At 44.9% G+C, this 122406-nt stretch overlaps 6 protein-coding genes across 6 annotated transcripts; 3 read left to right on the top strand and 3 right to left on the bottom strand.

Moving 5' to 3' along the window:
- The first annotated feature begins 1755 nt into the window (after nucleotides 1–1755).
- On the top strand, nucleotides 1756–16708 carry UPB1 (beta-ureidopropionase 1). Its single transcript, XM_054173195.1, is given in 10 exon segments — nucleotides 1756–1864; nucleotides 2574–2745; nucleotides 4224–4311; nucleotides 5076–5170; nucleotides 6571–6732; nucleotides 9797–9996; nucleotides 12386–12467; nucleotides 13263–13305; nucleotides 14428–14582; nucleotides 16469–16708. Coding segments are annotated over 10 exon segments (1182 nt in total). The 5' UTR covers nucleotides 1756–1763; the 3' UTR covers nucleotides 16553–16708.
- Nucleotides 16709–19714: 3006 nt separating this feature from the next.
- GUCD1 (guanylyl cyclase domain containing 1) lies at nucleotides 19715–25876 on the bottom strand. Its single transcript, XM_054172919.1, has 6 exons — nucleotides 25723–25876; nucleotides 24776–24860; nucleotides 23242–23407; nucleotides 22423–22514; nucleotides 20773–21014; nucleotides 19715–20322 (listed from the first exon to the last, which is right to left on the bottom strand). Exons 1-6 carry the CDS (start codon nucleotides 25757–25759, stop codon nucleotides 20231–20233), a joined length of 714 nt encoding a protein of 237 aa, XP_054028894.1. The 5' UTR covers nucleotides 25760–25876; the 3' UTR covers nucleotides 19715–20230.
- Nucleotides 25877–26183: 307 nt separating this feature from the next.
- On the top strand, nucleotides 26184–29663 carry SNRPD3 (small nuclear ribonucleoprotein D3 polypeptide). The gene is made up of 4 exons (XM_009910982.2): nucleotides 26184–26265; nucleotides 26942–27091; nucleotides 27817–28009; nucleotides 28830–29663. Exons 2-4 carry the CDS (start codon nucleotides 26966–26968, stop codon nucleotides 28889–28891), a joined length of 381 nt encoding a protein of 126 aa, XP_009909284.1. The 5' UTR covers nucleotides 26184–26265; nucleotides 26942–26965; the 3' UTR covers nucleotides 28892–29663.
- A 4412-nt stretch (nucleotides 29664–34075) lies between these two features.
- Nucleotides 34076–41003, bottom strand: SNAP29 (synaptosome associated protein 29). Its single transcript, XM_054173126.1, has 5 exons — nucleotides 40645–41003; nucleotides 38554–38750; nucleotides 37724–37809; nucleotides 36629–36733; nucleotides 34076–34798 (listed from the first exon to the last, which is right to left on the bottom strand). The coding sequence occupies exons 1-5, from the start codon at nucleotides 40861–40863 to the stop codon at nucleotides 34641–34643; spliced, it is 765 nt and encodes a 254-aa protein (XP_054029101.1). The 5' UTR covers nucleotides 40864–41003; the 3' UTR covers nucleotides 34076–34640.
- A 297-nt stretch (nucleotides 41004–41300) lies between these two features.
- On the top strand, nucleotides 41301–103387 carry PI4KA (phosphatidylinositol 4-kinase alpha). The gene is made up of 55 exons (XM_054173116.1): nucleotides 41301–41550; nucleotides 45386–45502; nucleotides 46695–46788; nucleotides 47496–47584; nucleotides 48074–48146; nucleotides 48464–48723; nucleotides 49615–49681; nucleotides 51102–51250; nucleotides 51850–51915; nucleotides 52162–52258; nucleotides 53188–53379; nucleotides 53718–53818; nucleotides 54501–54630; nucleotides 55916–56045; nucleotides 56775–56870; nucleotides 57592–57775; nucleotides 58596–58699; nucleotides 59603–59771; nucleotides 61805–61855; nucleotides 74648–74756; nucleotides 75544–75680; nucleotides 76563–76696; nucleotides 78018–78100; nucleotides 78401–78471; nucleotides 78589–78713; nucleotides 79143–79224; nucleotides 80478–80561; nucleotides 80921–81010; nucleotides 81438–81557; nucleotides 82587–82679; nucleotides 83396–83552; nucleotides 83825–83952; nucleotides 85165–85323; nucleotides 85678–85829; nucleotides 86333–86440; nucleotides 87410–87537; nucleotides 87618–87737; nucleotides 88376–88455; nucleotides 89175–89368; nucleotides 90347–90437; nucleotides 91195–91362; nucleotides 92277–92330; nucleotides 92982–93102; nucleotides 93410–93539; nucleotides 95118–95188; nucleotides 96023–96095; nucleotides 96206–96276; nucleotides 96957–97066; nucleotides 97627–97731; nucleotides 98195–98320; nucleotides 98643–98763; nucleotides 99911–100070; nucleotides 101291–101380; nucleotides 101729–101812; nucleotides 102700–103387. Exons 1-55 carry the CDS (start codon nucleotides 41335–41337, stop codon nucleotides 102749–102751), a joined length of 6366 nt encoding a protein of 2121 aa, XP_054029091.1. The 5' UTR covers nucleotides 41301–41334; the 3' UTR covers nucleotides 102752–103387.
- SERPIND1 (serpin family D member 1) lies at nucleotides 64212–73203 on the bottom strand. The gene is made up of 5 exons (XM_009910984.2): nucleotides 73077–73203; nucleotides 70884–71755; nucleotides 66523–66796; nucleotides 65434–65578; nucleotides 64212–64921 (listed from the first exon to the last, which is right to left on the bottom strand). Exons 2-5 carry the CDS (start codon nucleotides 71737–71739, stop codon nucleotides 64730–64732), a joined length of 1467 nt encoding a protein of 488 aa, XP_009909286.1. The 5' UTR covers nucleotides 71740–71755; nucleotides 73077–73203; the 3' UTR covers nucleotides 64212–64729.
- Nucleotides 103388–122406: the final 19019 nt, after the last annotated feature.

Here is a 122406-nt window from a genome sequence, read left to right as displayed (position 1 = left end):
TGGTTGATACAGTGCACAGGAAATGTACTGTTTTTTTCAGGTCTTGACTGCTTGTGAGTATTCTTTTCAGGGGCTTCATTTTTATTGCCGTGAGGTCCATTTCCTACATGCAGTACAATTAGTAAATTACAAATAAACAAGGCACCAATAGAGAAGTCAGTGAAAGTTCACACTAAGAATAGAAGCTTGAAGAGAAAAGTTCAGTTATGTGACCTTCTTCAGGAGCTGCTTGTGAAATAGACCTGCTGTTTTTCCCTTTAATTTGCAGTCCAGGGAAGGGGAGGGGAAGGGAATGGCTGCTAAGGCTAAGGTTTTCAAGCTCTTGGTCATGTACAGGGAGATGTTTCACTGCAAAGCACAGAGCAAATACTTACACGGTATGCCAGCTATCCGGACTTCTTAAAAGATCCTTCCTTTCAGATGGAGGGACTTTTTCCTTCTCCTTCATATTCACCTTTATTTTGCTTTATAAATACTCTATCATCTCTACTTTTTGGAAATTCTTGAAAAAGTCTCCCAAAGACTTGAGGATTTTCCTCATTGCTGTCTACAGGAGCTGGTTTCCTCTTCAGGAGCTACTCTTCAGAGCTCCTGCCCGTAACAGAGTGTGGTGCAGGTGGTGCACAGAGCACCACTGCAACCCTTTGGGGTAAAAGACATGGATTAGAGCAAAAGACTCGCATATCTCAAAATGCCTTGATAAAACCAAACAACCCCTGGCCACTTTCCATTTGAAGTTAAATATTAGACACTCTTTCTGTTTTTTTGTTTGGTTTGGTGGGTTTTTTTTGTGTTTTCTTTTTTGTTGTTGTTGGGTTTTGTTTTCTTTGTGGGAGCTGTTGTTTTTAAATTTAGCCTAAAAGGCTTAATATTGACTTCAAAACACCTGACAACTGTGAACGCTGAGAGCTCAATGTTGTTATATTGTCCATGAGATAGCTAAAGCAGCGCTTCAAGTCGAGTGTGATGTAATTAGAGATGTGAGGCCACTCCTGGACTTGGTGCTTTGTTCAGACGAAAGAAAGCCATCAGGTTGTGAATTCCAGTTGCACTTTGAAGCGGAGTGGGAATAACAGTGGGAATAACTGGTTTAAGCAGGTGTCCTTTGGGACCTGCTGGTAGAAATAGCGCTTTTTTATTGGTCCCAGATCAAGGTCTTGAATCGTGTAATCCTTTGTGTGACATTAACTTTGGCTGTGGGATTGCTTTCCAGTTACTTTGGGTCTCAAACCGCGCTGAAGACAAAAGAATTTGTTATTGCTTGCTCCTGTTCAGAGACTTACTGCAAGGAAAACGAACACGCACGTCGCTGTGAAAACCACTGCCATTTGGTGACCTATCTGGAAGCCTTTTGTTGAACGGTATCATTACAAAGAGCTCCTAAAGATGCTCCGCTTTGAAACGAGTGGTTTCTGAGGCTGAAACGTTGGTGCGGAAGCGGTAAGTAGCCTGGAATGGCCACATCCATGCCTCTCTAACTCTTTGGGGCATCTCGGGGTTAGCCACCACTGTTCGTGGTGTACAACCCAAGCAGCCCCGCGGCAACCGAAGGGAACCGGCCCTGCGGCCGCGGCCCACGGCTCGGAATCTTCGTGGCCCGGGGCGAGTCGGTTCGCGGCCCCGCGGCAGAGCCGGGGCTGATCCTCGCCCGCCAAAACTGCTCTGAGGCGAGAGGGGCGGGGCGCGCGTGAGGTAAAGGTCGCGGGGGCGCGCGCCGGGCCGCCTGCGCGCGGCGGTTGGGCTTGTGCGGCGGAGGCTGCTTCATGGCGGGAGCGCTGGAGTCGCTGGAGTCGTGCCTGGAGCGGCACATCCCGCCCGAGGAGCTCGCCGAGGTGAAGCGGATCCTCTACGGGGGTGACGCAAGGTGCGCTGCCAGGGCGGGCTCGCTGTCTTCTCTTCCCCGCTGGACGGGTAGAGGGGTACCGTGACCTGTCCCATCCCATCTTCCTCCCGGGCTTCGTGCCCGAGAGTGAGGGCGAAGAAGTCCGTTTGAGGACGGGTACACAGGACACAGGGCTGGGCTGAAAGGAAGCGAAGGGTAGATCCTGCGGTGCTTGTGGTACTGTGGTGAGGTTGAGTTGTGGTGAGATAGATGGGTTAGTTTGGAGGGAATCCAGGTTTGGGGAGCAGGATGCTACAGAGGACCAGTAGGAAGGTGTCTGACTGCAATGAAGGACTTCAGTTGGGATAGGTGGGTTTTTCTGGGGGACTGGGCTGGGCTTTGAGATGAGCAAGCTGGAAAAGTGAGGATCTAATGTGAGGAAAAATATACTAGAAGGAAAGTGTTTGTAATCTGGGGGCAGCATGTGGAAGTTTGCACATCTGTGCACCTTGGTTGCCTAAGAAGTGTCTGGAAACCACGCTTGGGAAGGAGGACACTGAGAGTCTGCAGCCATGGAGAGAAGCAGTGAGGTTTGCCCATGACCTGCCTGCTGCCTGGCTGTGCCCTTGTCTCATGGTTGTGTATGGGGATGTGGGGCAGACAGTATTTGTCATCCCTTTGGTCCACTGCATTCAGAGCAGAGAACAACGACGTTTCATCTTGACATTTGTTTTTTTCCTGTTCAATCCAGAAAACTTCATTTGCCACCTGCAGCTCAATCAGCAGCTCGGGAAAGAGGTTTTGAGCTGCAGGGCTATGGATTTGACGCTGCTCCTGAGCAGCTGAGAAGGCCACGTATTGTTCGAGTAGGACTGATACAAAACAGAATTCCACTTCCCACAGACACAGCCGTGGCAGTCCAGGTACACAGACTGGGATCTGGGCTGCTGGTGTGCAATTCCACTTCTGTTGGATTGAGAAATAACATGCTCCAGCTGTGGATGTTAGCCTCCTTCGTGAAATCTCTGCTGGTTGTCAGGCAGTGTAGGATCTGTCAGTATCTGAAGACAGCACACTGTAAGAAATTCAGATGGCACATCCAATTTCACTAGTTCTCAGAAAGATCTGGTGTGTTGTGTTTACCTATGAATTGCTTAACCTCTCTGCACTTTTTCCAAAGGCAAATATTTAGACACTGGTTTTGCGAGTAGAAATCCTTTGCCTCTGAACTGAAACAGAAAATAATTTCCTCAAAATCAAGAGAGTTGGCAACTCATGGAAATCGCAGGTGCAGTTCCTGTTTTAAATGAGAAATATTCCATTATAGGAAAATCCATTAGACTAAACACAGATGAATAAAGCTGTGTTTATTATTCTATGTACAGCAGTAAACTAAATCTTAGTACCAGGTGACCAGCATCTCCTGATGTGTTGGAACACTAAGGTGACATGTATAGAAGCAGTGTCTTAAAAATAGCTTTAAAATAAAGTAAAAAAAACAACCCACATGTATGAAATCTTCTGGGGTGGTAGTTTCGTGCAGTGACAGGACAAAACACTTCTGAGGTAAGTGGTTTTGAAAAGGTTTCATGGCACAGATGAAAGTAGTTCAGTCTGTGGATCAAGTTTGTGGATTCATTGCAGCATGTGCTCAAAAGAGTACCAGTTACGATTGATTTTACCTCTGTAACTATTTCTGTTCATTAGTGTGCAGTTGAGTTTGTAGGTCACTGTTAATTTGTGGCCTTTCTTTTTTACTGCCACCTGAAAGCATCAATACACAGCACTACACATATGCTTATCTTTAAGTAGAATACTTAAGGAAAAAAACTACTTTGAATCAGTGTTTTTTACTAGTTAATAAATGCTTTGGTGTTTTGTTTTTTTTTTTTTCCCTTTGTAATAATCTACTGAGCTCTTTGGTCAGAGGGATTTGGGAAAGAGTTCTTAGTTAATGACTTCTAGAGAGTGTCCAAGTTCCATGTGTGTGAGCAGGCCTGGGAGATAACCACGAACACAGACAGGCCTTACCCTCCTCTTCTAAGATTCTGAGTACTTTGAAGTCATGCTTACTTCACATCACTCTGTAGGTTGTTTACCACGAGGAGCAAAATGATAAATTTTGCTGATTGTTAGGATTTTTAGCTATTTGCAAGCTATTTAAATGCTGTAACCATGGAGTTTGGATTCATTAGATTGCCTTCTCTATTTTCAGCTTTGAAAGTCTGTGTCGAACTCTTTCTATTGTTGATGCTCAGGAACGATAACTTCTTGAGTTGTTCCCCTGAACTAAGGGTAGGACAAGATAAATTTGATGTCAACAGTGCTTGTAAATGCAGGCTATTAATATACAAGAACAAGCAAGTAGCTTTTCTTATAGCCTGACACTTCTCACAATCAGGTGGCTGCACTGCACAAACGCATTGAGGAAATCGTGGAAGTAGCTGCACTATGTGGGGTCAACATAGTTTGTTTCCAGGAGGCTTGGAGTGAGTATTTTTCTGATTCCTTCTGTGTTGTCAGGGTCAATTTCTTTGCATTTTAACAAGTACCTGAAGGGGTCCTCAAAAAAAAGCTAGGGAGGGACTATTGACAAAGGCATGTAGCACTAGGACAAGGAACAATGGCTTCAAAGTAGAGAAGGTTTAGATTGGACATTAGAAAGAAGTTCTATGAGGGTGGTGGAACACTGGAACAGGATGCCCAGGGAGGTAGTTGAAGCCACATCAGTCAAGGTCAGGCTTGATGGGGGTCTGAACAATCTGATCTAGTTGGGGATGTCCATTCTTACTGTGGGGGGCTGCACTAGATTACCTTTAAAGGTCCCTTGCAACCCAGTATGATTTTTCCCCTCCTAAAGCTATGGGATTTTTTCTGGACAGACATTAAATTTAAAAAGTCTAATTTGACTTCAAATTGAGTCCTTGAGGCTTAATAGAGGCAAGAACCAAAGTGAAGGCCTGTGAACTGTTTATGAGAACAGGTTATTCACAGAAACCAGTGCACCAGTGGATGGGGTGTGTTTTGTGTGACTTTACCAAGTTCATTCTTTCTGTTCTGCTTTGCTCTGGGTGGACCCAAAACTCCTCAACTTTGCTAAAAATGTCTTAAAATAACCTTTGCCTTTTAAAATGGAAAGCAGTTGAATCGTTCTTAAGTGTTTCATCTTGTGTACATGTCCATGTAAACAGTGTGTGTTTCTTGAGTGACATGAATATTCTTGCACGTTTTGTCTTGCTCTGATGTTTTCCAGCCATGCCCTTTGCATTTTGTACAAGAGAGAAGCTTCCTTGGACCGAATTTGCTGAGTCAGCAGAGGATGGGCCAACAACAAAATTCTGTCAGGAGGTAAAAACCCAACCAAGTGAAAAAAACCCTGATTCAGCCTCCAAGTCTAGCCCATAAGTCACTGATTAGCATGGATCTTTTTTGTGTACTGGTCTTTCACCACTGAGAAAATGGAAATAATGACTAACAAATGTTCATCTTGGTTGATAAATAATGCAGTAGCAAGAAAAGTAGAAACAAGACAACAATATTTATGCTCAATCTTTTCTCCTTTTTAACTCCTTTGTGTTTGTAGGCTGCCTTTTGCTATGGGAGGCACAGGAAACTGCCCATTTAATTAGTCCTCAATTTTGTACATGAGGAATGGTTCTTCATACAAGTTCCAAAGGTGTTTCTTGCCTAGAACAGCTGAGCACTACACAATGCTTGCACAAAGGTGTGAGAAGAATAGCTAGTGTTGTCTGAACAGGGAACACTGACACAAATCTCTTGCATCTGCCTCTGAAATGACACAAAATGTAGAGGGCTTTTTGTGGGCCCAAGGAGATTTGTTATTGTCTGGCCTTTGGTTTTTTCACAGACTTGACTTCAAGGGTGGCAGAGTTTATTTTTTGCTTTCTGACAACTTTCTTTTTTTTTAATAAGGAATTTAGATTACTTTCTTTTGCAGGTGATTGAAGCAACAAAAGCTTTTGTAGGCAGAAGAATATCTTTAGTCTATTCTAGGGCAAGTACGTGTTGCTTCTCACTATGGAATAAGTGACACTATGGAGGTTTGGGGAAATAAAGTGATTTGAAGGAAAGGGCAACGTGCTAGTAAGGTTGCAGTTAGGATGTTGCTGTATTCCCCGCTCACAGCTATGTTATTTAACATAATTTATTATGCTTAATACATTATTTTACATAATACATATATCATTTATATATTATATTAGTTTTATTAGTGGTAGTATATAATATTTAGTATTAGTTCCCCTATTGCTATTTTAGATTTTTGCTTCCCCCCCAACCCCCCTGTTTATGTCTTTAACTAATTTCCAGCTATCTGTGGTGTCTTCCACTGTGGTAATACCACTTGTGTGGCACACAAGTACCACACTTGTGTGGTATACCAGGATGGAAAAATGAGATGGGATCTATCACCTCTTATACCTGTGCATAGGTAGAAGTCAGCTTTGCAGTCTAACCATTGCTTTGAGGATACCTTGTCTTGTGGGTGCGTTGCATCTCTAGATGAAGGATTCAGGCAGAAGACTCTATGTGATGTATCCATCTTTGATGAAGAAACGTGGGCATGCCAGTGTAGGTTAAGCATTAGCCCTTGACAGCAGTCAAAGTAATATACCAGATGAAAACGTTTTTTTGGGGTTTTTTAAATCTTTCTTTATGCATAAAAAAAAAAAGTGAAAATAATCACTGTAGGCTTGTGTATGATAGAAGAATTGTGTCCATTCCTATAGCTGGCAAAGAAATACAGCATGGTTGTGGTATCTCCCATCCTGGAGCGAGATGAAATACATGGAGGAACTCTGTGGAATACTGCTGTGGTCATTTCTAATTCTGGAGCTGTCCTTGGCAAAAGCAGGAAAAATCATATTCCAAGGGTTGGAGATTTCAATGAGGTAAGACACAGTATTGTGGTTATCAAGGTAGTCTTGCCTTGCAGCTCTGCAAGTGTTGTATCAGAGTCATATTGGCAGGAAATGTGATACTATTCTAGAAAATGTGGCTCACTGAGTGTCAAATGAGGGTGGTTTTTCTCAGGTGAAACAGAGTGATGGCTCTTACTAAACAATAACACCAAATCTTTGTCCTGTACTCTTCCTTGACCTGGTGGAAACTACAGAAGTCTTTAATACAAAGTTCTTCCAGTCACAGATGTGTTCCGATAATTGTGCGTGATTGGCTTTGGTAGTTCTTGCATGTGTGCATGCTGAGCTGATTTGAATTCAGAGGGCAAACATTTCGTGCTGTAGGTGTGCACATTATTTATGGTCTTGATCTCTGTTTCTCTGTGAGGTTGTCTTGGGAATGGCAATTCTTCTGCTTATATTTCTTTGAGCAGAATCCCTTAATTCATTATGCTTCTGACTGGTTTATGACATCTTGTGTTTACTGATCACATAAGCTCCGCTGAAGCCCCCAGCAGTTTTTAGGCCGTCTTCCAGAATCAGCTTCAGAAACTGAACTGGCAGTAAAGGCAACATCAGAAGAAAGCTGGTAGATCTGAAATGTGTTTATCCATCCATAGAGTTATCACAAGCAGAAAGATCAGGCTTAAAAATTAACCAAAGTCTAAAAATACATTGTCTTACCTAACGCAATCTCTCCTTGCCAGCTAAAGCAAGTCATTAACAGAGGCTGCTATACACCTGCAGTTGCTTTTGTTCTTGTCCAAATGCTCCAGTCACTAAACTGAGACTTCAGAATGCAAACTGCTTCTTTTGTTAATTGTAAAAAGTTAGGGTTGTTTTTTGTTTCTGTTTTGAAACTTTACGTGGAGAGACCTCTGAAAGTTTTGACCTGGGCTCCCAGACCTGATCAGACTGGTTTGGTTTTTTTTTTTCAGAAGAGGCTGTTAAAAGGTTTCTTCTACACAATGGATTTCTGGCACAGGCCTGTCAGCCACCAGTGTTGACTTTTATCTTTAAGAATTATTTTGATACTTACTATTACTTCATCAGAGCTGTCTTTTAGGTAGAAAAACAGTAATTAAACAAACCCTTACAAAACACAAGCACTAAGAAAAAGGAATTTTGGTTGCTTTCCACACTCTTCATTTGTTCCTTGTGTAATGAACCAGAAGAGAAATTCCTGTTACTTGTGCTAAAATATCATGTATTTCAGTTTTCCAGACTGTGTTTTGTGGAACTTCAACACAAACTTCTTGTTTCCAGCTATGAAACTGTAAAGAAAGGCACCTAAAAAAAAAAAAAAAACACCAAAATTTTGCTTTTCTACATAAAGTATCAAGAGTTTCATTAAGAGTTTTAAACCACTCCTAAAAGGAGTTAGTTCCTCTAATCCTAAATGCCAGAATTAGCACAAAACAATCTATTCATATAATCTTGCAGTTAGATTGTAGTGATATGACATTTCTTCTTGTACCTATCTCATTAGAGAAGCAAATAATGTTTACTCACAACAGCACTGTCTTTTTAGCTGGTTTTGTTAGCAAAGCATTAATTCTACTCTGAGCTGAGCAGTTTTGATAGAGGGACTTTAGAACTCATGAAGACTACAGGGAAAGATTATGCTCATTTCTGTTACTTTAACGTTGTTTTCTTTATCAACAAAGATAACCCCCAAGGAAGCGTTGGATTTGAAATTATTTATTGTGGATTGTCTCTGTAGAGCACATAGGGAAAGGAGCCTTGTTAAAATCATCCTTGTTGAATCAGTGAGAACTAAATGGAAGGGGGAAATAGACTGGTCTGTAACCTATTCAGCCTTGTGTGGGAGGGCATATAAATAAACAAAAATCAATCCTTCTTGAGACATCACAGTTTGTTGCTGTGGAGATGATTGTGACCTCTGGTGAGGAAGAAAGAAATAAGAACTGATGAATTCCCTGAAGCAACAGCATTCTTGTTTTTCTTCTTTTGCAATAAAGGAAAACTGAGAACAGAAGAAAAAAAAAAAGGAAATCTATTCAATCATCGGAATTGTTTTGCCAAAGGATTGTGTGAGTGCCCACCATGTGGTGTGCTCTCTACAGACATGAAAGGAGATAAAATTAGTACCCAAGGGACTAGGTAATTTCATAAGACCTGATAATAAATAAGAAACATGAGATGTCACTTTTTCCTGGGCATACTGAACCTCTGGTCTGCCTTCAGAAGATGATCCCCTTGTGTCTTATCAATGCCATTCTCCTACACTTTGTTGAGGCCTTAGCTGTAACTGTGCCTGCTTTAGGCCTGATGTGGTTCAGCTTCCTTCGAGACCAACGTCAGTGGTTGTTAGAATGGACAGTTTCAGTAAAAAGGGAATTATTTAACAACACACCTTTCTTGTGAGGCAGGCCCCATTGGGTCAGCCTGGTGGATTGTAGAGCTTGCTTTTTGCCTCTGAGATCATCACAGAAGGTACTATTAGGAGTAAGTGGCCTCTTTTGGTAACTGTTAACAGTGCTCTGTTCTTCTCTTCGCTAGTGCCTTTTACCAGTGCTTTTCTGATTGTTCAGAAATACTTGGTACTATAACAGTTTGCAGCATATGCTTAAAGGGATCTTTTAAGCCAACAGTTGGCTCCAATTTCATATATTCTTCTAGCAGTCATAAAATTACTGCAGGTCTTTACATAAGAGGTGAATGTAAAGGAGCTCTGTGTTCTCTAATATTCATCATCTCTCTGATGAGAAAGTACTGAGAGGTGCCTAAAGTTGGGCAGTTTGTGGCGCTAACTTCTGTAGAAGTTTCTACCATTAACAGAAGTGTTCATGTTATAGTCACATGGTGCTTAGGGTGTAGTGTGAGGGAAAAGAAACAGGGGCTTGAATGTGATCTGTGCAGCCCAAGAGAGCCATTTTTTGCTCTATAGTTAAGTGTCCTCGCTCATGGTCTCATGACTTAAAGCTGGTAATCAGATTGGGAAGAGTCAAAGCACTGTTAGAGGTATTCCTTTTTGCCTTTTTTAGAAGTCTGCATTTGTGATGTATTGTTTGGTTGGTTTGTCTGTTTGCAGTCTACTTACTATATGGAAGGCAACACAGGACACCCAGTGTTTCAGACCCAGTTTGGAACAATTGCTGTGAACATCTGCTACGGGCGCCATCACCCTCTCAACTGGCTCATGTTTAGCATGAATGGAGCAGAGATCATCTTCAACCCCTCAGCCACCATTGGAATGCTCAGGTAATGCTTTCTAGGCCAGCTTCATCTGGAGTTTTGGGCTGCCAGTCTGCTCAGAGGCACTAATTCTCTTCCAGAACTTCAGTTGTACATCTGCAGGTCTTTCATCTCAGAGTTAAGCAGCATCCAGCTGGTGTTCTGAGAATTTATTTAGATTATCTGTGTAATGTTTTTGCTTTCTGACAGGCAGTGGGAATTTACATTCAGGCTTAGCTTGTCTGCCTGGGGCCAGTAAGTGTGGTATCCAATTGCAGTCCTCAGAGCCAAACTGAGAAGCCCTTTTCTCAGACCCATGTTGGGTTTTTTCAACTGTTGTCAATTTTGTGATTATCAAGCCTCTTGAACCAGACTGAACCAGTGTAAACTGTTTCCCTTGAGATTAAGCTTCTGGAGATTGACATTAATTGCACCCTACTGACTTGATTTCCTAAAAAAAAAGAAAAAAGAAAGAAAGAAAACCATCTCAGTGAGCTAAAAAAATAACTTCTCAGCTAGCACACAGTGATTAATTTGTGGATCAGATCTTGAATATTCGTTGCCTTTATGTTGTCAGCATTAGTCCCATTTTAGTATAATAACCTTTGAATGTGCTGTGCTTCCAGAGCCTTGACTGACACAGGCTGTGTATTGCTGGGGATGCTAAAAGTTTGTGCAAAATTACTGCATTTTGGGGGGCTGGCTTGAAGTAGAAACCTTGTAGAAAGGGTTTCAGTGGTTCTTTGCACTGCTCTTGTGAAAGTCACCATGCTTTCCTTCCTTTCTCTTTTGTCTTCTGTTCTATGCAGTACTGCTCAGTACTTTCAGATTCCAGATTCAGCTATTTGTAAATTGAGGTGTGGGGTTCCAGAATCACAGAATCCTAGAATGGCTCAGGTTGGAAGGGACCTCAGAGATCATCTACTCCAAACTCCCTGCCACGGGCAGGGACACCTCTCAACTAGGCTTGGCTGCTCAAGGCCACATCTACCCTGGCCTTGAACACCCCCAGCAGGAGGCATCCACAACTTCCCTGGGCAGCCTGTTCCACCCTCATACTGAAGAACTTCCTAAGCTCCAGTCTAACCCTGCTCTCCCTCAGCATCAAAATGTTCTCTCTTGTCCTTATTGCTAGACACCCTGGGTGTACAGGACATTGGAAGAGTTAAAAATGTAAGAGGAAGAGAATTCTTATAATTTTCTGTTTATTCAGGATTCTCTTTACCTCTTTGGTGTAAATTTGGAGGGTTTCTGTCTCTCTAACAAGGTCCAAAAATATTCCATCTTTGTGGCTGAACGTTTAGAAAATTCTGAGGACATTGAGCATTCAGGGTAGAATTGATGAAAGGTGGATCAGAGATGTGTGATTTTCATACCCACAGGCAGTTGAGAGGCACAGAGCCTTGTAATTACAAACCTGGAAAGTGGAACTGGAGGTGCAGTGTTTTGTCCCTTAGTAGCTTTTGGTATAAAAGAGTTTAGGTTGGGTAGTGTTGGAAAATGTCCTTTGAAAAGAGATGAGTGAGTGCATGATGCTTTGGGGGCATTTCTGTCACTACTAGAATACCATTGGTGGTGTTTGGCCACTTCCAGCCTGTGAACAGGAGAGCAAAGAGAGATCACCCTCTCATCACACAGCAGTGCATTGGTGCTCTGGGTGCTTCATGCTTCATTATTGGCTTTCACTTGATTGTTTTTAAGCATATAATTTTTATTGCAGGAAGAGGACTCTTGAGGCTCATGTGAAAACTGTCTCTGGGGTCACTTCTTGGCAGCAGCCTTTTTTTTCCTGCCTCTCTTCTGTGAAATTGTAATTTGCTGGAGCTTTGCAATAAAATCACTTTTTCTTAGAAGAGGTGGCTGCCAGGCTCGAAGCAAATGAAAAACGACACAATAAACCAGGTCCTTTCAATCAGTCCAGTAACTATCTCTTATGATTCTTGAGTCTGACTGGGAGATTGATGAGTCAGATGCTGGTAACCTTGTGGTGGCACTCAGAATCTAGCAGGTACTTGCTGTCACAGGAGTGTACATATTGTATCACCTTTGTTTTGGAGCTCTCAGTACTTGCAGACCTCCTGTTAACTAGGCTGATCCCTGGGTATCAGACTATTTAATAGAAAGACAAATGCCAGAATTGAAATCTCCTTTTGAGATTTGGAGGCTTGTAGAAGAGAAGGGATTTTGTATTCCTCATTTCTTAGTTCTTCATGTTATGTAAAATTTAGTGACTTGCTGAACTGATAATTCCTGGGAAGCTGTGGGAATGCTTTTGTTAACCATGGTTTTCTTTTCCATCAGCCCACCATGGCAAAGTGGTGGGCTGCAAAGTGCAGCAGCTAACTGACTTCTTTCATAGAAAATGTACATTGTGAGGCAGTCACCACCTAACAGTAGCTCTGAAGTGGACATGTAGTGACTACCTGCCTCCTTTTGTGTACTGCAGCGAGGCACTGTGGCCAATTGAAGCCAGAAATGCTGCCATAGCCAATCACTGCTTCACCTGCCCCATCAACAGGGTGGGAACGGTAAGTATCTGCCCTGGGCTGGGTCACTCCATAACTGCATGCTGCTGAGCTGTGCCAGAGTGCACAGATTCCTCTATGCTGTAACTATTCTATTAGGAGGATGGGTAGTGGTACAGGGGTGAAGAGCTGCCTAGTTCGCAGCCAACTTTTGGTGGCAGCTGCTGCCTGCTCTGCAATTGCTCCCTGTTATAAGCAGCCATTCTGTTCCTTCTCTTGGTTTCTCTGGTGAAATCAGTATTCTTCTAGCCAAAATGACTGAAAATGAAATACATCCTCAAGTCAGTGATACACAGTTGGTTGCTGTTGTACAGATACTACCTTTTCCTGGACACTGAAATTCTGTAATGGAAAGTAATTTTGCACAGAGCAGATGGCTCTTCCCTTCACATTAGTTCAAATACATGACGTGTGTGCTGTTCTAAGGTGCCCTGCAAACACCCAGACCTGTTCTGGTCACTATGGGAACACATTTGCCTTGGTGTGTGATCTGCAAAGATGTGTTTGGTTAAATGTCTCCTCCTTTGCCTCTTCCCTTAGCCTTGTGAAACTGATAGGAGGCATGTTTCCCAATGTGTGTCAACAACTGGCAGTGATACAACAAGATCTTGTTTTCAAGCTCATCTATCACAAAAGCTAGGCCCCTCTGATGACTCCCTTTAGGCAGTGCTGATCACACGCCAGAAAAAAACCTCAGTGGGTTTAGATAAACTTCCCTGCTGAACGCTGGAGACTAGCAAGGGTTTATTGAATGAAGTGGAAGGATGCTGCCACCTATGGATTCCTTTTGTTTCACAGGAATACTTCAGAAATGCCTTTACTTCTGGAGATGGTGGAAAAGGTACGTTCAGGAATCACATTCAGTGCTTGCTAATAGTTAATAACTAGAAAGTCTGAAGAAACAACAGCTCTCCTGCAAGTGTCTCTCCCAGGACAGCTATGGTAGCAAGCAATTGCCTTACTTAAGCCTGCTGGTTTGTAAGCTGGAGATAAGAAGCACTTTCTATTAAAGATGGTGATACCACCATATATGATCACCAAAGTTCATACCTGAGGTTTCTGTCATACTTGCTGAGGAATAAGAGTCTGGGAGGCAATGAAGTATAGTAGGACTGGAAGGCAGAAACCCCACAGATTAGCCCATGTTGTTAATGCATCTGTGCCGTTTTGTTTGTGGGTTTCAGATGGTTAACAGTAACAGCCCTGGCCTGAATCCCCAGCCAAGCCATTTTGCCCTGTTGCACAGATTTGCTGGAAGCTAAAAAAAGAATGCTCAAAGAGGAGCAAGAGATTTGCTTGTGTGGACTTCACTTGTGTGTCAAAACACTGTAATTTGTCCTGTGACAACTATGACTGCCTCTGGCTTCCTCTGGAGCGGGCCTGAGCCTTTTTTTAGCTAGTTTTGGAGCTAAGTGTTTGTAGCAGCTGCGTGGAAAAGGACAGCGGTATCCATTGCTTAGTAGTACAACAGATGTGGCTAATTTTTGGCACAACTCAGAGCTGTGCAATACAAAATAAGGTTATTCTTTTTTTTTTCCCCCCCATTCCTCAAATCCCAGTGTTTGCACCTCTGAGCTTGTGTTGAGGATTGAACGGGTGCATCTCTGTCAGCTGTTTGGGAAGTGTGTGATTTGACAGTTAGAAGTTGGTTTTTGTTTAATTTAGAGTTTAAACAACAAGAGCAAAGCCTTTACTTCAGAGACTTACTCATGGGAAAGCATAATTATGCAGTGTTTAAAAGGCAGTGTAGTGAGTTCTTTCCTGTTAATTCAGTGCATGTGGAAGTTGCACTGTGCATGGTCAAAACTGCAGCTGCCCGAGGATCCCGCTGGGACTCCTCAGAACGTTAGTTGTGCTTTATCACAGAGAGTGAGAAACCATAAGAAGCTTTATAGGATGCTGCATGTTAAGTTGTTTACTTATTGGTAGATACCCTTACATGCTTTTAAAAAATCTCTTTAAGCACACCATGACTTGGGCCATTTTTATGGCTCAAGTTACGTAGCTGCACCAGATGGCAGCAGGACCCCGGGGCTCTCTCGCACTCAGGATGGACTTCTGGTGGTAGAGATGGATCTGAATCTCTGCAGGCAAGTCAGTGACAAGTGGAATTTTAAGGTAAGCATGCTTATAAAGAAACAAACTTGCATACAGTACTAGAACAAACAAGCTTTCAAATGATCTTACAATCTTATAGGAGTTAAAAGGCAGTTTCAGGGTTTTTTTAATAGTTCAATAGTTCATTTAAGCTCTGGACTGGTTTCACAGGATGTTCAGGGGGCCAGAGGCACAACTGGAATCTGAAAAAGGACTAGCCACATGCAGGGAAACTAGGCCAGTAGCTTTTGATGGAAAAACTCAGCCCTTGAGGACCAAGTGTGGATTGCCAGGAGCTCTGAGCATTGCTAGGGGGAAGTGTGTGCTATTGGTGTTTGTCAGTGAGCTGAGCTGGGCCTTGGTTCTGGCCTATTGTAGTTAATTTTTTATGTTCACATAGGCTTTACTTGTCAGTTTGGGTGAAGTTTTTGTGAATCTGAAAGGCTAACTCTTTGAAACTTTAATTGAAACATAGGCATTTCTTGGCTAGACCTTACTTTCTTTGCTAATGCTGCCAATTCATGTACAGGGACTAAAGACAAAAAGTAATTTCAGGTCATCTTGACAGAATTTCATTTGCTGTGGTGACTCTATGGTTGTTGACATAAGGGAATGAAATAGTTCTGATAGATTCCCTTTTTTTTTAAGCCAGGCAGGATTTAATTTTGCTTTGCCACAGAAATCTGAGGCCCTTACTGTGGGATAGAGCTTTAGCATGTCAGGAAGCACATGGAGCATTGCTTGTAACAGCTGAATAGGGCTATCTGAACAAAAGCAATTGTATTGATTAAAAAAAACAAACAGTAAAAGCAAAGCCTTTTAACTGTTTTGTATAGCATTGCTGATTTTTGTTGTTGTTGCCTTTCAGTCTTGTGCTTTCAGCACCTTGGTCTTGTGTTGCTGCTGTGGCTTGCTATTTTTGGTGTTTTGGCACACAAGGCACAGCTGTGGTTTTTGTTTGTCACAGGGAGATCTATTTCCTTTTCCTCTCATTTGGGACCAAGACAGAGGTAGTTCCTGATATGAGGGGGATGAGGAAGTATGAAGTCATCCTTTAGCCAGCACAGAAAAGCCTTGATAGCAAGTAGGAACCTATTTAATCTGCTCTGGTGTCTTCAGTTTGCATTCAGCGATGCCTGAGGGGGATGTTAAGTAGAATGGCTTTGCTAAGCTTACAGCAGCAAAACAGTTAATCAAATTGTCCTCATTACACTCTGGCAAAAAAAGAAGTCATCAGCCCTCTGTGTGCACTTCAGAAGAGGATGATAGAACTACATCAGGTGCTGATTGCCACCTCTCAGCTTAGTGTGCCACCAAAGCAATGATAATATTTCATATCTAATGAATAAAGCAAGAGCAACCCAAATACCAGCAGTGCTCATTGCAAACCTATTGCTGGCAGCAGGGTTCAACTTGTCAAGGACTTAACAGGAAGACATAATTACAGATACAAGACATAATTAATTACAGATAGACTACTTTGCCTTCCCTGATGTAACTAAAAGGAGTATTGTTGATGCCTGAGAAAGTTAAGTCCACCTTTAACATTTATTTTCAGCTAGCCAGGATACCCAAAGCAGCCTGAAGTAATTTGTCAGCAGGCAGTGCTGTCAGTGAAGGAGAGCTGCAGAGCAGGAAGGTGTTGAGTTTAGAGTTGTGCTCTTTAGTGTGGCAGTACCCCTCTTGTGTTTTGTGGGTAGAAGTACAGCTTTAGGCAACACACTGCCAGTTCTGGATAAAAGTTTGTGCTGAGGCACTGGAGGCCTTGCATTTTGTATGAATTGTGATGTTGCTGTTTGGAGCAGTTCAATAATGTCATGAAAAAAGGGTGAATAGAAATCTTGTCTACTGAAATACTTCCAGAGCTTGCCAAAAGAACTGAAGCTTTGATGTTTTTTCTTTTCCAGATGACTGGTAGGTATGAGATGTATGCAGACAAGCTTGCTGAAGCAGTCCAGCCTTATTTTGCACCCAATATAATCAAAGAGTAAGAGAGAGCTCATGGCAATCAAATGCTAGGTGACAGATTGAGGTGCTGCTGGCTTCACCTTGCATCACAAATTGTTACTCTAATGTTGTCAGTTAAATTTCCTCTGTAACCAACTTTTAAATAAAAGGATTCAAAACTGCTAAGTAAAAATAGCTTTCAAAATGGCTTCTTGGATGTGGTTTTTGTCATTTACACTGAGTCCAAACCTTTGTTCCTTACTCAAAATCTATCTAGTAGGAATACATTGATATAAAATGGTGATGCTGCCCAGTTGTGTAGGGATGAGGTCAGGAAGGGAAGGGCACAGCTGGAGCTGAACTTGGCAAAGGATGTTGAAGAGTAATGAGAAGGGTTCTACAGGTGGGGCAATGAAAAAAAGGAAAGTTGGAGAAAACATCCCCCCCTGAAGAGCAGGAATGGTGAGCCAATAACAACAGATGAGGAGAAGGCTGAGGTTCTCAACAATTTTTTTTGCTCAGTCTTCACTAGCAACCTCTCTCCCAACACCTGCCAACGAAAAAGAATACAAGGCTGGGGACGAGGGCAGCAAAGTTGCTCCATTTATGAAGAGCAGGTTTGCAACCACCTGAGGAACCTGAACATACACAAGTCTGTGGGACCTGATGAGATGCATCAGAGTCCTGATGGCATTGGCTGATGGAGTTGCCAAGTCATTCTCCATTGTATTTGAAAAGTCCTGGCAGTCAGATGAAGGCCCTGGAGACTAGAAGAAGGGAAACATTGCACCCATTGTTAAAAAGGGTGGAAAGGAAGACCCTGGCTACTACCAACCTGTCAGCCTCACCTCTGTGCCTGGGATGATAATGGAGCAGATTCTCCTAGAAGCTCTGATAAAACACAGGACAGGGAGGTGTTCAAAGACAGTCAACATGGCTTCACTAAGGGCAAATCCCCCTGCCTGATGAACCTAGTGGCCTTCTATGATGGAGTGACTACAGCAGGGGACAAAAGAGAACCTACAGACATCATCTAACTGGATTTCTGCAAGGCCTTTGACACAGTCCCCCACATTTTCCATCAGGAGCTGGTTAGTAAATGTACTTGCTGCAGTGTGTTACAGGGTTAGCTGTGACCTTAAACCTTTATTGAGAATGGCTTTATTACAAATAAAAATATATTTATGTATAAAATCCCTGCATGTAAAATACCCCTTCCTTTGCTAGTGACATCATGAAGAAAAGAGTGACATGACATTTTCAGAGCGAGTATTTTGATGGACAGTCCTGTAATGGGAAACAAGGTCCAGGGAATGCAAGATGTTCAGTGTTTGTGCAGTAAGCCATTCAAGTTGGATTTGTGTCATACAGATACTCGGTCTCTGCACTTGGCTTCTGCTTCTTCCTTGTGTTTTCATCTCTCATAGCTGTCTTCCATTTGGTGGCTGCAAGAGATCCTGCTGTAGTGGTGGAGCTCTCCTTTTGTCTGTACCAGCCTAACCATCTTTCTTTCTCTTTCAGTTTTGTTGAAGTATTGAAACCCTGGGTACCAAGCATTTAAGTCAGTATTACTACACCTGCCTGCACTCCAGAACACTTAACACACCCTGAAGTTTGTGGTTTATGTATACACAGCTCAGGATTGGCATTTGGATACCTAAATGCCAATCACCAGCCTTTTGCAAGAACTGCTTTTATTATCTGGGTTTATTTAGTTAATCAAGTGTGCTCTAAAGTAAACCCTGTGGCAGTTTAATGGTAATGAGCTAGCTACCTGAAAAATGCATGGGCTGAGGAACTCCTCTATCAACCTGCAGTTTTATGCACCTGCAGAGAGCTAATGCAATCTCTCCAAAGCAAACGGCATCAATTTGGCCTTGGACAGAAAAAATGCCCAGATCAGTACAGGAGCCTTCCAGTGACTTACCTGGAGGAGCTAGAAGGCAGCATGTAGAATGGGGTTTGTACTTTCCTCTGGGTTTCTGGTTCTAGCAATGTACTGGTTCTACTGCTCACCATTCACATCCTATCTTTTACTCACTTTGCAAATGTAGGTGCTAGAATGGCTCCTCCAGCTTCACCAGTGAAGAGCAAAATGTGGTAGGCTGAAGATTTCTTGTCACACCCTTTGTGTTACTAACTTCTTAAAGGCTGCTGCATTTGCAGTGCCTCTGACTGGTTCCAGCCCTTGTCCAAAGCAGCACTTGATGCTACTTGCTGACACTTCCAGGTGCCTTTCAGTAAGTCCAACAACTAAAAAGGTTTTTTTTAGCATGCTGAAAGTAGATTATTTCCACCTGTAAAAATGTCCTTTGACTTATTCCACACACTTTTAGAGCCTGAACAGCTCTTCTCCTGAAAGCAGGCCAAAGGTGTGGGATCTTAGGTGCCAAATAAACCCTTGCCAGCTTTACATCAGTATTCATGCATTGATTTTTCTACCCAGTTCACCACAGGTAGGACTGGAGGCCAAGACTTGCAGGGAACTGTGCTGGCTGAATGTGAAGGATGTAGTCTTAGGACTTCACAGTGCTCCTCAGCAGAGCAAACCCTCAGGATGAGAGGGCTGCTACCTTTTCACTTGGCAGTGGCTTGACACAGTAACTCCAACCTGATCAGCTGTAACATTAAAAGCTAGGAAACCTGAGTCCCTGCCTTGTGACTTCAAGCAGAAAGTTGTTTCTGTTCACTCTTCATTGGTTCCAGCTCTTCTTAGTAACTAGTAGAACAGCAGAATTTGGCTCAAATTGTGATTCAGAATTTTAGTTCTAATCCAGTGTATGATGCCAGATACTGACTGTGTAGCACTGGTGTGGAAAAGCATTTTCCATATTGTTTAGTTTCTATTCAGAATGCACCCTGCAGAAACTGGCACATGCAGGTGGCATAATGCTCAGACGGTTTTCCAAAGAACAACTGAGATTTCGGCCTACTAGTAAAATAGCTTCACTTAAACTTTGGGGGGTGGAGGAGGATACAGAGCTCTAAGAAGTGATCTAGAGGATTTAGCCAAGAGATTAGTTTGCAGTGCAAGGGAACAAGACCAATAACCACGACTGCAAGTTTAACGCAGTGGCATAAATGCTACATCTCTGTGAGGTGAGAAGTGTCCTTGAGTAAATGTTTTATTCCTACAAGGCAACACCACTGATGAGCTAAAAAGGCAATTTTTTTTTGTCCTTTAAAAGTGGTTTATGTTTTTGTTTTTTCTTCTCTAACACCCTGCTAAATCTCAAATCCCTAGCTTCAGGATGAAGCTCAGCCCTTGATGCTTGGACAGAGAGAGGAACAAGTTTTGGGGTTTTTTTCATTCTTTTTCTCCTAGTTTTGTTTACCTGAAGCTATGCATCTATCACCACGTGTTAAAATTCATCATTTGGTGCTTTCTTCTCATGTGTTTAATCTGAAAATAAGCTCAAAGTGACCAGGCACTGGGCCTGTATTTTAAAACTGCTGTCAAATGTGCAATGTTGAAAATGAGGGGGGAAAAAACCCAACCACCAACTGAGACACACATTGCAAACTCAGACAAGTCATCAGGGGGAAAAAAAAAGGTAAAGACAGCATTTGCAATATAGTCCTAGCAATGTCTGTGGAGCCTCCCTTGTTTAAGATCCCACTGCAATTCAGGAGCAAAGTCTCTGCAGGGGAAGTCCTGAGACAAGCAGCCAGCTGCCCTGCAGGCTGCACAGGAAAAGGACCAGATGCAGCAGGTGTGGATGTCAGCTGTCTGTGTAGATGAACAGAATATCTTCATCAGTGCCATAACTTGTCCTGGCTTCCTCAAAGTTACTGATGCTAGTGCAGCAAGTTCCTGTTGAGGAGGATTAAAATGTTAGTAAAAATGCAGGAGGATTTGCCTGTGAAACTTACTGGGTCTGGCAGGTTCTACAAAGAGAACTGGTACACAGAGGAGGCTGATCAGCCTCTTAGCACCTCATAGACAGTGCTCACAGAGGCAATGCTGTAAATGGGTGACAAAAAGGCCATTTTGCTATACTCTGCACATAGGAAGAGTTCAGCATCTCTCAGTAACCCATCTGAAAGCCAAACAAGTGTGCTAGAATGCATAGCTCAATGCCTCAGGTAAATCACAGCACCAAGTACAGCACTGATTCAATTAATGTGGCAAAAGGCCTGGTCACAGGTTGGTAAGTGATGCCTGAAATCCATGCATGCCATCATAGGCAGTCAAGCTGTGGCACTGTGTGACAGACTTGTGTCACACTGCTGAGAGGCCACCCCACAGGAACAGGCTACTCACGGTCAGCGTAGGCAGGGTTGTTGTAGTAAATACTCCCTGAGGCTTTGTTGTAGCCACACAGCACAATGAAATGGCCCTGGTAGTCAGGACTCCTGCAGAAGCACTTCTGTCCAATGGGGAGGAAGCAGCAGTATTTGACAGGACTGGAGCAAAGATCACACAAGAGCAGGACTGCGTTCACTAGGACAATGGCTACATGACCTTGGGATAGGTGGGTTTGGATGTCTTGAACAGTTACTGTGCTGCAGGAAAAAAATCAGACATCCTTATGAACAAGTTCTGGAGAGAGACTGGTATACAATCAGTGTGTGATGATAGACCGTGTTTGGGACAGGCAGCTGGCATGGTTGGGTTTATGTCATAGCTCTTTGCTGTTAAACCCTGCAAGCTTTGCTACAAAGCCTGTGTCACTCTGGGCCTTTTGATCTCATTGCTGCCACAGCAACGCTCCAGATTATGCAATGATATAAATGCAAGCTCAGAATGTTTCAGGTGCCCCAGAGAGGAATAATAAAGGAGTTGCCAACTCATTCAGTAACTTGAGAGGCTGTTGTTGTGGGGAAATTGTGCATGAAGGTTCTCTCCTGCTCTTAGAAAAAGCTTCTGAAGCACCAATCTTTATTGCCTGAGTGGTTAAGGCTTTTAAATTCACTGGCCAACTTCAAACATTTGCTTCTGCCACAGAAGAGTTTGTTTCTCCTAGGTGTAATTTTGGACCACCTGATGCTCTTGAGGCTTTGTTTCTATTGTCCGTCCTACAGAGGGTGAGTATTAACCACCCAGCCTAATCCCCTCTGTGGAAAGCTGCCCACATGCATTAGTAACTCATCCCCTGGATCCATGCCAGGGACTGTGTGCACTGCCTGATAGAATTCAGGTGCTTTTTCATCTTTCCTAGCATCCTCCTTGATGCCCCAGCCTCAGTGCTGCACAGGCAGACATGCCTTGCTCAAGGTCACAACCTTAAGGCTGCTAAAGCAAGATGGCCTGACTGCCCCTTCTGTCCTGTCACAGCTCTAGTTAAAGAGATGGTGCCATATGGACTCTGTGGTAAAAAGACATTGATTCTACAAGTTACACTTAACTCTCTTCTTATTCCTAGTCATTTACCTCACTTGGACAACAGACACCCAAACCCAGCTTCACCACAAAGCAGGATGCAACTAAGCTGAACATGGCCACTTAGTTATGGCCCATGTAAAACATCATTGTCAGCTGTGAAACACTTCTGCAGTTTTCCCCCTTCTTTCAGAGAGGATCTTTGTTTCCTCCCCTTGGCAAAAGCTCTCATGCTAGCTGAAAAGTGCCCCTTTCTAGGAACAATCAGTTGCATGCCCATGTAGCACTCCCAGTCTGAGTACTGCAGGCACTCCCTACTGGGTAACCATATTCAAACCATAAACAATAGTCAACTCCTGTCAGCATTTTCAGATCACTTATTCTATGCTATGACTATTTTTCCTCAAACTTCACTGTTAACTCTCTGTGTCCACTTCCTTTTTTTGTTTAGACAGACACAGCAGACTCTGTAATTCACAGACAAGGCGCAGGGCTTGATCTCAGTCTCTCACTAGTTTAGCTTGGTGACTCCAAATAAAACCCAGGGGGCTCACAGAACCTCTAAAGAGAAAGGAAAGCAACTGAACTTACCACTTCTCCACCAGCACCTTGCAGGCTTTGGCTTGTGCAAAGAGCTGATTCACTCTATTCTCTTCTGTGTCAAAGTGCTTCCTATAAAATGACTGTGGAGATAAGTTATGAACTGCAATGATGTTTACCATCCACCACTTACAATCCTTGCTAGCAAGGGCCTGCCTAAGTTGGAGATGGGGCTATGGGATAAGAGATCTCTCCCTCAGTTCACTGGAAACAGGACAAGGATTCCTGCTCTAAATTAGAAGTTCAAATTCATTCCTGGCCAGTTATTGCAGTTTCCATCCAGTGGCCATGCAGCTGCCTACAGGACAGAAGGCTGCCTGGTTTGTATTGGGCAGAAGCTTGTATTATGAAGGCCATTACCACTGTAAGCCCACACTGGCACCCTTGTTGGCAGTCTTGAAGGGGCCAAGCTCTAATGGACATGGAGGCCGAGATGCTCTCTCACCTCTAGAGGTGGTTCTTGATGTCAGAGTTGAGGCACAGTGGTGGGGAAAGTGTGGAAGTTGCTGCTGCCCTGGCTGTACCTGTTCTGTAGATAAACAGAAGGCTTTAGTCTCCAAGGCTGTCAAAGGGGCTGGAACCTTTCATCAGCACATTTTTTTTCCTATTCCTGAATCACAGCTGTGAAATAAGTGGGATTGGGTCAGGCCTCGCCTTCAGAACAGTTTGTGCCAGTTTGGCAATGGGCAAGCCTTGCTTACAGGCACTGTGCTTAATTGTCAGGAACACAGCAGAGCTTTTACAGCTTGACACACAGGGCTTTTAAACCTGTCTGCTGACTCCCAGCAGCTAAGGCCACTCACCACTCACCTGATTTTTGTAGCCCTTGTCCACTCCAAGCGTCTGGGTGCAAAACTTATGCCTGACACCAAAGTGCCGCATTAGGTAGGCCAGGTCAATAGTCCAGATGCTCTTTGTCAGCTGGAGCTCCTGGATGGCTTTCTGAAATTCATCATTGTCCAAAAGGTTCAGGTACCTGCAGCATTAGAGGAGGGGAAGCACAGATCTGAGGAAAAGCGAAATGTGTGCTGCAGCCCAAGCTTCCACATCACAGGACATAAAAACTGAAACAATGGGCTTGGCTAAGAACAACAACAACCCCCAAACCCACAAAGGAGCCACAAAGTGAAGGGGAGGGAAGGGAATGGGGAATATTTAACTGGATTTATTGCTGATGTATGAGTATCTCAACTGTTTCATACTGCTGTACAACAGGCAAGCTATACTGAGCCAAGTATAGATCTCCGTCCTGAAGGGTTCACAGGCTAAATGCACAAAGCATCAGAGCAAACACAGAAAGAAACGTTAAAGACTAAAACTTGCTTCATGGCACCACAGATGGATTTCAAAAGGAGGAACTGGAAAGGTAGTTGGTAAAGAAGCTTGTCTTAGGCACTGATAGCACAAAAGACAAGAAAGGGGAGATGAAGTCAGGAGGAAGCTTGGGACAGGTTGCGAAGGGTTGGGGAGAGACAGTTACAGAGAGTTATGGAAGTCTGAAAACAAATGGAAGTAAATGAAGAATTAAAAAACCCAAACAACTGCAACTGAGAATGCAGGGCAAACAAAGAGCAGCAGGCTGAGAAGATTAAACTTGGAAGCTGAGTTTTGGGCAGACTGGAGAGGCAAAGAGGTAAAGGGAATAAAGAGGCAGAGGTTACAGTAGTCAAGATGGGAAATTACCAGCACACGGACTAACGTCTTGGCAGAAGGGATGGAGAGAAATGAAAATCTTCTGCTTCATATCTACTAAGTGGACATCTAAATAGGTATTTCTCCTGCACCTAAGCTCATGTTCCTCTGTGGAAGGAAAGAGGAGTTCAGCAGGACAGCTACCAGTTAAAAAAAAAAAAGAAACCCCAAAACAAAATAAAAAATACCCCAAAGGACCACACAGCTCTGGAGCTTCAACCACTGCAGCAGAAACATTGCTGGCACAGGCTGGGGGCTCAGCAGGACAGAGGCCACCTACTCGGAAACCTCAACTGACATCATGGAATCAGGTGAATTGCTGGGCCAAGTATCAGTGCTGAATGGCAATAAGGGAGGGGGAGAACTATCCATCAGCTTATGCATGCCAACCTGCAGAGCTCTAAGGTACTTTGCATCTGTTGGAACAGTCAGTTATGCAAAAGGTCTGAAGTTCACCTTAGTTTCTGTTTTTACTTGCTGTGCCAGGTCCAAGCAGCAGCAATTCTCCAAGGATACCTGCCAATATGTGTTTCATGACTGAGCTGACTCACAGCTGCTCCAACACCCATCTTCTCCCGCGATGTTGCTTCCCACACTACCCCTCTCCCATGGGATGGGACTTCCCACCCATTCCAACCAGAGAGTCACTTACTGAAGCACCATCCTGGAGCAGGCTAGCCCACAGTCCCAGTGGTACAGCTGCTGAACAACTGGCACTTTCAGCTGGATGCAGTCAGCTGCAGTGAAAACACCCCATGGTGAGTAACACAAGTGCACACAGCAGTGTCGTCTTCTCTGCCTCACAGTGCTACACTGGAAGAACCTCAGCATCATTTTCCCCCTCCCCCCCCGCCCTTGACCAGACTGGCAGGTATTTTTTTTCCTTTCTTAGGGGAATTTGGTATTTCTGTTCAGTTAAGCATTTAATTCATTCTCTTATTCCTTCACAGTTCCACACCTGGATAACTCTGTCAGGATGTGTATTTTGTCATCATTTTTCCTTGGCACTTTTGACTATCCCCAGTTTGTTATAGCCAAGGCCTCTGCCAAGTCACAAGGTTAAACCTAAGAGGTACACATTTTCTATAGCAAAACTTCAAACTTCTAACTTCATTTCTTTTGCATGTTCAGCTTCCTGTCATCCTGTTTCCAAACACACCTAAGCTTCTTCATTGATGACTGTCAGCTGCCCCAAGCCACTATATGCTGTGGCTGCAAGGAACACTGACACCACCTCTCCGGTTCTTCAGCTCCGTGGTGCAGTGAACCTACAGACGGAGCCAGTAATTCCACATTGCCGCGCAGCTCCGGGAGGGCGGAGGAGGCCTCCTGGGCCTCCAAAGGGGACGGCGAGAGCTGTCCGCTCTCCGTCGCCGGCAAGCCCGTACCCAGGGCTTCCTCCCCGGGCCCGAGTCGGTGCTCAGCCCGTTCCGCCAGGTCGGACCCTGCAGCGGAGATCCCGCAGCCCGGCCCCCTACCAGCCGACGGGGCTCCCAAGAAGGGCTCCGCCCGGCACCGCGCGCTCCCCGGCGGCGACCGTCCGCAGGACGAGGGTTGTGCAAGGCGGCCGCGGCTGGCCCCGCTGCCGGGCGCACTGACCTGGCGGCGGCTCCCCAGCCTCTCGGGGGCTCTTCATGGCTGCGAGGCCTGCCGCCCGCTCACTGCCCGACCCGCCGAGCCGGCCCGTCCGGCGGCGCGGCCCAGGAGCCCGGCATGCCTCGGCGCGGCGCTGGCTCCTCCCGGCCCCGGAGGCGGGCGCTGCGGGGGGCCGGGCCCCGGGGCGTTTGCCCCGCGCCGTAGCTGCGGTGTGGACGGTGGCGATCAGGTGCGTCGGTGGCCAGGAGCATGACACGGCGAGCGGGAAACGCGGCACCGAAGACCAGGGCGTGACCTGGGGAGGGCACAGAAGGGCGGGGCGCGCCGGTAGTCAGCCCTACCCCGAAGCGGGGCACCGCTGATGGAACGGGGCCGCTCCCGGCCGGCGGGACAGAGCTGCGGCGGAACCGCAGTGGCGAGGCCGCACGGCCCAGCGCGGGGCGGGGCTGTGCCTCCGCTGCCCCCTTCCGGTTCCGGCGCGCAGTGCACGGCGGGAAGCTGCCGGAGGCCATTAGGAGTGAGCGCGGGCCCAGGCTGAGGCGGTCGGTGAGTGCTGGGGAACTGGCCTTGAGTGGGGTTGTCCCTGGCAGCGCTAGGGCTGTCTTCGTCTTACAGGCGCTGGAGGAAGCATCTGAGCTGTGCTGTATCCTTCGGGGCCTGTGGGCTCTTCAGGGCGCCTGGCCCTGAGGGGGTGGAACCGTGATGGGGCGGCCGTCTGCCTGTGCAGGCCTCAGAGGCTCTGCTGGGTCTGTCGGGGTGGGCCTCCCTGCTGGCAGGGGCCCTCCTCTGGGGCACGGCTGGCCGCCTTCAAGTAAAGGAGGGTTATGGTTGCAGCGTGTGGTGCGAGCTGGTTCCCTGGTGGTAGAGCCTGTGGGTATGCTATACGCAGGTCTGGCTTAGCTCGTAGGCGGCCAGGTTGGTTGTACCGTCATGGGATACACCTGGGGCTATTTCTGTTTGAAATGCACCTGCCTGTACGAGTGGTCGAGTATCGGGTATTTACAACTGAATTTCCTAGATCAGAAGAGACCTGGAAACAACGTGCTGATCATTTCTTCCTGCGGGATTTTTCTAGAGAGGTTTTATTAATGTGTTGCCACAGCATGTGGTACCTTTGGGCAAGAGAGTGCTTTACACTAGGAAAAATTATGGGCTGTGTAAGTAAAGCTTAATCTACAACTTCGTTGTGATGATGACCTTTGTTGTTTTTTTCTTGCCTCAGGAGTAGAGCCACAGCACTGCAAACATGTCTATTGGAGTGCCCATTAAAGTCCTGCATGAGGCTGAAGGCCACATTGTGACATGTGAGACCAATACAGGAGAAGTTTACCGAGGCAAACTCATTGAAGCTGAAGACAACATGAATTGTCAGGTACCCCTGCTTCAGAAGGACACAGTGAAGGCTGTCTGGTCTGTGCCTGGAAAGGCTGATAGCTGGCTTGTTGGCACTGTGATTAAAAAGCCATTGCCATTAGTCTCAGGGTAAAGAAAACTGTATGCTCTTACAATAGTGAAATGGATTCAGGATTACTGAGTGCTCTGAAGAGGCCAGAGTGCTTTTTTTCCAGTTTTAGAGTTGAATTGGGCATTCCTGTCAGGGTTCTTACGATTTGATTCTGTGAGTGTTTTTCCTGGAGTTCTTTATTTAAAGGCATGGAACATAAAAATAAATGAGCCTTGAGTTAAGAAGTTCAAGCTTTTTTAATGCTTCTTACTTTATGCAGACTTAATTTGGATTGACACTAGGCCAGTCGTTCTTAAAATCAAAATGTTTCCTTAATAGTAAGGACTAGGATTGCTTTATTAAAACTGATGCAATATGAGAAAACAAAACTAACAAATCTGCTTAAACTATTCCACAGCTAGGGGAGAGAAAGCAAAAGTCCTGGGCCTGCTTGAATAGCAGCAGGCTTTTGGGAGTGCATTCAAATGGTCCTGGCTGTCTTGTGTCACAACTGCAGCTGAGAAAGCGGTGTGCTTGGGAAGTCTTTGTGTTTGATCCTGGAATCCTGGCTGTGTATTCTGCAGGCCAAAGGACCAGGCATACAGAAGCAGGTTAGAGGGGTCTCCGAGCACTGACTGATGCTTGCCTTCCAGATGTCCAACATAACGGTGACGTACAGAGACGGCAGAGTGGCACAGCTGGAGCAGGTGTACATCAGGGGCAGCAAGATACGGTTTCTCATTTTACCAGACATGCTGAAGAATGCTCCCATGCTAAAGAGCATGAAGAATAAAAACCAGGGCTCAGGTGCTGGCCGAGGAAAAGCAGCTATTCTCAAAGCCCAAGGTGCGTACACTGTTTGTGGCTCTGTGTGTCCACTTTTGCTGTAGAAGAACGGGGGTTGGAGTCGACCTTTCGAGGTCCCTTCCAACCTCCCATCTTCCTCACTGAGAATTGTAAGCTGTAAGAAACTGCAAGGTTGCTGGTTAATATTTTGGGCTTCTGTGTATTTCATCTTGTGGTGGGAGTTGAACTGTCCAATTACCTGAATAGGTACTATTGATGCTACAACAATTTATATCTAGTGAGTAGTCTTGGTACATGAAGCCTTTATGTAAAACTTAATCTCTTTTTCTGTGGTTGTGGCTGCTAGCTGTTTGGAAAACCTAGAGAAGGATCCAGCTGTTTTTTCAGCTGAAGCTGTTGGGAAGCTGCAATTGTCAGCCACTCTGCAGTTTACTTTCACTGCTACCTTTCTCAGGGGAGTAATCTGCTTAGAAGATGATTGAGGAATCAAGGGCTGCAGAGTCCTTAGTTAACCTTAGTAAATGCAGCAGGGTTACCTGGTGAGCAGCATCTGCTGAAACATGCTGAGTTTTGCAGAGCCTGCACTGTTTAAATCTCTTGGGCTATAGAGATTTGTGTGTCAGCTGAGGAGGAGCACAGAGCAGGAGAGCATTCACTGCATCTCTTCTGAGGAGCGAGACCATTAGTCCTCTTCTCACAGAAATATTCTTGCATTCATATAACTTTCTGAACTGAATGGAAAAGTCTCATTTCCTTGCTTCCAAGCAAGAGGGCTTTGAGTGTCATTTGTTCTGTTTGTCAGTTGTTGAGGTCAGCATGCTGCTGTGTCAAACTCATCCCTGATGTTTTCTTTCTGCAGTGGCTGCAAGGGGAAGAGGTCGTGGGATGGGCCGTGGCAACATCTTCCAGAAGCGAAGATAATTTTGGTCTTGAGCAAGGTGCTTTGGTGGCTGGTTTTTTTTTTTTTATTAGGGTGTATTAACTTGACCTGTGCATTGGTATCAGTTTTGTTTAATAAATGTTTCTGTCAAAAACTTGTCTGCTCTTACACAGGGCTCCTTTTGGCCAAATACATGGTAGGTAGATTTCAAACTTCAACCAGCTTTATATATAAAATAGTGGATTTTATAGCTACATCTGCCTGCTTTGTGTGATGCATTGACTCCTAAAGCTCAGCATAGATCATCATGTTCCCTTTTTCTTGTTTAGTGCTGTTGCCATTTTTTCTCTAAAAGAATTAGAACCTTGGAGTTCTAAAAGGCACCTTTTAAAGTCCTACTAGCTGTGGCCGAACAAAGCACTGTGTTCTCTTGCCTTATATGGACCTGCAATAGACAGAGGTCCCATCTTCAGAGCTGTGCATTGAGTTTGTGTTTTTGCATTTTTCTCTTTGGATATGAGGAGAACTTTTTTGTAAGGAACACACAGCTTTGATATCTTAACTATGGATTTGCAGTGACAGATTCTGAGTTTTTCCCTCTGCTGGGCAAGAAGGCAGGCTCCAAAACAGGCATTTTCAAGGTGAATGTGAAACGTTTGTAAAGCTGGAAGGGAGTGGAGGTGTATGGGGAAAGCTTTCTGAATGGTTACTCATGAAATGCAGCTCCATACAAATAATAATCTTCTGGACAAAGCTTAGGATCAGCTTTAGGTTTCCCCTCTGTGCACAGCTGCCCCACAGGCAGCCATGTGTAGCTGCCGTGGTTCTTACCTAACTCAACTCAGCTTGGGCTGTTTAACACTTCCGTACCTAATCACACACTTGCATACCATCACTTGCTAGGCTGAGCATGTCTACAGGAACTGGTCTTTTCTGCTCTGAGGCTGTGAAGACTCCCTTGTGCAGACATGAAAGTTGAGCTCATGTATTCATTTGTTGAATTGTCTGTAAATAAAGCTGTACTTGGTCTTGCATCACTAGAAGCTCCATGCTACACGTTCTTCTGGATAGCAGTCATCCTAAACACTTGCATTAGAAACCTCCTTGAAGTATGTTGAAGAGGGACCTTAAAGATCATCCAGTTCCAGCACTCCTGCCATGGGCAGGGACACCTCCCACTAGCCCAGGCTGCTCAAGGCTTCATTGAATGTGGCTTTGAATACCTTCAAGGAGGGGGCATCCACAACCTCCCTGGGCAGACACCTAACACAAGCCCAAGACTGATCAGTGCAACAGTTAATTGCCATAAATACAGACTAGTCTAGAATGGAGTGTGACAGCAGAAGGCCCTTCTACCATCAGTGTCTCACCCACTGGCTGGCTTCGTCAGTAAGAGAATGGAACACAAGAAACCAGAAAAAAATGCCAGATTCCTGGAGTTCAGCAACTTAACTGGTCTGTTTACCTGGGAGGGAGGTTAGAATGGATGGATATAAGCAGACAGCTGTTAACAGCTGCTCTGATTTCTCCCTCCCTCCCTCCCCCCCCCCCCCCCCCCCCCCCCCCCAATAACACAGCATGCCTTTTCCTTCTTTGCCATTCTGCTAGCTACACTGCTTTTGATGCAGCCCAGGCTGCCATTTGCCTTCTGGGTAGGCTGCAAAGGCTGTTGGCTCATGTCCAGCTTCTCCTCCACCAGCACAATTGTCTAAGGAAGTGGTCACCAAAGAATTTGGGAAAATAAAGGGGAAAACTCTCCATCAACAGTAAGCACCTTTATTGATCATCTTACTGACACTCATTGTGTTCAGTCTCCTCAGCTGCTAAACTGCAGTCCAGTTTAGTGTTTCAATAAAAGGAAAGAGCTTTCAGTTTGTCTTGTATAAAAAGTGGCACAGAATTAACACACTACTTCAAACAAAGCCATAGACACAAATACTCCCTGCCTGTGATTTTGAAAATCAAGGCCCCTGTCTTTCCAAGTCAAAATGAACACATCTCTTTAATAAGATACCATGCTTGTAAACATGCTTACAAAACATCAGTTTGTTCAGAAGGCAGAGTGGTTGGGAAGTATTTCCTCTTTCACCATTTAACAAATGACATCACTGCACAAAACCTACCAGGCAGCAAAATACTGCAGACAAAACTCACAATGAAAGCCAACCCTGACACCATTCAGTGTCCCAGTTTCAGCAGGACGAGTTCAGCACAGCAACAAACCTTCATAGTGCATCATAAAATTCAGCTACATGACATGTGGCACAATATTTAATTCAGTGCTCAGGAGATGTAAAAACAAAAATAAATCAAATACACCTAGGAATCTGCTAGTCAGACACTGGTTATTCCCATTTGTTTAGGGTTTTTTTCCTTGTTTTCAGAATATATTTTATATCTGTTCTAAAGGATCTGCTACTTCCTGACTTTTACAACCTCTTCAGATGTTATTAGCAAACTTTTTCAGAAGCAGTAAGACTTTTAAGTCTTTTATCAAGAAGATTTAATTTTTTGTTGCTATCTTCTTCTGACCCTAACATTAAACTTCTACTCAAGCCAAGAAGAATAAACCTAAGCAGAGCTATTTTGCTGCAAGGATGCTCATTTCTATGCCAACACGTGTATTTAGGCAGAAACTTTTAACTTCAAGCTAGCATTTGAATGCAACTTCAGTTTCTGCTGAAATCCCTACACCTTACATATCCTCCATAAGACATGCAAAATGGCATTTTCTGGAAAGGCAAAAATCATATGATGTAGGGTTTTTTCCCCTTCAAACTTCCCCTGTCTGCAGGAAGCACAAAAATGCATCACTGTTACAAAAGAGCCTTGTCTCACGTTACTTAGACCCAAGTTCTTTATCGGCATAAAGCATCTGTATGAAAGCTGAAAGGGAATTTGGTTGGCAGCAGAAATTCAGTTATGCACAAACTTTTATTCCCCACAAAAGAAATCCAATGTAGGAAATAATTCTTTAAAACAAGGCCATTAAAAAATCCAACAAACTCAAACCAAAAATCACGGGGTCACAGGATGTTAGGGGTTGGAAGGGACCTCCAAAGATCATTGAGTCCAACCCCCCTGCCAGACGGGACCAGGACCATAGCATCCAGCACAGGTCACACAGGAATGCATCCAGATGGGTCTTGAAACTCTCTAGAGAAGGAGACACCACAATCTCTCTGGGCAGCCTGTTCCAGTGCTCTGTCACCTTCACAGTGAAGAAGTTTCTCCTCATGTTGAGGTGGAACTTCCTGTGCTGTAGTTTATATCCAGTGCCCCTTGTCCTGTCACAGGGTGCAACTGAGCAGAGCCTGCCCCCTCCCTCTTGACACCCAGCTCTCAGATATAATAGAGCAGGAAGGCACAAGGACAGACATCACTGAGACAGTGAATGCGACTGTTAGGAGAGGTGGGAAGTTAGACCTCTGTCTAATTTCCACATGGCTGAGATCCTGCTTTTCTAGGCTCTTTGGATCACAAGATTCTCAAAGTTGAAATAGGGATTTTTTTAATTATTTTTTTTTTAAATCCCCCTTCCCTGCCTGTGTTTTTAAAGGCATCAGAGATATTCAGGATGCAGAACACATATCATAAGGCTGATACAACCAAACAGTTGACCAAAATGTTGAGTTTGTTATGTGAAAACATGGAGATTGAAGAAATGGAACAGCTTCCATAAAAGAGGCAGCACACTTCACTCTTATATCAGCTCATTTTTTCGCTTGGATTCAAGCTCCACACTTCTTATTACACATAAGACAGCCAGATCTTCCAGCTGCATTTTCTCTCTGCTGACCATAACTTGCAATGTCTTACCTTGGAAGAAATGTAGTTGTGAAGTAGTTGCATACAGGTCAAGGCAGATTTCACACTGAAGAAGTGTAGTTAATTACTGTGCCCATTTTTTTGCATTCTCTGTTCTGGAGAGAATTTCTGTGTCCTTTCTAAGGTGTAAGCCTTCACCACCACTGGTGGTTATGAAAATACAAATCTTGTCATTCTTTTTCATAGAAGCAGAAAGTCAACTAAGAAACTAAACCAAGTATCATCAAAATTCCAGTTTTCCTTCACTCAGGTACTTAACATTTTGGAAGCTGATGATTTTATCATTTACTAAAGAAGTATCAACCATCCAGAGACATCAAATCCTGTAATTCATAAGTATTCTAAGAGAGGAAGAAAGAATTAATCAAACTCAAAAAGTTCCATGATACATGGATATTAATAAGGGGTTTTTACAACTCAAAATGAGCAGGAATGACACAAACTGAAAATTAAAAAGCAAGTAAAGGTTCTTAATCTAACTTACATTTCTACCTTGCTAGTAATTCCAGGAATAGTTTTTTTCCTGTAACACTATGTCCAAGCAGTGATTTCTTTCTCTCCAAGTGAACTTTCAGCAGACAGTAAAATAGAAAAGGCTCAACTTTTTTTTTCATCTCCTCAACAGTGGATCTGCTTTGTAGCAAGAGAGCCAGAGGTAACAAAAAAGCAGAGGGTGTGGATGAAGGATACAAGCTTGACAGCCCTAAACACCAAGGTCTTCCTTTAACTCGTAAGATAATGTGGCACCAACTTAAAAAAGCAAGGACCTCCTCCCAGCCAGTCATTGCCACTTGTGGTGGGGAGTATTGCAGTACTGACACAGCTCCCTCAGCTTCTCCAAACCAAAAGAACTTCAAGGCAGACTCCAGGTTCTCATTGTTCTATTGTCAGGCTGGAGCAGAGTTCTCCAGAGATACTCACAGAAGAATAAAACTACTTGGAAGGCTCAGTTTCTAGCTGGAAACCTCCACACCTATTGGAGCTTTTCTTTATTTGCAGGAGCTTTTCCGTACCCACTGAGCTAAAGCAGAAGTGTGGGAATCACGCACAGCGGAGTGGCTTAAAAGCAGCCACACTACCTAGGCCAACATAGCATCTGCTCAACCCTCAGTCACATTGGAAGTAAATGTTAAATTAAAACCCAATCTCCATGGTCTGTTTGGGCACTATCAGCCCCTAAACCAGTCACCTAAGTGAGCAAGCCAAGAAAGGGCAGAAAATAAAAAAGCAGATGGCAACAATTTCCACAAAAGAATCTTTAAGAGCACAGACATTTACATCCTGATTTTGTTACCCAAACTTTTTGGGTCACTGTCAGTCAACTACTGTCAAGGTGATAGCACTTAGTGACCCACACATAAAAAACACAATTTGTGGATTAACCATTTGGGTAAAAATCATCTTGGGGAAAGGACCGTGCCCAGGGTATTACCATTATTGCATGACACCCTTGGTATTTTACAGCTTCCACAGAACAGTTTGTTCCTTAAGCTCCAGAGACACGAGAGAATGCTCACTCTAAGTGATCTCTACAGCTGGAAATCAGCATTTCTTCAGAATTTAAAATAGCTGCAGGTAAACAGAAATAGCAACACATTCTGTTCCCCCTGCCCCCTCCTCAAAACAGAGGTAAAAATGCAGTTGCTTTTCTTATCAAGGACACTGAAGCTCTGTAGATCACAAGTTCCTCCCTGCAATGTGACCCACAGTTACACAGCTGAACACAGGGCTACCAGCACCACAGCATCTGCCAGGTGCTGGCAGGTTTTACTCACTGTACATTAAGAAGAAGTTGAAGGTGTTATGCTGGGTTCTGCGTTTTAATGACAACAAAATCGATAACATTTCAAAGGAAAGAGAAAAAAAAGGCAGCAGATAGTGTCCAGGACTTTCGAAAGGGACTGGCTGAGAGAAGACCTCCGAGAAGAACTGAGGCTGGACAACAGGATGTCTGCAAATCCTCTAAAGCTGTCGGACTTTTTTATCAGTGCTTTTAATGTTGACATCCAGCGTCTCTACTTTCCTGGTCAGCCGATCCAGCATGTCATCCTGCTCATCCAGTTCTGTCTGCAGACCCAGAGCCAGGTTTTTCAGACGACTCAGCCCAGAAGACATCTCATCTGTCAGTGAAGAGAGGGGTCATAAGGAATCAAAGCAGTATGAAGCACACTCTTACATGGACGCCGTTAGGATTCTTTCTCTTCTCCAAAACCCCAGGTTAGAAAATTATAGTTGCAACCTGTGCTAGATTCTATGGTCCAGCTCTGGCAAGAGGGGTGGTTTTCCAGCCCATGACCCTGTGATCTGCTCCATCCTCAGCGTTCTTCTCCAGGAGTGGAAGCACTGATATTTAAACTTTTCTACTGGCTCAGGTTGGAAGGGACCTCAGAGATCATCTGCTCCAGCCTCCCTGCCATGGAGCAGGGACACCTCTCAACTAGACTCAGCTGCTCAAGGCCTCATCCAACCTGGCCTTGAACACCAGCAGGGAGGAGGCATCCACAACCTCCCCGGGCAGCCTATCCCAGAGTCTCACCACCCTCGTATTGAAGAGCTTCCTAAGGTCCAGTCTAACCCTGCTCTCCCTCAGCTTCAAACCATTCCCCCTTATCCTGTCACTAGACACCCTCCAGCCAAGTGCCTCTGCAGCCTTCCTGTAGAATCCCTTTAAGTATTGGAAGGCAGCTCTAAGGTCCCCCTGGTGTCTTCTCTTCTCTAGGCTGAGCAACACTACTTCACTTGTTTTTCTTTAAGCTTCTTGCAGACATATTGTCAACAACCTGAAGATTTAAGCAGTTAAGATAGTTAACCTAGATGAAAAAATCCCATTTCCAGATTTTCTAATTTGCCCACAAGGAAACTACTTTATTTCACGATCAACACAAAATCTAACTGTTTTTAAGGCCACAAGCATGTTGCAGAAGAGTTAAAGCACTGTTGCCAGCAGTTTCTCAGGAGATTTATACTATTTCAGGTATCTCAGCCACTTTGTTTCTAGCTGGCTTCACCTGAAATGCATTTCTAAGATTTGTTATTATTATTTGCAAGTAGTTGCCCCACAGGCATCTGACAGCTTCAACTAATGCATGTTTCAATCAAAGTTTGGATTCTTCCACACAGACAGTTTTGAAATGCAGAATCCAAGCAGTTTGGGGTTAATAGAAGATTATTTTTTTTCATTTAAATTTTTAAAATGTATCAAATTTCACATATTAACTATATCATCAGTATATCATCAGTAAATTAACTATATCATTAACTGGCCTGCATCAGGAACAGTGTGGCCAGCAGGAGCAGGGAGGTCATTCTGCCCCTGTACACTGCACTGGTGAGGCCACACCTTGAGTACTGTGTCCAGTTCTGGGCCCCTCAGTTTAGGAAGGAGGTTGACTTGCTGGAGTGTGTCCAGAGAAGGGCAACAAGGCTGGTGAGGGGCTTGGAGCACAAGCCCTATGAGGAGAGACTGAGGGAGCTGGGGTTGCTTAGCCTGGAGAGGAGGAGACTCAGGGGTGACCTTATTGCTCTCTACAACTACCTGAAGGGGAGTTGTAGTGAGGCAGAGGTTGGTCTCTTCTCCCAGGCAACCAGTACCAGAACAAGAGGACACAGTCTCAGGCTGCGTCAGGAGAGGCTTAGGCTGGAGGTTAGGAGGAAGTTTTACACAGAGAGAGTGATTGCCCATTGGAATGGGCTGCCTGAGGAGGTGGTGGGGTCGCCGTTGCTGGGGGTATTCAGGGCAAGGCTTGACAGGATGCTTGGTTGCATGGTTTAGTTGATTAGGTGGTGTTGGATGATAGGTTGGACACGACGATCTTGAAGGTCTCTTCCAACCTGGTTTATTCTATTCTATTCAACTAAAAAAAAAAGGTGTTTATCACCAACATATTGCTTAGTCATTTTCTCTGCCTTATGACTCCAAGATTGAAAATGGTTTCACTCTTTTCACTCACCTAAGTTGTTATCAATTTTCTGGTGGTAAGCTCGCAGATGTTGGTTCTTCGGGTAGGAATCCCTCTGCACTGAAGAAACTAAATCTGCTTTGCCAAAATCATTGTCTGTTGAGAGTTTGAAATACAGAATATTATGTAATAAAAGAGCTAGCAAGAAGAGGCTTTAAACTTGTAGAAGGCCTATTAGAAAATTCATCTGACCACTGCTGTCATGTTATCACATAACCCTTTAGCAGAATTATCAAGAGCATCCCAACATCACTATCTGCAGAACACCTCTCAAGGGGAACAGTTATTAAGCTACAGTTACTCCATTTTTTGGACTGCCTTTTGTAAGTTCCACAAGGTTGTGGTGAGAAAAACCACAAAACAAAACAGCCATACAAGAAACAAAGCAGGCAGGTCGGTAACTTCTACCAGCAGCTGGGGTTCCCAGGTCAAGCCACTAGAGAGCTCTTTCTGCCCTCTCTTGGACAGACTGTTCCTGTTATGTGGAGTGGAATGCAGACCAATGCTACCAGAAAGCATTTCTTACAGAACTACAACTCTAAAGATACCCAGCTGCTTTCTCCCTCTTACTTCACCAAATAACCAAACCCAGTCTGCTTCCTCACAAGCAGTGACTTTGGTAAGAAAGGTTACAGCCCATGTTTGAAGTAACAAGGAAAACACATCTGAAAACTATGATAAATGACAGTTACAAGGAGAAGCTCTGAACATTCAAGTTAGCATTTTGGTAAACACAGGACAAGGCTGCCTGCACACTGCATGGATTCTCGGCTATACTCTGTGCAAGGAGAAGCACTGGATGCTTTTAAAGTCTTTATGAGTATTGCATGACCCCTCCCACCCCCCAAAACAGCCAAATAAAATCTGTATCTGAGTAAAAGAAAAAAATCATGTCTTCAGTGTGGGTGTAAGAGTCTTAGGGGCAACAATCCCCTAGAATTCAAAGCCACAAAGGCTGGGATCCAAATCTCCAGACATTAGGCAGCAGTGTAAGTCAGCAGCTGGGTCAGCTGAAGGGTTTCACCACTCTGCAAGTTTGCCCCAAGCTGAAGGCAGACATTCAGTGTAAAACAAAGTTACACAAACCTGAATTATCCAGCTTCCTTAAATTGGGATGGCTTTCCTGGTATTTTGACTCTTGTTCTTTACTAGACAGCATTGCTTCTTTTAATCTGGTAATAAAGAGTATAAAAAGAAATCATTCCTATAGACTGCAGGCCTCATTCTGAATCTGTTAAACAAGAACAGCTATCAAGTTTATACAAAAAACCCTGCAAATTTGTTAGTCCTGACCCATAATATTCCTTTAAAATGAGCTCTTAGTATCTGCCTTCAGTGAAAGCAGAAGTGGTTGCTTTAGGGCTGAAAATAACTCATGGAAACTTTGACATCAACCCAAAATTCTATCTTCTTGAAGGCAACCTACTCCTTTCCTCTCGTGCTAGATGGAGCAGGAAGTGAAGGAGGAAATCAGCCCATGAAGCATTACCAGGCTTGACATAAATTTCTCAGCTGAAGAGAGACAAGTACTGCAAGACTCAGCAAGTTCACAGCAGCTAGTTTTTTAATAACAGCTTTTAACAGAAGCTGGAGAAATACAGATAATATTTAACTGGAAGCCTGACAATGCTACAAATCAGGATTTCCTGGTAAGACTGAAGGGAGCATGGTAATAGAGAAGACTCTGAAGAATTACTTGTGTCATTCTGTGTAATTGTTGGAATTAATTTCCCACAAATACAAAGTTATTCTTATTACTACAAACAGAAACAAAAGTTGCATTGTTCTTCTCAGTAAAAGGGAGACAGACATCCTGTCAGGAGTTGGCTGGTCGGAATCAAGTTCTGATTATTTTGGTGCCGTTTCAGACATGGTGCCAGGAGAGAAGTCCCGTGGAAAATGTTTCCTTTACTTACCTGCTGTTAGCAGAATATTCAGGGGCTCCATTTTGCTCTGGCTTGCTCTCTGGAGGTTTGGCTTTGAAGTAGTTTACCAAGCCCCCCCAAACACTCTTAATGCTATTTATGTGCTTCTGACTAGTTTTCAAGTCCTGCTCCATTTTATCTACCATCTGTTCTGTGCGCTTGAGTGCCTCTCCTTGACGAACCAGCTCCTAACAGATAACGACAGAAAAAGAGGCCAGTCAAGCCAAGATGAACTCAAACATCAAACACTTAACAGCACTCTGAAGGAAAAATAACAGCATTCCTTCATCTGTGTAGATTCTTTCTAAAGGCATACAGCTTCTTCACTCACTCCTCTTCCTCCATGGCATTTCAATCGAGAAGAGTTGCTAGTCAGCCACAGCATTAAAATCCTGCTCAGCCAGGTTCCCGACACCTACTAAGAACAGCAGCCAGGAATACTTTCTGTTGCCCCTTTTGCCAGCTTGACATTTACATTTCTTCTTGCTGGAACAAGCATGGCACCAGATGTGTGATACAGTCAAAAGGCAAAGGTTTATGGCAGAGAAATGAGCAAGCAGAACCATTTGTAGCTGTGAAGCATATATTCATTGGGAAGGGATTCTATTTCCACATTATTGGGATGTTCCTGGCACTTAGAAACAGAATAGCTAGAGAAAATGAACACAAATAGAGTATCTTAGGTCCACAGAATTGTTAGGGTTGGAAGGGACCTCAAGGATCCTCCAGTTCCAACCCCGCTGCCCCGCAGGGACACCTACATCAGGTTGCTCAGAGCTACATCCAGCCTGGCCTTAAAAGCCTCCATGGATGACACTTCTGCCACCTCCCTGGGCAACCTGTTCCAGTGTCTCACCACTCTCATGGGGAGGAATTTTTCCCTAACATCCTATCTGAATCTACCCATTTCTATTTCTGCTCCATTCCCCCTAGTCATATCACTATCTGACACCCTAAAAAGTCCCTCTCCAGCTTTCTTGTAGGCCCCCTGCAGATACTGGAAGGCCACAATGAGGTCTCCTTGGAGCCTTCTCTACTCTAGACTGAATAGCCCAAATTCTCTCAATCTGTTGCCAAAGGAGAGATGCTCCAGCCCTCTGCTCCAGCCCTTCTTCATACTGATGGAATAATTTTTTAGCTAATATTAACAGGCAAAAATGTTAATACACACAATTATTTTCTTTTCCCATTCAGCAGCATAACCACTATTCCACAGCAATGGAAAAAGGCAGATTCTGCCTGCAGCTAGCACTAGTGCAAAACAAAGAATTTGTGTCCATATTCCCTTCAAACTCTTGGGAATTCTAGGTGAATGTTCTTCCCCCCCCATCCTCAATAAAGCAGCAAACACAGACAATTCAAGCCCTGTGTTAAGCCTAAATTCCTGGTTTCTCACTTGTGCTGTTCTGGACAAACAAATCACAAGTCCACAAGTTTTCAGAAGTGCCACCAAAAACCATCTTCAGCGTAAGCACCTGCTGCATGCAGCCTGTGGATGCTCTTGGGTTAATTTAGGTAACCACTTTACTGACATTCAAGAAACACCCCATTAGCAGGTGACACAGGGGACAAGACCTTTGTGAGCGAAGCCTCTGAGTAAAGTCTGTTCTGAAAGGCGGCCAGAAGAATGAAGGAAATGATTAATCAGGATGAAGAGAGCAGATCACAAACAACTCTCCGAAGCTGGCTCTTCGTCTAACCAAAGGAACTACTGAAAACCAGGCATTCACGCACGATCCGCTAAACGCCGCTGAAAATGCAATCGAGTTCCAGGCTCGGCATTACAGGTAGAGAGGATCTAACTGCGATTTTCTTCCATCGAAAGCCAAACCGTCTGCACACAGAAAATCAGGCTGCGTGTCGTCCCCGACACACGGGATAACTCTAAATCCCCGTGTTTCGGGCAACTTTCGGGGAAACAAACCAACCCCAAGATGCCTCCCCTCAGGTTTAAGCCGGCCGCTCCCTGATGCGGGAGGGAGCAGGGCAGCCCCTCGGCGCTACATGGCTCCGGTCTCGGTTCGCTCCATCTCCCTCCACCTCCCCCCACAATCTGCGCTGCCCCGCGGGGCCGCGACCCACCTCGGAAGTGGCCACGCCGATCTGCTCGGACTCGTAGAGGAGCGAGAGGGAGCGGGTGGTGCTGTCAACGGTGGCAGCTGAACGACGCAGCACCTCCTGCTGCAGGTACCGCTGCCGATCGGCGATGCCCGCGTCACCGCTGCTCCTCGCCGACCACGACGCCACGTCCTCCTCCTCTTCCTCGGCGAAGGGGTTGTAGCTCCTCGGCTGGGCCGACATCGTGCCGCCGACAACGGGCAGTGAAGGAAGTGTCCGCAGTAAGTGCCTCAGGGAGGAGGCGCCTTCAACCCCAGGTCTTCACAGAGGCCAGGCAGGACCGGGCCTGCCCCTCCGCTCGTCCCCGAATCCTTGCTTGCTCCTATCCGCGGCTTCCGCCCACAGGCCGCCACCGGGCGGAAGCACCGCGCGCCTCCCCCGTTCCTGGGCGGGGCGAGCGCGGAGCGCCCTGCAGGATAGGCTGGGGCGGCTGGGCGGGGTTAAGCAAGGCCGCGCGTAGAGCGGTGCGGCAGGGAGAGAGGGAGGGAACCACCGAGTGGAGGGGCGGGAACCCGCCGTCAGCGAAGCCTTCGCGGGCGCCGCCATCTTTGTGGCGTGAGTGGCGTTCGGCGATCCCGCGGGAAGCGGCGATTTCTCGAGGCGGGGAGGGGCGGGCTGGCGGTGGCTGGGCGGCCCCGTTTGTTCCCCCACAACATGGCGGCCGCGGCTGTCGCGGCAGCAGCAGCAGCTGCTGCGACTGCTGCGACGGCGGCCGCAGCGGCGACCACTACCGCGCCGACTGCAGCCGCGGCTCCCTCCACGGGCACAGGGCGAGGGAGCGGCGCCGGCACCACCCGCGGTTTCTACTTCAACACGGTGTTGTCGTTGGCGCGATCGCTGGCGGTGCAGAGCCCGGCGCCGCTGGAGAAGGTGAGGGGCGTCCGTCGCGGCTCCGGCTGTGGGGAGGGAGGGTGAGAGAGGTCTTCTTTCGTGGGGACTGCGTCTTAGGGGGAGGCTGTGGTACTGTCACGCATGGAGGGTTGTGCCTGTGAGGGCTGTTTCTGTCGGGGCTCCGAGGCTGTCACGCGTGGGAGACGTGTGTGTGTGGGGCAGAGACGTCATGAGCGGTGGGGGTTGGTTGTGCGTACGTCACGAGAGTGGAGCCTGCGTGGAAGGGTCGGCATCATGGGTGCCGTGGCGGGGGCCACGGGGCCCTTCCTCTAGAGAGCGTTTGTAACGCGTGGGTGAGGAAGGTGGTGGGTCATGGCTGTGCGTGAGGTGGGGGTGTCTGGGCCACCTCACTTGGCCCTGTTGTGCGTGGGGACTTGTGACACCTGTGGGAAACGGGTCAGAGGCAGTGTGAGTGCTCACGGGTAGGTTTGTGCTTTGGCTCCGCGGGGCTGTGCCCGTGGGAGGGCAGGCCAGGCACACCTGCCTGTGCCCAAAGGATGCTGTGCCCCTCAGGGGGAAGCTGTCCTGGGGCATTGGGCTGCCCCAGCTGAGCCCGCGGCAGCTTCTGCGCTTGGGTGGTCCATCCTGATCCACAAATGCCATCGTGACAGGACACGTTGGCACAGTGGCTGTGGCCGGTGTCCTCGGTAGTTCCCCTCTCGTGGGCTTTCGCAGCGGCTGCGCAGCCCTGAAGTTTGTAGAACGTGATCTTGTAGGCATGATTAGACTTAGCCTAATTAGAGCTGGTTGCTTTACTCCACATGTTCTGGTTAAATCCAAGCAATGCAGTCAGCTCAAGGTAGAATGTGCCTGGTGGAAATGAACCTCTACAGGATGTAAAACCAGACAGGGGAGCTTCAGCTGGGCAGCCCCTCGAAGGTGTCTCCAGTGCTGGCAGGGACCAGCTGGTGTGGTCAAGTCTGCTGCTGCAGGGCAGAGAGCTGGGCAGCATTGGCTTCTCTGAGCACAGAGTGGTTGAACATCTCTATTGCCTTATGAGGTAATGAAAGGTGACTCAGTTGTTCAAAAGCATGGTTTTGTGCTGTTCAAAACTAGTGCTTGTTCTTGTCCAGCTGTCACAGGCTTCTTTTCTTGATTCTTGTTCTGGAAATCTACCATTGGTTTGGCATCCAGTTGTGAATAGTGTCTTGAAGCCTTAGTGGCTCACTAATATCCAGGGAGTTTTACTTATTTATTTGTTTTCCATTTGAGAGACTACAGTAGGGTTAAATGGTAATACAACTTGATCTAGCTACAGTTATGCACTCACATTGCTCTAAACATGAACCTGATTGTGGAGCCACATGCACCAGAAGTTATTTTCCAAAGTTCCAATTCCTCTGCTCTGTTGTTTTTTGTTGGTTTTTATTTATTTATTTATTTAAGAGGATTATTTGTGTTGTGTTCCAGGTCTGGCAGTTTAAGGACCAGAATCTTAAATTCCACTGAGCATCCAGTAAGGTCTTCTAATCTTCTAGGAAAATAGTTTTGTGGTTTAGAAATGTCAAGGCAGGGTGTTTATGGAGTTATCTGAATAGGAAGCAACTTGACACTGGAACATAGGTCAGTCAGGTGTGGGTATGTATTATGACAGCAGTTTTGAGGTAATGTTTATTAACGTCAGGGTCATTTATGAAAAGATAATGTACTTGCTGCATTTTCCCTTTCTTAAGAGGAAAACAAAGTGTTTGGGAGTTTTGAGACACTCTTTAGTGTTTGCTGGGTATGGAGTGAAGTAATAGTTAAGTAGTGAGAAAATAATAGCTCTGTCAACTGAATCTATGGTGCTAAAAGGATTCGAGCAAAGGTTGTACTCGGCTAGGTAACTTTGTTGAGTGATGTATGTGAAGAAGGCACTGATGCAGCTGTAACAAAAGTTCCATCCACCTGTTTGTTGTTTTCTTGTTTCCAGGAATTGAGTAAATACAGTGTGCCTGCACATCCAAAATGCCCAATGAACTAGTTGAAGGGAGGCTTTGTGGTACCAGGGATGCAAGAGTGAGCTCTGTAACCTCTGAAGGGTTTCAGAAATTCACTTGAGATGTGACAGTCGCAGAATGTTAGGGGGTTGGAAGGGACCTCTGGAGATCATCCAGTCCAGCCCTCCTGCCAGAGCAGGATCACCTAGAGTAGGTCACACAGGAAAACATTCGGGCAGGTTTTCAAAGAAGGAAACTCCACAACCTCTTTGAGCAGCCTGCGCCAGGGCTCCCGGCGGGCAGGTGTGCACCACGCAGCTGCTTGCGCACTCCTCCCTTCCCTTGGTGTGATGGGGAAGAGAATAGGAAACAAGTAAAACTCATGGGTTGTGATTAGAACTATTTAACAATTGAAATAAAAATATAGTACTAGCAGTGAAAAAAGGAAGGTAACAAAAAGAGAGAGAAATAAACCCAAAGACAGAGAAGTGATGCACAGTGCAGCTGCTCAGCACCCGCTGACTAATGCTCAGCTGGTCCCCAAGCAGTGATCAGCTCCTCCCAGCCAGCTCCTCACAGTTTATGTGCCGGGCATGACATCACACTATGTAGAATATTCCTTTGGCTTGTTTGAGTCAGCTATTTTGGCTGTGTTCCCTCCCAACTTCTTGGGCATCCCCAACCTCCTCACTGGCAGGGCATGAGAAGCTGAAAAAAATCCTTGACTTGGTGTAAACACTGCTTAGCAACACCTAAAATCATCAGCATATTATCAGCATTGTTCTCATGCTAAATCCAAACCAGGGCGCTGAACCAGCTGCTAGGAAGAAAATTAGCTCTATCCCAGGCAAAACCAGGGCAAACCAAATAATTTGATGGAGTGTTGAAAACCAAGTTTTTAATCATCTTGAGATTTTTCTTTCTAGTTTCAGTCAGTCATTGCTTTTGTAGCCCTCAGATTAGGATTGATGACTCAAGGAGGATAATGTGACCTGTTCACATCAAGCACAGGAGCATCATAGTGAGCCTTGAAAACCACAGCCTGTCAGCTTGTTGTTCTGCTGTGAAAATACTCGCAATGATTTTAGTGCTCCCCAGGGCTGTTGCTGGGCATGCTGTAGGGCATGGATGTCTGCTGGCTCTGCTCCGTGAAGGGGAGCTGGGGGCTATTGGCATCGCTATCTTCAGGTCTGCTGGTGGATTTTTGAAGGACTTTTAACACGTGTACTGTTGTTAATAGGTTCGTAGAATGGTTTGGGTTGGAAGGGGCCTTAAGATCATTTAAGTTACAGCCCCCTGCCTTGGGCAGGGACACCTTCCACTGGCCCATGTTGCTCAAGGCCTCATCCAACCTGGCCTTGAACACCTCTGGGGAGGGGGCATCTTCAAACTTCCTGGGCAACCTGTTCCAGTGTCTCACCACCCTAACTGTCAAGAATTTCTTCCTTATCTCCTGTCTACATCTGCCCTCTTCCAGCTTCATTTCCTCTTGCCCTGTCACTCCCAAGCCCTCGTCAAAAATCCTTCCCCGGCTCTCCTGTAGGCCCCTTCAGGTACTGGAAGGCTGCTCTAAGGTCTACCTGAAGCCTTCTCTAGGCTGACCAGCCCCAACTCCCTCAGCCTATCCCCACAGCAGATGTGCTCCAGCCCTCTGATCATCTTTGTGGCCTCCTCTCCAGCAATTCCATGTCCTTCTTGTGCTGGAGGCACCAGAACTGGAGGGAGTGCTGCTGGTGGGGTCTCACGAGAGCAGGGCAGAGGGGCAGAATCACTTCTGTGTCCTGCTGGTCCCAGTTTGGATGCAGCTTAGGGTGAGGTTGGCCTTTTGTTGTTCCCTTGGATTGTTTTGACACTTCACTCTTGCTCTAGTGTTCTTTCCCTCTGCTGTTTTTCAGGTACAGAAACTGCTCTGCATGTGTCCAGTAGATTTCCATGGGATCTTCCAGTTAGATGAACGTCGCAGAGATGCTGTTATCGCTTTGGGAATCTTTCTAATTGAATCTGACCTGCAGGTATTTTTCCCACTTAGACTAACTCTATTCAATTTGGAAGATTTTGGATGAATTCATGTTTAGTTTTCAATGAATAAAAATAAACCAAAAGATCACGGGTAACAGATGGCTTCAGGCAGGAGAGCACGAGGAAACAAGGACAGCGCTGGTGAGTGACAGACAGTACACCTGGCACTGCCACAGCCAAACTGCTGTCCTGGTTTTTGGTTGTCATAGCTTATGGAGACAAAGGAAAGGCTCTTTTGGAGGATTTGCTCAAACCAGATGGGTTGTTGGATGTTCTTCCCCAAATGCTTCTGAATGACAGATCGCTTCCAACCTACTCCTGAACATCAGGTTTGTGCTAGGCCTTTTCATGCCTGGCAGCAGCCAGGATAAAGAGACAAGCAGTGCACACAGGCTGCATTGTATAGGGACATGCCTACTGTGTCTGCCAGCCTGTTTATGCCAAGCTGGTTTTCTTCCCTTCCAGCCCTGGGTGTGGTGCCGTTGAGTGCAGAGGAAGGGAAGTCCTGGGTCCAAAGTGATTAGATCTCATCGAGACTTTCAGTGTTGCTAGATTTTGCATCAGGCCTGAATTTCATCCTGTTCAGTATCTGTTTACTATGACAGAGCTTCTGTGCTTGTTATTAACATTGTGGGGTTTTGCAGCATTTTGTAGCAAGAAGTTTAAGGCAGCTGTATTTGTGGTTTTCAGCATTTTCGTTGCTGTTTTCAAAGCCAGCAGTTAGTGTTAATTAATCCAGCTCTGGGTGGAAGGAAAGTGCCATCCTTTGATTTGCAGATTAGGCAGCTGAGGCCTTACACAGATGTCTTAAGTGGCTTGAATAAGGCCATGGGATGGATCACATGTACTGAATTGGAGCAGGCACGGAATTTCTGTATGCCTTTAAATTATTTTGTGACCTTGCAATAGACTAATAAATTGTTTGGGGGTTAATTACTGTTCTGGAACTTTTTTCCCCTCTGACTTTTAGCGAATGAGCTATTACCTAGAATGCAAGGACTGGGTTTGTAGCACTGTGCTGCTTTACTTTTGTTTGCCTGTGTTGAAATCAGTTTTGCAATATTCAAGAATCCTGTGGAGTAATCATTAGAAGCAAGATCTGTATGTAGTTAATGTTGTCTTTCCATGTCTCTGATACAGTTCAGCTTTTCTTGTCCATGGTAAATAGTGTCTTTTCATCTTCAGCACAAAGATAATGTGGTTCCTTACCTCCTCCGACTTCTGAAGGGCCTTCCCAAAGTCCAGTGGATAGAAGAAAGCAATGCACGGAAAGGCAGAGGTGATGTTTGGGTTTCTTTGATAATCCTCATGGAATGCCAACCTGGAAACAGACATCACAAAGATTACTGAGGACATGGTACAAGGAGAGTTGATAGGTTCTGCTGGGTGCTTAATTCCTGACTCAACAGACTTTAATATTGATTTTCTTAGACATGCAGAGGAGATTGAATAGCTCCCAGCTTTCTTGCTTGACTACTCTGTGATAAGTTGCACTTTCCAAATAATTCTGCACTCAATGCATTTAGTTACTAAACTGAGAAGATTGTGTAGTAGTTAGAGCAGGATTGTGTAGTAGTTGGGGCAGGAGAGTGGAACCTGAAATCTGTATGCTCTGCTTTGAGCTTTGATGCTTAGTTGCTGTTCAGACTCTTGCTCTCTTAATAGCTCTTTAAATTAATCTAAATGTTTTTTTCACAAAGGCTATTATAAAATACAATTATCTTCCAATTACTTGAAAGCCTGGAATGCTTGGGGTTTTTTCTTCAAAGTTTTAATGATTAAAATGATTATTTGAACATTTCATGCTGAAATGAAGATGGTCAGAGTGTACTTAAGTTTTGTATGTAGTACTGTATTTTCCTGTAGTCCGTTTGAGCCCTGTGATGTAACAATCACTCCTGTCTTAGGCTTTATTATTACTTGCTTTTTCGAAGTTGATTCTCCCTAGCAATGCTCAGGGCTTGTTTTCTGTCTGTTACTTTGCAGGCTTGCTTCCAGTTGCAGAAAACTTCAGCTTCTGCTTGGTAACATTGTTGTCAGACGTTGCTTACAGGGATGCATCTCTCAGAGAGCAGGTAGAGTTGATCTTGTTTGTGCTCTTGTAGCCCCCAGTTCTCCAACGCTGCAGTACTGACAGATATCCAGAGAACAGGGCACCACAGCTGCTTCCTTTCTTGCAAAGGGAATGATTGTTTCAGTGTGTTGCTTTGCACGTGTTAATTATTAATCAAGTATGTAGAAGATATTCGTATGTCTGCTGTTCCTTCTGGGTGTTGGAGAATGTCAGCTGCTAAGTCCTGAGTTTCAGAATTCATGTTTTGATACTGAGATAAGGACTGCTGCAGTTTTATTTTGCTAGCATGTACATCTAACTGCAGCCTTGCCAGAGGAAGCTCTGAGTCAGGGCAATCTAGACTTAATCACACAGCATTATAAAATCTCTTTTTTTACAGAGGTGCTTGCATTAGTCTCTGCAAGTTTCATTGGCTGTAGTGATCTGGGATAAGGTAATGAGCTCTCTTTACCAAAAGGTATTTTTTGTATGTTTCTCTTGGTTACTTTAGATTTTGGAAGCCATTCTACAAGTAATGCAGTTCCTGTTGGGAATGTGCCAGACCCCACAAATGCATGATAAAGGTACTGTTAAAATTGTTGCTCTATTTGTAATTCCTGTCCTGTGAACTTCTCCTGTGTTTTCTAATGATCAGGCAGACTGAGCAGCTTTTTCTTTCCACTTCCCTTAGCACGTATTTGTTCTTTTTGTTGCTGACTGGTGAATTTGGAAGCAGAAGTCTATCAATTTGCTGTGCTTTCATAGTTTTTCCTCTGCTCGCACAGATAAACCTTTGTAAAGCAAGCTAGGCCGAACCGGTTCAACGGAGTGGCAGCCAAACCGTGGAGAGGAAGTTCCGGGCTGCTGTGACTGGTCTGTGACACCTGTTTGTCTTTTGCAGAATATTTATGCAAGTATGCAGTGCCCTGCCTGCTGGGCATTTCTCGGGCCTTTGGTCGCTACAGCAATTCGGAGGAGGCTCTCCTCTCAAAGCTCTTCCCAAAAATCCCCCCACATTCCCTGAGAGTTCCTGAAGAGCTGGAAGGAATTCGCCGGCGATCCTTTAACGATTTCAGATCAATCCTTCCCAGCTCTCTACTCACCGTTTGCCAAGAAGGAACGCTAAAGAGAAAGGCTAGCAGTGTATCTAGCATCTCTCAGGTTCGTGTGACTTGCTCTGGGTTCTAGTCAGTGCTTAGATAATTTCTTAGCAAGTCCAGAGAAGGGCAACAAAGCTGGGGAGGGGTTTGGAACACAAGCCCTATGAGGAGAGACTGAGGGAGCTGGGGTTGCTTAGCCTGGAGAAGAGGAGACTCAGGGGTGACCTTATTGCTCTCTACAACTACCTGAAGGGAAGTTGTAGACAGGCGGATGTTGGTCTCTTCTCCCAGGCGGCCAGTACCAGAACAAGAGGACACTGTCTCAGGCTGCGTCAGGGGAGATTTAGGTTGGAGGTTAGGAAGAAGTTCTATACAGGGAGAGTGATTGCCCATGGGAATGGGCTGCCCAGGGAGGTGGTGGAGTCACCATCATGGGAGGTGTTCAGGAGGAGACTTGATGGGATGCTTGGTGCCGTGGGTTAGTTGTTTAGGTGGGTTGGATTGGTTGAGGGGTTGGACGCGATGATCTTGAAGGTCTCTTCCAAGCTGGTTTATTATTATTATTATTAGTCTGAATGTTCAGACAGTCTCTTAGCACATTGTTTGACCAAATACAGAGATCTAGCTCTGAAACCCTCAACGTAGGAAGGACATGGACATCATGGAGCAGGCCCAGAGGAGGGCCATGAAAATGATCAAGGGCCTTTAACATCTTTGCTATGAGGACGTGCTGAGGGAGCTGGGGTTGTTCAGCTTGAATTAAAACAGGCAGGGAGACCTAACAGCAACCTTCTGGAAAAGCATTGATTCCCTGTTTTGTTAGTCCATAGCCCCTCTTAGTATTGCCTGGAGTTGTGTTTCATTTAGAACCATCCTTTGGAAGGTGATTTTTATTTTTGTTTTAATGTTTTATAGATAGTTTTAAAGTTACAGCTTTTATGTGATGTTTCAGGTTAGTCCTGAACGTGGAATTCCCCCTCCCAGCTCTCCTGGAGGATCTGCAATTCATTACTTTGAAGGTAAGTTATTTTGCAAAGGAACAGTGTAGGATTTGAGCATTTTGTTGCTCTTTATAGAAAAGTGAAAACCAAAAATCCTTTAGACCCTTTTATTTTACTGCCCTCTTACAGTAATTCTCTGTACAGTACAGTAATTCCCTGGCCCATGCCTGATAGGATTCTGAAAAATTTGGGGGTATTTAAAGGCAGCAGAAGTTATTAGTAACACCAGTGGTTTCCAGGCTCAGTTGTTTCTGGCACGCTTCTGAGAGATGTGATTTCCTAGCTGCTAGGCTGTGCCTAGTACTGAAGAGCTTAATTCAGCTAGGCTAAAAATATTTCAGGAGATGAAGCTGAGTATTTTTGAGGAACCAGTGTTAGTATTCTGCTTCACTGGGCAGCTAAATTGTTCAGCTAGAGTCTGGAGCTTTGAGACCTTTGTGGCACATTGTGTCAAAGTAAAGTGATTTGAGTCATTGGGTTAAAAACTAGTAGTTTGGTGAGGGGAGAAATAAGGAGGGAGACACTGGAGTGCTCACCAAGATGTGTTAATCACTATAGCTTAAAAGGCAGAAATAACAAAATAATGCCCTGAGTTAATACACAGACTGTCAGCCACTGAGTTTTGGTTGAGCTGTATCTGTGAGTTCTGCATCAAAGCAGGCCTGAAATTTAACCTTTCATGAATCATGTGAAGAACTAGCTCTGTGTCTGTGGTGTTTCGGTGTCTTTGGTTTGGTCTGGCCCTTTCAGGTTTTTAACATTTTGGCCATTTTCTGTTTCTGGGTCATTCTCCTCTCCAGAGCCCTGGTTTAAATTAATTTCTTCCATGTTCCCTTTACTCTGGTGTTGTGAGACCCCACCTTGAATACTGTGTCCAGTTCTGGTGTCCCTAGCATAAGAAGGATACAGAGCCATTGGATTGAATCCAGAGGAAGCCACAAAGAAGATCCAAGGGCTGGAGCAGCTCTGCTGTGAGGACAGGCTGAGGGAACTGGAGGTGTTTGGCCTGGAGAAGAGAAGACTCCAAGGGGACCTTAGAGCTGCCTTCCAGTACCTGAAAGGAACCTGCAGGAAGGCTGCAGAGGGACTTTTCGTAAGGGTGTCTAGAGACAGGACAAGGGGGAATGGTTTGAAGCTGAGGAAGAGTATGTTTAGACTGGATCTTAGGAAGAAGCTCTTCAGTAAGAGCATGGTGAGACTCTGGAATAGGCTGCCCAGGGTGGTTGTTGATCATTTGAAATGAATTCTTCCATTGTGATTGTAAGCTTTTAATGAACAATTGTGTGGTTTTGTCATAGTTCTCTGTCTTGAATTGTGCTTCTTGATAGTTTGCAAGTTAAAGACGACCTGCGTTAGAATGAACTCTTCAGCAGTAACTAAACATGCCCATTATACATAGTGTATCCTCTCTCTCCCTAAACTTAATTTTTTTGGTCAGGTTCATATCTTCCTGATGGGAGTGCACTGGATCCCGATTATTACTTCTCTACAATCAGCTCCAGCTTTTCAGTTTCTCCTCTCTTCAATGGCATTAACAATAAAGAGTTTAACATCCCCCTGGAAATGCTCCGCCAGCTGCTGGCCATGGTATGTGATGGGGTCTTACACAGGCTGCAGTGAGACTGCATCCTAGAGACTCATGCTAGAAAGAGATGCATTTTCAGTTTAAGCTTTTTGCATTGCAAATAAAAAAAACTTTTTTTGCCTCCCATGCTTTAGGTAATATTATTTTTATGGCATTTAATGTTGTGCTTCCAATAGTGTTCCTAAAAAGTTCTCATATAAATAGCAAATAATTTGGAAAATGGAAGTTCCTGTCAGCTTCCTCCAGCTCCACCCCTGCAAGCCAGTTGAGCTGAGGTGACTTACATACTGCTAGTTACTGAAATACACAATTGTTTTTTGCTGTGAAAATGAGACCCTTTTCTAGAAGGGTTTAGTTGCTGGGAACTCACAGAAGTGACCCAAACTGCTGTCCCTGTCTGCAGCCTGCAGACACAAAGACTCAAATATGTTTATCCTTGTTGCGACAAGAAATTCTCGTAGCCTTGACTTCATCTGACACTTTGCAGTCAAGAGCCTTGAGTTTTCTGTGCATGGGCAGGTTGCATTGAGTTACTACCTAAAGTCAGCCACAGCAACCACCAGCATTTTATTTTTACTTTTTTCTTTTCCCCCCTCTGTAGGTCAAACAGATTGTTGGGGATTCTCTGCTGAAGATCTTAGATGCAGTTGTGGCTGAAGTCACAGAGGTGTGTTTTCAAACTCCTGTTCTAACAACTTTGGATACTTTATTTTTTGCCTTGATTAATACTGGGAAAATTAACCTTTTACCTATGTAAAGTGGTATGCTTGCTCTTTGCAAAACAATACTCATTCCCTCTTTTAAATGCTTGTTTACCTATGGAGGAAAACAATTACATGGCTGGAATAAGATTTATTCATCTCTGTGGTGGAAAATACCTAATTTTGAACAGGTTGTTTCTTCTCTCTTTCAGACGGGTGCTAGTACAGATCTCTATTATAAAGCATTCAGTGACCCTCTTTATCTTGCTCAGTTTAAAATGCTGAGAGACACATTATACTATATGAAAGGTACAGTATTGGGATTTAGTTTCATTTGTCATTCATTATGTTTAGGATCCAAAGTGTTGCCTGCATTGTATTGAGTGCTGGAACGCCGAGGTTTGCGTTTCCTGGGAACTTGGTGTGTGCTCCAAAATTTGGATTTTGAAATGTTTTCCATTTGTGGTGGGTTGAAATTTCCCCCTCCCCAGTATTAACTTTGCCAGACCAGCTCAGTTGGAAGCAAATGAAAACTGTATTTACAAACTCCAGTCTACAATGGAATGAAATGAATATGCACAAAATATACAGGATTTACAGTGTTTTACAGGTCTTTACAATTAACAAACAACACAAGAACCCCCCTGGTCAAGAGACCAGGGAAGCTGTCTCTCTGCCCCCACCACCCCCTGTCCAAAAGTGGGGGGGAGAGAGAGAGAGAGAAAGTTGCTGCTAAGCTTAACCAAAACAATGCAGCCAAGGTCAAGTAGAAGCAGGTTAGTATTCTCTGCAGAGCAACCAAATGAGAAGAGATGAGACAAGAGGCCCCAGAATTGTTTTGGTACAACCAGTCTTATGGTAGCTATCTCTCCAATGAAATTGTTCAGAATTCTCTCTCTTTTTCTTTTCACACCCAATAGTGATTTATTTACATTTTGTTACTTTTTCTGCTCAAGATCTGTGAAAAATTTTAAAGGCATAGCCTAAAACTACCATACCATACAAAAAGGTGCTAGTGAGATAGGAAAAAACCAGAACATTTGGAGCACCACTAAAAGGATTAATAGATGGCTTTTCAGTTGTCTGCTTACTGGACTTTGCTATGAAATTTATCTTTTAGGTAGGGGATAAACTGCACAAAATATTTCTTTCATAGCAATGAATTTTATATATGTTGTCATTCTGATACACTGACTCCCATCCTTCTAGTATAATGCTATTTCCTTTTACTTCTTCAGATCTTCCCAACTCATTTGTGAAGGAAATCCATGATTTTGTGCTCGAGCAATTCAACAGCAGTCAATCAGAACTTCAGAAAATCCTTCACGATGTGGATCGGCTGCACAACGAACTGAGTCCTCTAAAGCTGCGCTGTCAGGCTAATGCTGCCTGTGTGGATCTCATGGTGTGGGCTGTGAAAGATGAGCAAAGTAAAAAAATGCTCTTTGTCTGGAATATCTCTGGGAGAGGTTTAAGGTGTAGAAATACTTAGAAGTTCTCTGAGGGTAGGTGATGCTCAGAGAAATACAAAATGAACTTCAGTGGCATAGTCTTTGCTTTTAGAATGCAAGAGTAAAACTGCTGTGAAAAAGCTGTTGGAGGAGTTGGCTGGGTGGTCAGAGATCTCTTCACAGACATGGAAACACAGGAGGAGAATTAAGCTGATCTATTTTCTGTATTGCTCTAGAAATTCCTTTAACCCTTGGGTTGTGTGTAGCTTAATAATGAATTTGCTGAAAATAAGTTTCTGTTGGGTTCTTTGTGTCAGGTGCAGAAAACTTGTGCATCAAGTTATCAGAGAAGCTGCAGTCAAAAACCTCAAGCAAAGTCATCATTGCTCACTTGCCACTGCTGATTTGCTGTTTGCAGGTCTGTCTTTACAACATTTGACATTGTCAGTGAGTGAGAGTCTGGGGAGTTGTACAGGTTGCTAGAAGAGCACTTTGCTTTTTGTATTGCTCTTCATCAATGTGTTCTACATTAGGATTTTAGAGGTCTGATGTGCAAACTAGAACTACAGTAGAGCAGTACTTTCAAAATTGTCTTGCTCAACTACTTCTTGAAGAGTAATCTGCACAGTGCTTTTTTTAACTAGTATTTAGTTTCTGGAACATTCAGTTTCTTAGTCCATTATGTAAGTAGTTCTAATACTGGGACTGGCAGATCACTGAGTTTTAAGACTAAGGTTTGTTTATGCTAATTTTCATGTCTTCTTACTAGGCACTTACAGCCTTAATAGATGTGGTGTTTTCCACCACATAGTAAGTAACCAGTATTCTCTACATGTTGTAACTTGCCAGTACCTCTGATTTTAGAGAGTGCAGCTCATGAAATCACCCAAGAGAAAAGCGGCAAGACTCAAATGGCATGTGGCACTCCAGGAGAACATCAGAGAATAGGAGGCTTGCAATGTGTAAATCTCTTGTTAAAAATGGAACCTCTCAGAGCTCTGTGTGGTTTGGTTTGGGTGGGTCTGTATTGAGCTCGAGTTGCAAGCCCAAGATGCTGTTAGATTCTAAAGCTGTTCCTTTTCCTCTGTTTGTTTGGGTAGGGTCTGGGTCGTTTATGTGAGAGGTTCCCTGTTGTGGTTCATTCTGTCAATCCATCCTTGAGAGACTTCCTTGTGATACCTTCCCCAGTGCTTGTGAAACTTTACAAGTATCACAGCCAGTATCACACAGGTAAGGGAACAAAAGAAGAGGCTATTCTGCTGAGCGTTTTACAGCTTGTGTGGCTTTTCAGTGCTTTTGAGTATTTTCTGGGGATACAGCTGTAGGGGGAAATGGAGATGTATTTGTGATCATTTTGGGGGGGAGACAGAAGAGGAATGTGGTAGAACCACAGAGTGTTAGAGGTTGGAAGTGACCTCAAAAGGTCATCCAGTCCAACCCCCCTGCCAGAGCAGGATTACCTAGAACAGGTCACACAGGCACACATCCAGACAAGTTTTGAATATCTCCAGAGAAGGAGACTCTACAACCTCTCTGGGCAGCCTGTTCCAGAGCTCCATCATCCCCACAGTGAAAAAGTTTTCCCTTCTGTTCCTGTGGCACCTCCACTGCTCCAGCTTGCACCCATTGCCCCTTGTCCTGTCATTGGACATCCCTGAAAAGAGCCTGAATAGAAGTGCATTTGAGGGCAAGCAGTGTTTGTAGAACTGCTTTTTATCCTAGCAGCAATCTTGCTGTGCCTCTTCTGATGAAACCAAGGTAAGATCACCAGCAGCTGCAGTGTGGTACTACAGTACTGAAGGCTCTATTAGGTGCCAGCCTCCTGTGCTCAGTTCAGAGCAGTTTTCTTAGGGCTTTGTCCACATAGGCCTTGTCCTTGGAGGTTTCCACATAGTGTACAACCTGACCAATGCATCATCATTCTTAAAGTGAGGGGAGACAAAAAGAAATTGCATATCCAGCTGGAACCTTCTTTGGTTCAAATCAGGGCTGTTATGTCTCATTCTTCCACAAAGCCTTCTCCTGTGCCCTTGGTACCCTACTTTACACTTTGGAAGGCAGCCAGGTCTGTCCAAAGCTACCTCTCACCAGGCTGAAGGAGACTGTGCTTCTCACACTCTCCATACAGGTCTTGTGCTGCAGCCCCCTGGCCACCTTGGTGGCATTTGGCAGGTTTTCTGTTGTTCTTCGATTGTAAAGCCAAGTTATGATTTCTAGAAGGAAAACCTTCTATTTTATCACTTGCTAATGCAAAAGCAATATCATAATGCTAAAGCAGAACAAGTAAAATGAGACCTAAAGGTGACCCAGTTTAGCAATAATTACTTAGGAACAATTAAATGCAGGAGTATCTTGCATAGCTGTTGACAATAACCTGCACTTCCAGAGCTCTTCAGTGCAGCTCTCTGAGCTGTGCCCTCACCAAATACTGCTCTGCCTGTGTGCTCTCCTCTCAGCAGGGGAGAAATAGCTATTTCAAGTGGTACTGATTTCTGTACTCTTGTGTTCTTAATAGGTGGTAATGACATCAAGATTAGTGTAACCAATGAGCATTCAGAGTCCACCCTAAGTGTAATGCCTGGCAAGAAAAGTCAACCATCCATGTATGAGCAGCTGCGGGACATCGCTATAGACAACATCTGCAGGTGAGAGAGGCTTGCACCACATATTCTGCTTCCGTAGCACAAGTGTTGTGACCCTTTAGAAGGTGCTGCTCTGGGCCTCTGAAAAGGCTTTTTGCCTTTTTTGCTTGTGACTTCATTTTTCTTCAGGCATCTCTTAGTTCTGTTTATGTCCTAACTGTAAAACAATAGTTCAGTGTCGTCATTTTGCTTCCCAGGTATTGGTAATTCATGCAGTCTCCGTTTCAGTACTCAGCAGGGGGTTGTTTTCTGCTTAGATTATCATGCTGAGAGAGGATTGTGGGCAGGGTCATTGAAACAGTTATTTTGGTTGGAAAAGATCTCTAAGATCATCAACTGACCTACACCATGGCTACTAAACCATGTCCCCAAGCACCATGTCCAGGTGTTTTCTGAACACCTCCAGGGACGGTGACTCCACCACCTCCCTGGGTAGCCTGTTCTGGTGTCATGATGATTCTTCCCTTCTAGAGAGCTACAGAGTCCTGGAGGGAATACACATGGCTGATGACTAGAGACAAAGGATTGATGTTTCCAAAGCAGCGGGGTCTGAGTTTACCTTTGTTTATGGAGGAAGCAGCAGTAGAAACTCCACTCATTTCTCAAAACACATCTGCACCCTTCCTAGGCAGTGAATTCATATACCTCAGTGTGAACTTTTTTCCCCTTATACCTGTTATTTTAATTCCCCTCTAGGTGTTATAGCAAGTTCTCTGTTTGTTGTTTTTCCAGGTGCTTGAAGGCTGGCTTGACTATAGATTCTGTGATCGTGGAGGCTTTTCTTGCCAGTTTGTCTAACCGGCTGTATATCTCTCAAGAGAGTGACAAGTAAGTTGTCAGCCATCAAACCAAGTTTTCCTTCACTCAGTGAACCCAAAGCTTACATCTTAAAATAAGTACAGAATTGTTTTAGAATTAACTATCTATGAGATCAGTGAGCTGCTGTGTGGGGTCAAGATCTTGCCATGCAAATCATGGCAGAGCTGACCCTTGTTTTCACACTGAGAGGTATAGGTTGATTTTTATCTGATTGAATCTTCTCTGTGTATTACCCAGTTTGGAGTCACAGATTGAGAGATACTCTCTCAGCTGTATCTTTTAAGCTTCAGCTATCTTTTATGGCTGGATACAGCTTGTCACTTTAGCAGTTGACGTGTCAAGTTTGTAAGAGACTGACCAACGCATAAATCTCCACCAGGAAGTCCTATCGTGGCTGGTCTGACTGTCATGTTCTAGAGTGTTGCAGGTCATTTAACTTTTGTCCCTTTTGTTTCTAGAAGAGTTTGTTCATGGATTGGTGTGGGTTTTGTGGACAGTGAGTTTGTGGGAGATTTTTTTGGTTTTCATCTTGAAAACCAACTTGTGCAAGTATATCTCCAATGTTAATGTTGAGGGTAGATGGGTGACCAGAGTGGCAATATTAAAGCTGTTAATGATGTTTCAATTAAAATTCATTCTTAGATGAAATGCTTGGAGGTCTTGGTAGCTGTTAAGCAGTTACATGCATGGGTTTGGGGTTTGTTGTTTGTTTGTTTTTTCCCTCCAATAGGGAAGCTCATTTGATTCCTGACCACACAATTCGTGCTCTAGGGCACATTGCAGTGGCATTGAGGGACACCCCAAAAATGATGGAACCCATCCTACAGATCTTACAGCAGAAGTTTTGCCAGCCACCTTCTCATCTGGATGTTCTCATCATTGATCAGCTGGGCTGCTTGGTCATCACTGGAAATGTAAGGAAAGAAGCGGCCAAGAGAGTGCCAGTTAATGATTCCTTTAGTTCAAAGGAAACATGTTTTACAAACTACAATTGCAGAAGCTTCTTGAGGTTTTTCTGTTCCCATGAAACCTCCTCTGCTCCAGCTTGCACCCGTTGCCCCTTGACATGTCACTGGACAACCCTGAGCAGAGCCTGGCTTCATCCTCCCAACCCTGCCCTACACATCTTTATCAACAGGAAAGAGGGCACCCCTCAGGCTCCTCTTCTCCAAGCTCAAGAACCCCAGGTCCCTCAGCCTGTCTTCACAGGGAGATGTTCCACTGCCTTCAGCATCTTTGTGTCTCTGTGCTGGACTCTTTCAAGCAGTTCCTTGAAGTCCTTGAACTGAGGGGCCCAGAACTGGACATAATATTCCAGATATAGCCTCAGCAGGGCAGAGTAGAGGGGGAGGAGAATGTCTCTCGACCTACTAACCACAACCCTTCTAATGCACCCCAGGATGCCATAGGCCTTCTTGGCCACAGGGGCACATTGCTGGCTCATGGGCATCCTTCTGTCCACCAGAATTTACTTTTTCTGAATTTACCATTCAGAATTTACCTTTTCTGAATGTAATTCTTAGAACTCAGAAGGCTGAAGAATAAATGTCTGTTAGGAAGGTGGAGATAAAGAACTTTGAACAGTTAAAAACACTTCCTCTGGGTTCTTTGTGGCAGCTGAAACTCTTGCTCAGTCTGTGACTAGATACCTATCAGAAGAACTTGATAGTACTTAGTTTGTATCCACTTAGTTCTGCTTAGTGATTTGGGGTTTGGTTTGGTTTGTTTTCACAGCAATATATTTACCAGGAGGTGTGGAACCTGTTTCAGCAAATCAGTGTTAAAGCAAGCTCAGTCGTTTACTCTGCCACAAAAGATTACAAGGATCATGGATACAGGTGACTCTTAGCTGGCTGAATACTCTACCCAGGGTCCTTTATGCTACACCAGGGGTTTTCACTTTTTCCCAGTCAAAGTTTTATACTCAAGCTATTTATAGTACTCTTCTTTTTAATTTGATGCTAAAAAGTAAAATATTAGTTGAAAAATATAGCACTTTCTAATCTAGAGATTCCTAAAAATGGTTTTCACTGCAGGTGGTTCTGGTTAACTTTTTTCCCCTCAATAAGGAGTTCATGTTTGCAAATGATAATTGACATTGAGTTGTATCATCTCCAACTGGGGTAATGAATCTCCTAGCCTAGAAAAGGTCCTCAAATTCCATTGGATTTTGGGGGGGGGGGTAATTTTGGGTGTTGTTAAATGTGGTCCAAGTACTTGTTAGGGATTAAATATGAGCCATGGACAAAGTAATTCTTAGTATCTAAGCATGCATTTTAATTCCTGTTCTGATTAAAAACTTCATTGGTTGGGGTAGGTAGTGTGTGAGTAACCAAGAGGTCAGTTCCTGTGGGTGTTCCAACATCCTCTCTGACCCAATGCAGTTTTCACAGTGACTGATACTAGCTGAGATTCTGCTCAAGAACTTTCCCAATCCAGAAGCTCAGCCCTTTGCTGTTTCTTGTCTGTAGCCATACCTGCTCCAGGGAATTAATGTACTTTTGGCTGTGACAGCATCAACAGTGAAGTGTCCTCCAGGGGCAAAGTTTACAAAGAATTTTTCACTTAAATGCTTACTGCATTTCAGTTAAGTGATGTGCCACCATTCATAGAAAAACCCCACAAACCAGCTCTCTTGAGTGAAGAACTGCCAGTGCAAGAGTTACTATCACATTCTGAAGAGAGCACTGAAATTCAGAGCTTTGGGGAATTGCTTGTTCATAACTGTTCTCTCTTCTCAGGCACTGTTCCTTAGCAGTCATTAATGCCCTAGCTAACATCGCTGCTAACATTCAAGGAGAACACCTTGTGGATGAACTTCTGATGAACTTGCTGGAACTATTTGTTCAGCTTGGGCTGGAAGGAAAGAGAGCCAGTGAGAGAGCAAGTGAAAAAGGACCAGCATTGAAGGTCAGATATTCACTGCATGTTAATTGTATGCGGCTCTCCATAGTGTTCTGTGTGTCTGAACCAAACCCACACGCTGAAAAAAATCACACTGCCTTCAACCTAAGAATGTTCTGATCATGGACACCTAACAAATCTGTGTATAGTGTCTGAGCTAAAATGGTGGTGTCCCTCTTGTCCATCTGAGTGATTTGTGGGAGGCTGAGGAGACCATCTAGAGTGTTCAGCTGTTGGAGGCAGAGCTGCAAAAGGAAATACAGAATGCCAAGTCCTGAACTCCTCGAAATAATTCTTGGAGTGTCTGTAGATGGGACAGAATTCTAATTCCAGTGGTATCATAGGAAAATGCAGCTTGGAAAGGACCTCAGGAAGTCATTAGGCCAAACTGCAGCTCAGTGTAGCCAGTTTCTGTCCTCTTGTTTGATCCTGAATTGCTCTGTAAATGGCTGCAGCTTCAGATTTTTTTATTCCCTGCCCCCGATCCAAGCTGGTGCAGGCCTATCTGTCCAGGCTTATAATGGAAACAGTGCAGTGAAGTGAAAAACATTTATTTAAATTCTCTGCTGATTTTCAGAAGTGCTTTATTTATAGTGCAAGTCTACTCAGAAAGCTTGCCAAAGAAAGGAGACTTGTCCCTTTGATTGGTAGGGGAGGAATACTTTGCAGAAGAGTAAATTTTAGGTCTTTAAAATAGACATCTTGAATGCACTGACCTAAGGATGCCTGCAGACAGAAGAATCTGTGCTTGGTTTGACATGGAGTTGAGCTAGGAGGCAGTGTTTCTTTATTCTGAAGATACTGATAACTGTTTCACTGGGGCACTCTGTATTCAGCATTCTGGCTGACTCAGGTTGCATCTCTACTCAGACTGCAGCAGTTTGCTGTGTGCAATGCTCTGTCCTGATGCTAGCAAGAGTTACAGTGACTTTTTTTCCAGTCATTTCTACCCCTTAGAGTGATTTGGGTGGTATTATTACCTTCAAAAATATTTAAGGGTACATCTTCTGTTATGCTTTGTCTTGGACACTACAGGGAAGATGACTAGAATGTGTTTTAGTTGGGTTGTACCCTTCTTGTCTCATCTCAAGACTATTTGGTGTGCACTTCTCTCCCTTCCCCCCCATTCTCCTGTTTTCCATTCCCCTTCCCCCCCATTCTCCTGTTTTCCATTCCCCTTCCCCCCATTCTCCTTTTTTCCATGAGCAAATGCACTCATTCCATAGAGTGCAATGAAAAGCATCCTCATGAGTGAAAGGAGATTTGTTTTTCTTGATGCTTCTTACATTTCATTGGAAGAGGCCTGAAATAAGCCTTGAGTATGGTGTCTTTTTGCAGACTTGTTACTTTTGGCTTCATTTTGGTAATAAAATTAGACTCTTGGTAAACATTTGACACTTGTCTATGGCCACTCATTTAGTTTGAGCATTTTGCTTGCAGTTGTTGGATGCCGTGGTATCAATGAATATTTTACCACACCCTTTAGATCAAGGCATAATATCTGACTTCTAAATATAGCAAACCTTGTGCTGAAAGAGGAAAACATCCTTTCCATCAGGGACATTTCAGTCTGAGGAGCCACCTCAAAAGGTGTTTTCACAGAATGTCAAGGGTTGGAAGGGACCTCAAAAGTCCACCCCCCCCTGCCTGAACAGGATCACCTAGGGCACACAGGAACACATCCAGGCAGATTTTGAATGTCTCCAGAGAAGGAGACTCCACAGCCTCTCTGGGCAGCCTGCTCCAGGGCTCTGGCACCCTCAAAGCAAAAGTTTTTCCTCATATTCCTGTGGCACCTCCTCTGCTCCAGCTTGCACCTGTTGCCCCTTGTCCTTTCATTGAACATCACTGCCTTTGAAGGACTCCTGGGTGTCTCAGGACAGTCCTTTGGATTTCCAGGGTGCTCTCTTGTGGCTGGCAATGTCTGTTTTCATTGGCATAGGCAGTAGGAATGTTTGATGTTTGAACTAAGTCTCTTGCAATGAGTATTTTAGAAGTGCTTTTGGAGATGTTTTGCTAAGTTCCTTTTTCTTTTCCAGGCTTCCAGTAGTGCAGGGAATCTGGGTGTGCTCATTCCTGTTATTGCTGTGGTGAGTATCCAGTGATTGGTTTGTTGCAAACAATTTTTCTTCCATGCATCAGGTGTTGGTGCTATTTCATGGTCAGACAATTTGATTAACAGCTGGTGCAGAGGTTTTCCAAAGTGTAACTACTAATTCAGTCAGAACTCGGTGTGCAACCATTCTAGATCTCCAGTGTCCAAGTGCTGGGTCCAAGCTGGGTTTGTAATTCAGTAAGACTTCTTCCCTAACTGCTGTAGCTTCTCCAAAAAGGGGTCTAGAAGGCCTGTAAACAAACTTAAACTTACTGGAGGGGAAAAAACCAACAACACAACACATCACTTTCTGTCCTCCTGAAGTTGAATTCTTATTCTCAGTCAGTGGGAAAAGCTGTTCCATACTTGCAGCGAGCGTGCCTGCTTACATCTTGCTCATACTACACAGCCAATAACAAGCAGAAACAGATAATTAATTTAATACTCTGCTCTCCCAGACTTCTTTACTGAAACTTTTCAAAGAAATTAGCACCAGTTAAAGATCAAAGAACTGCTCCTTTCCTTCTCCTGTCTCTTCCACCGGTTTTCAGCATCAGCTCTTCCTGAATTTACCAGGGCCAGTTCTCAGCTGTACAGAAGTGTGTTTGTAAATGTCTTGGGTTGCTGTTACTCAACAGGTGCTCAGTTTTTGCACAAAGTGGCTAGTCCTGAGTTGGGAGATACCTTTCAGGGAGTCTTACTTTTCAGCTGTCAGTAATGCCATCACTGCTCTGAATAAAAGCAGATAGAGAATAGGTTAGTGCTTGTTAGAGACTTATGTCAAAGCCATGAGGGTGCTCTTCTGTTCCAGACTTATATTGATGATAGATTTGTTCTGAATAGCTGGGGATAACTGCATTTTTCTTAATCAATTTGACCTTTAAATGCAGTCAGATAGTGCCAGGATCTGAAGCAAGAGTTAATGGTTACATTATGGTTGTTGAAGCAAATATTTGACTTTGTTGCACAATATATGAAGACCATGAGTTTTGAGCAGTAGCTGATTCGCTTCTCTGCTAGAGCTCTTTCTCTTGAGTAATTCCCCTTACTTAAGTCTCAAAAACCCTGTATTTCAGATGCTTCAGCTCATTTAATCAATTTGTTTATCAATAAGCCTAGGACACAGATATTTACTCTTGAATATGCTTTTCTTTTAGGATATAGATAAACCACCAAAGTGTGTGTGTAGGAACATTAGTGATTTCTGTTGGGACCCTGTAGTACTGAAAATTGTCCCCCCTCATAGTGGGCTTATAAAGCACAGTGTGAGACAGGAACAGAGAAAACCTCTCAGCTTCCTGGTCAAAATCAGCTCTTCATCATCCCTCGTCATCTAATACTGAATTTTACTGACTGTCATACTAAAAAGCTTGTGAGTGTGGGGCAAGTCATTGTAGTCTACAAAAGCAAAATGAAATAAAGAAGTTCAACTAAAGAATTTTCTTTAAAAGGAGTTTTCCAGTGTTAGTAATCTTTAAAATAACTTGGGAGTTAGCAAAATTTGCACTTTTTTGCTTGCATAAGACAAACTTATGATATGGATCTATTTAGATGGATACAGTAGTTGATAAAGCAGATGATAATAAAATGTGAAACAGACTTTTGTAGAGCATTCCTGTTGTTTCCAGAAAGATGCAGAAGGTTTACAGTTTTAAGTTTGCCTTGGAAGGATTTTTTCCCCATTAAATATGGAGGGAGTGTATTGGAATTCTTAACATATCCTGGGTTTGCTATGAATCACACTTCTGTGGGGAGGATTACAAGATATGTGACACAGGAAGGACGTGAACATGATGGAGCAGGTCCACAGGAGGGCCACAAAAATAACCAGGGGGCTGGATCACCTCTGCTGTGAGGACAGGCTGAGGGAGCTGGGGTTGTTCAGCCTGTGGAAGAGAAAGCTTCAGGGAGACATAATAGCCTTCCAGTACCTGAAAGCTGCAGAGGGACTGTATGAGAGAAGAGCAGATGTAGATTGGATGTTAGCAACGCGTTCTGCACCATGAGGGTGGTGGAACACTGGCACAGGTTGCCCAGGGAGGTAGTTGAGGCCCCATCCCCGGAGATGTTCAAGCTGAGGCTTGAGAAGGCTCTGAGCAGCCTGATGTTCCTGCTGACTGCAGAGGTTGGACTGGATGACCTTTGGAGGTCTCTTCCAACCTAACCCATTCATTTTATGATTCTATATTGAGCTGGTAGAAAGAACATTTTTTAGTTGCTTTCACTAGAAATGGTACTCCAAGAATTTTTTTAATGTGATTTACTTGGCTGGCCTAATGCTGATACAGCTTGTACTTAGGAAGGTGAGAAAACTGTATCAAAACCATAAAAGTTAGGCTGGGGAAAAGTAGAGGATCCATTTGCATTTTATTCTTCCAAGCCATTTTTATCTCCTCTTATTTGGTACACCAGTCCATGAGGTTCATGGTGTGTAAGGCTGCTGACTGTTCAATGATGCAAGCAAAAGGCCAGGAGAGACTGTTCAGGTTTCTGAGACTGCTCAGGTATTCTGCATCTCCTTTTCCTATTTATTCTAAATAGGCATCCTAGCAGATATTTAGAGCTAAACTTCAACAATCCAGATAGTCTAAGTATTTTATTGATTACATTGTATACACTGAAGTAGAACACAAAGTGTAACTTACTTTGTGGTTTGGGTTTTTTTCTTTCTCTTTAATACACTTATCAATACCTGGCACTAACCATTTAAAATTGCAGTCAAATTACCTACTGCTATGAGTCCACCTGCAGAGAATCTATTTTCTTTTGCTGCCAGTGGCTTTTGTGTTAGATAATATGACAACAACATTTCCTTTATGATACTGGGATATTAACGTGAACAGCAGGCTGTTGAAGGTTTTCCCTGCTCTTAAGGCTTGGCTGGGTTGACAACTCTGCCCATGAAGAGAAGACAGCTGGTACGGTGCTCGTAGATGAGGAACAAAAAGGGGCGGTCGACAATAAAGCGAATCTGAGTGGAGAGAGGCATGAACCCCACGTTGGTTACTGCTGCAGCCTCTGTGCCTTCCTCATTCACAGTTATTGTGCCTTGGTGATTGAACTGGTTAAACAAAAAAAACCACAGACAGACAGAAATTAAGGATCTCATAAACAGACTGGTGATATGCTCACAGCCTTCCCCCACTCCATATCCCACATGTGGCTCCCTTGGGACACTCTTCTCTGATCACTCCTACACAGCAGCCATCCTTTGGGCTTGGGTTGGGAAAGAGCCTGTTCTCGACTGACCACAACTTCCAGTGCCTTTGACATCTCATTAGACATATGAACAGACAAGGACATGCAGAGAAACCCACATCCCTTCTGTGTTCTCCAAGAACAAGGAGGGAAAAGACTATTTTAGTTTAATATGGATGTTAGGAAGAAATTCTTTCCAGATTGTCCCCACCCTGAAGGTGTTCAAGGCCAGGTTAGATGAGGCCTTGAGCAACCTGGGCTGGTGGGAGATGGCGGGGGGGGGGGCCTTTCTGTGATTCTCTGGTTCTTGCTGAGCTGCCATGTTTTCAAATGATGTAATATCATCAGAAAGGAACAGAAAAGAGGAGTAAATACCCTGTCAATGGTGACTTTCTCAGCTGATATCCCAGAGTAGTCGCCATTTTCATTGAACAGTTCTTCTATTCCCATGGATTTCAGATAACCAATCAAGTTATAACTCTTCTCCAGCTTAAATTTAGGCAGAACCACTTCTCTTGTTCTAGTAAAAATAGAAATGGAAATGAAAAGTCATTGAGGAGGTCCTTGTTTGTCTGACTCCATTGCTTTATGTATCTGTTGTGTGTTGTGCTTTGGTTTTTTGCTGTCTTCACCTAGCAGGACACAGAAAAACGTAGGGCTGTTTACTGTTCTTTTACTTGCAAAACTTGGGCATTGCTACTTTACAGCTAACTAATTCCTCTTCCCAAACTTGTCTAATTTGTCAGTTTAGTATTTCCCTGTGATGATTTGCATTATTTAGCTGTATAGGATCCATGACTTTGAGCAGTTCAATACACAGCTGAATGCCATAGATGTTGAACAGTCAGGTTCCTGGAGAACTAAATTGGAGATTTGCAGCTTATTCTATAGAATAGAAATAAGTTGGCTTCCTGAACAGCACGTCAGATCAGCCCCTTGTATCTTTTTATCAAGTCTGCAGACAGATCCTGCTTAGTCTGTCATCTTGCAGAGGGCAGGCTGGATAATTTTCTCTCCTGTGATAGTGATGTTTGCTGTTGCTCACCAAACATCTGCCTTTGCACAACTGAGAGGCTGAAATGTGCAGTGCTGAAATGAACTCAGGCTGCTTTCTGAGTGATGGAGATTATTCTGCACAAATACCCTGTGGTGATCTCACTCTTGTGTTTTTCCTATTTATTGTGAATCTTATCAACAAGAACTTTCTCTTTAAATGTACAGCATTGAATACTTAATAGAACAAATCTTGGGACTCCATTAGAATTTGCCACCTCAATCAACCTAGATTTCTTGACAGCATTAAAGAGATCACTTGTCCTGATGATCAATAAATCCATCTTGGGGGAGGATTTTAATGTTACTGAACAAAATGTCATATGTTTTTCTCAGCTCTTTACTTACCCTTCCCAGTCTCATCAAGACAATACATTAAGACTTTAACCAGATGTACTTTTCAGCAGATACCTGTTTGTCATGCTCTTCTGCCATTTTTCCACCACTTGAGGTGTTATCTGTTTTTCTACAGCTTTCATGCCAGAGAGTTTGTGTGGGAGCACAATCAGCATGCTGATGTTCCCCACGAAGGGCAGCTGGATCACACCACAGTCTAGCTCGGGGTCTGCAGCAGCTAGAAAGGTTCCTTTAGTCTGCATCATTGGGACCTTTATGGTTTGCTTCTCGTTGAGTCGGAAACTTCTCTTGGTTGTCATTTCCACTGGAAACTTATTTTCCCAAGTTCCTGTTAATTCAGTGCAGAAGACAGAGAGACAAAAGAACCCCCAGGTCCTCTTTTAGCAAAGTATTCCCAGAATAAGAGTTTACATTAAGTTTTAATTCATGGGAATCGGGAATTACCACAGGAGTTTGATTTCAATTAAGCCTGAATAAGCCAAGTTTTAAAGCCACTTTAAAATTCCTGGCTTGCTTTCTAACTTAACATTTGTCTTATTTGAATGTGGTGAATTGGGAAAGCAGGTGGACACAAACTGGGGATTCCAAAGAGCTAGGTGTGTCCTATGTTTTTTTCTGTGATGAACCTAGAAATTACAAAGTTCAAACATTCAAACTGTTTGACAGGATTTGCAGCTAGCAAAACAATTGACACAGCTGAGAGATGTGAGAGATTTGATTCTGGAAACCAGGGCATTTCCAGCCTCAGAAACATCCCAGTGAACTTTCTGTGTTCAGACATCCTTGAGAGTTTTGGGTGTTGACTGCTTCCTTCTGTGACCCAGTTTGATGTGATTTCGGCAGCCTGAAGGCTGTCATCTGACAGGTTTATGCTCAAAGAATACAAATTAACCTGTTTTGCAGCCCAGAAAGCTTTGCCATGAGGTTTTGGACTTTCTTGTGTGAAGATTCTTTGGTTCCCCAAGTATTTATTGACTGTAAAAGAAGGTGCTTTTTTAAAAGCAGTGCTCCTGTTAATCTGTTTTGCAGAACTCAGGCTCTGGTAAAAGAATTCCTTTTTGATCCTAATAGGCAGACAAAGCTGGAGTTCTATAGTGGAAATAGTGTTACTGTTCTTTCCTGTTAAAACTCAAGATTTTGGGTCACTGTTGGCAAGCAGGTACCTGAGGAGCATGGCTGTAGCTGTGTGGAGGGTAAAAATTTAACATTAATTGGTAACTTTTCTTTAAAAGGTTGTAAGTGATTCTGAGATCATTCATCTTTGGGGAGACCCTGGAACAGGAGGCTCAGGGAGGCTGTGGATGCCCCCTCCCTGGAGGTGTTCAAGGCCAGGTTGGATGAACAACCCGGGCTAGTGGGAGGTGTCCCTACCCATAGCAGAGGGTTGGAACTGGATGATCTTCAAGGTCCTTTCCAACCCAAACTGTTCTGTGAATTTGGCTTTGCCAAGTGGTGAAGTCCAAATTTCATTCTTATAGTTTCTTCTGATGTCATGCTGATAGGAGCAGCTTGAGAAGTGATTCATATTCTGGTTAGTATTCTGAAGAGAATGAGATATAAACTGGATGATGCTATTCCCAAACTAATAGGCTCAGTTCTATGGAAAAACCCAACATCTGATTCCTTCAGGAAGCAGAATTCACAGGTGTAGGACTCTAGCTAGCTAATGACACAAAGCTGTGAGAGCTTCAGCAGCACTTTGTCATCTGAGAAATGGGAAACACTCATCACTTCTTCCTAGTGAAAAAGAGAAGCTGGAGAAGTTTTTTCTTGAATTCACTTTTGCAGATGCATTTGTCTTGGTGTAGATTACTGGTCTGCAGCAGGAGACACCTGTGCTTCTGGTGTCTGCTGAAACCACTTGGCACTTCTGTGACATCCTGTTTGGAATCTTCCCACCAAGATAACTTTCAGATCCATCTGTGGTGGCAGAAGTTGTCTGCTGATTGAATTCTCATAGAGGCAATTTTGGACCTGTCAAAAGCTGCTGTCATCTACCACAGCTAAAATAACCAGCTCCTCTTTGAGAGGAACCATAGAATGGCTCAGGTTGGAAGGGACCTCAGAGATCATCTACTCCAGCCTCCCTGCCATGGGGCAGGGGTGCCTCTCAACTAGATTCAGCTGCTCAAGGCCTCATCCAACCTGGCCTTGAACACCCCCAGGGAGGAGGCATCCAGACCCCTCCCTGGGCAGCCTGTTCCAGAGTCTCACCAACCTTGAACTGAAGAACATCTTCCTAAGCTCCAGTCTAACCCTGCTTTCCCTCTGCTTCAACCTATTCCCCCTTGTCCTGTCTCTAGGCACGCTCAGGAAGAGTCTCTCTGCAGCCTTCCTGTAGGATCCCTTCAGGTATTGGAAGCCCATAAATGCTGCTTCAGAATTCTGCAGAAGAGGGGGTGTGTCTCACTTGGAGGTAGACTGGACACCTATACAAGCTAAAACTTGCTTCACACCAAGCCAAATCATTCTGTGATTCTGTGAATGTTTTTCAATAGTTTCTTGTTGATGCTCAATATAAAAGGAGCTTGAGACTTGATGACTCCAAGTGTCACAGTTGGCAAGTAGTCCCTGTAGTGAGCATCTCTGTCCCTGAGAAGACTTGTAGGCTTCTTAGCTTTGAGGGTGTAACAGAGCTTGTCTGCAGTGTCCCAGACAGTGCAAATATTGTAAATAGAGAGATGTGGACAACAATCAGCATGTCTGGAAAGAAAAGTTCAGTTCCACTCACAATGGAGTTACCAGGAGCCTCACTGTCAGATGAAAGCCTGGGAGGTGGCAAGATTGAACTGATCTTTGGGAGTTTGAGGGTTAGAAATTGCAGCCTTCAGCAGGCAGCACTAGTACAGTTGGGACTGACTGGACTCCATGGGGAAAAGAAAGAACTGAAAGTCTTTTTGGTCTTGTTGACTCAGGAGTTGATTTCTTTTTTGGCGATGTTTTTGTTGTTTGAGATAGCACAAGTGTTTGAGAATCACAGTATTGCACAGTTGCAAGAGACCTCAAAGATCATTGAGTCCAACCTGTCACCACAGACCTCATGACTAAACCATGGCACCAAGTGCCACGTCCAATCCCCTCTTGAACACCTCCAGGGACGGCGAATTAGGGAGTTAAGCCAACATTTCAGTTTGACCAAATTGTGGGGGGAAAAAAAAAGATGGTTCACTTTGCATAATCCTTCTCTTAGGGGGCCCTTGTATATGGGGTATGATCATTGGAGGTGTGCTTTAGGACACAAATTAGTCCCTTTTGGATGGTATTTCAGAGCAGGGGATTATTTAGATCTTATGGTAATGACTGCTTCAGGTCTTTACAAGAGACAAAGTGGTAAGGAAGTAACACCTTGCAGAGTACATTACCAAAGCTTGTAGCAATAGTATTCCCATAAATTCCTCTGAGGAATGGGCTGAGAAGGGAGATCTAAGAAAGCCCTGGGGTGTTTGTTTCCTGGAAGCAGGAGCAGAACTGGGAAAAAGCCAGGAAAGAAAAGATGATTTGTGCTTCTGTTACCCTTCTACACTGGAGTGGGTGCAGGGAAGAGCAGCTAAGCTGTTAAAAGGTGTAGAGAATGAGTCTGATGGAAGAGCAAGATGAAGGAACTGAGACTGTTTAGTTTGAGGAAGAGGAGGCTGAGGGGAGACTTCATTGCTCTCTACAGCTACCTCAAAGGACAATATAGAGATGGGTGCTGGTCTCTTCTTACAGGCCATTAGTGATGGAACAAGAGGGAACAGCCTCAAGCTACACCAGGGGAGATTTAGACCAGACATTAAGAAAATATTTTCCCTGCAAGAGTGGTCAAGCCTCAGAACCGGCTGCCTGAGGAGGTGGTAGAGTCATCATCCCTGGAGGTGTTTAAAGGTTGTTTAGATGTGGTGCTTACAATATGGTTTAGTGATGAACTTGGTAGAGTAGGGTTAATGGTCGGACCTGATACCTTAAGCTGAAAGTCTTCATAGTCATTTCTATTCTGGATGCCACAGAAATGTGGAGTGATGTGAAATCAACCTGTACGCTTTCATTGAAGGAGAACTGTTCAGTGAATAGAACTTGAAGCAGCACTGAAGGTAACTAATAAATGTGGATCAACACCTCACTATCTGAGACTCCTACAAAGCTTATGCTTTCTGCAGCTATTCTGCATTCGTGTTGTTTTTTAGTCTCGCTTTCAGACTGTAAGGTTTTGGATGTAACAAGCATTGGCTGTGTTTGTACAATAGCCACTGACTTCAGGCCATTGCTGGGACTTCAAGGTGCTCCAGAAGCATGCAACAGTGGGTTAATAATAGAGGTTCTTAATGAGAGAGCTGTCAGACTTTAGATTTAAGTTCAGTCTAGGATGTCTAATGAAGTATGCAGTGAGTTGCAAGCTGAGAAAATCTATTGCTAAGACTGAAAGAACAGATCCTTACCTTTAAAATAAAGACAGTTGAGAATCATCATCAGCGTCGTAGGGCTCACGTTCACTAGGGCTTCCTTTATTAATCCCTTGGTCAGCTTCAGGATGCGTTCGTTGGTTTTGGTGATGAAGTTGGGATCTGAAAAATCAGCTGGTTGGGCATCAGCAAAGTAGAATGTTTTCATGTTGTTTCTGAAATCATTCAGAATAGAAAAGTCCTTCTGAATGTAAAGATCATTGACAGACCTCAGGGTGTAGCCGAAATTGCGCCTGAAGAGCCGGTGAGTGAGTTTGCGGAAGAGGTTGTGAACGGTCATCAGCTCATACTTGCTGCTGGCGTTAATGAAGTCCTGAAAGCCAAGAACAGATAACACTTCCTGCTGGGTTTGACCCTTCAGACCCAGAGAAATCATTGCCATTGCAGTGGAAATGCCCACAGGAGCCATAAGAATGTTATCTGAAGAGTTGGCTTTGTCTGCCACGCTGCGGTAGAGGTTGAAGCCAAAGTTGGCATTGAGGATGTTGAGGCGCTGGATTCTGGTTTTGCCTTGGAACAGTTCAAGAATATTTCCTTGCTGAATTTCAGAGACCATGTATGGACCAGCATCAATAATGTCACCATAGTCATCTTCCCCTAGTATCTTGTCAAGGTCTAGATAGTCTTCTTCCTCCTCCTCTTCAGGAATCAAGTCATTAGTGATGGTGTTTTCCCTGTGGAACTCTGGTGGTAAGTCTGGCATATCATAGGTCACATTTTCACCTGGCTGTGCATTTTTAAGACTTTGAAAGTGCTCGGTGAAGTCCTTGACTCCGCAAAACGTGGAGGTGATGATGAGAGCAAAGGCAAGCAAATGAAACAGGAACTTCATTCTGACAGGTTGTAAGCTGGAAGAAAACAAAGCACAGATGAGACAGCGTAGGATAATAACATTTTAGCTATCTGTTCCTTAATTTCAGGGGCATGCTGAATTCTGTCACAGCAGAAGGTCTATGGTTACCTTCTTTGACAGCATTTCTTTCAGTGGAACAGTGAACTGTTTTGCTGGTAATGAGGTTGGCTTACATAAAGCCTCCAGCCTGCCAAAGAATTGGTTGACCTCCTCCCGTGGAAGTTGTCATTATTGGCATATTTCAGCATTGACAAACCTCCTTACCTAAAAACATGTGGACTCTTTATTTATAAACCTGCAAGGCTTCAGATCTGCTGCTGTGTTACTAGGGCGTGCTAAAAATATGGTGTGAAGAGAAGTTTGAAGGTTTGAGCTAGGGAGGAGGAGGAGGAGGGACTAGGCAGCCACTGAAAGAGCATACCAGAAGGCTGACACGTACTGAAGGATTTGAAAAACAGACATTTTGTAGCTACAACAAGAACTGGGAGTTTGGTGGGAGTATTTTTGAAAGAGTGAAGCTGAAATTGGATGCAATAAAGACCTAGGGATTTAGCAAACATGGAGAGAGATGTGCGTTTGTGCTAAACACCATCAGTGTTAACTGCACTGTAAAAACAGAAAACCTTCCTGTGGTGTTGATCAGAATGGGTTTTAAATTAGCAAACAGTCCAAAGAGCTGTTCCTTAGAAGTGAACTAGAGAGATACATACCTGTGAATAAAAGCAGTGCTCAAAGGAAAACGTTTTCAAACAGATTGTAGCAGGACTGAACAATTTAAGTCAAAACTCTTCCCCCTGAACTAATTGGACTGAAATCCTGAAAGCATTTAAGGTGAATATCCCATACAACAAAAATAATTTTTTTGACAACAAGGCAGGATCCCCAGAAGTTGCTTTTTAAATGCTTTTTGCCCTGTGGCCGAATGATTCTAATCTGTCCATTTCTTCTTGTTTCTTTGTAAAATCTTGGCTCTTTTTCCCTCCCCACCCCGGCCCCAAAAGTCCCCTGTGGCTGAATGACTCAAATCAGTCCATTTCTTCTTGTTTCTTTGTAAAATCTTGGCTCTTTTTTACCCCTCCACCCCCAGAAGTCAGGCCCTTGGGGCTGAGATCCTCTGCCCATTCATGGAACTTTTCAGCTTTTGGCACAGAAGAATTTGTTGTCTACAGTGCCCAGCTTTACATTATCACCTACACCAACCTTCAGTTACTGCTTAGCAGCACTAACACAGGCAAAACATTCCCCCCCACCTCCCCGGATACAATAATCATCTGTGGTGAGATCTACCTAAAAGAGCAGATGGAAATGAAGCTTACCTTTAAGCCACTGTACAGAAAGGATGTGTGGAGTAGCTGAGGTTAGGGGAATGGCCGAGTTTAAATCTGAACTTTGACGCTAGGTTTTTGTGTGTCTCCCAAAGTAAACATTTCTCTAAACCAAACACTGCTAAACTTACTTCGTCAGCCAAAATCCCTCCCTTGCCTGGTGATCCCTGCTGAATTGTGTGCTGTTTGTTGAACGGCTTTTATAGCTTTGCAGGTACTTGCTCCCTTTTGAGGAAGATCTTTGAGCAGAAATGGTTGTGTATGGAAAGTTTCAAAGTCAAACACAAACATAAACTTGACTGTTAATGCCTGGTAAAAGCCACATCACTGCTAATTTGTGCTGAGACAGGGCAGGATCTTACTGCAAATAGGATTGAGGCTGCTGCAGTTGTGGTGGTCAGGCTTCAGCAGTCAGTGTTACATTAGTGCACAAGTGCATTGCACAAGCAATTTTTTCTCATAGTGCCATTCAGCAGCTTAAGCACGGATTACTGTAACAGAGGGGTTTTGTCCATTGTTTTTCTTAAAGGGACAATCTGCCTCATAATCTACAAGTACATCCAAAGCTGGCTTTATAGATTTCACTGAAATACTGCTGGCTTTCATACCTCAGGAGAACTATTGTACAGTTAGAGAAAACTAAGAGTTAAAAAACAAATCAGTATGTAGCATTTGCTTAAGAAATATTTTCTTCATACCTCAAGAGAATTATCATACAGTGAGAGAAAACTTAAGATTTAAAAACTAGAAGAGTAATATTTTCTTAATAAATGTCATAGTAATAAGCCACAGTCCTATGGAATAAATCTTGGCAGATCAATGGGCCATTTATTTCACTTTTTAAGCACTGCCCCTACTTCTGACACTTTTTAGGATGACATGCGATGAGCTTTGTAACACAAAGTTGTCTCAAACTGCATATCCTCTTGACTTGGGAGTATAAACTCTGCTCCTCCAGTGGCAGCAGCTGTTTGTGCAAAAAGTATCAGAAAATGTTAATAAATGTGTTGAAAATGCTCCTTTCCTTGCTTGTTTAGATAGTAAATTCTTCAGAACTGAGGTCATTTTGTGCGTGGGAGCAAACAATAAAGGAGCCCCAACTGGTGCCTCAATGTATTTTCACCAAGCCAATAAACAATAGCAACCAGAAGTATGCCTGACTAATATTTATTTGGGTTTGAGTTCCTTTAGCACAGCAGCAAAGCTGCATGGCATTGTCTTCAACACAGTTTGAAGGACCACATGGTCTCTTCCTCTCTGCAGTTGGTAGTACACTAGTATTATGGCTTCTCTTCAGAGCTTTCTCTGTCAGCAGGGTCTTATTCCTGTGTGAAGCAAAGGAAATTCTTACAGCAGGCATCTCGAATGCTGGTATTTCAGATACTCTACCAAGATGTCATCATTTTCTTCCTTCTAACAATGCACTAAGATTTTTTTTAATAGGTGACAGCATTGCCATTGTATATCCTAGTAAAGAAGGTGCATGAATTGATTTCTTAGCATGGAATGAAATTACTGCAGCTTCTGCCGTTTTCTGATGCCAATTTTTATTTCTTTGCTAGCTCACCAGACGCTTGCCACCCATCAAGGAGGCCAAGCCCAGGTTGCAGAAGCTCTTCCGTGACTTCTGGTTGTATTCAGTGCTGATGGGCTTTGCTGTGGAAGGATCAGGTAGAGTCATTTCCAAGAGAGCCACGTTGTTGCTTGTATTTGCACTCATGATGAGTCTAAGTTAACTGTGCTCTGTTGACAGCAGGCTGAAGAAAAGTTAGAGGCATTTTACAAAGCAAACAGCTTACAGGACAGTTCTCTGGTAGGATTTCTTTACACCTTGCTCTGTTTTGCGTAGGAGATTTGAGCCCAGCACAATTTCTTCTTGCGCTTAGGTTTCCTTTTTCTAAGCTAATACAGCAGTTAGCCTCAGTTAAGTGTGAGTTTTGATAGCAAAGTCTCTGAAATGGAAGATCAGACACATGGGGTAATCAGGTAGAAGCTTCTTGCCCATTGAGAAACTTCACTTGGAATTGCTTAAAGATGTTTGTTGTGTTCAGAACATGAATTGCTGGGGCTGAGTCTCTGTGCTTAAATGCACGAGAAATTGGCCCTGGAAAGAAGCACAAAGCTTGATAATGCCATTTAGCCTTGGGAGTCACAGAATGTTAGGGATTGGGAGGGACCTCAAAAGATCATCCAGTCCAACCCCTCTGCAAGAGCAGGACTGTCTAGAGCAGGTTACACAGGAACACATCCAGGCAGGTTTTGAATGTCTCCAGACTTCACAATCTCTCTGGGCAGCCTGCTCCAGGGTTCTCACATCCTCACAGTGAAAAAATTTTTCCTTGTGTTCACATGGAACTTCCTCTGCTCCGTTTGCACTCCTCACTCCTTGCCCTACCACTGGAATCTTGAGTATTGTTTTTCTCTCTGACCCCACCTTCCTCTTTATACTGTGCTGCAGGTCTCTGGCCAGAAGAATGGTATGAAGGTGTGTGTGAAATTGCCACCAAGTCTCCATTGCTCACATTTCCCAGCAAAGAACCACTTCGGTCTGTTCTTCAGTACAATTCTGCAATGAAGAATGATACTGTGACTTCTGTAAGAATTAATTTCTCCTGTCCTTCCATAATGTCCATCAGTCATAAATGATACAGTCACAGGATTTATCAGATAGCACAATCACGATTCAGCCTGCCTTCTATTAGTGAAAATCAGCTTTTTTTACACTACACTTCTGACAGCAGCATACATAAATGGCTTGGGTTTCATTTTATTGTTTAATACAAGTGGCCAGGGTGACAGCTACACTGTTTTTATTAGGTGTAGAAACCACCTCTTAGTGGAGATGGAAGCCTTTAATAGTTCTTCCAATTTGAAACACATAAAAAAACCCCAAACCAGCAAACTTTGAAAGGAAGCAACACATTTAGCCTTTGAAAGAAATGGTTACTGTGGTGGGGGTTTAGGGGTAATGGATATAAACTACAGCACAGGAGGTTCCACCCTCAACAGGAGGAGGAACCTCTTCACCATGAGGGGCACAGAGCACTGGAACAAGCTGCCCAGAGAGGTTGTGAAGCCTCCTCCTCTGGAGGCTCTCAAGACCCATCTGGATGCATTCCTGTGCAACCTGTGCTGGATTCTGTGGTCCTGCTCTGGCAGGGGGGTTGGACTTGATGATCTCTGGATTTCCCTTCCAACCCTAACATCCTATGAGCCTGTGATCCAGGAACTGTATTTCTTCATTGGCATAGCTGCATGGAAACTAGCAGTTGTTTCAGCAAGCTTGACTTGAGTATTTAATTTCTATTTCATTCTGCATTTGAAGACCCATGACTTGCTGAGTCAGAGTCTGCAGACAGAGGGATCCTGGCATATTGTTTGCAAAGGTTCAAAAGTAAAAAGAGGAACAGCTAAATGTTTTCAGAACACAGACTGCTGAACCACTCCACTTAGATGACTTTGTGTATTCATCTCTAGGCTGAACTAAATGAGCTGCGGAGTACCATAATAAACCTCTTGGATCCTCCTCCAGAAGTGTCAGCCCTGATCAATAAGTTGGACTTTGCCATGTCTACCTATCTGCTCTCTGTTTACCGCCTGGAGTATATGAGGTACATACTCATAGGGGCTGCTTCTTTCACTGAGTCACTTACAAAAAAATAAACCCTCTGCATCCAAGGCAAAATTGACAGAGACCGAGACAAATGAAATGGAGAAATTAGGAAGTCCTCTATGCACATCTATGCATTTAGGGCAGATAAAAAGGATGGAATAATATGGTAGGGCCCCCAAAATAGAACATGGACAGAAAGGTTCTTTAAATGAATGTCCTTCAAACATAATATATCCTCTGCACAGTGTCATGCTTGCACTTTTGCAGGCCACTGTAGACCTGTCCTGTGAGATAGAGTAATGTAGGAGCTGAGGACAGTGTTCTCTAGAGTACTTTTCTCCCCTCAGTGTTAGGTTGTACTAATCAAACATACTAAATTCATCTTCCCCCCCTGCCTTAAAAGTGTTTATTATTGCTGTTCAAAGGAGTGTATAACTGAAGACAGGCTGGGAGAGTTGGGGCTGTTCATCCTGGAGAAGAGAAGGCTCCAGGGAGACATTAGAACTGCATTTCAAAATCTACAGGAAGGCTGGGGAGGGACTGTTTAGAAGGGCTTGCAGTGATAGGATATGGGGCAAAGGTTTGAAACTGGAGCAGGGTGGATTTAGGTTGGACATAGGAGGAAGTTTTGCACAATGAGAGTGGTGAAATACTGAAACAGGCTGCCCAGAGATGTGGTTCGTGCCCTGTCCCTGGAAACATTCAAGATCAGACTCAAATGTGGCCCTGGGCAGCCTGATCTAGTTGGAGGTATCCCTGCTGACTGCAGGAGGGTTGGACAAGATGACCTTTGAGGGTCCCTTCCAGCCCAATGCAAGTTGTGACTCTGTGAAAGCTGAGGTGGAGGTCTAGCAGTGAGCAAAATATAAGAAACTACTCTAGCCCATTTTTACTTTGCCAAGAACTGCTAACAGAGATAGCCCTTTCCAGAAAAGTCTTGGCTGTATTTTAGAAACAATTGTAAATAAATTCTATTTCCCTCATATGCAAATTAACCAGATGCAAAGCCTTTAGAAATGCCAAAGATTGTACCCTGTTTGTGGTGATTGATTGTGCAGCATCATCATCAGGCTTCCCACTCCTGAGGTATGAAAGTTTCTGTCTCAGCAGACAAGCTTTTTGTGATCCCAGCTCTGTTTATTGAATGTAGAAACAAACAGCAACATCCCACTTTCTAGAGACACGAAATGAACAACGTGTGTGGTGTGTACTGTGATGCCAAAGTACATAGATAAGTGGTGAAGATCTTTAAAAGAAAGAAAAACAAACTGAAACAAGGAAAAAGAAACTCAACCCACAAAGTTCTCTTCTTTTCCTAGAGTGTTGCGTTCCACTGACCAAGATCGCTTCCAGGTCATGTTTTGCTATTTTGAGGACAAAGCAATCCAAAAAGACAAATCTGGTAAGATGACCTGATGGCTAGTTCATGCTGCAGCAAGGTGCTGCAAAGCTATGCCAGCCACTCAGAATTCAAATGAGACAGATAACCTACCTAACAAAATAAGCCCCATTTGGACACATACAACAAAATGAACCGCGCTTAGCAGGCTGCTGCTGCTTTCTTGTTGACAAGAATGCTGCTTTTGTTTTGAAACGATTCAGCTTTAGCTGAGTAAACTGAACACTTCTGAACTGTGAAACGTGGCTTAGAAAGCAAAGAGCATTTTGATAATCAAACCTGCCGTTTCTCTCTGTTCCTCAGGCATGATGCAGTGTGTGATAGCTGTTGCTGATAAGGTGTTTGAAGCTTTCCTGACAATGATGGCTGATAAAGTAGGTTACATAGAAAAGAACATTTTAAATGTGCAGACATGTTCTCATTTCACTTGATGAAAGCTTGCTTGTGGTTTTCCTGAAGAGCTTCATAGTTCTCTTTGATCTGCTTTGTAGCCTAAAACCAAGGAGAACGAAGAGGAGCTGGAGAGACATGCTCAGTTCTTGCTGGTGAATTTTAACCACATTCACAAGAGGATCAGGAGAGTTGCAGACAAATACTTATCTGGTCTGGTAGACAAGTGAGTACAGGGTTAATTTTTCTTTTCACCTTGACTGCTTAGTGATCACTTGTGATTGCTGACAACAGTCAAGTGAATTTCTTGGCTGGGAGCTCTGAAACACCTCTTTGAAAAACAGCATTTAATAGTATTTTTAACCTGGGCTCTGAAACTCATGCTTAACATATCTGTCTGCTTAGTATTCCCAGGGGTGGGGCAAAGCAAAGTGTCTGTGAAATAAATGCAATCTCAGCTTAGCTCAATTCAGCTTGCTCTTAGACAGCTTTTAACAGCACTGAGCTAGGCTCTTGTGAGCCTTGGCAAGCTTTGTGACTTCTACTGAGTCTGGTGTATTCAGCAAGCTCTTTGAGCAGCTCCACTTCTTGATAAAATCATTTCCTTCTTCAGTTCTCTGTGGTTATTGTGTTCCTGAATCCTGTCTTGCTCTAGATTTCCTCACTTGCTGTGGAGTGGGACTGTGCTGAAGACTATGCTGGATATTCTGCAGACGCTGTCACTGTCTCTCAGTGCAGTAAGTTCCCTTCACAGTTACGCTTCTGGGGAAATCAAGTTTATGTTTCTGGCTTTGTTTCACAGAGTTGATTTTTGGTGGTGTTTTGTTTGTTGGGGTTTGGTTTTGTTTTGCTTCGTTTTGCATTTATTTAATAGTTATTTGAGCTCTTAGTTTGGTTTGGCTATCATCACTAAGATTGAGAACATCTTCATTTTAATTTCTGTGGGATCAGTGGGTTTGTATGCCTGCTTCCTAGGTAGTTACACTGCTGGAAAGTTATTGTCACATGTGGTTCAGAAAGTCATCACAGAATGGGTTGGCCAGGAAGGGACCTCCAAAGGTCATCCAGTCCAACCCCCTGCAGTCATCAGGGACATCCTCTACTAGAGGAGGTTGTTCAGAGCCTTCTCAAGCCTCAACTTGAACATCTCCAGGGATGGGGCCTCAACTACCTCCCGGGGCAACCTGTGCCAGTGTTCCACCACCTTTATGGTGAAACATCACTTGTTCCTACAACCTAAATCTTCCTGGCCCTCATTCTATCTCTGCAGGCCTTTGCAGTCTCTCTTGTAGCTCCTTTCAGCTACTGGCAGGCTGCTATTAGGTCTCCCTGGAGCCTTCTCTTCTCCAGGCTGAACAACCCCAGCTCTCTCAGCCTGTCCTTGTAGCAGAGGTGCTCCAGCCCCCTGAGGGCCCCTGGCCCTCCTCTGGACCCTCTCCCATCACGTCCATGTCCTTCCTGTGTTAAGGGCTCTAGAGCTGGACACAGCACTCCTGATGAGGTCTCAGCAGAGCAGAGGGGCAAAAATCACCTCTCTCCCTCTGCTGTCAACACTGATTTTGAAGCAGGTTAGAATATCATTTGCCTTCTGGGAACTGTCTCATTTGAAAGAAAAATTTGCTGGATTTTTTGGTTTGTATACTTTTTATGCATTCTGATTGTCCTCTTCTTCCCAGTCTGTGTATGCCTATCCAATTTTTAAAATTTTTTTTTTCATTTATTCCACATTTGTAATTTTTTACCATGGAAATGCTTGGTAGAGTTTTATTTTTCTACTGCATGTCAAGGCTGTGGACTTTTCAAATCATTAAACTAGAATTAAAAAAAAACCCAACATTTCTTGGAGCTGTTCAGGTTGACTTTGAGAGCAGGTATTAACAAAAAGATTCAGTAAATCAGACTTCAGTTTGAGGAGAGTGCTGCTTGTGGGGTCCATGTTAAGTGACCTTTAGTTTTACCTTATTGACAATTCATAATTGTTTCTGTTTAGGACATTCACAAGGACCAACCATACTATGACATCCCTGATGCACCTTACAGAATAACTGTCCCTGACACACATGAGGCCAGAGAGGTAGGCAACCCTCCTTGATTTATCAAGCAACAAAATAATCTCTGATTTTTTTTGTTTGTTTTGTTTCAAGCCAAGGAAACAACTTAATGAGCTCCTCCTAATGGTCCTTTTTTAAAGGTGACTTTCCTGGGGAAGATTTTTCTAGTACCAAATAACACTTAGTATTTACATATTTTTTTCCTCATTCTTATTATTATTTGACTTGAAGCCTAACATTTAATTGTTACAGAAAATTCTAATGGTATCAAGTTGCTGCAACTTGTCTTACTCTCCTTGTTATTTATTGACACCACTGAAACTAGTGCCTCCTATTTAATGTCCTGTGCTGTATTGATTGTTCTGATGCTTTCTAATTCTAGAGTATAGTGAAGGATTTTGCTGCACGTTGTGGGATGATTCTGCAAGAAGCAATGAAGTGGGCCCCCTCAGTTACAAAATCTCATCTTCAGGTAATGAGTCTGCTTCCATGAAATAAATTGCTCTTTGCAGATCATAGAATCACAGAATGGCTCATGTTGGAAGAGACCTCAGAGATACCTCCTCCAACCTCTCCCCACCATGGGCAGGGATGCCTCTCAACTAGACTCAGCTGCTCAAGGCCTCATCTAGCCTGGCCTTGAACACCCCCAGGGAGGAGTCATCCACAACCTCCTTTTACAAAATGGATCAAGTCTTGCTCTTTATGTATTGAGGAGAACATTCAGAGTTTCTTGTAGCTGAGGGAGCAGTGCCTAATGTGAGTGGAGACAGTGTTTGCAGTTCAGGTTTCTGATAGTTTGCAACGATGCAAGATTTATGAACTGCCTTGTTTTGAAAACCACAGCCCTTTTTCACCCAACTCTTGACTGGTTTATTTGATTGCTGTCTTTTTTGCAGGAGTACCTAAACAAACATCAGAACTGGGTATCGGGTCTGTCCCAGCACACAGGACTGGCTATGGCTACAGAAAGCGTTTTGCACTTCGCAGGCTACAACAGGCAGAACACCACTCTGGGCGTGAGTTGGGGGCACAGTTCTTGCTTGGTTGTCTGTCAGCTGTGTAGCTGTCATGTTGATTTTGTAACATTCAGTGTAGCCTCATAATGCAGATTTGCTAACCCACCATTGTCGTAGCAGCTGAACATCACTCAGATGCCTTTTTTTCTTCCCATCTCAAATCAGGGTTTCTGCCAGTCATGTTGTTCTGGAAAACACTGAAAAGTAAAATGGTCCAAAGAAGGAAATAAATCTGTATCTGGTCCTGTTTAAGAGGTTTCTATAGATGATTCTTAATGCTTTGAAACAAACACTGAAATGAGCTGCTTTCTAGGATAGTGGCACAGCTTAACAGTATTCTGATCAGAGCCCTCCTGCATGTCAACCAAGTGCCCAAAGCTCTTTCAGAATGCTTCTAGATGGCTAGCAGTTTGGTTTTTATGTCCAAGATGTGTAATAAGAGACTCAACATTTTCTCCATTGCTGAGCTGAGCTAGGCATTAGCAGTGCTGAAAGAGAGCATTGCAGGAGCGCTGCGGTTTTGACGTTTTGCTGGCCTCATATTTTAGTATTAAAATATTAAAAATTCATTGCACAATATAATGAATCATCAGGCTTCTTGTTTTTGAGGAGAAACCTTTGAGGCAAAACCTTTGAGGCACAAACCCATGAGTGCTTCTGCAAAGGGAGAGATGGGTTATTAGTGTACTTCTTAAAGATGGGAACAAAATAGTTCAGCAAGGTGCTGCACGGAGAGGGCAGAACCAATCACTTCTCCTTTTCTGTCACCTTCCTTACCTCTTCATGAGAAGAGAGCAGCTGTCCCAGAGATTCTGCCATTTTTTTGCCTTTCCAAAAGTCTATACAAATCCATGTACCGAGTTGGAAATCTGGATGTGATCAATGCACGTTTCTTAGTTTGTGTCAGTCCAGGTGCTGTCACGCCTAAGAGTTATGATACTGTTCTTTAGCATAAAGAATAAAACGTTTGTGAATGTCTGACAAGCAGTTGGATATGAACTCAAACACCTCTTTGTGGTCTGCTCATAGGCAACCCAGCTAACTGAAAGACCTACTTGTGTCAAGAAGGACTACTCCAACTTCATGGCTTCTCTGAACCTGCGCAACCGCTATGCAGGGGAGGTAAGTGCAGGGTTTCTCCTCAGCGTGGAGTGTCCAGGAGCTCTGACATGGCTTTTCAGGGTCCCTTCCTACCTAATTTATTGCATGGCCTAATGTTATTTTCAGCACAAACATCAAAGTTGAACCCCTTCAAGATGAAGGGCTTCATTTTCCCGGTTATTAAATAGATCATTTTACTGTTGGTCTTGCAGAAAGTTCATAGCAATGACCAGGGGGTTGGTGCACCTCTGCTATGAGGACAGGCTGAGAGAAGAGAAGGCTATGGAGAGACCTGATATTTGCCTTCCAGTACCTAAAGGGGGCCTACAAGAGGCTGCAGAGAGACTGTTTACAAAAGCCTGCAGTGATAGGATTAGGGGCAGTGGTTTGAAATGAGAGAAGAGCAGATTTAGATTGGATGTTAGCAACAAGTTCTGTGCCATGAGGGTGGTGGAATACAGACACAGGTTGTCCAGGGAGGTAGTTGAAGCCCCATCCCTGGAGATATTCAAGGTGAGGCTCTGACCAACCTGATCCAGTGGAGGATGTCTCTGCTGACTGCAGGGGAGTTGGACTAGATGACCTTTGGAGGTCCCTTCCAAGCCAACCCATTCTATGACTTAGCTCAGCACTAGCAAAAGACATCTCTCCGGAGTTCCTTATTCAGCATGTGACCAATACCAAACTAGATTCTCCAAAGTGCTGTTTTCTGTTGAAAAACCCATTGTATTTTACAGGTTTCTGGGATGATTCAGTTCTCAAATGCTACAGGACGAACATCTGACCTCAATAAACTGATGGTCAAAGAGCTGAATGATGCTCTTGAATCAGGCCACACTCAATTCTACACCCAGGCCATGTTTAAATTGACAGCACTGCTAATAAGCAGCAAAGGTAATGAAAAACAAATGGGAGCTCTGCTCTCTGGCTGTGAATGCCAAGGGTAATAAACCACAAAAGCTATCTGTATACAAACCCAGGGTGCACCCACTTGGAGGAGAACTATGGTTTGAGTTTTTTCAATTAGCTCATAGTGGGGAACAGCCTTCTTAAACTAGAAGCTATTTATTAGGGATTGATTATTGCATACTGTGCAGAGCGATTTCATGGTGATGTGAAAGGCATTTATTTGTCTTGGAGAAATCTGAGCACAGGTTTGTTTTCAGACTGTGATCCCCAGCTCCTTCATCATCTCTGCTGGGGCCCCCTGCGAATGTTCAATGAACATGGCATGGAAACAGCAATTGCTTGCTGGGAGTGGCTGCTTGCTGCCAAGAATGGGATAGAAGTGCCGGTAAGAAGCTCTTTAACAACTCTTTCCCTGCCCCTGCAAGTTGAGAAGAGAAGAATTTGAAAAGTTCACAGCTCTTGTGAATCTGCCTAGGAAGGATGGTAAATGCACTGTTAATCACTTCTGCCTGCCAGGAAATCTCAGTTCATATGTTCTTGGAAGCATGAGACCCCTCGCAAAGTGGACTGTGGGAATTGAATCTTTCTCAGCAGCAGGAATGATTTGGCAAAGAAAATCTGTCAGGATCTCAGCTGCACCATTTACTTTGCTGCTGAGATGCTTGAGCTGCTCATGAATCAGGTTATGGACTGCCACAATTTATAGAATGGTGTTTCAAAACAAATAGCAATCAATGTCCATGCTCATTGGTCAGAGCCTCTGGTACCTGGCTTTGCACCCTTGCATTAAAAATAGGCTTTTAAGTGTCCTTATACTGAAGAGACTAAAGCAGCTGTATTTTGTGAGGTGAGGATGAGTCTGACAGTAATAAAGCAACTCTGCATGGTGTGGTGACAGCCCACACACAGCTGCCTCTGGTAACTGCTGCAGTTAGTGGGGCACTGTGTGGATAATCATCCACCTTAGTTTCCTCAGGTCAGTTTCCATCCACATTTCAGTGGGTAACAAGCATTAGTTTCCATTTTTCTTCTTAGGTTTCTAGGGGATTTCCTTGTATCTTATCAAAGAGATCAGATAAGGACCCTTTGTTGCTGGGCCTCCTGTCTACCAGAGGATGCTGCTTCCTAGAGCAAGTTCAGCAAGAATGAATGATGTGCCTCAGCTGTGTGTGCCTAGGGGCTAGAGTGTGGCCTGCAGCACGTGAGAACATGGAGTGCACTTTGTCTCTGCTGTCCTGCTGTTGGAGGCAGTAACCCTCAGCAGAGTGGGAGAATGACCAGCACCAGCTGATTTAATACTTTGGTCTCCTCCACAAAATACTACCCTTGTCTGCTGTTGCCTTTAGTCTTTCATTTGCTAGCTGGCCTTCTGGAGGATTCTCTTCTTCCCTTTGGAATTTGGGATATGAAAGAGACATTCTCTTTCAGGTGGGATGTACAGCCTGTCTCTGCCTCTCCATAAACACTGCAGTGAATTTGGATTAATGTCTCAGATTCTTGTGTGTGCTGTGGAGGGAGAGAGTGCTTTCTGTATGAGAGGCACTCCTCAAGCAAGAAACACTTGACACAAGTGATGCTGTTGTCTTCCTGTTTGCAGTTCATGCGGGAAATGGCAGGAGCCTGGCAGATGACAGTGGAGCAGAAAGTTGGCCTCTTTTCTGCCGAGCAGAAAGAAGCAGACCCATTAGCAGCCTCAGAAGAGAGCCAGCCGAGGCCTTGCCCACCAGAGGTGACCCCTCATTACATCTGGATAGAGGTGTGTAGTTGTGAACATCCCAAGGATGGTAGCACTGTGGTGAGGCTGTGATTGCTCTGCACTGTTCCTTGCCATGACTCAGGCAGGGAGTGGAGTCACTGTGGTGGGTGGTGACCCGATCTAGTTGAGGATGTCCCTGCTCACTGCAGGGGGTTGGACTAGATAACCTTTAGAGGTTTCTTTCAACCCAAGTGATCCTGTGGTTGTCCTTCTGCCTCAAAGCCCAGGAGCCGTTCTTTTCAGATGAGCATCATAACTGAGGGGGAGGAAGGTGTTTGAAACAGAGGAGACTGGAGGTTTGTTGAGATAACAGAGGGTCAGAGGAAACACAGCCTGTCTGTCTCTCTTTCTCAGTTTTTGGTACAGAGGTTTGAAATAGCCAAATACTGCAGTTCTGACCAAATAGAGATCTTCTCCAGCCTGCTCCAGCGCTCTCTGTCACTGAACATTGGAGGGGCAAAAGGCAGTTTGAATCGGCACGTGGCGGCAATTGGACCCCGATTTAAGTGAGTAGCTTTTATTTTGCCCTTGGTGGAAGAAAAAAGGTTATAGAGGGGTGGGAGGAAAAAATCAAACAGCCCTAAATACTTAATTTGTAACTTGTCCTTAGCTTCAAGTAGTGAAAATTCCTTTAAAAGCCTGGACTGGTGTAGTCTAAGCTCTGCCTTCAAAGCTAACTTTAGCCTGAAAGTTGGTTTTGGTACTTCAGAAAACTTGATGTGATGATTTCTTAGGGTGAATTGCTCACATCATGGATCCAGTCAATGTGGCTGTTGGGAATAACTTTGCTCCATCAGTTTTCACCTTCTGTGACTTGAAGCCTTCAACTTTCTGCAGTCACAGCTTTAGGAACAGACTGATGAGAATGAAAACAGTTTGCTAAGAGCTCTGCATCAGATACTTTGCAAAGAGTTGAGTGGAGCTACAGCTGGAGCTGTGCTGTGTGTGGCGTTGCTTTGGGCACCATTTGGGGAATACCAAACTTCTCATTGTCTGTTTTGTTCATTAGGTTGCTGACTCTGGGGCTGTCTTTGCTGCATGCTGATGTGGTTCCAAATGCAACTATTCGAAATGTTCTGAGAGAAAAGATTTATTCCACTGCCTTTGATTATTTCAGGTACTTTTTTATTTGCAGCTACTCACTGAAAGGGGGAGGGGGTGATTTTCTGAACATTCTATGAGACTTCAGAGCAGCAGCTGTCTTGCTCTTTGAATGTGTCTGCTCATGGCAGAGGGTTTAGAACTAGATGATCTTTAAGGTCCCTTCCAACCCACATCATTCTGTGATTTTAGTGATTTATCTTCCTCCTTTACTTTTGTGCCCGTTTTAACAAACCCCTTTCCTTTCCTTGTGTTGTTGTGCGATTCTTAAGCCATTTCAAAGAGGCTCATATCTAAATTCCATTTTTTTATGTGCAGTTTATAAAGCAGTACCCTCACAAATCTTTCTGTTCTTTCCTTACTTGAGAGTTTACTCAGTGCTCCAAACTGTACCTCAGAGTTGTAAGATGTAAAGAATTGTTGTTACAGAGCACGCAGCTGAAATGCAGCTGTTTGGGAAATACACCCACCTCGAATCTGCTGATTTCAGTGCTGGACATGGGCACACAGAAAATGTGTAATGGATAAGAGGATCTGAATGTGAGGCAGGCAGGCAGAAAACTAAATTTCAGATGAATCAAAGATGCTGACAGACTGCTGCTTAATTTTATAAAAGGTAGTTTGTACTCTTTAACCAGACAGAATAAAGCAGTGAGGATGAAATGTGTCCTCTTCCTTGTAGATTTGGGTCAGAATAAAGAATGGGTTCTTTACTATGAGGGTGGTGGAACACTGGAACAGGTTGCCCAGGGAGGTGGTTGGGGCCCCATCCCTGGAGATATTCAAGGTGAGGCTTGACAGGGCTCTGGGCAACCTGATCTAGTTGAGGATGTTTCTGCTTAGTGCAGAGGGGGTTGGACTGGCTGAATCTTCAGAGGTCCCTTCCAACCCAGACCATTCTATGATACTATGATGAGATTTATGTGGGGTTTGTTTCTTTTTCCTAATACATTCAACTTTACATTATTTGTGTGATTTCTTGAAGTTGTCCCTCCAAGTTCCCTACACAAGGGGAGAAGAGACTTCGAGAGGATATCAGCATATTGATCAAGTTTTGGACAGCCATGTTCTCAGACAAGAAGTACCTGACAGCCAGCCAACTTGTGCCGCCTGGTGAGGTCCTTTAAGTGCTGGTTCCAAAGCCTCTTGTTTCTTTGATTGGATTCTACCTCAGATCTGTGCTCTGTTGTTAGATAATCAAGACACCAGGAGCAACTTGGATATCAATGTTGGATCTCGGCAACAGGCTACCCAAGGATGGATAAACACTTACCCTTTGTCCAGTGGCATGTCAACCATATCCAAAAAATCAGGTAGCTTTCCAATTGTAACCAACTGGGTGCATATTTTATATGCAGATACTGCTTAAAGTCAATATTTACCTTCAGTATTTGGCTCCTGTTCTTCTGGCAGGGTATTTAGTTACCAGTGCCAGACGGTGGAGAGGAGGCTGGAAAAGTCACACTGGTAGCAAACAGCAAAGTTTTGAAACAACCTGGTGTTTTGATAGTGTTGGCTCTGGAGTGCAGGAGGCATAGGAGTGAAGGGCAAGACGTATTGGAATCCTGTAAGGAGATAGTTTGTGAAGCCATGTCCCCAGTGCTTTTCGAGGTCAGCAGAGTGACATTAGTGGGCAGGCTGTGGGTTTGTACAGTTGTAAACTGTGAGCTTTTCCTTCTTAGTAGGCTGTCATGTTTCTGAAGGAAATGCAATCCTGGCTATAAATTGCTCTCTCGGTTGTAGCCTGTTGACTCTGTGGTCAGAGAACAGCTCTGCATTCAGGAGCTGCAGTGCTGAGTTTCTGCAGCGACTCTCATCTAAAGTTACAAATGTCCTGTGGTTATTCAGTTGTTCTGTGTTATTGATGCCAGGTCTGGGCAGTTTGAGAGCACTGTTGGAACATACAGAACAAAAGCCACTGAAAATGTGGGGGTTTTATCCCTTTCTCCAGGAATGTCTAAGAAGACAAACAGAGGCACACAGCTGCACAAGTACTACATGAAGCGAAGAACACTGCTGCTCTCTTTGCTGGTGGGTCATCAGAAGAATGGGGAAACCTGGGGGTCCTGGTGGACAGACAGATGTCCATGGGCCAGCAATATGCCCTTGTGGCCAAGAAGGCAAATAGTATCCTGGGCTGGATTAGAAGGACTGTGGTTAGTAGGTCAGAGAGGTTCTCTTCCCTCTCTACTCTACCCTGCTGGGGCTTCATCTGGAATGTGGTGTTCAGTTCAAGAAGGACCTCAGGGAACTGCCTGAGAGAGTCCAGCACAAAGCTGCTGATGGCAGTGGAACATTGCCCTATGAGGACAGCCTGAGGGAACTGGGGCTCTTTAGCTTGGAGTAGAAGAGCTTAAGGGGTACCCTCATTCATTTTGATAAAGATGTGCAGGGCAGTGTTGGGAGGACAGAGTCAGGCTCTGCTCGGGGATGTCCAATGACAGGACAAGGGGAAGCGGCTGTAAGCTGGAGCAGAGGAGGTTCCACAGGAACAGAAAGGAAAAGTTTTTCACTGTGAGGGTGCTGGAGCCCTGGAGCAGGCTGCCCAGAGAAATTGTGGAGTCTCTTTCTCTGGAGACATTCAAAACCTGTGTGACCTGCCCTAGTAAGTGATCCTGCTCTGGCAGAGGGGTTGGACTGGATGATCTCTAGAGGTCCCTTCCAAGCCCTGCCATTCTGTGGTTCTGTGAAATTTGGGAGTGTTTGTCTTCCAGAAAGCACATTTCAGTGATTGTTACTCCTTTCCTCAGGCCACTGAGATCGAGCGCTTGATCACATGGTACAACCCTCTGTCTGCCCCAGAGCTAGAGCTGGATCAGACTGGAGAGAGCAGCGTAGCAAACTGGAGGTCTAAGTATATCAGTCTTAGTGAGAAGCAGTGGAAGGATAATGTAAATCTGGCTTGGAGTATTTCTCCTCATCTCGCTGTACAGCTGCCTACCAGGTGAGATACTCTGCAAGAACGAACTTCTGTAATTCCTGCTCCTTTCAGGTTGGCTGAGTGCGAGTACTGATGCCACTTGCTCCTGTTTACAGCCCCCTTGAATACTTCTGCAGCTGATTGAGATCTTTGAAATGAAAAGAACTTCATATACTTGGCTTAGGCTCTGGTAGAGCCCAGCCACCCATTGTTCAGTAACACTTAGATGGTGTTTTGTTAGCCGACCTCACATTTGAGTTTTAATTTCCTTGAACCCATTAGCAGGGTTTAGCATTAGCATTTAAACAGTGCTGCTGTGAGTGCCATGGAATGAGCTGTTCTGGCTAGACATCCGCCTGCACTTTAATAAGTAGTATAGGAAAATGAGCATAGTTGGCTCTGGAAGGGGAAGGAAATTCTTTCCCCCTTACAACAGTGGTAGTTTTTGCCAAGTAGAGTTCTGCAGGCTGCTTTCTGTAGAAGCCCACAGAGCATATTTCAGCCAAGGATATAACAGTGGGTTAAAATACTATCCTAGTGCTCTATACAAAAGCATTGGATGAGGACCAGTTGTTCCTAGATCCTCTTTTGACATCGTGTTGGTCCCTCAGTGTGCATCATTTCAGAGCTGGGCTGTTTGTTTATTAAGTATATACTTTTTTTTGTCCTCATCTTCACAGAGAGAGGAAGCTGTGAGAATTGTGATGAAAGGATGAGAGGGAGCAGCTTTAAGCTTGAGGAGGGGAGGTGTAGACTGGAAATTAGGAAGAAACTCTTTTCAGTGAAGGTGGTGAGACGCTGGGACAGGTTGCCCAGGGAGGTCATGGATGCCCCCTCCCTGGAGGTGTTCGAGGCCAGGTTGGATGAGGCCTTGAGCAACCTGGGCTGGTGGGAAGTGTCCCTTTCTATGGTGAGGGTGTTGGAACTAGATGATCTTCAAGGACCCTTCCAACCTAAACCACTTTATCAATCTATGAATTTTCTGTTCCTGTTTCTACTTAGATTTAAGAACACTGAGGCTATTGGAACAGAAGTGACTCGTCTGGTTCGGCTGGACCCAGGAGCTGTTAGTGATGTTCCTGAAGCAATAAAGGTACTTCAGGGCATTTCTACCCTTACAAACTCCAGTATGCCCATTTCATCCAGGTCTACTGGAGAACAGAGTCTATACTTAACACAAGGTATATTCTAGTGCTGGGCCTAGCTGTGTAGGAAAGACAGAACAGCTGTGGAAACAGGGTGCTGAGGCAAGAATAGCAGTCACAGGAGTAGGTGGCTAGTTAGCTAAAGGTACATCTTGCTCCTGGCTGTGTTCTCAGCACACACAAACATCCCCAAACTCTCTGTTTGCAGTGCAGCCATCATTTCTGTTCCTTTGGCGTAATGGTGAGTGCTGCTGCTGAAGTGATTTCAGTGTGTCAGGAGCCAAGCCTCTTCAGATGGAGGACACTCTTGGTGCTGATCTGCAGTGAAGCACTCTAGTCATGTGAGGGACAGTCTTGTCAGAGCTTCATATTCCACACATCAGCTGTAAAATAGGAAAACTGAACTTTGAGTCTTACAAAAGGGCTCGTCCTTTCTTCTTTCTCCCTCTGCTAGAGCTCTTGTCTTGTGCTTTTAGTAACTTGACTTCACTGACTTCATCTGGTGATCTGGGAGGTGAAGCAATTCCAAATTGTTAGATTTCCATGGAGGAAAAAAATGCTTTAGATAAAATAGCTGTGGTAAAATGTAGCATGTCATGCTTCCCCTGCTGCAGGAGGCTTGGTAATAGCGTTGCTGTCTGATGTGTATTACCTGGACGTTACGGGGTGCTCTGAACTCCTCATGTGTCTGACCTGCTTTTTCAGTACCTGGTTACCTGGCATACCATCGATGCTGATGCACCTGAGCTCAGCCATGTTCTGTGCTGGGCACCAACAGATCCCCCAACTGGCCTTTCCTATTTTTCAAGCATGTATCCACCTCATCCTCTGACAGCTCAGTACGGGGTTAAAGTTCTGCGCTCTTTTCCTCCGGTAAGTTGAATTCCAAGAGAGCCCAAGTGAAGTTATGGCCTTAGTCACTGTGGCCACAGGTCTCATGTTAGGGGATGAAAAGTTAGAGTTGGGTGTCCCACCTAAAGGAGCAGGTCCAGAGGAGCACCACAAAAATTATCAGGGGGCTGAGGACAGGCTGAGGGAGCTGGTGTTCAGCCTGGAGAAGAGAAGGCTCCAGGGTGATGTAACAGCAGCTTTCCAGTACCTGAAGGGGGCTACAAGAAGGCTGCAAGAGGGACTATTCCCAAAGCCCTGCAGTAACAGGATGAAGGGCAGTGGCTTGAAATGAGAGAAGAGCAGATTTAGATTGGATGTTAGCAACAAGTTCTGCACCATGAGGGTGGTGGAACACTGGTGCAGGTTGCCCAGGGAAGTAGTTAAGACCCCATCTCTGGAGATCTTCAAGGTGAGGCTCAACAAGGCTCTGAGCAATGTGATCCAGTGGAGGATGTTAGGGGAGTTAGACTGGATGACCTTTGGAGGTCCCTTCCAACCCAAACCCATTCTGTGATTCTTTTCTTCTCTAACACTGGCTCGTGTGATTGCAACTTTTTTGTTGTAACTCCCACTCTGATGAATTCCTCAGGATGCTCTTCTCCAGTTGTCCCTTTCAAACCTTGTCTCAGTGGAAAGGTGTTTCTTCTAAAGCAGCAGAAGGCTGGGGTTTAACCCTTGTCAGAGGTGTAAAATCCATCATTATTAAGGATATTTTTGAGGGGAGAAACTGGACAGAAAATTAGCTTGAGTGCCATTATACAGCTTAAAATAAAGAGGCAGTGGTACTTTGTTCATCACATAACTAAAGGATGCTTTTCTCTGTGCATGTGACCTGCCTTCACTTTTCAGCTGCTAAAACAATCCCAAGAACCCCCCTGCACTCTCCTCTCTTTCAGGATGCCATTTTATTCTACATTCCACAGATCGTGCAGGCACTTCGGTATGACAAGGTGAGGATGTCAGAGAGCTGCATGTGAACAAAGCAGATTCTTGAAGCAGTTTTGAGACTTAAAAAATACAAATCAGATAAAAATTTAAACTTAATGCTGCCTAATTGTTATAAACTTATGTCTCTAATACACAGAAGGAAAAAATGTAGAGGCTGGCTTGCTTTGGTTACATCTCTTTTATGAACAGGTAAACTGGAGGTTAGGTTACACACCCCTGAGGAAAAAGGTTTTGTTGGGAATCCTCAGATGAGAACTCTGTCTGAATAAAGGCTTTGAAGACCTGCATGAGACAGACTATTATGAAATTAAATCACTGTCTCTAGTAATTTTTCTGTGGACTTAACAGAGAAGATATCTAGAAGAGATGGTCCAGGGAGACCTAATAGCAGCCTTCCAGCACCTGAAGGGGGCTTCAAGAAGCTGCAGAGGGATTGTTTGCAAAGGCCTGCAGTGACAGGTCAAGGGGCTATAGTTTGAAATGAGAGAAGAGTAGATTTAGATTGGATGTTAGCAACAAGTTCTGCACCATGAGGGTGCTGGAAAACTACAACAGGTTTCCCAGGGAAGGTAGTTGAGGCCCCATCCCTGTAGTATTGAGTCTGCTAGAGCAGTGATGATCTTTGACCTGAACTGAACTGGAACTGGTTGCAGATGGGTTACGTTAGAGAATACATCCTGTGGGCAGCTGCCAAATCCCAGCTCTTGGCTCACCAGTTCATCTGGAACATGAAAACTAATATCTACCTGGATGAAGAAGGACACCAAAAAGATCGTGAGTGCTTTCAAATATAATCAGCTTCGACTCCTTTCCTTGTCTCAGTTCAGTCTAAATCTCCTTCCTACTTCCCTCTTGGCAGGAAGAATCCTTTTAGCTGAGAACTTCTCTTTCATTAGTGGAGGTTGGGCCCACTCTGTAGAAGTACAGAAGTTACTTACTGTAGTAGCAGCTCAGAGAATGAATCCAGAGAGATGCAGCAGTGTTTGCATCAATTCCTTCTTTCGTGTGCTGCCCAAAGGGGGCTGTTTCCATCACCCATATCACTTAGCTTTCTGAAATAAGCTTCCCTTTTCACATGCAGCTGACATTGGAGAGCTTCTGGAGCAGCTAGTGGAGGAGATAACGGGTTCACTATCTGGGCCAGCCAAGGAGTTCTACCAACGCGAATTCGACTTCTTTAATAAAATCACCAACGTTTCAGCCATTATCAAGTGAGTGCTGGACTTCAGAACTGTGCTGTTTGGGGGCCTGCTGGTCTGTTAATTACCAGTGTCCTGATTAAGAGGCTAAGGCACTTTCAGGGGTGTTGGAGTAGTGATTTCAGGAAAGAAGAGTTAATGATTTATATGACAAGAAAGGAAATTTTATTTATTTATTTTTCTTAAATGTCACTTAAAAGTTGCAAAGTCTCCTCTGAGTTTGACTTTTAGGGATAATACCTCTTTGGTAGGATATGTGGAATTTAACTTCTGTAAAGCTTGCCAGTGGATGGCAGCAGCTCAGCACACAAACTCTTAAGTGTGATTTTGTTGCATGTTTTTAAACCATTCTCTGCTATATGAAAATATTTGAAAGCCATATAAAATATTTCAAAAGCCATCTACATCCTAGAACATACCTTCTTAAAACACAGCTTTGACAAGCCACCAGTGTCAGGGCATCAGGCTTAAGGACACTGACATCACAGAAGCATGAGGATGATCAGGGGGCTGGAGCACCTCTCCTATGAAAACTGACTGAGAGAGTAAGGGCTGTTCAGTGTGGAGAAGAGAAGGCTCCAAGGAGACCTTATTGTGGCCTTCCAGTACATGAAGGAGGCTACAAGAAAGCTAGTGAGGGACTTTTTAGGGTGTCAGGTAGGGATAGGACTGGGGGAGATGGAGCAAAACTAGAAGTGGATAGATTCAGATTAGATGTTAGGAAGAAATTATTGACCATGAGGGTGGTGAGACACTGGAACAGGTTGCCCAGGGAAGTGGTAGAAGCCTCATCCCTGGAGGTTTTTAAGGCCAGGTTGGTTGTGGCTCTGAGCAACTTGAACTAGTGTGAGGTGTCCCTGCCCGTGGTAGGGGGGTTGGAACTAGATGATCCTTGAGTTCCCTTCCAACCCTAACAATTCTATGATTCTAAATATTGTGCGCCTTCTCTGTCTGTGTTAATCAGTAGGATGAGTTCCAAGAGATTAGGATCTGATTATCTTGGTATTTAGAATGAAACCTATCCACTGCTATTATGAAGTCATAATTAAGCACAGGTAGTAACTGTGCTTTGCAAGCACTGCATTTTGCACCCCAGCTTGAAAATTAATCTGTTTGTGCATCTCCAGTGTCCTGTAGCTGTACCAAGCATGAGAACAAATCAGGCACCTAGGCATTTTGTGACTTTGTCCTTTTCCACTTAGCAATATTCTTAATTCTAGGAGAAAATGACACTGCTGTAACTATAGCAGTGATTACAGAGGGGTTTGAGATGCTCAGATACCTGTACAAGGAAGAGTTTCATATCTTTCTCTCACATCTCTTATGTTGTTTGAGTTTGTCAACAACCTGCATGTCAAATCAGTGTTAAATCTATGAAGGAAAGGCTTTAACCTTTGTTAAGACAGCAGGTGTTTGGTCAGGTATCGAGTCTGAAAGTTCTCTAGAAGTGCTGTGCTAAGAGATCCTTGTCATTACAGGAGGAAATGTTTTTAGTAAAGGTAGCATAAATTTGAAACAAATTTGAGGTGAGGATGTAGAATGATATATGGAATGCAGGTAAAAAAATAAAAAATACATTCCTCTCTTTAGGCCATTCCCTAAAGGAGATGAAAGGAAAAAAGCTTGTTTGAGCGCTCTGTCTGAGGTGAAAGTGCAGCCTGGTAAGAAGTCATTTGGTGGTATCATGCAGTGGGCTCTTTGTATTCCACAGCAGGACAGTATTTTCTGCAAGCAAACCTAGAAATCTCTGCAAATGGCAGCTCTCTGCTTCTGATGTTGGTGGCTGTTCTTCTGGCACAGCTGCAATGTTTTTCTCTTGAAACTATTTCAATATTTTTACCCCCAAACTAATTTCTATATGGAGTAGCAAAACTTGCCCAAGAGCAAGCATGGATAAGGGTAGAAGCATCTACCCAAAGAGGAAACATAAAGAAGCTCTTTTTGCTTGGGCCACCTTTTCTTTTGTTCAAGATGAAGCACTGTTGAGAAGTTATCTCAAGAGTGAGGCCATGTCCAGATCCTTTCTTTCTCCTTTTTCTCCCATCAGGCATTCCCCTGACATATGGTTGTCTGAAGGTCCCTACACCCCTTGAATGTGTATTTTCCCAGTCTGAATCTCCTCTTTCCAGTGGAGTTTGAAAGCTTTCCCTGATCCCTGTCTTGCCAGGTCTCAATTCTCCTACCATGTGCTGGTTGCTGAGGCACCTTCCTAGTGCACTGGGACATGCTGCCACATTAGGGACTACTGCAGGACAAGTCCTGTCTGTCCATCTCTGTGGTACAGATTCTGCAGTATTAGCTCAAAACTCTGTTCCTTCCTGGCCATCACTCACTAATGCAAAGGATGTTCCAGCCTTTGTAGCTCCCAGGCTGTCATCTCCAGGTGGTCTGTAACATTTTATTGAAGTCAGAACTATGCACAGAAGTTACAGGCTTGTCACTGACTCTCACAGTAGCCAAAGGATTTGTTCTCACCTCTCTGCTCCACTTTGCAGGCTGCTACCTGCCCAGCAATCCTGAGGCTATTGTTCTGGACATTGATTACAAATCAGGAACTCCTATGCAGAGGTACCCTGCTCTTGTTCTTTTCTCCCATTAAGTTAATTCATGATATTTAGATATTTGTCTAAAAATTCTTGTCTGGCTAACTTGCACTTTTGGTTTTATTATCCATTTAGTGCAGCAAAAGCACCCTACCTGGCCAAATTTAAAGTGAAACGATGTGGAGTTAGTGAGCTTGAAAAAGAAGGTTAGTAGCTGCATCTTAATCATTGACACTACTAATGAAGAGTCAGCAGTTCTCCTAACACTGCCTGCCTTCAGTGCCCTGTATTGCTGCAGTACAACTGTCTCCATGTTGAACTTCATCTGCAATGATTCAGGTTGGAAATAAAGCTGGATGAAAGGAAGTGAAAAGGAAAGCCTGAAAATTAAATTTCCTCCCCCTTTGTTTTTGTCCCCCTTCAATGTTTTGTAGTCCCAGAAAGCATCAGAGGTATCTTGAAGACATTTTGATGGTTACTTTAGCCTAACATGCCTGCCTTTGCCTGGTTGTCAGACTGCAGCAAGCTCCAGGGTTTGGCAGTTAGTTCTCAGAAACGCTGTGGGATGCTGTAGCTGAGTAAATTCAGGCCTTCACCTGGTAAATCAGGAACACTCTTTTGAGGCGGTTTGGTGGTGACTTGGCAGTGCTGGGATAAGGGTTGGACTTGATGATCTTAAAGGTTTCTTCCAACCTAAATGATTTTCTGACTCAGTGATACGTTCCAGTAGACAAAAGGAGCTGTCTTACAGCATCCAGCTTGCAAAGCAGAAAGATCCATAGTACACCTGCAGGGAAATGTTGTGGGTTTGAGTGCAGAAGCCTTGTCACAATAAAAGTAACTAATGAAAGGCCATACCTGGGTTCTGTTTGTACTCTGCTTGCAGGTCTGCGCTGCCGTTCTGATTCCATCGATGAAAGTGCAGAGGAAGGGGTGGACAGCAAGAAAATCTGCTGGCAGGCAGCCATCTTCAAAGTGGGCGACGACTGCAGACAGGTACTAAGCTATCAGTCTTTGCACTTAACAGAAGACAGATTTGCAGGTGGCAATAGTGAGGAAGAGAAAAATTTTAGTCTAGAACTACTTTTCCTTGGAAGTTTGAGCCTCTCCAGTAGTTACGGACTGAGGGAGGGAACTGGGAAATTCTGATTTGGAAACTAAAAGGCATCTTCTCAACACAGTTCCCCATTATTTAGCATTCTTTTCCAGAGTTTCAGTAGCTTCTGTACATTGAAGCCTGATTGGTTTTGATTAAGGGGAAATGCTGCCTATTATCCCTGCGGTTACTAGCAGCCCTCTTACCAGAGTGCTGGGAAAACATGTTCTCCATAGGTCAGCAGTTGAATCTTCAAGTACTGCTTGCTCCCTACCTAAACAGCATTTATCTTACTGCATTGTGATGGCCCCCAGAGCCACAGCGCATGCACAAGCACACATCTGCAGACCTGCTGGGGTAACTTAATGCACACTTCAGAGTTCTTGAGATCATTTTTATAACCTTACCTTGTGATCCATCACCCCTGTAACACTTGTGCAATTTGTTTCTTGTCTGCCAGGACATGTTAGCTTTACAAATCATCGACCTCTTCAAGAACATCTTTCAGCTGGTAGGCCTGGATCTTTTCGTGTTTCCATACAGAGTGGTGGCTACAGCTCCTGGGGTAAGTGAGCAATTAACTGTACTGATGCAGAAAATAGTTCCTCATTAAAAGAGATTTCCTCTTCTAGCACACATAAAAATTCCACGCTCTAACGAAATGCTGCCCGCATCACTCATGCCAAATATTTGGAGTCCCAATGACAAAAGTGTCTTTCCTCTCCTGCTTCCTTCTTTTCTGAAGTTTTTAGCTCTCAAATTTTGCTGTCTGTGGTTCTTTGTGTTTGCTGCTTGATTTTTGGGACTATGCTGTGCAAGTCAGCAGGAAGACACAGAGCTTGTCTTGCCTTGCCTGGAAAGCCTGCAAAATTGGATGGATGTGTTCTGTGAATGAGCTAGAAATCCTGCATTCAGTCCTCTATAGGCTTCCCCACATTTCCCAGGGGACCTATCTGACTGCCAAGAGCCATGACCAGGGTACTTGTTGGGAGCATGCTTTGCAGACCTGTCTCTCCTCTTGCCCTCAGTGTGGTGTTATTGAGTGCATCCCTGACTGCACGTCCCGGGACCAGCTGGGCCGGCAGACGGACTCGGGGATGTATGACTACTTCACCAGGCAGTATGGGGATGAGTCTACCCTTGCATTCCAGAAGGTAAAACAGCACTTGGCAAGCACAGCAAAATCTCAGCTGGGAAGCATTCTAGCTGGAAGAAATAATGACAAATAATTGGATAATGACTACCCTAGTGCTGTATCTGGTTTCTGATGCTGATAATCCCTTTGTAGCCATGAGTAACGTAGCTAAAGAAGTTATTGCAGCTGTGGATATATGGAGAATGTCATTGAACATTGCTTTGAGCTAACCATGAATAGAAAAGATGAAAAAGCCTCCTTGAGATGTATCTGTTCCTGGGATGGAGGGTTATTAAATTCTCCATGTTTTTCTGATCCATTTTACCTTCATGTTTGTACAGGCTCGCTATAATTTCATCCGCAGTATGGCTGCCTATAGCCTGCTCCTGTTTCTGCTCCAAATCAAAGACAGACACAATGGCAACATCATGCTGGACAAAAAGGGACACATCATTCATATTGGTCAGTCACATCCACGTTCAGATTTCAGTAGTTACCTTTTCCTTCTGCTGTAGTGTTGCTTGTAGAAGACAGTGAGCTCAATCTCCATGCTGATTGCAGAGCTTGCAAACACACAGGGGATGTTTTCATGCCTCTTCAGTGGTGGCTGCATGATTGTGGTGGCTGCTCTCTGGAAATGTAGCTTTGCAAAGTTTTGCCAGCTTTAGGAAAACATGCACATGTGTACATGGCTCTGGAGCCCTCAGCACGGGAAGGACATGGACCTGATAGAGCAGGTCCAAAGGAGGGCCACAGAAATGATCAGGGGGTTGGAGAACCTCTGCTACAAGGACAGGCTGAGGGAGCTGGGGGTGTTCAGCCTAGAGAAGAGAAGGCTCCAGGGAGACTTAATAGCAGCCTTCCAGTACCTGAAGGGGGCTACAAGAAGGCTGTGGAGGGACTGTTCCCAATGACCTGCAGTGACAGGACAAGGGATAGTGGCTTGAAATGAGAGAAGAGCAGATTTAGATTGGATGTTAGCAACAAGTTCTGCACCATGAGGGTGGTGGAACACTGGCACAGTTTGCCCAGGGAGGTAGTTGAAGCCCCATCCTTGGAGATCTTCATGGTGAGGCTCAACAAGGCTCTGAGCAATGTGATCTAGGGGAGGATGTCCCTGCTGACTGCAGGGGGGTTGGATTGGATGACATTTGGAGATCCCTTCCAACCCAAACCATTCTATGATGCTAAGTATGGATCATGCATGTTCTACATCTGCATTCATCAGTGTGTGTGTATAAATGTACAAGGATATAAATATATCTTTAGGTTCCTTTCATCACTGTGTGTGTATGAATTAAATTTGACAAGTAAATTAATGTGAGGCTGTAACCTCTGCTTTAGCTTTGCTTTTCTGGAACTGCACAGATGTTTCAGCAAGGACTTTTGTATTTGATGTCATCATTCTTAAGTCTAATCTAATGTCATGGTGATGATTCTTTTGTTGGGGTGCTTACACTACATCAAAGCTTTTTTGCAGTTGGAGTTGAAATGTTGGTAGAAAAAGTAGGTGTTAATACATGACATCCACCTCTGCTTTCTTCTGTAAGCTTTGACAGCACACAATTAACCAACCAAGTTTATGAGGCAGCTTATCTTTTGTGCACAGATTTTGGATTCATGTTTGAAAGCTCACCTGGTGGAAATCTGGGCTGGGAGCCTGACATTAAGCTGACTGATGAGATGGTGATGATAATGGGAGGGAAAATGGAAGCAACTCCATTCAAATGGTTCATGGAGATGTGTGTCAGAGGCTATCTGGCAGTCAGGTGAGCTGTGCTTAACTGCTCAAAAGAGGAAGTGCTTGCATGCCACAACCAGATGAGAAGATAAATAATAATAATAATAAACATTTGTCTGTAGGGGATCTGAGCCTGTCAGGCTGTTCTGGTACATCTTGAATCTTGGAGATAACTTCATCCTGCATTTTCACAGCCTGACTCTGTGAGGTTTTCCTGTTCCTATGTTAGATTTGAAAAGGTGATGTCTTGTAGCCAGCGTTAAATGCAATATTACCCACACTTCCTGGCACCATTTAGCATGCTGCTGAAGCTTTGCACTAAGAAACTGCAGGAGAGTAAACCAGTATCTTCTTTTCCCAGACAGGACCATCACATTCATCACTGTTTCAGTTAGAGTTAATTAGGTAGGGATGTGCAAAAACTGCTGCAGTTTTCCATTGTAAAGTGTGCAGGGATTTGATAGTTCAGCAATTCATCTGTGATAGACAGCCAGGCACTGCAAAGATGGCAGCTTCACCTTCTGCCATGCCAATCAAACAGGGTTTGCTTTTGCACACAGGAACACTAATAAATCTGTATGGAGAGGGTGCTGCATGTGGGTTGGAGGAGGATACTACAGCAGATAAAAGCTCCTACTACCAGGAGCAGAAAGTATTGTTGATGTTATCTTACAGAGTCAAGTTTCTTCAGCCCCAGAAGGGGCTGTCTTGGAGCCATGATCAGTTTGGTTCCTTGATGGGAAGCAGACTGGAGAAAGTTCCATGTCAAGGCAAAAATGTCACCCAGGTAGCAGAGTAATAGCTTGGTAGGAAATGAATGTTCTAAGTGGGAGGAGAGAGGCTGAGCTGGTGTAGCAAAGAATGACATGAGGTAATTAGGAATGAGAAGATAATCTGTTAGTGTGGTATTGCTGGTTTCAGCCTTCTGTACTGTTTGGATGCACTGATTCACCTGTCTGGTGCCAAAGAAACATTGTTTGCTGAAGCATTGCTCTGTGTAATCCTCCTTGAGCCCCTTCATCTTGCAGCATTCCCAGGAGGTCCAACACAAAGCAGAGAAATGTAATGAAAATGACAGATTGCAGGCAATGGTGGAGCTCCACCAACAAATGTAAGAGGATTAGATGTGCTGATTTAATTACAGCAAAAGGTGTGAGCCAGCTCCTTGAGCTCCTCAGCTTGCCTGCTTTACCTGCCAAGGCTGCAGGAGTTTGAGGGCTGTAACCTTGTTGTCCTCTCTTTCTCCAGGCCTTACATGGATGCTGTGGTCTCGCTGGTTACCTTGATGTTGGATACAGGGCTGCCCTGCTTCCGAGGGCAGACAATCAAGCTGTTGAAGTAAGTTAGCATATGCATGAGCTAGAGAACCTTCCTGTGTTCTTCACAGGATGTGCCCTGCAGCTCAAGGGCACTACAAAGGTATTTTAAAGCAGCAGCTGTCTAGAAAGAAGAATCTGATGTTCCTAGAGCTGCTGCTGAACTGAGGAATCCACAGCCTCCCTCTCCACTGACAGCAAGGGCTAATTAAAACATGAGATAATTTGTATGAGGGAGCCTCACAAGTAGGAGATGCTTGCAGCAAGTGAAATCAAGACCTGGCTAAGCTTGTGCAGAGGCACCTTACTATGCTCAGAGGGAACCTCACTGACTTTACTCTTTTTTTTCCCCCCAATTTTCTGCATATAGACACAGGTTCAGCCCCAACATGACCGAACGGGAGGCTGCAACTTTTATCATCAAGATCATCCAGAATTGTTTCCTCAGCAACAGGTTTGGCATCCATGCATGTCTTCTCTCTATGGCCAAAGGAAGGTCAGCAAGCTGTGAGCAGAGTTTTGTCAGTCAGATACTGAACGTTTCTCAGTTGTTGATACTGAGATAACACAGGATAGCAGCTTTGCTGCATCTCCACTCTTTGACACTGGGAGGAAGGCTTATGCCCAGGCTGCTCAAGGAGCAGGGCTGCCTAGCTGAAAGAGCAGAAGATTTTCTGTCAGAGTGAATCTTTGGGCCAAAAATTAGGCAAGGCAAGAGAGGGGATTCTGCCCCTTGACTCTGCTCTGCTGAGACCCCCACCTTGAATCCTGCCCCTCTGGTTTTGGTGTCCCCAGCACAAGAAAGACACAGAGCTGTTGGAGTGTCACAAAGATGATCCAAGAACTGGAGCAGCTCTGCTGTGAGGACAGGCTGAGGGAGCTGGAGGTGTTCGGCCTGGAGAGGAGAAGACTCTGGGGGACCTTATTGCTGTCTTCCAGTACCTGAAGGGATCCTACAGGAAGGCTGCAGAGGGACTTCCCCTGAGGGTGTCTAGAGACAGGACAAAGGGGAATGGTTTGAAGCTGAGGCAGAGCAGGGTTAGACTGGAGCTTAGGAAGAAGTTCTTCAGTGTGAGGGTGGTGAGACTCTGGAATAGGCTGCCCAGGGAATTTGTTGATGCCTCCTCTCTGGGGGTGTTCAAGGCAAGGTAGGATGAGGCCTTGAGCAGCTGAATCTAGTCGAGAGGCATCCCTGCCCCATGGCAAGGAGGTTGGAGTAGGTGGTCTCTGAGGTCCCTTCCAACCTGAGCCATTCTATGATCTTGATGTTTGTTCTGTGACAGTGGGTGCAGTCTACGTTTAAAATTTTTACTTACCTCTGACTTTGTTTTTCTGCTCTAGGAGCAGGACATATGACATGATCCAGTACTACCAGAATGACATCCCATACTGAGAGGCACTGGAGAGTCACTGTTGATGTGAAACATGCAATCCTGTGCTTGTCACAAGTAGGAGCTGCTCAGTCACACCTGACTATCCTCATCGTTCGTGTTTGTGTGTGTGGGCACCCAATTCCTGGCCATTGCAACAGCTGGTCCAGTTCATTCCTTTCTCTCTACTGGGTTCTAGATATTTCTGTTTTTCTCTGGAGTTACTGAGCTGGGCTGCAATCACAAGGAAAGTTGTACTACAATGATGAATGTGTGAAAGAGGCAGACCTGGTGGGGTTTGATTGTTTTTTCATGCAATGCAAGGATTTTGTAATGCCTTTAAAAAGTCAACAGATCCCTTTTCCTGCACAATCCCCCTCAAATGCTATGGAAGGGCAGGGTGTGGATTGCTCTTTGAAAGGAAAAATGTTATCTTGGTCTGATTTTACTGTAGAAAAACCTTGATAATCATCCAGGGTGGTGATGTCTGTGTAGCTGTGTTCATACTTTGCACTGTACATGGTCCCTGTTACGTGATCAGTATTTCCTCTGTACATGAAGAATGTATTTTTTTCCTTTTGTGTGTTTAAAAAAAGAGAATCTACTGAAGATATATTTAATCTATAAAATGTAATAAAAGACCTTAGACTTTGGGTCTGGCTCAACTCTTTTGCTGTGCACCAATTTTCATTTCCACCCTGCAGCGTTCTGCACATTTGTATAGAGTTCCTTGCAGTGTGACCTTTCCTTCTCATACAGAAAGCTGACTTCCCCACCCCCCATCCTCAATGACATTTTTCATTCATAAACCATAGAATGGTTTAGGTTGGAAGGGACCTCCAAAGGTCATCCAGTCCAACACTCCTGGGCCTCAACGACCTCCCTGGGCAACCCATTGCAGTGTTCCACGACCCTCACAGTGCAGAACTTGTTCCTAACATCCTCTATGGATCTGCTTGAACCCCTACAAGGGGTGTTGTCTCCAGCACTGCCCTGGGCAGGCCATTCCAATGTTTGAGAACCCTTTCAGTGAAGAACCTTATCCCAGAATATGTCTTGATGAGTCCTCAGCCCTGGGAGAAAAGAGATACCCCCCAAAAATAGGGAAAATGCTCTTAGAACCATAGAAACTTTTTGGTCTTTTTAAGTTTCTATGCTCTCAGAAATTCCAGGTCGTAGTGAGAGGCAGATTTCCCTGGCTAAACCCACAGCAGTTCTTTCTGTGTTGGCCATGCATTTAAAGAACCCTTAAGAAAGGAGCAAAATTGATAGCGATTCATTTGCATCACATGGAGCCCAGGTTCACTGCTACCAGTAACTTGATCAGCACTATTGAAATGCTAATCTCATGTGCGTGTTGGAAGCTGAAGAACAGCAATCCACCTCCACCAGCAATGTGCCTGTGCGATGGCCTGGCCGGGAAGAAGGGTCTGGAGACTGCCTGCAGGCACCCAGCACATGCTGCACACCCTCAGGGTGGATAGGGGCAGAGAGCCAGTGCAATGAGCAACCATGGGAAGAGGAGCTGGAGTCCTCTGGAAAATGCTGGAGAAGAGGGGAGGGGATTGTGGCCAGCAGAACAGTTCAGTTTGTTGGGTTTTTCTCCTTTTCACCATAAATATCCCCACACTGTCCCCTTGCTTCCTCATGAATGCTGTCAGTAAAGAGCAGCAAACAAAAGAACTTGTCCTGTGCACAGGGTTGTTATAGGTAAAGGCTCTCTGACAGAACCTTCTTACTGAAAGCATCTTGCAATCATACTTGGAAGCATGGCCACCATTTTCCAGCCTGAAGTGCAGGGTGCCTAGCTCAGGCTGTTACCTGCATTATAGCAGTGGTGGGGTGGTTGGTTTGAGGCTTTTGGGCTTCATCTGTATTTGTTAAGGACCCTGCACAGGAGTTACAATTCTGAAGAAGCAAGATCTGTAAGGTGACACAGTGTGTTTATTAGATAAGCTCCTTGGCTGGCACAAGCAGATGAGTTCTGATAAGGCACAGTCCTGGCATCAGCTGGCTTATTAAATAGTACAGCCTCCCCAGAAGGCCCCTGTCACTGATGGACTGCTCTTGCTAGGGCTTTGTAGCTATGCCTTTGTGTTTGTTTCTGCTATAGGATCAGTTGCCTAATAGCAGTAGTAATGTTCCTGTTCTTCTGAGGTCCCTCTCCAGGGTCAGTATGGTGTAGTCAGCAAAAAACCACCAACATGCCTGTGTGAAGGTTTCTGAACCTGCTGCCTGCCTGGGGAGAGCAGAACCGAGAGGCTGACACAGTAACAGATAAGCCATCCCACAGGCAGACGACAATGGCTGGCAGTTCACTGGAGGGAGAAGGTCCCTCCCTGCCTGCATTTAGGTGTCTCTTCCCAAGGGAAGCCTGGCAGCCCAAAGGGAACAGAATTGGGAGTGATTGTTGGCAGTGTGGGTGTAAGTGCCCACACAAAGACACATTACAGATCCTGACACCCCACACATGCCTTCGGGAATTAAAACCTGCTCAGTGACAACACATACAGAGCTAGGAATGTGCCTTGGTCTGCTCTGAAGCAAGCTGTCTCAGCTTTGCAGGGACAAGCCTGTCCCTGCACAAGGAGCTGGGGGAAATGGCTGAACTGGGGCAAATCTAGGAGCCAGTCCCAGCTACATGGATTGATTGGGAGTCAACATGTGGGGTGGTAACTGATCCTGATGTAAGAAGGGGCAAGTCATGGAATTCCATGCTTGTAGAGGTATAGGAGTGGTAACTCACGGAGAGGAGTAACAAAATACCTCACAGGGAGGGATAACAAAAAGATGAGTTTAAATCATACATTGCTACCATGCATCTCTCTTCTCCCATGCTAGATGTGGTATTTTAAGTGCCACATCCAAGCTTTTTGAAGCTGCTTGCTGGTGGTGTACAGATGCAGGCTGTATGTGTGCATCTTCATGTACAAACCATTTCCTTGTGGAGATCCTCACGTTACTCTGGAGCACAGAACTTGGCTGCTGCCAGCCTTGTCACACAGTCCCGGACATGCTGCAAAGCTGTTTGTTGTGAAGGACAATGCTGTGCTGGTGTGATAGCTGATTGCACATGAATGAGTGAGCTAATAAAGCTACTCGTGAGTCTTACATTTAAAAGAGCTTTATTAACCTAGGTAGGGAACAGCTCGCCAGATTGTGTTCTGGCATTGAGAGCCAGAAACTTGCATCTTAGTCTCAGGCCTGGCTCCCTGTACCAACTTGAACAGAAGGAGGGTAAGGGTAGAGTAGGATTCTTGGACCCATGAAGACAACCAACTGACTAAACAATTTTGCCAAGTAATGGAGGTTGTAAGTTGCTAGAACCTTCTAGAATGTCTGATTTCTTACCGTGGGGGTAGAAACTGCTTCTGTGCAGCTTTTGGAGGTCCCCTGATGCCCAAAGGGGTTCCCGGCTCCACATCTTGGGCTAGGACAGGATCAGAGCCAGCTTTTCTATTTGCCTTTGGAGACAAGAGTTACTCATCACTCAGATGACAAGGTCCAGGCAGAAGAGAGGGGTAAAGCTGCCAGGAAAGGATCCCAGCAGTGGCAGCCCTACCTTCTCTGCCTCAGATCCCAGATGAGAAGAGTTCTGCAAGCGCTTTGGGAGGTGAGCCCAGGAACAGAGCTGAAAACGGCTGGTCTGGGCAGCCCTGGCAGGTGCCCACACTTTCCAAACCCGCCGCCCGTACAGCTCTGCGAGTTGGCGCCAAAAGCTGAGCTCAGGTCTCAGCTCTAGCGCTGGGTCCCTGGAGCGCCCCTGAGGCGCCGCCCGCTCGACCGTCCCCCGCCGGCATCCCGCTCATTTTCTCGGCCTTACTAGCTGCAGCCGGGCAGCTCTGCGGGCCGGGCGGCAGAGGGCACTCGGAAACAGGCGGTGGTGCCGGGGAACACAGCGAGAGAGCCGGCGAGGAGAGGAGATCGGCGCTCCAGGCAAGGCAAGCGGGGCTGGCGGGGAGGACCTTGCCGCGACCTTTAGCTGTGACAGCTCTGTCACGGCAGGCGCTGAGTGGTGGAGCCGGCGAGCACCTGAAGGTCAGATATGAAATGGCTCAGCAGGCTGGCAGTTTGTGTGCCGGCCTGCTCTGCTAGGCAGGTTTTTGACCTTCCAAGGGACAGCGAAGAAATGTGTTTTGCTGACTCTGCGCTGCTGTCTCAGGTGAAGCCTTTAAATATCTGGGTCTCCTCTGGAACAGCAAGCGTGCAGAAATCCATAGTGCCTTCGCCCAAAAGCCAGTGGTTGGCCATGGGCACTGCCATGGTTCTCTTTGGTACCATCTGCCTGTGCTGGATGGGCAGCAGCAGCACTGCTCAGCTCCAGAGGTTGGCTGAATTTCTGTGGTTCTGTGCCTGTGTGGTTTTGGAAAGTTGCTTTGGGGTGGAAGGCTCTCAGCAGAGAGGCTCTGACATGACCTGTCCATATTTCAATGTACTTGCTGAAATGATTCCCTCCCCACATACTGGTGGTGTAATGTTTTCTCTTACCTTGAAGCAGTTCTCCTTGGTCTTCCCCTTCCCAGTAGATGCAGTGGGCAGATGGCAGCATGAGGCCTTTAAGCCTCACAGAGTAATCAGGATGCAGGTGTTAGGGTGGGGAAAGAAAACAGGTGCAAGAGAAGAACACACTGTGGTGCAGCTGTAAAGAGTTAACATTGATTAAGAACAATTGCTGTGGACATTTTGAGTGCAGGCAAGCAGGAGTTAACAGGCTTCCCCATGCTGTCTGTGGAGAAGGTGGGATCAGGTGTTTGCAGTCCTCTGCTATGAAGATAGCCCTGGTCTGTGCTGTTACCAGGCTTAAAAAGCACTGTGAAGGGAGGGGTCCCAACAGAAACCCGGGCTCTGAGAAGTGCTTTCTCCTTCTTATCCCACGTATAAACTGGGATTTGAGTTTCAGGGGTTTTAAGCAACAAGCCTGGCCTTTAGGGTGCAACCCCAGACAAGAAAGAAAAACAGCCAGGTACAGCTGTGATTGTATCACAGCTCAGAGGGGCACACAAATACATAGCAATTTCAAGCTCATTATCTTGCAGACAGGATGACTAGATCAGAGGGAGGGGTTAAGCTCTAGGTAAGAAGACAAACCTGCCAAGGAAACACCTGAGCTGGATCCTTGTTGAAACCTCGGAAGGACCTCAGGAGCCTGAAAACCCAGTTGGTTTTCAGGACAATGCTGAATTTTCTTCCCCCCCCCTTCTCTGCTGACACTGTGATCCCTCTTCCACTGTGAAGAGAGGTTTCTTTCCTTTGAGCTCTTATCAGCTTGTGGGACAAGTGACTCACTGCGGTGCCTGAGGCTGCTGGAATAGCGCTGATGGTAACTGAGTTCCTACCCAGCAGCTGAGCCTGGGAAACCAATCATGTTTCTGTTCCTGCTTCATCTCAGCTGAAAGGTAAAATGCCTAAGCTTACATCTCACCAAAGGTTCCTTAAAACTGGAGCAGGTTTAAGAGCAGATATCTCAGTTCCCAGCTTTGCCAAGGAGCAGGTTGTGTTGCCACAACCCTGTCACATGGGATATGGGGTAGGCCAGATCCCTTTAGTAACATTGGAAGAGAGGTGTAAGGAGCTTGGTTTCTAGCAAAAGAAGTGCCCTGAATTTGGAATCTTCTTTGGCTTCTCAGTTCTTAGGGCACTTGAACCTGGTAGGATGTAAGTTGGGAAGCCAAAAATCATCCACTGTTTCTTGAGACCTGAGCACATTTGTATGCCTATGCAAGGGACCTCTTCAAGTACAAGTTGAAATTTGAGTTCTTTTCCCTCTTAATACCTGTTACTAGGATTCTTGAGCATCACTGGGAACAGCATATGCAAAAGTGACATTTCAGCAGATGCAACTTTTGCCCCCAGAATGATTCTGGAATTTAAAACTTGTTTACCAATGAGCCTGCTGATGATTGCTATCCCTCAAAGTTCTTGTGGTGCGCCCTTTTTCCCAGGAGGCTGTGTCTGTCTACTGGTGGTGTAGAAATGGCAGGAAAGCCAGGTGCTTGCCCTTCACTTTATGTGGAAGTCTTTGCCAAAAGCTGGACTCAAGGTGTGAAAGGGTTTTGCTGAAACGGTGGGGCCCGTCCTGCCTCTCAAAGTGCTGATGTACTTTGGGAGGAGGTTGTTGGCTGGCCCCCCAGCTGCACCCTGCTCGGAAGGGAAGCAGCGTTGGGTGCTGTGTGTGTGCCCATGCGAGCTGTCACCACTAGATGACACCGTGACTCTGGCGACACAGGGTCTGCAGGGACCCTAAACCCGAGGGCATCTTGCCTGATCCACAGGGTTTGGTACAAACCCAGAACACGGCCTGGATCTGCAAATCTTTCAGTGAACAGGGGTCTAGTTTCCCCCAAATGCAGGCTGAGGTCTGAGCTGAATGGGCTCAGTTCCAGGTGACAGGGTGGGATTTACGATTTGGGGTGGAAACCATCTGAATATTTGACTCACAACCAGGCTGATCTTGGCTGTGGTTACACTTGGAGGGCTTGTGTGTATTTGAAAGAAGATCTCAGGCCGAGGTTCAGGGAATGTGAGCCTACCAGAGCCAAAACCAGAAGGGGTTTGCAGGACCCTGCTGAGAACTGCTGTAAGGAGGTTTCACAAGACTTCATTGCTCACTCTAGGTCTCTCCAGGCGCAAACTCAAAAGCAGTGTCCAGACCTGGTCAGTGGTAGCCCTGCTTCTTTTTACCCCATGGGTACCATGGGTGGTGGGTAACTAAATCCCTGGCAGGGAGTCAGTGTGGGCTCTGAGTCATCATGCTGCCACCACGCCGAGCTGGACAGCTCACCATGGTGGCTCAGCCCTGTCTCTGGGAGCACTTTGCTTTCTGATCAACTGACCAACTCATTACCTGCCACCACAATGTATCTTTCTCCTGGCATGTATTTATGGACTCCCTGTCTTCACATTGCACAGGATCAACTCCACAACTGTTTGTCAAGTAATGGCTTTTGCTTATTTTGGCAGAGGAAATCCTTGGTTATTCCCTAGTGTGAAAAGGCTTCTCTCTGCTGTGTGTCCACCTACACGCAAGTCACCCTTCCATTGTTTTTCATCCCTTGCAATGAGACTTGGAGGACATTCACATGAAGCGCATTAATAAACCAACCTGTGTGACTCCTACTCTAGTAAAAGGCATTTATGTACCCCAAAGTTTGGCAACTGTCATGTGATTATGTGGCTCCAAGGATAGACTCAGGGATTTGATAGTCTAAGAGATGTTTGTACAATGCCCTGTTGCCTCCTTTGAAGTTCATGTCTTTCCACTACCATCTTGGCAGCAACCCTCACATGCAAACTGCCTAAATATCTGGTAGCAAGGAGTCAGCACCGAGTGAGGGCATTCACCTAATGAGCATATTGTGTCTAAGCTACCCTCAAACATCTGCTGTCCTTGTGTACCACACCAGTTGTGGCCTAGAGGGATCCCAGCATTCTGAGAGACAAGTCTTTCTGGTAGCACTGACTCCCCATAGTGCCTGGCGATTTGGGGGTTATTTTGGCAAACCTGTAGTGCATGGGAGTTTCCTGAGCAGTTCTTATCCTGGCATTTCCATAGGGTGCTGGCTAAAACAAACCAGCTGCATTAGTAGGGTTATCCTCCGTAAAGCTTTCGGAGTGCGTGGAGAAAACTCTTTCAAAGTAACATCCATAAAAGCTTCCTTGATACAGTAAGGTTAAAGGACCACAGAAAACCCCATGATGAATATTTTGGTTTATTGGTTGGTTTCGCAGACATAATAGTGGAGTGTTTACCTCAAATCATCAGAGAATCATAGAATGGTTTGGGCTGGAAGGGGCCTCCAAAGGTCATCCAATCCAACCCCCCTGCAGTCAGCAGGGACATCCTCCCCTAGATCAGGTTGCTCAGAGCCTTGTTGAGCCTCACCTTGAAGATCTCCAAGGACAGGGCCTCAACTACCTCCCCGGGCAGCCTGTGCCAATGTTCCACCACCCTCATGGTGCAGAACTTGTTGCTAACATCCAATCTAAATCTGCTCTTCTCATTTCAAACCACTGTGCCTTGTCCTGTCACTGCAGGCCTTTGGGAACAGTCCCTCTGCATCCTTCTTGTACCCTTTTCAGGTACTGGAAGGCTGCTATTGAGTCTCCCTGGAGCCTTCTCTTTTCCAGGCTGAACACCCCCAGCTCCCTCAGCCTGTCCTTGTAGCAGAGGTGCTCCAGCCCCCTGATCATTTCCGTGGCCCTCCTTTGGACCTGCTTCCTCGGGTCCATGTCCTTCCCGTGCCAAGAGAAGGGAGCTGGAGGCAGTGCTTTGCTGTGGTTGGAGTTCATGCTGCAGGTGCTCACCCTGCTGTGTGTTTGCTGCACTCACCAATGCAGTCAGAACTCTAAATAATTCATTTTACAAAACCTCTGTTCATAGCCCAGCACAGATCTGCAGTATCACCACTTTAATTAACATCTACATTAGTTCAGCAGCTTACAGCATTTGAGTCTCTAGTTCTCCAAAAAAGCCTCAGGGCCTTTTTGCAATACAGGTACAGTTGTTACCTTGCAGGGCTGCAGCTCTGTAGCTGATGCTGATGAGGGATTGCATCTTTTTATTCACAGTTTAGACACTTCATCCCTACAACCCTTCACATGGTTAAGCATTGTTTGGTGGGAGGGGCAGGACTCTAGACTGCAGAACTATGAGCCAACCTCTCTTGTTTTTACACTGTGATAGTTCTCTGCCACAAGGGTTGTGTCAGACTGTCACCAGGACAGATCAGGGGAAGCAACAGATCTGGGCAGACAATAGAATTAGAGAAATTGGTTACTCCCTGGGCAGCCCATTCCAGAGTCTCATCACCCTCATATTGAAGAACTTCTTCCTAAGCTCCAGTTTAACCCTGCTCTCCCTCAGCTTCAAACCATTCCCCCTTGTCCTGTTGGTAGACACCCTCATGAAAATTCTCTCTGCAGCCTTCCTCTAGGCTCCTTTCAGGTACTAGAAGGTTGCTCTAAGGTCCCCCTGGAGTCTTCTCTCTTCTCCAGGCTGAACAATCCCATCTCCCTCCTAGCAGAGGTGCTCCAGCCCTTGGATTGTCTTTGTGGCCCTATCACAGGGGAAGAAAGTAGGAGCTGTGTCCTTCTCATGTGACGCTTCTCCTGGCAGTGTCAGGTATCTCACATCTCTGATAAACCTTCCAAAATTCACTGCAACTTTTTTTTTCCTATTGAAAGCCTTTATTGCTTGAAGTTGCTACTTTCTGAGCAGGGTGTTGTGCTGCAGAGTTTTCTTGCTGTGTCCAAAGCCATAAGATACAGCTGTAGCCAGCATTCGGCACTCTGGTATTTAAACTTACGCTACTCAGTGTTTTCCTGAAGTCCTGTATGAGCTTCTACTGTTCCAAAGTGCCAATATACTGCAGGCACAGCTTCTTTCTTTCACCTGCTTAAGTACCTCTGGAGCAGATGTGTGAGGGAGTTGAGTGGAGCTGCTACAAGCATCCTCCAGGGCTCTGTGCAGCTCTGACTGCTCAGATTTATTGGGTCGGGGTGTCTGTTGACACCATTCTGTAGGTGTTTCTTCTTAACCTTTCTTCCTCCATTGCCATGTGCCCCCTCCCACCCCTGATCTGACAACCTCCAGCAGAGACACTGGGGTGAGCAAAGCCCAAACCTCAGTGCTGGGAGCAGTCCATTTGCAGGAAACAGCAATGTCACTGGGCCCTCACCAGTGCTCGAGGATGTGGTCTCTGATTTCCCCTCTGACTGACTTTTACTTATGGGCCTGGACACCTGAAAAGCCAACTCGGGCAGAATGCCTGAGAGGTGCAGTGGGACTGTAGAGCAGGATGATGAGAGGATACTGCAGGGAGCCTCTCTGGTGCGGATCCCTGCACAATGCTTGGAGCTTTCTGTTTGGCTAGAGGTAGGGAATCTCTTGCCTGAGAGCTAATACTCTTATGAATTTGTGCTTGCTGCCTGCTTGCTTTCTGCATGCTGATGTGATGGAGAAGCATCCTGCATGGATGCAAAAGTCCCACAGGTTGCTCATGCAGATAACCAGTATGGTGAGTGGTGCAGAGAGCTGCCAGAATGAGCAGCTCTTCCCATCTGTGTCATTTGATGGGCTCCCTTATGTTGGCAGGTCAACAAAACAGCCCTGGTCCATTTGCCTGTCTGTAACACACGGTGATGTGACAAGCCTCATCTTGAGATTGCTCTGTGACCCCTGGGCTGGAAGTGGCAAGGTTTGGCATTTCACCAGAACTGTTGGGCTCCTGGCATTGCTCCTGTTTCTTGGACCTGCTGAGACCCCAGTGGGGAAAGATTTCATCTTCTCCTTTACAGCTGGGAAAACAGAGGCCTAAATGGACTGGAGTCAGTGATGCAGACTCCCATGTGCCCAGCTCTTGCCCAGGAGCTGCTGGTGCCCATCACTGAGAGATTTCAGAGCTGAAGGGCTTAAGCAGGGCACTGAAGGCCTCTCTGAAAGTGAGGAGCCATGCAGTGGGGCCTCAACCAATGAGTTGTCAGGAGGCCATGGCAGTGTCAGACAGACTCCCTCCTTTAGGGGATGGGAGTGTAACTGTAGGGGATGAAGATGCAGGAATGGCTTCTTGCTTGAAGTCTTGCCTGTAGAAAAGGAGCTCCACCAAAAGCTATCACTCTCCTGTTTGCTTTTTCTCTCTGTCTCTCATTCTTCCATCTCCCTGTCTGGCCATTTGTGCTGCCTGCCTGCCTGTTTGTTTGTTGGCTGAGTGCCTGCTGAATTATTTACCAGCCTGACTGAATTAAGCAGCAGCAAAAGCAGGCGAGTGAATCCCACCTGAGACTCTTTCAGGGAGGGGGGGGGGTGGAGAAGAGGGGTTGCATATGGGGGTATTGATACAGTGTTTAATTAAATGTACCAGTCCATTCCAGGCAAAACCTTGTGGGAGGAGAAGCTGCTGTCTTGCCCTGGAGGAAGCCGAGCGTGTGGCTGCCACACCAGCTCAGGTGGCAGCGTGCCCATCTCCAAGCCGAGCGGGGGTCCTGCCGCTGGGATTTGCCGTCAGCACGCTGGGATGGGGCAGGGCTGTCACTGTGGAGCAGCCATTGCCCTCCATCACATCACTGGTGTTGTTTGTGATGCTTGTTGTGCTGCATGGGGTTAATTGGGTTAATGAGCACATTGTACATTATTAGAGGCTGAATTGGCAATTATGCTAATTATTGTGTTTCCCCCAAGTGCCACAGTTGCTGAGGAGGTTTAAAAGGGCTGGGGCTCTTGTACCATGCACTAAATCAGAGCTGAGTATCTTGGCACCAAAGGACCTCCCTTTACTAAATGGTGGTACACTGGGTGTTTGATGTAAGGAAATGTCTCCTGGCTGGCACAGCCTTCCAGCAAGAATGTCCAAGCTTAGCACACGGTCCTCAGCTCACGCAACTCCTTGCCTGTCTGTGTGTCTCTGAGTTAGGAAGTCTTACAGATGAGGAAAATGAGACAGAGGTTATTCTGTGATATATCTGGTTGGGTTACCCACTTACTAGAGCATGACTACTCCAGTTGCTTTCTCCAAACCAGTGCTCCCCACCCTGTGGTGAACACAGCCTTGTGACTCTGGGACATACCTTTTATGACAATTATTCAGGCCATGGCAGTTGCTTCAGATGCCAGAGATCTTCCTAAGACTGTTCTCCCTTGCATCACACTCTGCCTGTGCTGGAAAGCAGTGATCTTCCCACAGGCCACTGTTTTTCAAGGTGCAGAAGCAGATTCCAACTCCAGCCAGTCTGGGCTGCTCTCTAGGTTGCATCGCTTTGGCATGCGATTGTTGCTGTCATGCCACTGTAGTAATACCATCCTGGCTCTTCCTACTATGTGGGTGTCCCAGGAAAAATAACCCAGGGATGCCTTTGTGCCCAGAAACTAGCTTTGGAGCATTGTTTCTGGGTACTGAGCAGATGCAAACTGTAGGAGAATATGGGATTGAGAAGGTCTGTCTTCCCTGATTCCAATGGCTCACAAGCAATGCTCACCAAGATTCCTGCTGGCTGCAGTGTCCCCTTGGGGGTAGCCATGCTCATATGCAGGATAACTATAAGTTGAGGGTAAGTCCACACTGCAGAATTTATGTCCTCAGAGGCCTAAACAAGGAACTGATGCACCTTTTAAATCTATAGGCTCTATCTCCCATACTATTTTTGGTTGGTGGTTCCCTCCCCCCCTCCCCCCCCCAAATAGTTTTCATCTCACCCATCTTAGCATGGAAAGTCATAAGGGTGTCTAGCAAGGGGGAATGGTTTGAAACTGAGGGAGAGTAGGGTTAGACTGGATAGGAACTTGGGAAGACTTAGGAAGAAGTTCTGCAGTATGAGGGTGGTGAGACTCTGGAATAAATTGTCCAGGTAGACTGTGGATGCCTCCTGTGGGGGTGTTCAAGGCCAAGCTGGGTGAGACCTTGAGCAGCTGAGTCAAGTTGAGAGGTGTCCCTGCCCATGGCAGGGAGGCTGGAGCAGATGATCTCTGAGGTCCCTTCCAACCTGAACCATTCCAGGGCTCTGTGGTGGCAATCTGTGCGCTACGTGATTTGTGAGCTTGCCAGTGTTTCAGTTGTGCATGTGCAGTAGAGAGCATCTTTGCTTAGGTCAGCTGACTGAGAACTGCTTCCTCTCAGCCCTTTCTTCCACACGGGGATATGGATGCTTGAGTTTATTAGGAGAGGCTTAACCCCTCTGACCACCTGCTTGCCCTGCTATTTCCCAGACTACTGATGTCTTAAGGCACTGCTTCCCCTCTAGAATGTGACATGTCAGGAGAGGCATCTGACACAGCCTGGTCCTTATTGTCTCTAGCACCAGTGTGCCATGGGAGGTAGAATGCTGTCCCCAGAAGGTGGATACAGAGGGAGCTGGAAATGGCAAGACATGAGAAGAGCACTGTGTGATCAAAAGCACATTGCCTCATGAATTTATCATGAACTAACTCTGTGGGACTCTTGCTATATAAATCAACTGATAGCTTGCCATGTAAAAGATCATATACAACAATTCAGCATTTCCTTCCTGTTTCTGCTGTGTCTCTCTTTCTGAGATTCACTCTGCACTCGGTGTGATCGCGCTCACACTGCTGTGCAGCAGAGATATGGATGTGGCACATCAAGGGAATGGATTTTTCTTGAATAACCTATGCAAGTACTGTCATGTTTTGCATCAACAGTGATTTCATGTTGCATAAGGCAGGGAGTTTAAAGGAGTTGATGACCTTTTCTGGCTTTATTCTACATGGGGGTCATGTGTCTGGGTTACTGCCCAACCTTTTCCAATAAGTTAATTCCCACTCTTAGAACTGTAATGGCTGCATTGAGCTGTGCTTCCCTCCATAATGATTACTTACAGAAAAGAAAAAGTCCTTTTCTCACTGGGCTTCAGCATTCCTCCTTGTGCCTTGCCAGCATTTTTTGCAAGTCCTTACACTTTGCACTTACTGAGAGAACTGAGGCATCAGGTCGGAAACAGCTGCTGTCGTGAGCACGTGTCACATCCTAAGGCTCTGCAGCAACATTTGAGTCAGTTCTATGCTATCCTTGTGTCTGCAACTAATGTAATGCATTTCTTTAATAAGAAAACTTAACTGTCTTGGATCATCATCAGACATCTAGCTAGATTCCAGCCAAGCACTTTAGAAGGTGTCTGATGGGAATGTTTTACTCTCAGAGAAGATGGGGATTAACAGACAGCTTGTTCAGCAGGAGAGGGGCTAAGGATGAGAGAGTGCACAGGAAGGGAAGTCATAAAGGTGGAATTCTGCCAGCACGAGGCTGAGGCATTTATGAATGTTAATTGTACCACTTCTGTACAGCTGCACTGGGCAACTGAGGATTCTGCAGAAGCATCTGTATGCACAAATGTGTGGCAGGAGCTGAGGGCCCCTCTGCCTTTCCCTTTGTACCCATCCAGTGGTACTTGCCTGCCTGGTCTGCAAGAGGAAATGACCCTTTCTGCTGCTGCCCTCCCCTGCCGTTGCAGAGATTTACTGTTCTCTGCTCACTGGCTGTGCTCAGGAGCCAATGTAAAAGCAAATACCTGTGGGATGCCTACATCAGCAGAACTCCTTCTCCCTGATTACTCGAGTTAGGCCAGGGATGGCTTTTCTGTCAAAGACTGCAAATCTGCATCTGTTTTCCTCAGGCAAGGTCAGAATTTCCCCTTTAGTCTGCTCCTGTCCACACGTCTGAGCTTGGAAGAAGAGGATAGTCCTACCTGGACTGTCAAAGGAGAGACAAGTTTCCCAGCCAATTCCAGTGGTGAAGTGAGATCTTTTTTTCTGTGGCACTTACAACCAAGCAGCTGGCTGTATGTGGTCATCAGGGTCAGCCTGCCTCAGACTTGGCGAGGTGAAGTAACTTCCCTGCTTGGCAGATTTGTCAGGGAGATGATGGAAGAGATGCAGCTTGCGTGGAATATCTGAGGGAGCCCCAGATAGTACAAGAGGTAGAGATTCAGAGGTGAGCATAAGGAAGAGATCATATGGGACTGGAAGAGAGGAAAGAAGGTATTCAGAATAAAGTGAAAACAAGGGGTGGAGTATCATGGGAGGGTACAGACAAGGACTTACCTTGGCAGCAGTCTGGAGAGGATGATTTTCTTCACTTTTTCTTTCCCAGCCTTTTCCCTCTCTCATCTTTCCCACACAAACACCGCAACCAGCTTCCTCCATGGCAAGTTAGTCCAACATGTGTTCTGCACTGCTCAGCTCTCAGCACCGGGGTGCTCTCCGCTACTGCTTTTCTTTGAGAAGCTCTTCTCCCCTTTCCATTTTTGCCCTGTGGGAATCTGATACCAAGAATAATCCTTTGGATCTGTCCCACCAACAGGAGGTGACATGTTAAAAGGGGGAAGGGAAGGAAGCCATCCCTACCTAGCACTTCAGAGCTGTTTTCTCTCCCACTCACGGATGTTTGCTATAGAGGTGTTTTACTTTAACTGTAGTTTATTGGATTATGTGATTATGGCATTTGAATTCTTTATTAGATCTTTTCTACCTTGGTCCCCAGGGTTGAGAGGGACTTGTTTTCTGCCCTTTGATGTGCCTGAAAAGTCAGGCTATTTGTATCCCTGCTCCTTTGCTTTGATTCTTTGACTCCTCTGGGGAGCGTTCTGACTTGCAGAGCTCAGCTTTGTGTGTGTCTGCTGCATGGGATGTCTGTGGTTTGTTTTTGTACCGGGCACAAATCAGCCCTCCTGCTCCCTTCTTTGCAAGCTGTCATGAAAGCAGGTTATTGCTGACCAGCTCTTCTGGAAAACTTGTGTTTGCTGAAAGCTGTTCAGAAAATTGTGTGTTCTATGAGAGGCACAGTACATTTGCTTGGAGGGGATGGGTGGCATTACAGCAGTGCTCCCATTTCTCCTCAGCTCCTTTGTCCTGTGCCTAGAAAAAAAATCTTCTTGCTTAGTTCACTTTTTGAGAGAATATTCCTCATGTTCTGCTGTATCTGCTCTTTCCTGACCATTTTGGCTGAGGTGCGAGGAGAGGAGGACTCCTCCTAACCCCATAGTGGGAAGTGAGAAGCTTCTACTCCGGTGCTTCACCACAAAGCAGCACCCTGTGAGCAGAATATCAGAGAAGGGAAATTTGCTTAGCCTGCAAGAAAAGGTCAGGCCCAGCCCTGTAAACCCTGCCAAGAAGGGTCAGTGTGGTGAACCAACTTACGCTTCATTTGTCACCTGTCAGCGCCAAGCGCGATGCACTTAATAGCACAGCAGTGGAAAGGACAAAGGGGATTTCTGCTGGGCAGTTGTGAGGTAAGCCATAATTAACTGCAATGCTGAAGGGAAAGCTCCATCTTGGAGCTGCTGAGACTCTCTTGTAAGCTCAGATGTTTTCACACAGGCTCCTAACACACAGCACAGCCCTTCCTGTAAGCCCTAACACCCATCCAGGGTTACATACAGGGTATTGTGTTGGGAAGTGGGACCAAACAAAAGGCTGAGCCAACCTTTGTGGACACAGGCAGTGAATGCAGGATGAAGATCCCTGGGGCTGAGCATTCCTGCCAGTGCAGAGCATGGGCTCAGTCTGAGGTGCTGACTGAGGGAGCAAAGAGGAGTCTCTCATGCTTGTGTTAATTCTAGAATTAATCTCTCCACCCAGCATGGGTGAGAAAGTGGCTCACTGGCCCTGAGGAGAACAGTGGTATCACTAATGGTCCCCACAGCAACAAGAAACAAAGAGGTTCCATCCCCACCCTGCCCTTCCTTTGCCTGTAGGATGAGTTAATACCTGTATCTGTAGTGGCTGGTTGTGTATAACCTCTCTTGCATGAACAGTTACTGCCACATCCCTGCTTTTCCCAACACTGAGAACATGCCCTGAAAATCCTTTTCCCCCTGAGTAGCATCCAGCCAGTGCCATGTCCCTGTGTAATGTACCCCATGGCAAAGGCTGCTCCAATGTTGAAGCACACGCTAGCTGCAAACAAGCAATCTCGTGATGCTTTTTCCTCCTCCCAAGGCATAGTTTGGAAATAGCTTTGCAAGGGTGGCCAGTGCCCAAGCAGTGGTTTGGTTCCCACATCCTGCTCTTCCATGTGAGAGCTGCTCATGGTTTGCATGGCAACAACTGGCAGAGCAGGCTTTGAAGACTGAGCGTGCATTCTATCTCACCCCCCAGACTTGTAGCTTAAGTGGGCCTGAACGATTTTTAAGGGAAACCTTCCAAGTGTCATTAACAAGAAAGCCATAATGGCAGTCTCAACAGCTGGAAAACATCTGCAAACACTTGGAACAGGTAACAGTTTGATGAGGGCACAGTTGTACTAGGCTGCACATGGCTCTTGAGGATTACAGTCCTTAGCTGGTGGGGTTAGCACCACCTCTGCCTTGGCTTGGAATCATGTTGTGTTCAGGAAACATGGGTAAATCATGGCAGCTTCTTGCTCCTGTGGAGTGTCAGGATGTAGGACACCAGCTGAAAAGCTCATTTACCTGACAATGGAATGTTCTTTGTGAATTTGCTCATTATTCTAAAGCTGTTTGGTTTCTGTGCCATTGGAAGGGTGGGGAATTGGCTTTTTTGGTTGTCATAGGCTGTCTTTTAAACAGCAGCCTGCACTTGGTAACTGTGGTCACTGTCTGTGGTTAAATGACTAATGTTTTACATTCCCTAACCTTGAAAATAGTTATGGTGCAGATTTTGCTGGGATTAGTTTTTTCTGTTTCTGTAAAGACTTAGGCAAGTGGCTTTCAGCTGATGCAGGCAATCATGGAGAGTATCTTTGGAGCTTTTTATTCACAGAAGTTATAGTGAGTGTGCAGCAGTGACAAAGAGTCAAATAAATGTTTCTCTTGCTACATTTGCTCTGAGGAGTGTGTGTGTGGTCAGGATGTTATGATTTTTATGTGCCTACTCTTTTGGCTGGATATCTGTGTGGTGACAGGGAGACCACAAGGTAGGAAGACTGCACCATGTTGTAAATATAGCCAAAAGAAAGTAAGTGTTGTGATCTGTCCTCTCCACCTACCACCTCAGGATTACCATTGTCTCAACAACTTCTTTTTTTTCATTGAAATTCCAAGTGAATTAAATTTAGAGATCTGAGTATTTTCTGGTGGCTATGGAGACATTAAACACTGCAATTACCCCATAGGTGATGCTGTTTCTTCTGACGTTAGGAAAGCCACAGGTCTTCTCTTTTGTTTTCACTCCCCTAATACAACACACTTCTCACCTGAAGCAGGCACACTCAGAGCATGAAGCGCCTCTCAAGTGCAGGAAAAGAAAGCAGAGCTTCAGTATTCCAGCCATCACTCATGGTGTCCTGTGGATCTGTGTGGTGCTGTTTGGCAGAGCAGTCCAAACTGCTACTAGATAAGATGTCCTCTAGAAAGCCTCTGCTTTTATGGCCCTCTCATTTTTTTAGGTACACTTCATGCAGAGTAAATAATGTCAAAAGATCTTATTGGAAGGACCATGTCAGAAGTTCAGTATCTGCACAGTAACCTGTGTATTGCTGTTTCACTGAGTCAGGGTTTACAAGACTTTTCAGGGTTTGCAAAGAAGAAGAGAGGGTTTGGATTTTTAAGTTTAGTTAGAGGGGAGAGTTCGCTTGAAAACTTTTTTCCAGTTTCAAATCTTATTTAAGACTACCTCAGACAACAGCAAATATTCTTCCTTGTTGTATCCTTTTTTAAATTCACTGTAAGTTTAAGTGACTGCTTTATGTCTCACTGTATTGATTATCCAGGACTGGAAGGCTTGTCTGTGGGATGGCCTCAATAGAAGCCTTCTTGGAGTGGACCAAGGAGGCAAGTGCCTAGCAGCAAAACAGGGAAGCTTGGTCTGTACCCCACTTCCACATCTGTCTAAATTTTATTGGTAAGGAGCAAGGCTCCTTGTCAAAAGCACTGCAACAGCCTTAGGCTATATAAAATGATGCAGATATGAGGGCATATTAACAACTGCAGATGTTAATTAATTAATCCCTAATGAATACACTTGCATCACCCACAGATGAGAGGCAAACGGTGTCTCCCAGATTCTGCTGAGCTACTAAAAGATGTTACCTCCCCAGCTGATGTGATTCTGATCACTGGAAGAGCCCCAGGCAAAGCTGAGTGTGTGTCTTAAGCAGTTTCAGTTGTTGGCCACAGCAAACCTGTTGGCTCTGCCTGAAGAAAATTAGGGAGTGCCCACCGGAAGCCTTCCTTTGGCTAATGGATGGAAATGAAACCAGAAGAGATGGAAGGAGTGGGGGAGCAGCTGGGGGAGGTAAGCGCTGCTTACCTCATTGAGGTGATGAGGATTGGCCCTGTCCTTAAACACCTTTGTACCTCTGCAGTGACAGCAGAAAACGCTCTGTGTGTAGACACAGTGTTTGTTGCTGCTTACAAAGGGAAGTTTCAACAAATCTTAAATGATTGTTTAGTCTGGAGAAGAGATCTTATTCATCTTTACAGCTCCCTGAAAGGAGCTTGGAGTGAGGCTGATGTTGGTCTCTTCTCCCAAGTAACCAGGGCCAGGACGAGAGGACAGGGTTAGACTCGACGATCTTAGTTTTTTTTCCAGCCTTAGTGATGTTGTGATTTGCCTGTCACAAAGAAGCAAAATAGAATAGGTACCACTTTCATGTGTCTTCTAAGGTGCCTGCCTAAGGTTATATGAAGTTGGTGGCAGTGACAGACCTAGAAACAATATAGGAGTCTTGGCTTTTTGGCTATCTTCACTAACTATTAGATGATGCTTCCTCCAGATGTTTAAGTAAGGGGCGGGGGGGGCTATAAAAAGTTCTTGATGTTGCTGTTGCAGTTCCTCATTTCCAAAGGCTTGCCTGCCTTTATGTTTTTAATATCACTGCTTTGAAGCACCATAGCTAGAAGTGACAGTGCCAGAAATAATAATAACAATAATAATCTGTATAGCACAACAGGCATTTAACCAGCATGTAGGAAGACAAAGGTCTCTGTGTGTTTTGTATTAGCACATTGGAAAAGTCTTATTGAGTCTATCTGGAATGCATAGGTGGGAACCTTAACCCCTCATATGCTGAGAAGAAAATTGTATGCAGACCTGAGAGCTGAATTAAATGAACAAAAGGGCACACGAGCTTCATTCCTTTGGCAGTGGGAGGTCTTTCTGGACCACATGCCTTGACAGCCTTGTTCAAGCTTATGTATTTAATATCCATGTGACACCAGAGCAGTTAATTTAGAAGTATTTTTCCAGTTTCTTTGGTCATATTTAGTTATT

Source organism: Dryobates pubescens, chromosome 25, assembly GCF_014839835.1.
Source record: "Dryobates pubescens isolate bDryPub1 chromosome 25, bDryPub1.pri, whole genome shotgun sequence".
NCBI lineage: Eukaryota > Metazoa > Chordata > Aves > Piciformes > Picidae > Dryobates > Dryobates pubescens.
The sequence above is the reverse complement of the archived record's forward strand: the minus strand, read 5'-3'. Positions and strand labels throughout refer to the sequence as shown.

What these genes read in the sequence shown, in the direction of transcription:
- GUCD1 (XM_054172919.1), bottom strand. Translation starts at nt 25,759, where the DNA reads ATGAAGAGCCCCCGAGAGGCTGGGGAGCCGCCGCCAG. An exon ending in TGCTCCAGGATGGTGCTTCA is followed by an intron (nt 23,408 to 24,775) that starts GTAAGTGACTCT and finishes CTAATGCTGCAG; the next exon opens with GTACCTGAACCTTTTGGACA. An exon ending in AAGGTGCTGGTGGAGAAGTG is followed by an intron (nt 21,015 to 22,422) that starts GTAAGTTCAGTT and finishes TTTTTCCTGCAG; the next exon opens with CACAGTAACTGTTCAAGACA.
- SNAP29 (XM_054173126.1), bottom strand. Translation starts at nt 40,863, where the DNA reads ATGTCGGCCCAGCCGAGGAGCTACAACCCCTTCGCCGAGGAAGAGGAG. An exon ending in AAGGAAGCTGGATAATTCAG is followed by an intron (nt 36,734 to 37,723) that starts GTTTGTGTAACT and finishes AACTCTCAACAG; the next exon opens with ACAATGATTTTGGCAAAGCA. An exon ending in GAAAATTGATAACAACTTAG is followed by an intron (nt 34,799 to 36,628) that starts GTGAGTGAAAAG and finishes CTTCACTGACAG; the next exon opens with ATGAGATGTCTTCTGGGCTG.
- SNRPD3 (XM_009910982.2), top strand. Translation starts at nt 26,966, where the DNA reads ATGTCTATTGGAGTGCCCATTAAAGTCCTGCATGAGGCTGAAGGCCAC. An exon ending in AAGACAACATGAATTGTCAG is followed by an intron (nt 27,092 to 27,816) that starts GTACCCCTGCTT and finishes CTTGCCTTCCAG; the next exon opens with ATGTCCAACATAACGGTGAC. An exon ending in AGCTATTCTCAAAGCCCAAG is followed by an intron (nt 28,010 to 28,829) that starts GTGCGTACACTG and finishes TTCTTTCTGCAG; the next exon opens with TGGCTGCAAGGGGAAGAGGT.
- SERPIND1 (XM_009910984.2), bottom strand. Translation starts at nt 71,739, where the DNA reads ATGAAGTTCCTGTTTCATTTGCTTGCCTTTGCTCTCATCATCACCTCC. An exon ending in CAACTGTCTTTATTTTAAAG is followed by an intron (nt 66,797 to 70,883) that starts GTAAGGATCTGT and finishes CTGAATTAACAG; the next exon opens with GAACTTGGGAAAATAAGTTT. An exon ending in AGAAAGTCACCATTGACAGG is followed by an intron (nt 64,922 to 65,433) that starts GTATTTACTCCT and finishes TTGTTTAACCAG; the next exon opens with TTCAATCACCAAGGCACAAT.
- PI4KA (XM_054173116.1), top strand. Translation starts at nt 41,335, where the DNA reads ATGGCGGCCGCGGCTGTCGCGGCAGCAGCAGCAGCTGCTGCGACTGCT. An exon ending in GTGTATCTAGCATCTCTCAG is followed by an intron (nt 48,724 to 49,614) that starts GTTCGTGTGACT and finishes GTGATGTTTCAG; the next exon opens with GTTAGTCCTGAACGTGGAAT. An exon ending in TTACAAAATCTCATCTTCAG is followed by an intron (nt 81,011 to 81,437) that starts GTAATGAGTCTG and finishes TCTTTTTTGCAG; the next exon opens with GAGTACCTAAACAAACATCA.